The sequence below is a fragment of the Emydura macquarii genome, unplaced genomic scaffold, assembly GCF_026122565.2.
Source record: "Emydura macquarii macquarii isolate MOO-44397 ecotype Brisbane River unplaced genomic scaffold, CSIRO-AGI_Emac_v2 contig_670, whole genome shotgun sequence".
Taxonomy (NCBI): domain Eukaryota; kingdom Metazoa; phylum Chordata; order Testudines; family Chelidae; genus Emydura; species Emydura macquarii.
In genome coordinates this window covers 442292-575213 of record NW_027130807.1, presented here as the reverse complement: position 1 = coordinate 575213, position 132922 = coordinate 442292, and the positions used below count along the sequence as shown (strand labels likewise).

General features: G+C 50.0%; 3 protein-coding genes across 6 annotated transcripts; 2 read left to right on the top strand and 1 right to left on the bottom strand.

Annotated features, from left to right (window-relative positions):
- The first annotated feature begins 12951 nt into the window (after positions 1-12951).
- On the top strand, positions 12952-118383 carry MYRF (myelin regulatory factor). 4 transcript variants are annotated; one of them, XM_067541501.1, is made up of 28 exons: positions 12952-13306; positions 54088-54175; positions 55404-55739; positions 60912-60973; positions 75025-75316; positions 76030-76202; positions 76575-76698; positions 87953-88148; positions 88792-88868; positions 89255-89365; positions 90163-90253; positions 91003-91068; positions 92776-92976; positions 93722-93830; positions 94300-94409; positions 96148-96308; positions 97142-97214; positions 97661-97749; positions 98399-98467; positions 101228-101308; positions 103836-103921; positions 104271-104432; positions 105560-105853; positions 109144-109231; positions 109863-109937; positions 110738-110840; positions 113246-113320; positions 113832-118383. In XM_067541501.1, exons 1-28 carry the CDS (start codon positions 13261-13263, stop codon positions 113916-113918), a joined length of 3525 nt encoding a protein of 1174 aa, XP_067397602.1. In that variant the 5' UTR covers positions 12952-13260; the 3' UTR covers positions 113919-118383. The 4 variants fall into 4 exon arrangements, with proteins under 4 accessions (XP_067397602.1, XP_067397603.1, XP_067397604.1 ...); XM_067541502.1 differs by lacking the exon at positions 91003-91068; XM_067541503.1 differs by lacking the exon at positions 101228-101308.
- Positions 118384-122887: 4504 nt separating this feature from the next.
- On the bottom strand, positions 122888-125505 carry TMEM258 (transmembrane protein 258). Its single transcript, XM_067541500.1, has 4 exons — positions 125376-125505; positions 124728-124837; positions 123900-124050; positions 122888-123044 (listed from the first exon to the last, which is right to left on the bottom strand). Exons 1-3 carry the CDS (start codon positions 125376-125378, stop codon positions 123924-123926), a joined length of 240 nt encoding a protein of 79 aa, XP_067397601.1. The 5' UTR covers positions 125379-125505; the 3' UTR covers positions 122888-123044; positions 123900-123923.
- Positions 125506-125541: 36 nt separating this feature from the next.
- On the top strand, positions 125542-128381 carry FEN1 (flap structure-specific endonuclease 1). Its single transcript, XM_067541499.1, has 2 exons — positions 125542-125783; positions 126236-128381. The coding sequence occupies exon 2, from the start codon at positions 126237-126239 to the stop codon at positions 127383-127385; it is 1149 nt and encodes a 382-aa protein (XP_067397600.1). The 5' UTR covers positions 125542-125783; position 126236; the 3' UTR covers positions 127386-128381.
- The last annotated feature ends 4541 nt before the right edge of the window (positions 128382-132922 follow it).

Below are 132922 nucleotides of genomic sequence, written 5' to 3'. Positions count from 1 at the left end.
ACTTTATGGCTGTAAACCATTCAAAGTGCTGAGGGACATCTTCCCTGGCTTTGATTGCTACTGGCACCATAGGTTAATATCCATGGGGTCCACAACGGTGGTAGCTACATGCTTTTAACTGAGTAGGGGGACTGTCCGTGAATGGAGGAAGGCTGTTCTCCTTTTGCACTCACCCTCCAAATCGCTGATCTGAAGGAGCCCACTGCAAAAGGGATTAGGTGCCTCTGCCTGACTGCTACGAAACCATCTGCCAAAGAGATGTGACTTGCACCGTGCTCTGAAGATGAAAGCAGCTTATGGGACATGAGGACCCTGAGTTTGATGAGCATTTCGCTCCCAGGGGGCTGGGGTGACGGCTCCTGAAGCGATGCCGCTGTGGAGTCCCAGTTGGCCTAGAAGCTGGCAGGAACTGCCTGAAGCACTAGTGAGAGGCAGCCCAAGCAAGCAGGGTTTTGTTTAGGTGGCTGTGCAACCTCCATTATGAAATGGCAGCATTCTGCACAGCTGGCCGGGGGCTCCCAGAATAACCATGCTCGCTGACAAGGGAAAGAATTGCAGCAGTGTTTGAGGCCAAGAGATGCTATAACACAGAGATAAAAGCTATCGGGCAGCCTGGAGAGAGACCCACACATGCACAGAATGAGAGAGGCGTGGGGGTGGGGAGGAAGAGGACTAAATCCAACTTGGTTTTTATAAGGCTGCCTGCCCATCACCGTGGTATCTGAGTGCCTGAGAGGGAGAGATCCATATAGCAGAAGGCATGCTGGTGTGGCCATACAGAGAGGGAGAGAGAGTCCTGAAGGGCAGAAATGATATGAACACAAAGACAATGAGAGACCAAGGAATTTGGCAAGATAGCAGCATGCCCTGATATGAGAACTTATGCAGTGACTACAGACCATGAACTTGGGGCAGGTATGAGCCCCTGTTTTCCAGAAATAATAAGTGGGTGCTTAACATTCATTAGTCCCACAAAAGGGAGGGCTTCTTACAGACTGTAGCTCTCTGGTCTGGATCCTCTTATCCAGCTCTTAGCACAAGGGAGCGCCCTCAGCCACGGAGGTGCTGTGGCAATGCCATGGGAGAGGAGCCAGAACAGAATGGAACTGCCACATTTTCACCTGCGGGGGATGCTCTCACCAGGTGGAGGGCAAGGGATGGCTCATTCCCTCGCTCTCCATTGTGTGGAGATGGGCTTTTCCCATGGTGCAGGATGAGGTAATCTGAAATGCACTTTACATCACCTGTGTTGTAATCATTGCTAGCTTGAATGTGTGAGAGCCAACGAGGCCAATGACCCCGGGGGTGAATGACACTGCCCTCGGTGCTGCTCTACCATTTCCTCCAGCTGGTTCCCACACTGTCATGTTCTCAAGGTCCTGCATGGATGAAAGGGCGGCTCTGACAATCCCTGTAAGTTCAACAAAAGGAGCCTCCTTGGAACAGTGCAGTTATGACGCAGCAGGCAACGTTTGCAAACTTCAATGCTGCCCTGAATCCCTAACCCAATGTCTCTGTCTCGGAGAGGTCTTTACTCGCTATTTCCCTCCCTTTCTTCATTTTCAGTGTGATCTATGTACGCCCCGCCCCCACATAACACCTCCCCAGACCAATAGAGTGAGACAATGTAGCTCTCCTCTGCCACCACCCCTATCAGTGTGACATCAGCAACCCTCACTGCCCTCAGGTACAAGCCAGCTCCTTGCATCCACCACCTAACCAACCACATTCCCTTCCCCAAATCACCCTCCCTCTATGAGCCAGCGGCAACATCTCCCTTCCAGCCCACCGTATACAGACCAAAGATCAGTCCTTCCCTGCTCCACCTACCCTTCGTAGTCAAGGCACCATGAAATATTCACATTCTACCTCGTACATACAGTCCACAAATGTCCTTCCCTATCCACTGTTATGCCATAAGACACAAAGTCTAATCTGTCCCATCCAACCTCTCTAGAAACCCCTATATACTTACCTTATTGAGCAACCCAGTGACTACCCACCCCATACAAACCATTAGCTACCTTAATAACTTTCAGTCCTCAAACACTGGCTGTAGTCCCACAGCATCCCATTCTCCCTTGCAGATCAGATGAGCAATGGAGTTGGCTATTCTGCACCGAAGGATGCTGTGCATAAAAGGTCTGTCCTGACCACCATTGAAGTAAAGGGAATCTTTCCATTGACTTCAGTGGGAGCTGGGTCAGACCAAAAATGCCTAGTTCATTGTTGCTTTCAAAACTTAGAAAAGCAAGTGATGTATCAGAGGCCTCCGAACCCTATTCCATGGGTGGGGCAGACCTGGTGGGGGCCGAAGTAGAGTTAAGAGTTTGCAAACTTAAATCTGAATTTCGATTTTTTTAAAACTACAATAGTCTAGTGGGGTTTTATTAGTCCTTACTCGTGTGATTTCCAAAGGCACACAGGGAGTTCAGCACCTAACTCCCATTGGAAGCTGAGGGGATTTGGGCACCTACCTCCCACTGATGCCTTTTGAAAGTCTCTCCTTACATGTGTAGATAGAGTGGAAATGTGGGATGGTGTGGTATAAAGGGGTTACCCGCACGAGTGTGGGATGGCTGCATTAGTCACAAGTGGCAAAGCCACAAGCGAGATATGCAAATCATCCTAATCAACTTCTTCTAAAACCTCCATTTCACAGTGGTAGGTACCTTCTCTTTATGTGCCTATGGAAACAAAACCACACTGGAGGTATTCTGTGTCTCACCTATAAAGCAAGACGCTGTACTTGCAGGTGCCATCAGTCCAGCTGTCTATGTCTCAAAGGGAGCAATAAAAATAATTTAAAATAATGTTAATAGACCTAATCTCTTAATATACCTAAGTGTAAGGTCTGATACCTTGGAAACTTTCAAAGGAAGATGCAAGTGCTGCTGCTGTTTTTATTGCAGTCGCCCCAACTGAGATCAGGGCCTCACTGCACTGGACGTTGTCCATGTACATATTAGCCCTGGCCCCTAAGAGCTCACAATCTATCTAGACAAGACAGAGGGGACACAAAAGGTATGTCTATGTTGCGATTGAGAGTGTGAGCTCAGCACATGTAGACACACCTGAGCAAGGTAAATCAAAACTAGCTTGAGTATCAACAGCAGCAAAGAATCGTGCAGCGTGAATATGTACCAGGGTCCTGGCTGGGTAGTGCTAGCCCATGCGCCTTCATGGTTTCACTGCTAGCTAGCGTAGTATGTCATACCTCCTGCTTGTGGTGCAGGCATAACCTTAGAAAGGAATGGAGTCAACCAAGGTCATCCAGTAGGCAGGGAATAAGAACCCGGGCCTCCTGTGTCCCAGTCTAGCACTCAATCCACTGGGGTCATGTTGGGTATGTCTACACAGCCCACAGATGCAAATCTCCCAGAGCAGGATGACAGAGCTGGGCTAGCAGGACTCACACTAGTGCTCCAGAAATAGGTGTGTGGGCCGGGCTTTGAAGCTGCAGCTTGGGCTCTGAAGCCCGCCCCACTCCCTAGGTGCCAGAGCCAGAGCTGCAGCCCAAGCCACAACGTTCAGAATTGTCTGAGAGTTTTGAATGTTTCTGTTGCTCCTCTTCTTTCACATCCCCCCTGCTGTGCAGCTAGGCTGTCTTAGCGTCACAAACCCGCCGGAACAGGTCTCTGAGGCAGGGGAGAATCATAACTAACACAGTTTAGAAACCTTGGAAACTTTGGGTACCTCTCCAATATAAAATAGTGCTGTCATTGTAAGTATATGATACCTTGCAAAGCACTTGTACTGGGTACAAGTGTCTGATATAGGAGCGCTGGGAAGGAGGCATTCCTACAGCCTGTCTACGAACAGTTAGTTTGGAGCAAGCTGGAGTGTGAATGTGCCCTGCACTAGCTTGCCTCAGACTAACTGTCCATGTGTACCCTGTTAGTGTGCTTTGATCTAGCTCCATTTCAAAGATACCCAATGACCCTCCCTCATGCACAGCCCCTCACATAGGGATACTGACTCAACAGCCTTTCAGAGCAGGCAGACATCTCCTTACCAGCCCTCTTCTGGTTGGAGCGCAACAAACGCCTAGGCCATGGAAGCACATCCACTAACGTGATCCCCATACTGTCACTGTGAGGTCACCCACACAGTCCCCATTACCCTCCGTGCTGTCAGGTCAGTGACATGATCATAGTAACCCTGTCTCCTAGGTCATTGACACAGGCACAATCATCCATGCTCATAGGAGTGCTGCATTGTTAGAATAACCCTCGCTGCCAGATACTGACTCAGACACAGGAACCCTCACTGCTAGATACTGACTCAGACACAGGAACCCTCACTGCCAGAGACTGACCCAGACACAGGAACCCTCACTGCTAGGTTGCAGGAGCGGTAAAGCCACGACCCGCAGACACTGTCGGGATTACAGTCACCGTCAGTAACTGGCCAATGCTGGGTTCACAAAAGTCCATGTTCCCTGGTCACAACCTCTGTCCCAGTAAGCCTCAGTACCAGCCAGGTCACCAGCATTGTCCCGGCATCTCTCCTAGGGAGGTCAGGTACATGGCCAGAATAATGTTGATGCCTGGTAACAAGAACCCTTGCTGCCAGGGGACTGACATGATCACACTGACCCTCCCTCCCAGGTAAGCAGTGAGGGCACAAGGACCTGCCCTCAGGTCACTGACATGAAAACAATTATCCTCAACCCAAGATACTGACATGTTCCTGAGTCAAAAAATAACCAGTCCCCTGGTGACTGAGAGTCACTCTAACCCTCACTGCCAGAAACCACACAATCACAGTACCCTGACCTCCAGAGACTGACCAAGGAACCATCACCCCCCGCCAGGTAAACAACACACTCAGGAGAACCCTCGCTCACTGCCACCGCCTGGGATCCTCACTTGTCCCTTGATGCCCCTGTCACCCTTGCTTGCGCCTCTCCCTTGCCACTCCACCACCCATGACATCCTGCTCATCCCACGATGTCCCTGCTACCTGGGAACCCTGCTCGTCCCTCTCCCTTGATGCCCCCACCGCCTGTGACCCTCGCACGCGCCACTCCCTTGCCACCCTGCTACCCATGACCCTTGCTCATCCCTCAATGCCCTCACCACCTATGACCCTCACTCATCCCTCAATGCCCCTGCTGCCCATGACCCTCGCTCACAGCTCTCCCTTGATGCCACTAGAGTCACACGATCTATACTAGCTGTGGATCTGCTGCTAAATTTTCATCTGAGGCCATGCAGTAAAGGAGTGACACTTGAATTCTTGGCCTCAGTCATCTGACTTGGGTGAGGATTACGGCCCTGTTCCATGGCAGAGGTCAGTGTCCCCTGATTCCAGTGCAGCAGTTCTCAACCCGCGGCCTGCTTGCGGCCCAATCAGCACACAGCTGTGGCCCATGTGACATCCGCAAGGCTGTACCGGTGGAGAGCTGCATATGTAGCCCACAATGGTAAATAGGCTGAGAACCACTGCTCTAGGGGCTACAGCTTCACCTAGGTCATGGATGTGGTTACAGTAACCCTAACTCCCAGATCACTGACTTTCACAGGAACCCTCACTGACAGATTAGATTAGATAGTCCTAATATCTATCTATCTATTTATACGGCCCCATCACGGTCATATCTGAGCACCTCTAAAGGATTGGCAAATAAACCTAACTGTCAGGAGGCAGGGCCTGCAGCTGAGCCAGTGTCCAGGCAACCTACCGACTGCAGCTGGCCTGTAGTAAGCTGCCTGATTGATTGGAAGAGTCACCAGACCAGCTCTTAAGGCCAGCAACCGTGCAGCAGCTGCTCAAAGTCTTTGGCCCTGGCTGTGATGACTCCTGTGCTGCTCCAGTCCTGCTCCTGCCTCACCTCAATCCAGGTAACTTGGCTGTGATTCCTGACTTCGACTCTGAGATCTGACCTTTGACGCTGGTTCTGACCCTAGGCTCCGACTCCTGGCTGCCAACTCCTGTTGTAACCACTAGGCATGACTCCTGTTCTGACCACTAGACATGATGGCTCAAGTCCCTGTCATGTGACACTAATTACAGCGCTTCCACTTTGCCTCCCCCCCCAGGAGAAATAACTGATCTCTCTGGGACAGTGATACTCAGACTGAAGCTTGTGACCTGCAAACGGCTCTTTAATGTGTCTCCTGCGGCTCTTTATAGCACATGATATTAAACACTGTGTGATTTAATTATTAACCAATCAGGATGCTTTTACTATGTTATTAACCAATTGTACCGGATAAAATAATAATTCTTGGTCAGTCATTTTGCTGTGAGAAAATCGTGTGTCTATATATATATATAAAATAGTAATTGAAACAAAGAATTCCCACGACTGTGGCTATTTTGGGTATTGTTGATTGCTAATCTAGCTCCTGAACCACTGAGGTCTGAGTGTCACTGTTCCAGGTTGCCTGTTTAAGTTTTTACAGGCGAGGTGCATGTGTTTGTATGTGTGAAGAACCTACTGAGGGATAAATCAAAGGATTTGTCTTGGTTAGGATGAAAGGTGTTTTTAGAACACGATAGTTATGGGGTTCTCACTAACACGTTCTGAGGCAAGTTATACGTGTCAAAGGCTTCAACTTGACTGGCAAGTGTGTGCTGAAGTACAACTGGCCTCATCTGGCCTGGAGTTTTAGAATGTGCTAGCTAACTTGTTCTTCAACACACACAGTTTAGCCTAAACTAGATGTACCCAAAGAAGGGCCTTTTGCATTTGCTTCTGGAAGTGGGTAAGTCAACGCTCATTATGCACTCTTGCAGGAGTGAGTTCCCTAGTCCAGCTCAGCTCCGGGGAAAGTTCTGTCTTCTGCACTCCTGGGCCTCCCGTGTATTGGTCAACAGTTTCTTTGATTCAGTGGAAGATACCTGTCATGGCTGCCGAAGCCAAGGCAATCTCTTAAGTTGCTAGAATTTACTCAGTGGGAGGTTTTGAATTCCAGGGTGGAGACCTTGAACTGGTCCTGGAGTCAGTGTAAAGAGAAGATCATCTGGATGGTCTGTTCATGAGGACTGTACTACTCAGCAGTCAGGAGATTGCATTTTGTACCAGCTTTTTCAGTAACTTTATTCCTAGAGAATTCCTACAAAAACCATAGTTAAAAAAGTACTAAGGCTAATCCCATGCAATTGCTATTGAGGCAAACCTTAAGAGTTCAGGAAATAAACAGTTACAGCCTAATCCAAAATCCAGTTAAGTCAATGAGAGTTTTTCCAGTGACTTCAATGTCCATATATGCCTAAAATGCTAAACAAACAGGTACACACGCTCTCTATATAATATGTTAACCATTAACTCAAGAGACATCCACACGATCCATCCAAACTACATCATCAATGGTGGCAAAACACTATCACCCTAAATTATGACTCCCTCCCCCAAGGTAGCGCCATACAAAATCTATCAAACTATGGTGTGACAGAGTGCAGGGTGTGAACAAGTGAGCTTGCACTCTTGTCACTCAGATGTTAATTAATTTCCCTTGAGAAAGCTGATGAGGGGCGGTAATAAGATAATCAGGCTGGCTGGTCTAAGGAGCCCTTATCCCATCAGCCCAAGGCTGATAAAGAGGCAGGCAGGAAGGAAGTGCCAAGGGAGTGGAGGGGACGCACGCACGCATGAATGAATGAATGCATGTCCGTACGTTGAGCTCAGTAACATGGAAGCTGCAAGGGAGGGAGAACTCTGTTCCCTTCAGGTCCTGGGGAGAGGTGCTGTTAGCACTGTAAATAGCACAGAAATTGTTGTAGAAATGGTGGAGAGAACCTAAAATAAAAGAATATGGTGAAAGCACAACCACTGAAGTCCATGCAGTTTCTGTGGGAAGAAGCAGGTGAGGAGCCACACCCAGTGACATAGGGCCTTGCTTCTTTCAACCCAACTGCTCTCTTACACAAAACCTGATTAGCCATATTAAAAGGGGGAGCTCTGTCCTACACTCAGCATGCTAATTTTAAGCACAACACTTGTCATTCTCCAGTTCTACGTCAGCAACGAAAACAGACCCATCACTTAAAAAGTAATGAGCTGTGGTCACAGGTCACAATAACCAGCACTGACACAGTAGCAATAGTCCTCGCTCCCAGTTCACAGACTGTGTTACAGTAACCCTCATGCCTTGTTCATCAGCAGGTCAAAGTAGATTCCAGGTATCTCTGAGATTCCTAACTCACATCCCCACAGATTGGCTTAGTAACTCCAGCTTCTCTGGCCCTGCTGTCGCCTTGTAGCTGGAAATAGACCTGGGCACACCCATAGGCTGCGATTCTAGCTCAGTGTGCCCCACCTTGGGGTAGGTCACATCAACAGACCTGTACCCAGAGGAATCCCCTTTGGCCATGCTACAGGGACTGAGGATCCTGTCCTGGTTTGGTGCTGAGGCAACAGGATGAAGTGGGCCCAAGGGCTCTGATACCAAAGCTCTGTTCAGAAGGCCGGAGATTTGGAGGGTGGTGTTTAATTATTTTTTGTTGTAATGCTGGACTTTGAGATTTAGCGCTGAAGGGAGCAGCACCCACACCTTGGGTGAGTAATCCCCTTCCTCCTCTTGGCTTGCACTCAGAATCAATCTGCTTGACGTAGAGGGAGCAGTGTTTAGACAGTGTGACCTAAAGGAAATGAGGAAAGGAGTGTGTGTGAGAGAGAGAGAGGGAAGGAGAAGGATGATGGAGGAGAACACAGTCTGTGAGAGAGAAAATGATGGAGGAAAACAACAGGAGGGAGAGAAAGAGCAAACAATATACCATGAAGGAGACTCTGGAGAAAAGCAGAGAGGCACTCATGGTGGTGAACCTAATGTCTGATCAGAGCTTACTTTCTGGGTTACGGGGGGTAGTGGGGGTGTTAAACCAGCACCATTTAATTTCACAAGGTTAGAAATCTCTCCTAGAGCTCATTTGTTAATTACACAATACCCCCCATGTAATGGAGAGTCGTGGCTTGTTCTGGAAGTGTCTGTTCTCCCTCCTTTCCATGGCAGCTAAGAACGGGCACAATTCCTCACCATCTTCAGGACTGTGTGCACAACATATCACTTAACTGTACAGAGAGCGAGAAGCAGTAGCAGCTCCTCTCCGGATCGGGGATCGTGATCAACGCCTCTGGGCATTACTGGAATCTAAATATTGTTAATGTAGAAGAAGATGCAGGAGAGAATGAACGTCTTGCCTGTTTCAGGAGAAGAGGAGAGAAGAGTGAATGTAGGTAAACTGAATGAAGTTGTCACTAAACTAGGATTCAGTCTGTGGAATTAAAACTTAGGTCTCCTTTCTGTGTGAAGTCGGGCAAGTCACTTCATCTACCCTTTGCCTCAGTATCCCAGTTGTAAATGGGGGGATAATACTTCCCTATTTTAAGGACAAAGTCCATTAATGGTTGTGAGGTGCCTCCAATGCTATGGTAATGAGAATCGTATAATACACTGATAAATAGAACCACTTTGGATCTACCTATTCAGTGGTCAGATACCATGGTGATAAGCTTGGTACAAATGCCTGGCCAGCTTGATACTATTGCCCAAAGTCACCAAGTTATTCCACACATTATTTATAAGTCTTTGACCTGGTTGTTCTTATGATGAAACTGTAGATCAGAAACCGGCATGTGTTTATCCTGCAACTCCAGGGTACAGGCTGTATTTATGCTCAGAAATTACTATGTGGGATGGCACTGAGCCAATGGTTAATAGTTACTCTCCGTTACAGTGTAAGTACTCTCAAAGGGCCTTTCATCATTCTTAAAGTCTCCTCCCTGTTTCTAGTAAGCAGTGTAATGTGCAACTGCGCCATGGCACATACCTGTGCGGTGCTGGAAGGCATGGGGCTTTGCACACTGTTATTGGAAAGGTGTGAATGGGGACTGAGCCATGCACACTGTTGGGCGGTAACATTTTTCATGGGGGCTGAGCAGCGTACACCAGCAGATAATAGAGTTTCTCATGGGGGCTAGGACTGAGGCTCTTTATTTTCCATTTAAAACAAATAATATTGAGGAATTTGCATTTGGGGGAAAGGAGTGGGGGTGGGGGAATCCCACTGAAAGATTTACACAGACTGCAAACAGAAGGCAAGGTAAAAAACAAGGTAGATCAATCTTGAAGCCAACCTGCCCTCAAAACTCTGCAGTATCTTCAGACAGTTTTAAACTCCTCCGTGACAGATACCACAACTGCCAGGAGCTCGTTCTCCTTCCAGCTGGGCCTGTTTACAGGTTCTCTTGACTGCTTGACACTCACCGACAAAGTGACCCACAATAACCCTGGCCTCCTGACATAGCTGTGTTGCACTTGGCTAACTGAAGACAAAACTACAGATCCTCCTGCTATTCCTGCCAATTGTCTCCTGCTCCCTGTTCATCACAGGCTAGTCAATGGGCTCCATGGACCTCCTGGAATTTCCAGAGTCCTGCTGCCCCCCACTAGAATTGTGGCCAGTTAGCTTGACCACAGAAATGAGGTTCCATTGGCAGAGCAGGGGGCTGGTGGAGTAAAGTCCACGACAGCTCCTTTTCTCCCATAACACATTGTCCCAATGCTTAACATAATCAAGGAACTTTATAAAGATCAAAAACAAATCAACCAACCCACCCACAAGCAGAAGAACAAGGGGAGTGAAAAGTGACTGAAATAGCAGAGGAGCATGTGAGGCACTTACTTCTGAAGGGCCAGATACAGCCACCTGTACTCACACTGAGTAGCAACTTAGTCCGCCAGTTGCTGTGCTACTTGAGAAGTATGTAGCTACTCATTGTGAGCGAAGGTGGCCGGATCTGGCCTTAAACTACCAAACAGCCCAAAACTTCAGGCAGAAATAAAGGAAAATAAATAAATTAATTAGAATTGGTCCTGGCCAATCAAGATCTGGTTCTGTGTATCATCAGGTTCAGGGGTGTCTAATTCCCAGGCTCTGGTTCAAAACCCATCACAGAGCTCAGGGAACCTGTCATTACACCCAGATCCAGCTTTGGGGGAGCATTTGGATCTGGGTTTTGATTCAGGCCTGTGACTAACGTCAACCTCCACAGAAAAATGTTTTGCTTTCTTCCCGGATGCACGCGCCTTGTGTCTGTGGGAAGGGGGAGTGGGTGTGCGGGTTGGGGGGAGAGGAAGGGTGTAATGGAGAATAACAATTGTCTTAATGGAAAGGGGGGGGGGGGGAGAGAAAGGCTGTTGAGCTCTTGCTTTCCAACCCCGAAAGAATAGACCTATTACTATCCCCAACCTCAGCCCCCTCCCCACTCCCCAGAGAAGAATTGGTCACTGTACAGCTGTGTGAGAGAGAAAAATATATTTATATATATAAGAGAATCTGCCCTTCTGAATTGGTTTGTGGGGATGGACAAAACCTCATTGTGTGCTTTATCTGCCCAGAAGATAATGGGCCCACAGTCTTCTGCTGGCAGGGGCCCTGCCTTTGGTTAACTGTGGTCAGATAACTGTAACTTCATTTAGATACTGCACTGTTATTTTTGGAGGCATTATTGATTGTGGACACATCTGGGGAAGAAAACACAAATGTTTCCCCCTCCCCATCGAAAGAAAGAAAGATGACAGGTTTTAAGAATGAGGAGTGGACCCAAGAGCTTGTGCCGAGGCTCCAAACCGTTCGTTTTCAGCCTGCTGCAGTTTAAATTTAAGTTGCGATTGGCAAAAATAATGATTACGTTAATGAGGCTCCTGTCTGTAAAGGGGGTGTCAAGGAATGATCGTTTCTTTCTTTCCCTCTGGGTCTTCTTCCTAGGGGTGGGAGCTGAGTGCTCAGAACCCAAGAGGAGGGGAGCGCTCGCAGGGCACTCACTCTTTCTCTCATGACTGTGGTGGTGGGTGGGGAAGTAGTTTGTCTGGAACGCGTGGAGGGAATTTCTGAAAGTGACAGATCTGTTAGTGTTGTCTCGTCAAGGGAGGTGAAACTAGTCCATAAGGCCAAAGGTCTGACGGGGCTTTCTCTGATCTCTTTTTAAACAAGCTCAGGTTCTCTTCCCAAGACACATGCTTTGGGGTTATTTTTCAGCAGTGCTGGCAGCCGATTCCCACCAGCGACCCTACAATAACAAATCGGTGGTAGGTGGCTGAATGTTCCTACAGTCACAAAGCGACATGTTTAGTCCACTCCCCACATTAATGAACCAGTGTAGGCAGACTAGTGTTTGTGCGTGACCCTACAAAACAAAGCCATGTGTTCAGTCCAACCCCAGACAGCCCAAACAGCTCTACTCTAAGGAGCCAGTGTGGGCAGGCTAATGTTTGTGAGTGACCCTACACTAACAATGCAGCATGTTCCGCCCTTCCCCCTACCAAGGTTCCTGACCTTAACGAAGAAGGTGCTTAGCTCAGCAGTGAGCCCTGGCACCTCTTGGCTCCGCAGTTTACAGCCTTGGCACCTCTGGGCTTTCCGTGTCCCTTATGAAAGTTAAAAAACTTTCTGGAGTCCCAGCACTGCTTTCATTACAAATTAAGCACTACCTTAGCTCAGCTCTGACAAAGGGCAAGGCCCACAACAAACTAGTGCTTGTGAGTGACCCTATAAAAACAAACCAGTTTAGGGGAGCCACTCTACAGTAACAAAGGGGGGGGGGGGATGTTGTCCTCCAGTCACCCTGAAGGGGAGTGTGCGGGCCTCCAAGAGCTAGCCCACAGTAACAACCCATACCGGAGGGGAATGAGGGCCCCAGCCCCCATGGGGGAGCGGGAATGGCAGGCGCTGCCCAGGGTTGGGGGGGCAGGAGCACAGGGGTCTTCGGGCGGGTGGATGGGAGAAGGTGGGAGCAGCGCGGCTCCCCCTGGACTACCCCAGGGCGATGGAGGGGAGCGGTCCCCCGGCAGGGTGCTTGCATTGCTCGCTTCGGCCAGCAGAGGGGCCGGGCCGGGCCGGGCCGGGGAGGCGGCTGCAGGAGGCGGAGCGGCGGGGCCGGGGGGTCGGAGGGAGGAGCCGTGGGGCGGGCAGGGGCGCCCAGGAGCCAGCCGCCCAAGTTGATGAGTATCAGGGCTGCTGCGGGTTGTCGGAGGCCGATGGGCAGTTGCTGGGGCCGGACGGGGCCGACACCCCCCGGGGGGAGCTGCGGCGGCGGCTGCTGAGAGCACCGCAGCGGGGCGCGCTCGGCAGCGCCGGAGCCGGGTCAGCCGGCGGGCGGGAGAGCGGAGCGGGGCACCCGGAGCGCTCAGGGGCCGGTCCCGCCGGCGCTGCGCGGCCCGAGCCCCCGGGCGTCCCCCCTCTGCGTGCCCGGGGGGGATGCCCCCCTGCGGGCTCGGCCACTAGCCCGGCGGCCCGGTGCATGGCCCAGCTATGGAGGTGGTGGATGAGACGGAGGCTCTGCAGCGCTTCTTCGAAGGTGAGACAGCGCGGTGGGCAACGCGGGACCCCCTCCCGCCCCGGCCAGAGCGGGGCGCAGACACCCCCTAGCCAGCGCCTGGCCGCAGCCTCTTCTTCCCCGCCAGCAGCCCGGCACTGGGCACAGACCCCCCCCCCAGTGCTTAGCCACCTCGGCACAGGAACCCCAGGACATGACCCACCCCGAGCAAAGACCTCGGTGCAGTCCAGCCCATCATCTCCCCCCGCTTCCCCTTCCTCAGCGGGGGCCTGGGCACAGAAATCGCTCCCCCATACCCAGCTGTTGCACTATGAGCTGGGAACTGCGTCCCGGTGACTGCCCCCGTGACTGGGCACCTGCCGTCACCCGCAGGTCAAGGAGGTTGAGCACAAGCCCCCTTCCGACCGGGGTTTTGGCACAGGCTTTGTGCGTCACCCCCTGAGCACAGCCCACCACCAGAACAAGGACATCAGCCTGCCTCCTCCTTAGCTCAGAACAGGGACACGCCATCCCCACCTACCACTACCAGGTCAGGGACACAGGCTCCTGGCACACACATACCACCATCATAGTCTTCACCACCAACACCAGGCCAGCCTCTACAGTTACCCTGAGACCAAAGGCCTCCAGATCATTCTCCCCAAACTCTGCTCTATGGATATCAGGCAATTTGACCGAGGACTTCAGCACATTGTCTCCATCACTCCCATGGCTTGCAGTATACATCCCCCTGCTCCCTGACCCAGGACATCAACCTGGATTCCCTTCCCTGCTGTCTCTGTCCCATTGGAAATGGCCTCCCTACAGAACTCTTAATGCTCTACTCCAGGATGTCCAATGCCCCCTCTGATTTTATAACACTTACAATAACGCTGTCTGCGGGGGGGGCCTAAATTACCATAGGCTGGGGCTGCACAATCAGAGCCACAGATTCCCCTCAATCCACAGAAGACCTTGGATTGTATCATCCTTTTAATGCCAGTGTGAATCAGGAGTGACTGGGTTGAGGCCAGAGGAGTTATGGCGGTGTAATATTGGTACAAGAGGAGAATCAGGCTCCTTTTGCTGGGTTCTGGACAAAGATCAGAATACAGCCATTTATTAATAACTGATTAGTTAGTAAAGTTAAACTGCTGCATTAAGTATCACTCGGTGGAATGAAGGTTATGGAGTAATTGGGGCCGTGCCGCCATTTCTTCCCTTTGTTTTAATTCCTCTATCCTCTGGCTGTCTCTTCTCACTGCCCCTGTCTTTGTGCATCTCTCTTCATTCCATCTCCCTGCATTTCTTTTTTGTCAGTCCTCTTTCTCTCTCCCCTTTCCCTGTTTCTTTGATATTGTCTCTTTCCTTTTGTTGTGTGTCCCTCAGGTTCTCTGGGACCCTTCTTCCTTTGGTCTCTGCTAACCTGCTTTCCAAGGGGAAGGGGGCCAGCAGTGGGAAACTAACTAATGTTTCAGGTGTGCAGAATTTCTGCACTTTGCCTCCAGCTCATTGCACAAAGAGCCTGTGGCAAGGAGAAAATATGGAGAATCATCCTAGCCAGTTTCTCTTTTTACAGCAGGTCCTGGGAGCTTCTGTGGCTGATGACAATATAATCTCCAATTGATTTGCAGGCTGGATCAATACATTGATCAAGCCTGGAGTTTGACACCCCTTCTGGTCTTTCTGTTGAGATTCACTTGCTGTGAGTTTGGGGCGTGCAGCTCGCTGATACTGTATTAACTTGGAGAACGTGGGATGCAGATTGTATGCGGAAATACTGGCGAGCTTGTTTGCCATGGAAGCCGCTGAGATCATAGGGAAATGAAGGCACAGTCAATGGAAGGTGCTTTAGCGAATGATTTGGACTGAACATGGCTGATTCTGTTTCTTCTCCTGTTCTGGTTTTTGAGAAATTTTTCCCTTTGATGTCTCCATAGCTTCCCTCTTTCTGTTTTCCTCAAAAGAAAACGATTCTCTTGTTTTTCTAGTCATGATCCTGAGTTCCATGTGGAACAAGATTAGTCAGGCAGGAACTCTTGTTCCAGAGGCTCTTACATGCTCACTGCACACTGCTTCCTAGTCAGCCTCTGTTTTTAGTTGGTTCCAGTGTGGCATAGTTTCTAACCTCTTTTCCAGTGGCTCCAGCTCCTAGTCCAGCCCCATCTTCAAACCACTGAATGCCAGTCTCCTGGTTTCTAAACTCCATTACCCCTTATCCTTGGCTGCTTTAGTTGTGCTGTGCCGTGTGATATTTAGAGGCAGTGAACTTTGGTTGCCTTTTTCTCATTGTCACTTTGAGGGGGATGTTTTGTATTTCACAGGTTTAGAGAGCCATCTGATTGATTTATTTTTGGTTCAATGCTAAAAAGCTCTTGCCCCCACCTTGTCCTGTGAAAATGGAAAGTGAGGAAAACTGGGGCTGCAGGGCACTTCTTTTGCCTCTACAAGTTGCTCAGTTGTGTAACTTCTTTATTTTAACTCTTTAGTTTGCCCTGCAGCCTGCCAGTTTATTTCCCAGGAGCAGCTCATCCTGTTCTGTTGTGTTAATTGGTGTCTGTTACACTGTGATAGGTGAGGATGAGAGGGGAATGGAGGAGGAAGCTTTAGCATAAAGGATCGCCGTCTTGTCTGTGCAGAGAGGGGCTGAGAAGATTCTTTTTTCTCTCTCTCATACATACCAGCTATCCAGGGTGTCAAACTGATCCTAAATTATTAGAAGTTGAAGATTGGTGCCTTATGTTGCTAGATTTCCAGCAAGGAGTCACATTTGACCTGGGATCTCAGTGTCATGAGGGATCAGTGATCTCTGATCAGGTAGTATACAGGCAAACAAACATACCTTGTTTCTTCTTGACCTACTAGAAGTGTATTAATTTACAAGGATAAACTCCATTAGTAGGACTGATTCATATCCACACAGTAACTTCTTTAAACTGAGTATACCTGTTCCTTTCCATGGAGAGCTGCACATTTGAATCAAACCTTTCCCTCTTAGAGTGAATTAATTTTTTTTCTCCAGAGCACCCTCCCTGTAAGTGAAGATTTCACGCTAACGGTAATTTCTTTCTGTACATTGCAACATGCTGAAATAATTTGGGGAGTCCATTCTACTTCACTGTAAACTGAATCTCACCAGATCTGAATCTGCTGTTAGCACTTTCGCTGTATTTACGAATAATCCTTTAGCACTTACATAGCACTTGATATTGTCAAAGTGCTGCATGAGGGTTAACTAATTAATCCTTGCAACCCTTTGGGAAACAGGTAGGATTAAAACCCACAAGGTCCCAACCCCTAGTCTCATACTCAGTGTGTTAGACATTGCTGCCTCTTGTATTTACACATCTATTCATAGCAAAGTCCTTCTGTAGAGGACTGTTGAAACCTTCTATGGGGAAAGGGTTATTTTTCCATGCCTACACTGATATTGAGTTGGCACTTGGGCTAGAAGCTTTCCTGGGATCACAGCGTCATCCTTAAGTTTGCACTTTGCCTAAGCAGCCATTCCCTTGTGAGTGAACACTACTCAGATCCCCAGCTTTGTGCCTGGCTGGTGATGAGTGAAGCTTGATTCTGATTCCCCTTGGGTCAGGATATGGGACTTTATTTCTGGAAGAAGTTTCCTGGTTTATATCAGACTGGAGTTTCCCATCTCTCTCACGTGTAGGAGTTTGCTACTTTGGCACGCAACTTGGAGATATGGGAAATTGAAGGAGTTAAAAGAGAATGGAAGTGTTTTGGGCTTTGCTTTGAGATTTGGGACTGGGAGGGGATTTTGGATTGAATGAAGCTTTGAAGGCATCTAGATGAGGTTTGCGCAAAGGCTTTGCTGATGGGAGGAAGATGCTGTGGGAGAAGACTGGGTTTGTGGTAATGTGGGCTCTGAGAGTTCTCTGGACAGATGTTTGTCTATCCTTAGTCCAAAAGGACCTAGCTGTTTGGGTCTGACTTTACCTTAGGGTTTCCTACAGCCCCATCGCATTATCATCCAGCGGAGCTGCAGCAGAGGAAATGGAGAACCCTGAGATAGAGAGTGGGATGGTTGAGGCTTTGGCAGGGAAGGTAAAGGAGTTAAGTTTGGTCTCTCAATGTTCAGTGTTTACCTAGATCGTTTGTTGTATCAAAGGGAAGGTGGGGAGTATAAAAAGCCTGACCCTTGGCTGGCACCCTGCTAGAAACCCTACCTTCCTCCCTGCCACTCGCATAAGGGAAACAGTTACGACAGAGCTCAGCTATTCGGGATCCCTCTCTCTCTTGGCTAATTTATGAGATAAGAGGTGGTTAAAGAATGTGTATCGGGAAAGATGTGCTGAGAAGCTTGAAAAGGAAGAACAAGCAGAACTGGGGGGTGGATGGGTGGCTTGGCAGCTCTCTGAAAGCTCTAGTGGGGTTGGGAGGGTGCCGGTGAGAGAGGGGTCCGGGCCAACACAGAGAGAGCCTGGGGAGCCCAGAGGCACCAGAAGAAATGGCACAGGAAACCTGAAAGGTTTGAAGAGCCTGCGGATTCCAACGCGGGGGGGAAGAGGGCAATTAACTAAACACAAAGGCCAGATCCTCCGGTGGTGTAAAAAACATAGCTCCATTGTCGGCAGTGGAATGAAGCTGATTTAACTTTTGCAGGGTATAAGTGGGTAAAGTTCCTCTGTGTGTATGTGTGTTTTGAGGGAGGGGGGAGACTACCGTAGCTCCTCTGTTGAATTGTGGTTACTGCCTGAAGGGTCACAGGAGTCTCTCAGCTGTGAGTGTGAATGAGTGAGTGTGTATCAGTGTTTATCAGCCAAGGAGCGAGTGTTTGTCTTAGTGGATGTTTAGTCAGTGTGCGTATTAATGGGGCTGACACAGTGCCCTTCTTTGGTGCCTTCCATCCTGGATCTCGGCTTGCTTTCCAGACGTCATTAGGAAATGCAGCCTCACAGCCCCCTGCAAGGCAGCTCAGGACTGACATCCTGTTTTACAGATGGGGAAACCGAGGCACAGAACGGTGACGTGACTTGCCCAAGGTCAAACGAGGGAAGAGCAGGTAGTTGAACCCAGAACTGCTGACTCCCATTCTCGTCCCTTAGTCTAACCACTCCCTATCCTATTGTTGGTGTGTGACCATGTCCACACTATAGCTGCTACAGCAACATAGTTACACCACTGCAGCTATGCCATTGAGGAGCCATGGTGTAGATGCTTCCTATAGAGATGGAGGAGTTTGTCCCGTCACTGTAGGTAATCCACCTCTCTGAGTGGTGGTAGCTAGATCGATGGAAGATTTTCTGTTGACCTAGCCGTGTCTACATTGCGGGTGAGGTCAGCATAGCTGTAGCGCTTGGCTGCACCCCTGAGTGCTATGTCTGTGTTACCCTAACTTTTTAAGTGTAGACTGGATAATGCAGTGGAACAACGAACAATCACTCAAGAGATGAGCAAAAATCAGTTGATGAACAGAGTTGAATAAAAGTGGAGCAGAATTCCACTCAGCTGCCAGTTCCTCAGCTGGGGCAAAACATCCCCACTCGAATTATTGGAGCTTGGTTGATTTATGTCTTCTGAGGATCTGGCTCATTGGTAGCCTGTAGGAAGGTGCCTCAAGACAGGTGGTAGTTTCAGGTTCCTGCCCCATCAGGGTATTGTGGGGGTGGGAATGAGGGGTCTCACAGGAAGCAGAGAGAGGCTGATTTGAGCACTTCCAGGCGTATTGCAGGGGTGTGAGCAGGGGTTATAATGGGATCTAATTGGGATCTTTGGGGGCCTCCTGCAACATAGAACTGGCACAAATGGGTTATCAGAAAGGGCGCAAAGGGGGAAGAGGGACTGCAGGACTAGGGCCTCCTGGGCCGAAGCTGAGAACTGCATGTCTAGGCACCAGGCAGGGATGCTGTGTAGGAGGTAGAGGCAGCGCTATTGAGGTGGTGTGAACAGGGACATGGGCTGAGTGCTTGAACTTGCATGTCTAACTGACACCACAGCCTCAGAGTGCCCCCAGCTTTGAGATCCTCCCTGCCGCTCCGTGCATTGAGTGCAAAGGAAAGGTGTTTGTGGAAATGGGAGTGGTGGTGTTGTGCTTGCCCTACAGAGGGGCAGGGTGGTGCTTGGAAGTGAGACAGGAGCAGGGAGAGGACCATAGGGAGCTTGCATCTCTGCAGCACCTCTCATCCAGCTGGCTCCCAAAGGACTTAGGACTCTAGCATATTCAGTAGGGGCCAGTTTTCCCCACCACTGAAATGCAGCCACCTCTGGGGTGGAACGTGGCAGCTGATAGCGCACACAGCAACGCTTCACATGAGTTTGGCACAGGAACTGATGATGCCATATCTAATTGAGAATGTAGGGAGCGTTTTGTTGGCAGAACATAATTATTAGAATTGAAATTTGTCCAGAACGCAGTGGTTAACACACCTGCTCTTGTGAAGGTCTCTCGCGACTGTAAGAGATCAGAGCCACTGCTTGATGTCTCCTTTGGAAGACGGCCCCTCCAGCAGGCTAGGATCTTGTAGCGCTATGCTGCGGGCTGGGTCATTCCTGACTCAGAGGGAAGAGCACCATACACTGAATCACCAACAGGCGCTCTGGGATTATCCAGAGACAGGGCTTCCTTGTGGATGAGACTTCCCAAACTCTTTTCAGCCCTGGCTGCCGGGCTCACCAGCTCAGCTGTGCTACTGTCCAGGCCTTAGGATCTGGTGGCTCAACCATGCTGCCATCTGGGACTCAGCCTTTGCCACTGGCTTCCTGTGAGCCCTCCCCACTGATGCTATCCCCAGGGGAATCACACCTCATCCTGTCTGGATGAACGTGGCAGGAGGGCACCTTGTCATGGCAGAGGGGAACCACGGACACTCTGGCTTTGCTCTGGCGTGTGAGTGAATGCAGAGAACCCTTCACTCCAAACACAGGGACTATCTGCTCCGGGGCTGGTGTCCAGGATCGACCCCTCTTGTGTGGAGGAGGATGGGGGACGGTGGTCATCTCACTGGGGGCTGCTCGCAGGAAGCTAAGAGGCTTTGCGCAGAGAATTTCGCAGAGCAGAGTGAGCCTGCGACAGGACGGTCCTGGGGAAGCTGGTACAGCACAAACACATGACCAGCCCTGTCGGTAATCCCCCCGCAGACCCAAATCCCCGAGTGTGCCTGTTAGATTGAGGCGCTGCGCAGAGGTGGCAGCCTCCTTGCCTCCTGCTCACTCCCCTCCCCCCCACAGAGGGACTAGAAAACCCAGCCAGCAGCAGCGCTAGGATCCAGACAAGCCGAGCAAGACAGCGGGATGAGCAAGGGGGAGAGCTGGGACGCAGGAGCGTGACACCTGCTGTCCCCGTGCTCAGGATGCGCTGGATCCGAGCAGGTAATGGCCCAGGGTCCCTTAACTCTTTCACTGCTGAGCTTTCCTCTGTCTGCTCTCCTCTCTCCTGCCGTCTGACCTCCCCTTCCCACCTGTCTGCTTTGGTTCTGCAGGTGGGTCCCAGAAGAAAGTGGGCAACTTGAGGCCGCTGGTGAGCATAACCTCCTTCCCAAACCCCTGCAGGGGAGAGGGAGGAGCCCAGCACCCGCCGAATGTCAGCCTTGGCCCCAGAGGGCGTTCTCAGGCACAGGGAGAAACAGCAGCTGTATCCTGCTCTGGGAGGATGGCAGGAGAAGGCTCCTAGGAACCATGGCCACAACCTGTGACCTGGTGTGAGCCCAACAGAGAACAACCTACTCTCCTGCCTAGGGACAATGCTTGACAATGCTTCCCCAGGTGCAGCCCACGGCCCCCGCCCATGCCACATGGACTCCTCTTTCCCAGGGGCTGAGGACATGAGGCAGAGCAGAGCTATGGGTGGGGATGTACAGGGGAAGAGTAGCTCTTGGGAAGGGGGTTGATGAGGGACTCGGGGTTACTCCGGGTGCTGCGATTTAGAAAGAGCAACGCATGCTAATGCCCACAGAAGTTTCCTCTGGAGTTCAGGTGACCAGGATCTGAGACGTTCTTTGCCACAAGTTCTGCCCATGTGGGCTTCCGTTCTGGTTCAGGTGGCTGGAGAGTGCTGGCTGGAGAAGGCCCGGGCTAGTGGCCAGGGGGAGCTGACTGGAGGTGGTGGCTGCCACTGGGGCAAATGGAGTCCTGCTAAGGACTGGGAGTTCCTGACTGAAGGGGACATGTCAGGGGCTGAGGTTGCTAGAGGGGAAGGCTCCTCCCAATGTCTGGGGGGTGCTGGCTGCAGACGGCTTCCACCAGCAACTGGAGGGGCAATGCTGGTTGGGATGAGTGTGGCTTTTAAAGATGGTATCACTTTGAGCTGGTTTGAGGAGAGGTGCACCCAGACATGGGTCCCTTCACCATTCATTTGTTTGTGGGTAGCTGCTGCAGGCCCCAGTTATGATCCCCTCTGCTCTACTGAGAGGTGAAGGAACATGCCCTGCCTTGTGACTTACATCCCAGGGCAATTTGAGGCAGGAGGGCAGGGGCTAAACTTTGCTGAGGTGCTGGTTATGCCACTGAGACAGCCTGATGGGGAAACAGGGCCTTGGGGAGCTGTGTTTCCCCTTTGCTTGGTCTGGCGAGTCCCTGGAGAATGGAGATGCCCTCTGGTTTTATTGGCACCACCAGAACTGAGCAAATCCTGCGAGGAAGTTTCTATGAACGTTTGGCTCCGATGGTGCCTGCAGCCATTCCCCAGGAGCATTCACCCCAGTGGTGGGAAGCAGAAGCCTTGCAAACTCACCCACCAGCGTGAGCTGATCTGAACCAGAAGCGATTTCCTGGTATATAAAAGTATGAGTCGTCCAATGAGGGTGCAGGAATAATAGCGGGTGACCAAAGCGACCTATCGCCTGGCCAGTTGGGATAGCTGAAGTGAGCGGGTTGTGGGCATCCCTGGGGCTGAGGTGGATTTATGTAATGCATCCACGGAACAGGTTCTGGCGATCGAGTAGGGAGTGCTCACCATCCATCCGGGAACAGGAGCAGGGGCTCCATTTGCTGGCACAACCCTTGTCCCCAGCTCTCCACGTGACCTGTGCTGGATTCTCGTTCCCAAGGGATCTGTGAGAGGACTTTGTGAACTGATAACCCTGGAGAATGAAGTCTTCTGTATCCACAGAACAGAGGCAGTGCTGGCAGTGCCACTTCCTCCCCATGGTGCCCCTTGCCATGTGTATTCAAAAAGCGCTCAGGTCTCAGGGGAGCAGGGAGTTTGGTCATTGGGCACAGCCAGCTTTTGGCTTCTCTGCCCAATTCATCCACAGTGAGGCTGCCAATCAGTGCTGGATAATAGTGGGTTTTGTGACACAGACAGCGGTCTGTTTGGAAATAGGCTGAGGCCACTGAGCTCGTTGCACTTGGGCCACTGTGGAAGCGTCACGTAGGAACGCCTCGTCGTCACTTCTGAACTGGGGCTGTATTGGAAACGGCGAGAGGGGAAAGGCTTGGTACACTGCTGGCAACCCCTGCGCCCCACTCCTTTGACTCTGGTGGCTGCACGTGCGCCCCACTGGTGTGGCTTGGTGGCCACTTTTCTGTCTGGCGTGGGCACAGTATGTGTGTGTGACTGGCTGGCTGGGATGAGGGGTCCCTCAGCCCTTCATTCCACCTTGCTAGAGCCCTGGGCCAGATTCACCCTGAGGGTTATTCCATTGACTCCCGTCTTGTTACACCCAGGGTGAACCTGGCCCCTTGGTCTGGCTATTGGCCACAAGTGCTGTGGAGTTCCTGCCTGGGGCTAGTCTGACCCTTGGTCAGTGGCTGTTCCTCCTGGGTTGCTCACTGCCATGGGGCGGGGCAGGCTCCTTTCCCCTGCTTCATGCTTTCCTGGTCTCCTCTTTTACACCTGCTCACTTAGCTGGAGATGCAGACAGAAGATGCATTTTAAAGGGAGAGAGAGAAGTGGGACCCTCCTAGACTCTCTCTGTTCTGGGCTTGGGCCACATGGACTTACCGCCCCCTTCCGCTCCCCCCCGAGGGGGTCATGGCGGCTGTGCCCAGCAGGGACTGACCCTGAGCGTGCAGGGCTCCCCGATAGAGTTATAGAAACTCTCTACTGTAACTGGGGTGTCCCTGTGCTGCCTGCCTGTCTCCTGTCTGGCTGAAGGACCCCAGAACAACACCCTGGTGGGCTCACAGCTCAGGTGACCCAAGGGGTAGACCCCATGGGAGAGGCCCAGCATGATATATCATTTCTCCTGCCTCCAGCAAGGGACGCTGGGGGTGGCTGCAGGGCAGAGCATGCTGGGTAGCTCCCTGCTCTTGATTGACTGGGCCCTTGCCCTTGGACTTTGTGCTCTCTGATAAGAGCCCCATTGAGCTCAATGGGTCTGAGCAATGATTAACTCACTGTGTGCACTGCCAGGGAAGGGGGGGGGGAGCAGCTTTCTGGAGACACAAACAGGAGCCCAGCCTATAATTCCCCGTTGGGTGCCCCTCCCCTGTGCCAGCTCCTGGCACTAGTCACTTCTGGGCAGCATCCTACGTGGGGGAGAGACCTGGCCAAATGCCTCCTGCCTGTCGCTTCCCCGCAAAGAAAAACTGATGGGGATGACCAATGAGAGCAGATCAGCCAGTTAGATAAGGGGTGAGTTGCGGAAGTCACAGGAGGACAGCGCGCTCAGGAGGGTAAGGTGTGCTCTTAGCGGGGATGGGGAAAGGATCCCCATGGACCCTGCACATTATAAAGGTGGCTTCTCCATCCCCTTCCCTTTCTATGCAGTGCCCCCTGCTGGCTGGGACCCGTTGGCTGTCACCTGTGCAACCCCCTCTCCTCCATTCCCTAGGATGTCCCTGGCTGGCTTTTTTTTGGTGTATACCCAGCTTCCTAGTGCACTCTTGCTAACCAGTGCTGTCTGAATGGATAGAGTATGGCACGGGGGGATCCCTCATCTATAGCAGTGCTGGGGTCCGTGGCTGGGCAGGAGTCCCTCCCACAGCATGCACTGGAAAGTGCAGTGATGGAGGGTGTGTCTGAGCAGAAGGCTTCCCTCCTGTAGATGGAGTGTAATGTGATACCTGGAGCCGGGTGCTTATCTGGCTGAACTTTGTCTGTTAGGATGTCCTTCCCTAAAATGGCAGGAGAGAACGAACAGCAAGTCCCAGGAGAGTGACTGGCCACGGCTGCAAAACACAAATGGCAAGCAGTGTGGGAGAGCGAGTGAGGGCAGGGTGCTAGCTGGCCTCCTGGGATGGTGAGGCGGGCAGCTCTTCTGGCTAGAAACACATGGGATGGATTATTAAATGGCCTCATTTGTTCAGTTCCATGCCTTGTAAGGGAACAATAAATCCCAGCAGATGAGCAGGGGTACATCAGCCAAAGGCTTCACCTTGTCTAACCCTCCATCAATCTCTGCCCCCTTTCCCTATCTTCCACCCTCCCATCCCCCTCTGTCTGTCCGTCCCTCTTTCCCACCTCCCTGACTTCCTCCTTTTCTGTCTCTATATCCCTTGTAATTTTTCCAGTTCATTGGGGCACGTGGATTGTTTTATTCCATTCATTTACCCTAGTTATCTGCAAACTACCCGAAGAGTAAGAACAATAAGGAGACAGGATTGAAAACAACATGTTACATGGATATAATTCAGCGGGAGCAGGGTGGAGGAGCTAAAGGCATGCTGACGAGTACATACAATCCAAAATGTGGGTACCCCAAGATCTTTGGTCCCATTTGGCCTTGGAATCTATGATTTCTTTAAAAAACTCCAGGGGAAACAGTTTTTGTTGGACTTTAAATCTTCCCCACAGAGTCTGCCACCCTACCATTGCAGCCTTGGGCTAGTGCCTGATAGTCGAAGTGTCAGACTGAGTAGGCTTGTTATGTTGTTGCAAAGCAAACAAATAACAATTGATGGAGGAAAGTAGCTGCAGAGGCAGTATGGCCCAGGGGATAAGCCACTGGGCTGGATCTTCCAAAAGAACCTTAGGTGTTATTAATATTAATCTCTAGATAATGATTTTTAATCTGTTGATGTGATGCCTCTTTACAAAACATAAATCAGCCAACCAACGGCAACCCAGATAAACAGGAAGTCAATCAATCAGTCAATCAATCCGATTGTTCGTTGGTGGGGTTTTTTCTGACAAATGGCTGTGATTGGCACTGATAAAGCAAAACACTTAAAACACGTGCATATGCCCTGTCACAGGGTGACTGCCCCCTTTTAAGAGGGAGCAGGTTTTGTTCACCTATGACTGGTTAGTTGCCTCCTGATGGGGCCTGGTAGAGGATAACTGTCCTCTATAGAGATCCCGGCATCAGATGAGAATGAGGGACCGGAAAAGGGCAGCAGAGAACTTGGTGAGAGAGGCCTGGAAAGAGCCGGATGGGGCCTGAGAGCTGGCGGTGAAGAGAGCTGTTGCACAGAGAGGACTGATGGGAGCTGTTGGAGAGAACTGGCCGGAGCTGGGGAACCTGGCCAAGTAGAACGTTCACATGCAGGCTCCAGCGTAAAAGGGAAAAATCCGCTGAGTCAGGGCAAGTTTAGCCCGAGAAAAAGAGGGTTGATTCTTCAGAGAGGTTCCCATGAGAAAACACTCAGCAGGGGCAGGACTCATGGGCGAAGGAACCCTCCTGCAGAAGCCCTGAGTTGAGGGCTGCGGGAAAAGTGTTGCAGAAGGCATGGAGAATTGCTAGAGGTGTGGAGGCCCTGGAATAGAGGACCAGGAATTGAAGAGGCGGGATGGATTGCTCTCAGGCAGATGGCCTGGAGAATGGAGCCCTGCAACAAGGCCAGAGGATCTGGAGAATGAAGCAGTTGTTGACACTTGTGTGAGCAACCTGGAGAATGGGGCCCTGGAGTGGGGATAGAGAACGGCTGCATTTTAACCTACTTTACTGTGGGATTTTGAGAACCGTCTGTCTTAGAGGGATCAGCTGGTGGTTGCTCTTATACTAATACATTATGTTTGAACACAGGGCTTGAATTGGACTCTGAGTAGGACAATGTTTCTTTCCCGGGAGGGATGGTGACCATCCATCTGATATATGGCGGAGGAGATTGACAACATGGTTGGCACCAGGAACTGTGGGGGAGAGTGGAGCAGGACTTGCCTGTAGTGCCACAAGAGGGCGCTCTGGCAGGGAGCGAACCCTGTTAGGTGTTCCTTTGACTTCAATGGAAAGTAAGCATCTGCTTAAAATAAAGCATGTGCTTAAATGCTGTGCTGAATCAGGCCATTAGTGGTCTTTTGTTATTTGTTGCATGCCAATATAAGGTCTTTGGCACTGAGCACTGCACAGAAAAAGGCGATCCGTGCCCCAAGGAGCACAGTGTAAAGTTTAAACTACAGATGTGATCCATTGGGAAATCCTAGCCATGGTTTGTTGGGGTTTTTGTTCTTTTTCTGCTTTAATTCTAAACTTGTTTCCTGTGGACGTTGTGTGGGAAGTGAATTTCTGGAAGGGGGACAGAGAGGGGTGGCTGGCTGGGGGGGTGGATTTCACGTGGAGGAGCAGCATGGTGAAATGCGCAGAAAAGAGCACGAAGCAATAAATGAGCCACTGAGACGAGGACTGTTGATGGAACAGTGGGAGTGAGGGGGGCACAGTAAGAAATGAGGTGAGGAAGAACTGAGCTGTGGGGAGCTCGGAAGGCCAGGATGAAAAATTTGAGCTAGAGGTGGTGTTAGGGGGGGAGCTGCTGGAGTGACTCAAAAAGGGAGATGACATGGTCGACTCATGAGTCAAGAGGGAGAATTTAAAATCAGAGACATGCTGATTTGCCCAAGGAAGTTTCTGTCATATTGAAAGCTGGGTTCCAGCCTCTGGGTTGTGACATTTTCTTTCAGGATGCTCTTATGGGCATGCATGAGGGGAGTCCTGGTTTGGGCACTCTGGTTCTAATAGTCCCAAGGGATATTCTGAGACGAAGTAGACCATTTGAGGTGTGTCAGCACTGGGGATTGTCAGTGGTAGCGGAACTAGTGGTTCTGGGCACAGCCGTTCTCACCACTTCATTGCCTCGTGGTAGAAACGCCCTGTAGAGCTTCTATTGTTGCGATCTTTGGTGGGGTTGCAGTGGATTCAAGAGAGTGCAAGGCCTCCGGGTGAGCTCACAATAATATGGTTTAGGAAACCTGAAGGGACTCTGTCAAATCAGTGTAGACTCAGAATGACAGAAGGCTCCTTCAGCTGATGTCAATTGGCATAACTCCCTTGAAACTAGCAGAACTGCACTGATTTGTACCCTCTGAGGATCTGATCCATAACATACGGACTGGAATGTTTTCATTAGAGTATCTTTAAAAGAAAAAAATGGTTTATTTTATTTAAACATTCTCCATGCCATGTTGGAAGCCCAGACACAGCCGCACTGAGCTAGTGCAGATAGCAGGTGCTGACAGGCACTGGAAAGTGGAACTGATTCATCTAGTTTCGCTGCTTAGGTTGAGTGAAGTTTCAGAAATTAAACAAAGCATGCTAAAGGATGTTAGGGTCCAGTGCTGTAAATCACTCCCAGGAGGAAATGTTACTCAGGCGGTCGAAGACACTGGCTTTGCCGGATTGGGCCCCTACATTTGTAAAAGTTCTTTCCATTTGAATCAGGCTGTTGGTCAAATTGGTCAAGGTGTATTTCAAAATAGATGAGAACCTTGCTCATTCTCACTCTGCTGATTCATAAACCTAATGACTCTGGATTTATTGGGAGAGCTCTGAACACACTTCTCCATACCAGGTCTAATAGCCAAGAGCTGTTAAGTCTCATATCGCTAAGATTTTATTACTTGTATTTATTTGTGTTGTAGTGGTGGCTAGTGGCTGCACATGAGATCAGGGCCCCGTTGTGCTTGGTGCTGTACAAACACACCGTCCCTGCCCTAAAGAGCTTACAGTCCCTATAGACAAGCTGGACAAACAGGACTGGCCATTGCGGTTGCCTCTTTGAGCATCAACATTTGGGGATGCCAGATCATCACATTCAGGGGTGTCAAACCCCTGACCCTGAGATTTTTTTTTTGCCTGTGCCTTTTTTTTTTTTTGAGGCAGGGTGGAGCTCTGAAAATGTTTTCCGTCTTGGGTGACAAAACATCTAGGGCCAGTCCTGCAGACAAAGGGAAGATTATTATTTCCATGTTACAGTCAGGGTACTAAGACTCAGAGAGATGAAGTGACCTTTCAAGGGAATTCAGCAGCAGAGCTCGGAATTGAACCTAGGTCTCATGGATGCTGGTTGGGAGCCTTACCCACTAGACCAGCTTTCCTCTCTGTCTTTACACACTTTGCTAGGGAGTATCACAAATAATTAAAACAGCTACATGGCTAAAAATAATTGAACAAAGCCCAGTTTGTGAGTCTATATCACTAATGTATATTTTCCGTCATTTGGTTACCTGCAAATTCACAAAATTCAGTAAGTGGCAATTAATTTTTAGCAAAGTTCTATTGTGTGTGGTTTTTGTATCTTAAAAACGTCCATTCTGTAAACAAAGGAGGTGTGACGTTTCATAGATTTATTTTTAAGCCCATTAAATCATCTAGTCTGAAATCCTGGGTAACATAGGCTTGAATAATACATTAGCCAGCTAAAACTGAAGGGCGGATTCATTGAAACCTGGGTGGTATTTACTGCAATTGGAATTTATCCAAGACATTGAGGTTAATACCCGTGTTCCTGCTAAAAGAACCATGGGATTTTTGATCATGAGTGACATTGGTTTGAGGTCTCATCTGAAAAACAGCATAGCACCATGCTGGGGCATTCACAGAGAAGACCATCTCCTTCTGAATCGGTCTTTACAGACCTAGCTGGTCCAAGTTCTGATGTGGCCTAACCTCATGAGAAATGCTGGGATCACAACCGAAGGTGGCATGGCTGCATGGGACACAAGCCCCAGCGTGAGCTTGGAGGAAGGTGGAGAAGTCACAGGAGGATTAGTGCAGATTATCAATAATATTTGTCAAACGAGGCTTTCTTTAAAACAGAAATAACATTTCACACAAGAACATACAATTCAACTGATAGTCATGTCTCCTGACTCACTGGCCAGTCATGTTCTCACCACGGGGTCCCAGGAGAAGGAGACTTTGTGTGAGTATGGTCCTTGATCCTGCCTGGCTTAGCCCCTGTTACCAGCTCCCCTGTGTAATATCTCAAAAAGATAGGCAAGGGTGGTTGAGTGGTCTGGGACCCAGGAGACCTGGTCTGGATCTATTCTTGCCTCTGCCACTGACTTTCTTTGTGACCTTGGGCAAGTCACTTCACCTCTTTGTGGCTCTCTTTCTCCTTTTGACCTTTGTCTTGTTGATTAAGACTGTCAGCTCTTTTGGACAGGGACTGTCTCCCTCTCAGTGTTTGAACAGCACACTTCGCAATGGAACCTCCATCTTGGCTGAAGCCTCTAGGAACTAGCATAATATAAATAATTAAGAAGGTGCCAATGATCTAGGAAGTTATTGTCAGCGTGGGATGAGCAAAGGGGATATTGCGGGTGGCTAGGCTGTATGGATCAAAGCTCTAGAGACTAGGGATATCAGAGAAACTGGAGAATAGAAGAGGCAACCCTGGTGGTTTGGGTGGGACGTGGTTGACCAGCCCACTGGCACGTCCCCAAATAATAGTGCTGTCTGGTTGTATTGGAAAGCACTGTGAGAAACCGTGTTTGCCTCTCACATGATGTCTGTAGTCAGAGAAGTGCAGGGAGAATATGGCCCCTAGACCAGTTACACTCTTAGTACCTTGGACAGCAGTGTTGTCATTTAAATATGTTTCCTAATGTCCTTTGTCCTGCACGAAGACTAGATCTCTGCTCCCTTCCCTGGCATTTGTCAATCTCTGGAGGGAAACGTGAAGATTAACTTCTGTATATATCACCCAGTGAGGTGCAGTGGGATGAATGGAAATGTGGGCCTTCTCCTATGAACTCGCTGTGCCTTCCCTTGGTCCATTCTTCTCCACGCAGCTCACTTGGGATCTTGGGAAAGTCTGGGTGAAGCCATTAGGCTTGTCTTCTCATTCAGCACTAAGCCACAGGAGCCAGGGCACATTGTCCACCACTCTCAGCGATGGAAGAGACCAGGTGATGCTGGAAGAGACCAAGGAAATCTAAGATTGGGGGAATACTTCTTTGGAAGAGCCCAGTGCACCCGACGGCCGTTTGGAAGAGAGAAATTGTGGCTGTGAATGGGGTGGCTCTTTGGAGAGAACAAGTTTAATTGGCAATGGAGACAAGCCTTTGTAAGGGACCAGGTGCAGCACGTGGGTTTGGATAATGGATTATGAGATCATTGAAGGAAGAAGAGAGTGTGATCCGTAGAGAATGGGCAGCTGGAGGTATGGGTGAAGGATACTTTTTTGAACCAATTTGAACTCTGTTAAATGGTTCTAGTTTAGGGCGTGTGCAACCCACTGGAGAGCTTATCAGAGCCCAGAGGTCTTTGTGATAGTCATAGAGTTTAAGGCCAGAAGGGACCACCAGATCGGCTAGTCAGACCGCCTGTATGTTACAGGTCACCAAGACCACCCAGTGCTTGCATGCTAAATCCAACCGCTGACATTAGACCACATTACTACAGCCGACAGGAGACTAAACTGTCATGTGCCACAAAGAGAATAGGAGGGACTGAAGTGCTCCAGTGCCCAAGGCCCCTGTAATGGCAGGGAATTGATTAAGTGAGATATACCCAGTTAATTCCAGATGGTGACCTGCACTCCATGCCACAGAGGATGTGGAACATCCCATCACTCCCCCCCCCCCCCCCCCCCCACACACCTGGGGGAATATTCCTTCCTGATCTCACATATGAGAATCAATTAGACCTGAGTACATGAGCAAGAACCAGCCAACTAAGCACATGAGCAAGACAGCTAAGTACTTAGCCCTTATGTCACCAGTCTTCAGATATATGTCATCTTTCTCCAAGGACATTGAGATCACATCTCATTTTAAAATCAGCAGGTCCATAGAACTTGCATCCAAGAATTTAAAAGATCTGGCTGAGAAGCTCAATGGACCATTACTGTTGATTTTTCAATAACACTGGGGACGTTCCAGAAGGCTGGAAGAAAGCTAATCTTGTGCCAATATTTAAAAGGGTAAATGGGATGACCCAGGTAATTATAGGCCTGTCAGTCTGGCATTAATTAAATTACCCTCCTTTAAATCTTTATTAATCGAGTCTCATATAAGCCGCTCCATTAACTTTCCAGGGATCGATGTCAATCAACATGGGTTTATGGAAAATAGATCCTGTCAAACTAACATATCTATTTTTTATTGGATTACAAGTTTGGTTGATAAGGTTGCTGTTGTTGATGTAATATACTTGGACTTCTTTAAGCATTTGAGTTGGTATCACATGACATTTTGATTAAAAAACTTGATTGATGTAAAATAACATGACACACATTAAATGGATTAAAAGCTGGCTAACTGATAGGTCTCAAATGTAATTGTAAATGAGGAATCATTATTGAACAGGTATGTTTCTAGTGGAGTCCCATAGGGAGTGGTTCTTGGTCTTATGCTATTTAACATTTTTATCAATGACCTGGAAGAAAACATGAAATCATCACTGATAAAGTTTGCAGATGACACAAAAACTGGGGAGTGGTAAATAATGAAGACAACGGATCTGATACAGAGTGATCTGGATCACTTGATAAGCTGAGCACAAGCAAATAATATGCATTTTAACAAGGCTAAATTGAATGTATACATCTAGGCATAAAGAATGGAGGTCATACTTACAGAATGGGGGACTCTACGTGTAATGCAGTGACTCTGAAAAAGATTTGGGAGGAATGGTGGATAATCAGCTGAACGTGACCTCCCAGTTTGAGGCTGTGGCCAAAAGGGCTAATGTGATCCTTTGATGCATAAACGGGAATCTTGAGGTGGAGTGGAGAGATTATTTTACATCGGAATTTGGCACTGGTGATTGGAATACTGTATCCAGTTCTGATGTTCGCATTTCAAGAAGGATGTTGATAAATTGGAGAGGATTCAGAGAAGAACCACAAAAGCGATTAAAAAATTAGAAACCATGCCTTATAGTGATAGACTCAAGAAGCTCAATCTATTTAGTTTACGAAAGACAAGGTTAAGGGGTAACTTGATTACACTAGTTGTATGGGGAACAAATATTTAATAATGGGCTCTTCAGTCTAACATAGAATGGTAGAACATGATCCAATGGCTGGAAGTTGAAGCTAGACAAATTCAGTCTGGAAATAAGGTGTGCATTTTTAAAAGTGAGTGCAATTAACTATCGGAACAATTTAGCAAAGATCAGGTGGATTCTCCGTCATTGGAAATTTTAACATCAAGATTGGATTTTTTTTTTTCAAAAAGATCTGCCCTAAGAATTATTTTGGGGAGGTTCTATGGCCTATGTTATATAGAAGGTCAGACTAGATGATCACAGTGGCCCCTTCTGGCCTTGTGACTCTGTGAATCCTCAGATATCTGCTTAATTCTTGTTGTGTTGGGAAGAATTCATCCCATATTGCCCCTGTGCCTGTGAGGAAACCTGGCTGTTCTGTTTAGATCGAACTTCTCTTTTGTTTGTTTTTATAGGTCTTGAGGCCTCATTGGTCCAGCTGGGCCAAGAACATCCTGTGGTATTACAGTAGCTTTGCTTCTGGCCAGCACCAGGAGGCACAGAAATCAGGGAGTGGAAACAAACTTTATAGAACCTCAAGAAAAGTGTTTTTACTATCTGAGTTTCTGCTTAGTTATCTGTTTGGCTCATCCTGCTACAAATTGACCATTTCCTCCATCACAATTACTTCCCTGTTATGTCACCTTTCATTCCTGGCTTCCAAAGTCGTTCCCAAACATTGCTGAAATCTCTTAGCACCCTTGGGAGGTTGATAATCTCTAGAGTAGGTTCTAGTAATCTCCTGCCTGGAATGAGGGAATAATCTTCCTGATTCCTCACTGGCTTCCCTAGAGGCTTCCTTTATAGCTTCTGACCCTTGGCTGAAGGCCTATTGACAAAGGATAATGCTAAACCAGAATTCTCTATTCTGTTCTGTTCTATGTATATTCTTATACTGTGTTCATCACCATAGTATCTGAGCACTCTCTAGCAGTGCATTAAGCCATATGACTAACATCTGCCATGTTGTTTGTTCTCTCATCATCTCCTCGGGGGAGAAGTGTGTGTAGTGAAGTGTCTTGTATTGGTAGTGTGACTTTTCTTTATTATACCTGTCGCTCTTTGTTTATGTCAAAGAAGGCAGGTCAAAGAAATGCACCTTGCACTTGGAGCAGAAGGTGGTGAGGTTTGTTGTGGTCCTGGAAGAATTTGTTCCACTGTCTTGGGCCCGCCCCAGAGAAAGTTATGGTTCCTGCACTCTTGAATTCTGCCCTTATAGTAGAGAGTTCCATTGTGGCAGAGATGTAAAGTTGTTGACCACAGACTTCATCCTGGAGCTATACATTATCTTTTAAATATCCTGGCCCCAGGCCATGAAGCACCTTGAAGATAAGGAAACTTGACCCAATATTGTGTGGGAAATCAGTGTTGGGAGCAGAGGGCAGGTGTGATGTGCTCACAGTAGCCTGAGTTGCTGAGGAGATGTGATACAGTGTTCTGTATAAGTTGGAGTTTCCTAAGTGCTGAAGGTTTCATTCCCAGGTACATTGCATTGCTGTAGTCCAGCTGAGAGGTGATGAGGGCATGAATAACAGAGGCTAGGGTTATTGTCTGCCATTTTGGGTTGTAGTCGCCTAACCAAATGGAGATGATAGAAAGTGCAGGACACATCTATGCGAGAGCTCAGCGTCCGCGAAGAAGAATCCAAGAGTACTCCTAGGATTACAGACTGAACTGACCAATTGTGGGTGCATATCTTTTGACCAACGGAGACTGCACCATGGCTGCAAGCTCTTCAAAATACTTTCCTCTCTTCATCAGCATCATGGCTGTCTTGCGTAGATTCAGCTAGCTGTTCTTCTTCCATGAGTTGATCTCATCCAACCACTGGGCTATCTTGGTGGTAGTGGTGCAGTTGTATGTGGTGAAGGATAGATAGAGCTGTGTATCATCTGCATATCACTGGCACTTCAGTCTGTGTTGTCTCACCAGTTCGCCTAGTGGATGCATGTAGATGTTGAAAAGGACCAGAGAGAGAATTGATCTTTTGGGACTCCACAAGCAAGGGGTCTAGTGGTGAATGTGCAGTTTGCCATCACTTCTTGTTGGGTGTGCCCCTCCAAGAAAAACTCACACTATTTTAGTGCATTACCTTGCACTGCTGCCACTTGTCTTAGGTGAGCCAGCAGATCTTATGGACAACAGCATCTAATGCTGCAGAAAAGTCCGAGAGGATGAAAATGAATGTCTTCCCTTTAACCACTGAAGGTTGGAGATCATCTTCAATCAGTGCCACTAAAGTGGTTTCAGTTCCATGCCCTGGCCTGAATCCAGATTGTGATTGGTCTAGAATATTAGCATCAATTTGTAGTTGATCTGTGGCTAGCTTCTTTGAGCTTGCTCAGGCATGCAAGGTTTGACGCTGCATGGTAGTTGAGTAGAACTGATGTGTCCAGGGAAAGTTTCTTCAGTGTTGGTTGGACTATTGCATGTTAGAAGGAGGAAGGGAAGATTTCTTCTCTGAATGATGCATTGGCTATTTCAGTCAGGAGTAGCCCCAGTTGCTCATGGTTGTATCATGTATCAATGGATCAGATTAGAGGAAGGTGTCTAGAGGGGATAGCACAAGTGTCAGTGTCCGCTCTGATCCTATTTAGTATCTTCATTGAAGTGAGAGCATGTAGTGAATGTTGCTGATGGTATTGAATTGGGAGGCGTCGTGAGCAACAGGGGAAGAAGGAAATAGGAAGACATTTTCAAAAGTGCCAAAGTCCCATTGAAAGTCAGTGGGAGTTAGGCTCCCATATCACATAGGTGCTTTTGAAAATTTTACCCATAATTCAAAAAATGCAACCTCCCCTCATGCCCCTCTGAAAAACCTGGACAATGGGTAAGCTATGGAGGAGCTGTGACTATTGCTTTTCGTGCTGACCATAATGTCTCATTGTTTCCTTCTGCTCCCCCGTCTGTTTGTTGAGTCTACCTGCTGTCTCTTGTCTTAACCTTAGATTATGAGCTCTTCGGGGCCCAGACTTTGGGCCCTCTTTGTCATTTGTGTGTACAATGCTAAGCATTGTGGTGGAGCCCTGATTCCTGATTAGAGTCCCTAGGAGCTGCCAGAATATAAATAATGATTAATAATCTAAAAAGATTTACAGGAATCAGAAACATTGGCCAAAAATAACAAAAGTGAGAAAGATGGGCCAGATCCTCTCCCCTGGATTTCCGTTGAAGTAAAGGGAGCTTTGCCAATTTATACCAGCTGAAAATATGGCCCTCAGTTGGGAAAAATATGAGTTAACTCATTGGGGGAAAAATAATCCAAGCATGGCTACTCAGTGGAAGGAAGCAGCTGGGAAGTAGTAAGGCTGTGGGGGACCTTGGGTTGATAGTGGACAGAAAATTAGATTTGGAGTTTGCAGTGCCATATGACAGATCAAAGCAATGCTGAACTGTGTATGAAGAGTTATCACATCACTCATAGTCCTTCTCCATTTGGTTGTTGAGTGACAGCACCTAGGGTATTGGGCTTGATTCTCAGAATCCTGTTGCCAGACAGGTATTGACAGCTCGGAGGGAGGTCAGAGAAGAGTCGCAGATGCGATCAGGGACTGGAAAGGTTGACTTATTAGGAGAGACTAATGGAGTTTAGCTAAAAGACAGTTAATGGTCTGACTATGAAATCCATATGTTGGCCAGCACAAATTTATGCCAGTGGATCCATTGATTTCAGTGGTTTTGGGTTCTCAGCTGGGTCATGGTGATATCAGCCCAGACATTGAATGCAAAGGGTGTAAACCACGAGAAGGGAGAGGAATTGTTTAGTACAAGGGGGTCTCAGGAGGGGAAATGAATAAAAGCAAGGAAGGGAACGCTTAGGTTGAGTATCAGGAAGAGCTCCCTCGCGGTGAGATGTCTTTGGCTGTGGAATGGGCTTCCAGCAGAAGCGGGGGGACGGCTCGTCACTGGGGACGTTTTCAAACTAGATGGGACAGGGCCGTGAAAAATAAAGTGTCGTGCGCAGTCCTGCTCCGTCCCTAGCAGGGCGAATGGAATGATCTAACAGATCTTTAGGTCGAATGATTTAATGACTCATGCTCCTTGTGTAATTTCCCTTTCTTCTCATTCCCCGCTTGTCACCCAGCTCTTTGTTCAAGTTGCACTGGCTGCCAGTGAAAATGACTGACTGGTTCAGACACTTATTACTAAATTTTCTCCCCCAGATGCTTTAAAATAAATGTTAAAAACATGCAGTGACTGTAGTGCTGGTAAAAGGAGCTAGATTAGCAGCTGGGGTGGGGCAGTGTGGGAGACCACCCATTGTCTCCTCTCCAAACATGAGAGTAGAGATCCCTTCCCAGGGTCCATTCAGGCCCCCACGGCCTCTCTGCTGAGACTGTCAACAAGGTGGCTGTTTAATGCCAGCTGTTGGGGGGGCTTTTGTGATGTGGACACCTGGCCATTAGGAACTAGATTGAAACCCTGGATTGAAATGTATTTCACATGAGCCTCTGACCAGTCAGCAGATAGTGATTTAATTTGCCATGAACTGGGTTTGAACAGTTGACCTGGCAGTGAATGGTTCTGTCTCCTATTGCCTGTCTGCTGTAAACTATGGGACCAGTGCAACTTCCATGGAGATCAATGGGTGTCTTTCCCTTGACTTTAAAGGGATGGGTTTCGGGCCCTATTTGTGTGAGCTCATTGCTGTCCATGCCCTTTCTCACCCATCTTCTCTCTTAACTTTACTTCCCAATCCCCTGCCTTTTGCAGGCTCCCAGAGTCTCTTACCTTCCTAGCCCCAGTGTGGCAGCATCTGCCACCCCCTCAGTGCTATTCATGCAAAACCGGACATCTAATCTATTTTTCACGATATATTCCCCATGGATTTTTATTTTGCCCTTTCCTATGCTGAGTTTTATTTTTGTTGTAACTGTGATACACACTTTCACCCTGATTGATTTCCCTTTTCATCCAAGTACAGCTCCCCCTACTCCCCCTAGAGAGCCTGGCTGGCGGGAAAGTGAGGTTTGCTTCTGAATAGTAGTGGAGTATATTTGCAGTGCCCAGGGGATCAGAGATTGGCTGACGCTGGCTTTATGAGAAACTCGCTGAGGAAGCCAGATTAGAAGCATCTGAGATGGACATTCTAGCAATAAGGTGGCCAATGTTAAGGGGGAAGAATGAATATTGTTTCCTGCAGCCATCTGCTGGCAGAACACTTTTAGATATTTCCCCAGCTGCTGTTCCAGGATGATCTTCACAAAGGAGAGTATGTTGCATGGGTGTATGTAGGCACCTGTCCCTGGTGGGGCTCTGACTGTCCGTGAGTGTACATTGTGTCCGGGGAAAGGAATACAACATGCCTCTTACCTTCTCTCCTTTGAGGAACAGTCTTTCCTGGAGCCAGAAACAACAAGGTCCTGTAAGGGGCGGGTGGAAACCTGGGGCAGGTAAGTTCCATGGCACTTCAAACATGACAGCTGATCAGGAGAGGTGGCTGCACTGTGTCCAGCTGAGGAGGGGGAGATAATGGGGAGATTAAAAAAAAAAAAGGCTCTTCGCCACCCCGGCCTCCGGTGGAAAGGGAGGGAATAACCCAGTCACTCCTCTTCCAGGTGGGTTCCCCAACTTCCTGTGATCCCCATTCTCCTGCCTGGGTCTCCATCTCTTTACATCTGTCTGGGCTCCTGCTCCTGTCCTTGCACTGCCTGTAGGTAGCTTTTCCCCTCCAACAGCCAGGGACCCACCTGAGCCCAGCATCCTGGGGACACAGGGGTGGAGTTGAGGATGATCTTTGTTCTCAGAAAGATTCTTCAAGTCCTACCTTCTGTTTTTGGCATCCCACTGAACCAGCTTTCAACCAGCACAGCAGGGAACTCCCCTTGGCCAAGTCAAAGGCCTGTCCCCCTGTCACCTTCCTTGATCTGTCCACTGCTTCTGACCCTGTTGATCATTCCCATCCTCTGGGCACTCTCTTCTCCCTTGGCCTCAGTGATTGTGTCCTTTTCTGGTTCTCTTCCTGCGGCCCCTTCGGTGTCTCCCTTGATGGTTCCTCTTTCTCTGCTCTCCTTTTTCTCATGCTGTCCTTCAAGGCTCTGTCCTTGGTTCACTTCTTTCTTCTCTCTACATACTACTACTTGATGGCCTTAGTCACTCTTATGGTTTCAGTTACCACCTCTCTGTGCTGACAGCTCCCAAATTTCTACTACTTCTGCCCACCAACATCTCCTCCATTCAGTCCTACTCATAACAGTCTCTACAACAATTCTTCCTGGATGGCACCACCAGTTCATACTCAACTTGGCTAAAACAGAGCTCATCATTGCCCCAAAACCTCCCTTCTCTATCCTGATATTTCTGCTGCCCTCCACATCATCCAGACTCTCACCCTCCATTCCTCTCCACTCTCCTTACCAGCTCTTCTTGTAGAGCATCTCTGTGTCCCATGCTTTAACACAAAGCCCCTTCTCTATGCCTTAGTCACTTCTCACCTACTCTTGGCTGTTCCTCATTGGCCTCTGTAATTCCCACCTTGCCCTGCACTCTGAGCTCATTCAGAATGCTGCCATGAGAGTTGTCTTGCTTGTCTGCTGCTCTGACCACATTGTTCCCCTATTTGAATCCGGTTACTAGTTCCTACTTGCCTTCTGCATTGTCCTTAGTTTCAAAGTTCTAGTAAGCAAGGAAAGAATTATTCAGAACTCACTCAGCTAAAGGCTTCTGCCAAACCAAGCCCAATGTTACCTTCTCCCACACGTGTCTCCATGCCCACTTCCCTGCCGCCCCTTATGTATGTAGTGCCCTCATGAATGCTGGTAGAATCTTCCTCTCTTCATTTAAATCCATCCTGAAAACTCACTTCTGTGAAGTCAAATGTAAAATGCACGAGGAGGTCAGAGAATGAATTTAACATTCATTTAGTGAATTTTAACACTCATTAATTTGACAGATGTCTGTCTGATCTGTATTGTCTGTCTAATATCTATTTAAATTGTAAGATTTCTAGTGCAAGAACTATTTCCTCTCTATGTTCTGTGCAGGGCAGAGTATACAGAGTCAGTTAAAATTTTTTACAAGCAAAAAATACTTTAAAGTCCTATTTTTTAAAATGTGAAATATTGTCAGTGGAAATTCATTTTTTGTTGCAAAAATTGTAATAAAAGTTAATTGAAAATTTTCATTTCTTGAAATGAAAAATTTTCAGAAATTATTTTTTTCAGATTTTCAAAAAAAGTTGAAAATCAATTTAAAATATCTTAAATTAAAAAGAATACATGCCCAGTTTCAATAAATGAAAAATTTCAATTAAAATTTCATGTGAACAAAAATTTTGTTTCAGAAAATGCTTTAGAAGTTTTCCAACTTTTTATTTTCTTTTTCTATTTTTTGAACTTTAATAAATAATGACAATAGATGGTGTGGAGGCTTGTAGTAGCATAGATACCGGTTTCCATTCCATTATGGGAACACTGTGTCAATTTCTGGTTTCCACACTTTCAAAAGGATGTGGACAACTGGAATATTCTCAGACAAAAGTTACAAGAGTGATTCAAGGTCAGAAAGGATTGCCTTAGAGTGGGAGACCAAAGAAGCTCAAACTGTTTAGCTTAGCAAAGAGAAAGTTAAGGGGTTCACTTGAGCACAGGCTGTAAGGGCTTGACTATAGGGGGACATTGAGGAAAGTTAATCTGAATTAACTAAAGCCCTGTCTACACTATGGGTGCAATAGCAGTGTAGCTATGGTACCATACCTATGCCTCTGTAGCCCTGAATGTAGCTGAAGCCTACATCGATGGAAGGAGTCTTTGTGTCACTGTAGGAACTCCACCTCCCTGAGTGATGGTAGCTAGGTCAACAGAAGGTTGCTTCTGTTGACGTAGATCCCTAAGGGTATGTCTACACTTAAAACACTGCACCGGTGCCACTATAGCGCTTCAGTGAAGATACTCATTACTGCAAAGGTGGGGGGGAGATTTTTCCCTTGTGACCTTTATGAATCTGCGAAGTCCGAGATGAATAACATTTACTATATCTGTGGGTCCATCCCCCTGCAAGAGCATAAGCAGGGTATGGTTTCCCAGTGGAGGATGAGTCAGATATTAAATCAATCCTAGACCTTAGCCAAACAGCCAAGAGAAGTTCTAACTTGTCCATTTCAAGCAGCTCCTGTGTAGTAGAATATGTGCTATATGTATTTTATGACTTTTAAAACAAAACTATGTACTTTTGGATAATTTAAACATCATACACAGATGTATAGAAATTCTTTCTTTAAATTCTGTATTAGATCATTTTAACCTTTGCTTTAATAAAACATTTAACTCCTGAGTGCTGGCTGCACCTACAGTGGTGTAATTTACACTGTGTGATGGGTAGCAGCATTGAGGTTCATACACCTGCAGTGACACATTTTGAATCATATCCTCATTTCATTATTAAGGAAAGTAACAATGGTCCTATCTATATGTGTTTAGTATTGTCAGGCTAATTCTCTCTCCTCTACAGCATGCCTTAGATCTTGGAAAATGCTGTCACATCCTGGGAAGTTCATGCAGGGCACATGAAAGATGTATGCAAAAAGGGCTGCTGTGTTGATGGTTTTCTCTGGGAAATTCTTACTTCATATTGTTCTCAGTTAGGTCTGCAGCCTTACGCTGTGACCTTAGCAGGTGGTGTTAGCTAAATAGGGTTTGGTCTGCTCTGATTTTGGATGGGAGATCTTCAGAGAAAATCTATGCAGTGCTGGTAATCTGCATATAGTGTTCCTCTCTGTAAGTAAGTTATGCGGCAAAGACATTAGCACAGTGCTATTGAGAATACTATGCTGCTGGATGTGCCATCAGTCAGATGAGTGGTGAAGCCCACTCACCTGCCACTTTTGGTCATTAAAGGCCTTGTGTCAGTTTTGCACAAATAGTGGCGCCAAAGCCTAACGTCCTGGCACAATTCCTATCTGGATAAACATGTTCTGCCTTCCTAAATTCGCCATATCAGTTCAACTGGATGGGATGGTCTTCATTTCCTCTCTGTTCCATACGCAATTACACAGGTGCTGCGTTGCACCCTGACAGGGCCAAAACAGAGTGTGCCGTCTTTATGTACTCTGTGAAGTGCCTGGGTGCCTTTAAGACTGTATTATCCTATTACTATTTTATTAATAATCATCCTGCCTGAAAGGTTGGGGAGGGGTGGGGTCTTTCCTAGGACAGGTTACATAGGGCTTCAGCGCGCTGGATCTTCCCAAATCACTTACTGCGCTCCCAAGCAGTATATAAGTGGAGTGCATTTCTCTAAAACTGACATGTAACGCTGCTATAGTCCTCTGGGCTATGTGACCTGCTGAGTCTTGTGAAGATGCATCTGCTAATCCAGTCTCCTGCAGCCATCTCATGCACTGGTAGTAGTGCCCCAGACCATTCAGGTTGGCTTCTATTCATTTTTAGCCATTCTAATGTTTTCTGTTGTCTATCCATTCTGTAAGATTTATAGAGTATCCCAGGGGCCAGTCCTGCTCACAGAGTCTCAGGGGCCATCACGCAGATGCTAGGCATGGTTCAGTGGCTAAGGCAGTGGATTTTCAGTCAGGAGTTCCTGGCTCTGCCACTGATCATCTGTACAACCTTGGTTAAATCAGTCCACCTCTTTGTAGCGTCGGTGTCCCCTTGCCCCCTTTGTCCGTCCTGTCTATTTATATTGTAAGCTCTTTGGGGCAAAGGCTGCCTCTTATGATGTGTTTGTATAGCCCCTTGTGCAATGGGACCCAAAGGCATTACTGTAATACAGACAATGAATAGTAATAAGTCAGTGTGGATTTGGAAATTACTTTTTACGTGAAAGTATGCTTCAGTGCACACTAATATTGAGTGAGTCTCTCCGAAAGGCTCTGTTTCAGCATCGGAAACCTGGATTTAAATCTGTTATTTATTAATGATTTATGTTACAGCAGCACCTAGAGGTCCCAGCTGCCGCCCTGTTGTGCTAAGTGTTACCCAGACACATGGGGGATTGTTTGTGGACTCAGTGGGTATATCTACATGACAAAAAAAAAAAAAAAGCCCACAGCAGTAAGTCTGAGACCCGTCATCCCCCTCCCTGGGCTTCAGAGCCTGAGCTCCAGCCGAAGCTGGAACGGTTCCATGGCTATTTTTAACACTGTAGGGCCAAGCCCAGACCCTGAGACTCACCGCCCCGGGGTGTTTTTTTTTTTTTTTTTTTTTTGCTGTGTAGACATATCTGCTGTTTCCAAGCCTGTGCTTGAGTGTCCGTACTGCATTGTAAACCTGGATTTACAATTGCTGGACCCAGGTTTCACAGCTGTGCTTAACACATCCATACTGCACCGACCTTCTGACTCTGATCTGCGGCTCGAGCTGCATCCACACTGCAGAATGCCAGGGCTTGGACTCACATCACAGCAGGACCCAAGTCCGGTGTGAATGCTGACCCGAGTCAGACTGATTTGCGTGTGGATGGATGGGGGGCTTGGGCTCAAACCTGAATCAGAGCCTGGGCTGAGCGTACAGTATAGACGTACCCATAGTGAGAGATGGACCCTGCCTTGAAGAGCTTACAGATGAGGCAATTACACGGGTGGGAGAAGAGGAGGCCATTTTACAGGTGGGGCGCTCTGGGGTTACACAGGAGGTCAGTGGCTCAGTAGGAATTTCAATCCAGATGTCTTGTGTTCCACTCCTGTCCATTAGCCACAAACCCATGAGAAGAAGCTTCCCCTTCAGATCTGGTGGAGCAGGGTGAGGGGATGAGGGATGCATTGTCAGGCCAGGGGATGTTTCAGAGGGTCTGGGCGTGTGAATTTGGAACTTGACTCCATTATTTCTCTGGTTGGTTGGGCTCCCGGTCAACAGAGGTCCATCATACACAGTGGAGGCAGGCAGGAGACTGTGTTGAGGGGCCTTCCCCCTTCCATGTCTCCCTTGTGGGGGACTAGACTTGGGCAGGAGCAGAGTAGTAGGGGTACAGCTACTCCACTCCAACATGGCAGCCAACTTGCTACGGCTCTTCAGGAGACCAGCTGAGAGGCTGGTTCTCTGTAGCGGGCAGCCTGGGTTGGAAGAGAGGCTGTCCCCCAGACCGTGGTCTCCTCATTGATGAGAGAGAAGAGTCAGAATAGAGAAGCTGTCCCCCCCTCCCCTTGCTTTCCTGTGATGGGGGAGCAAAGGCCTGGACTGTGAGACAACCTTTCTTCTCGGTGGTGGGGCCTTCTCCCCCAGCCTCGTTGGGCAAGGGGAGCACAGGGCGGGTGACCTATTGGTGTCATGGGTGAGCACTGGGGGAGGATTGGCTGCAGGGCCCCCACATGGGGGGGGGGAAGGGTATACTTTACTGGGGCCTGCAGGCCCTGGGGGGCCCGGCCTAGCTTGCAACCCCCATGGGTATGTGTGTGGGAGGGGGCCCGTGTTACAAGTTTGTACTGGGCCCAAAAAAATTATGCTTGGGCCCTGACTGACTGTCCCATGGCTGTGGGTGAGCCCACGTGAGAAGAGCACGCATGGGAGGTTCAGTGTCTCGGAGGGAAGCAAGCGTGTGGTGGTGTCTGAGTGCATGAGGGGGCATGCTACTTCCCAGGCAGTAGCATGTCTCGAAGCAGCAGAGTGGCCTATAGGTGGCTTCTGTACCAAGATCCTGCTGCCTGGGCAGAGGGAGAGGAACAGGCCTTGGATCCCTTCAGACCCACTGCCTCTCCCATGGATCCCCCCCACTCCTCCTGAGCACAGCGCAGTGACACACTTCACCTCGGGGGGGCTTGATTTTTATTCCCATCTGGTGCAAGGGGTGGCTCAATCTCTAGCCTCTTCCAGTTGCTGGACAAAGGGGCTGTGTCATCCAATGTGCGTGTGCTGCCCCTCACTGAGCAGCCAAGGGAGCCACACCCTAGCGACATCCACCCCACTCCTGGGGGTGTTCGTTTGGGGGCTGGGAGCACTGGGGTTAGATGGAGGGAAAGCTCTGTGGGTGCCTGGGCATCGGTTCTGGATGCGATGAGGTCAGGAAGGCCTGCTGGGCTCCAATGAGGGTGATTCCTCTGGTTCTTCTCTCTATGGCCTCCCCCCACATCGGCTCCTGAAGGAGGCCTGAGCAGGTTCCCTGTGACCAAGGCATTCGTGGCGGTGAAATTGGTCTCCAAACAAACAGGCCAGTGTGCCCCCCCCCCGAGCAGGCGCCTTCGCCACCGCCAAATGGCAACGCTTGTGTGTGAGCTGCGATTTCCGCCATCTTAGCGCATGAATTGACAAGCAGCCCATTGACGGCGGAGGGGGGAGCAGCAGGGAAATGGACAAACGCTCCACTGTGTCTCCTCTCACACCTTCCCCCTCCTCCTCTCTCCCCGTGCCCAGAGGACAATGGCTCCATCCATGCCAATGTTCACAGCTGGCGAGGGCAGAGGAGAGGCTAAGAGAAGGGTGGAGAGGCTGGATGGGGAAAGAGATAGGCCAGTGGGATGGAGATAGTGGGAGGGAAGGGGCCAGGAGAAGAATAGTGTGGGGGAAATAGTAGGGAGGTGGAGAAGAGGTGGCGGTAGAAGATAATAGAAGGGACTCGAAGAGTGGCTGGGGAAAAGGCAGAGGGGGAAGACCTGGGGAGGAGGAGGAGAAATGGCCAGAAGAAGGGAGAGGGGGAGATCCCTGGAAGAAAAGAGCTGGATCGAGGCACTTCTTCTCCATGGCACTGCCCATCTCCACTCATTGGGCTTCCTGAGAGAGATGCCACATGCCCTACAGCTGCAGAGCGTGGTGCCGTCCTATGGTTCCGTGGATGGATGGGAACTCCCAGCACTGTTACAGTGGGAATTCCCTCACGGCATCTCTTGTTCTTCCCAAAACCCAGGAAAGCAGGGAAGCCAGCTCACTTCTGCGTAGGCAGGCTCAGCTCCCATTTTATCCAGTGCATTAGGAATAGCTGTGCAGTGCAGTGCATGGTGCGGCGTGGATAGTCAAGAGCTGCGACTGGCAGGAGGCAGGAAAGCTACCATGAAAAGCAAACTAAACTAAACTGTTTTCAGTATGTATAAAGGGACCATGGGCTCTTCAGCGCTCAAGCTAACCAGGGTCAGGTCTAGATGATACTTGGACGGGAGATCTGTGGGGAACACCCCGGTATTATAGGAGGTGGTATTGTGACTCAAGAGGGGACGCTGATTCAGTATTGCACAGCTCTAGGGGGCACCGTGCTGCACTTTTGTAGGTTTCCCCCTTCATCGGCGAGATGGGGAACTCGTGGCCACTGAGGGTCCCCTGGGTCTTTTTGAAGAAATAGGGATTTTAACTCTAGTGTCCCAGTGAATTCCATCGTGGGCTCCTACAACCCACCTCCCTAAAATCCCCACCTCTTTCCCCATCGTTTCAGTCAGATGCAGTAACTGCCCTGAATGGCAAAGTAGGCGCTACAGGCCACTCCAGCGGCAACTGCAGGTGAGTGGCAGATAGAGGGATTCCTGTGTCTACCTATGTTTGCAAAGGCCCAGATGCTGATCCCATTACGCGTGTCGTGTCACACCTGATTCCCCAAGAAAGCCCACTCAGTTCCGTGGGGCTGCTCCTGGAGAAAGGCATTGCTCACCAGGAGGAAGGGTGTTCTGGGATCCCTGGGGCTGAAAGGCACTGTAGGGAAGTAAGACAATGTTAGGAGGCGCATTGGCCTCTCTACGGCAAAGCTTTTTGACTTGGATGAGACTTTCCACCCCTCTCTGTATTTGCCTCAGCCTATTTGCCCCCTTTAAAAAATGAAAAACGGGCAAGGGACTTTGAGCGGCCCTTGGACTGGGAACTGACGAGTGCCCCTGCATTATGTTCTAGCCCCCATGTTCCGTTTACTCTGACCTCAGACTTCCCCCAGGGCACGTCACAGGGCATGTGTGCTGCTGGGGCTAGAGCTTTCTACTCTCCAGTGTGACCACAGGGATTGCAGCGTATCTCTGTACCCTTGGAAAAGAGGAGACCTGCCTATGTGGCAGGCTGCAGATAATGTGATGCCCAGGGGACAAAACAGAGTGCAGACTTCTCCCATAGCTGGGCCTTTCCTTGCTGTTCCCATTTTGTGGTGGTAGTTTGTGCCCTGAAGCAACGCCAGATCCTCAGCTGGTTTAAATCGGAGTAGCTCTGTGGACTTCAAAGCAATTCAAGCCAATGGAATTACACCAGTTTCCACTAGCCAGGGATCTGGCCCTTTTGTTTCTGGGGGAATTATTGCAGTGCCCTAAATGTGTGCAGCAAATCGCTGTGATGCCTGCAAAGCAGATTGTCCTGGCGTGGCATCAAAGAGCACCATTGGCGTGGGGAAGCCTAAGGTCAAAATAACCCAGGAGATGATGCTCAGTGTGCATGTGGGAGCTCCGGTCATGGGTGAATCATATTATCGCTCAGCTGGGCTGCCCTTCTCGCTCCTGTATTGATGCTGGGAGAGGAGGGGGGTGTGTGTGTGTGTGTGTGTGTGTGTGTGTGTGTGTGTGTGTGTGTGTGTGTGTGTGTGTGTGTGTGTGTGTGTGTGTGTGTGTGTGTGTGTGTGTGTGTGTGTGTGTGTGTGTGTGTGTGTGTGTGTGTGTGTGTGTGTGTGTACACGCTGGAGCAGTCTAGGTCAGAGGGGGTCTTACTCCGGGGTGGTCTCTGGAGTACTTGGGGAAAGAGGGGGTTCAGTTTTGCCTCCTGCTTGGGTTACAGGAGTCACCTCTCCTGGGAGTGACTGGTTAATGTTACAGTCAGGTAATAAAGGGCATAATTAACGAGGAATGCTGGGCTGCATATCTCGGGGAGGGGCGGATGCGTGGGCTGTGGCTGGGAGGGAGGGAGGGAGGGCAGGCAGCGGTGATCAACCCCCCAAAGCTCTGGGGAAGGGGGTTGGATCCTCTAGCACCCTACAGGGTTGAGAGAGAGAGAGAGATTTCTGTCCCAAGAAAAATCACTCTTATGTTATTCTTTAAGCAAAGAGCTGTCTGTTCCCTCAGCAGTTTCTGCTGGGTTGGCCTCCTGAGCCTCTTCTGCATCCCAAGTGTCTCATCTCACTGGAGAGACAGAGTCAGAGACGTGGCCCCTTGGAGAGCAGGGCATTGGTGCTGCCACCTGACTCCCTGGGTATCCTGTGTTGCTGGTGGGTGGAGAAGCATGGGGGATGAGGGCAGGGCGTCAGTGTTGCTTCTGACCCCTGTGTGTCCCATGTCACTAGTGGGTGGGGATGAATTTGGAGGGAGCAGGGTATAGGTGCTGCTCAGACGTATGCATTTCTCATGTCCCAGGGGAGGGGCTGCCCGTAGGACAGGCCTTTGCTGTAGCAATCTGGCTCACTGGGGTTCTAGTCTGGCTGGAAGGAGGGGCGCCGAGGGCCAGGGCTAGGATTGCAGGTGATGAGGAAGAGGAGCTGGAGCGTAGCTGCTCACCCCTCAGCTCCCCAGGCTTAGGCGGTGTTTGGTTAGAAATCTCTCCGGTAGATTCTTCGGACTCGTGGCCAGGCCCTGGCCAATCAGCCGGGAGGGAAGTATAAACACGGCAGGGGGCTGTGAGCGGAGCGAGGTGCTGGGAATGTGCCGATGCTGCAGCCCAGTGTGCTGATTTCACAACCCATTGTGCATGTTCACGGGAATCCGCCGCTGGCAATGGCATGCATGAGGCAGTCCCTGCAGTTAGCATCACTTCATCCTGATGCCACCTCGGCGGGGCGGGGCACACAACTGTGACACCGGTAGCACCTCGAGGCTACGGGGGCCCCTCCAAATACCATGGAGGAGTTAGGTAGAACGCCAGCCTGCATGCAATACAGCCCCCAGGCTAGTGTCACTGCACCACTGTGTTCGGGAAGCACAATGCCCGCTGCACCAGATAAGGGGAGCTGATGCACACAACAATGTCACTGCGACAGCTGTGTCTGGCTATACAGTGCTTGCTGTCCAGGGCTGCTGTTACACCTGCCAATGGAAATGCAGTGTAGATAGGCGAATGCAGGACTGGGAGCCAGGAGCTCCTGGGTGCTTCTGACTTGCTGTACTGGCAGCTGCCCCACCCTAGCTGCAGCATGATATTCTGCCAATGACTCCCTGTGTGGCCTTGGTAAAGTCACCTGAGTGCTCTGTGACTCAGTTTCCCCATTGGTAAGGTGGAGAGACTAGCACTTACCAATCCCAAAGGGGGCTACGGTGAGTGACTAGCTGTGCTTTGTACGTGGGGCATGCTAGATGGTAAGTGCCAAGGGCCATTCGCGTCGTAGCACTTTGCCATAGGCACTGTGCAGCCATTGAATTCTCTCTGTAAAGACTGAATCACTGATGTCCAGGCATCCTTGCTCCTGGGAAGACTCTTGACATACAGGTTAAATGGGCATGAAAGGTCACTAGACTTTGCCTTTTTTTAGTGCCTTTCAAACAAAGATCTCCAAATCCGTTACAAAGGTTAATGGATGGATGAATGCCTGCCCTACGAACTGGGTAATAATAGTCATTCCCACTTTTCAGATGGAGAAACAGAGGCACAGAGAGTTCATGTGATTCAGCCAAGTTCCCGCAGGGAAACAGTGGCAGATCCAGGAATAGAAATCAGATGTCCTGTCTCCCTGCCCCTGCTCTGACCACTAGGCATTGCTGCCTCTGCTAGCTTCACTGTCTCCTACGTCTAGGCGTGCCCATCTTAAGAGGCAGAGCATCGTTTGCTCCAAATCAATAAGGGGGACATTTTCAAAGGCACAAGTGGCAGCTGAATACTTAGCCCCTCTTTCACTTCTCACCCCCACCTTCAATGGCAGTTTTGGGGGCTGCCTTGTGCCTCTGAAAATCTCCCCGTATGATGTTGAAAGTGATTGTGCAGCCATCCCTGCAGCTGGTGATGTGGGCTAGCCATGGGTGCGCATCAGAGGCTCAGGGAAGCGGAGAAACCCCCCAACATTCAGATCCAAAATGGGTCTGAAAATCCTGAGATGTTCCTTGTGCCTTTCCAGCTCTTTTGCTCTGGGAAGCAGACTGGGCAGAGATGGTGAAAACCAAACCTGCTGAGCTGCGTGGGGAAGGAAGTGGAAATGCTTTGGAAGCTGCAGGAAGGTTTCTTTAGGGTCCAGCTTTGGGTCTGGGCAGAGAGTTTTAGTCAGTTCTGACTCTAGCCGAACTGGTTCTCCTCTCCTCCGTTTTCACAGCTCTTCAGTGTGAACTCAAATGGCCAAAGGCTATATTCTGCTCTCAGATACAGCCAAGCAACCTCCACTGATGATGCCAGAGTCACCAAGAGCAGAATTCGGCCCGTGCTGCCGTGTGGAGACATTGCCCTGGGGGAGCCTACAGCCCCCTTGCGGGCCTGGCGTCATCGCTGTGTAACTCCCGCCCCTCGTGCCTGCCTGTGGGAGCTTTGCCTGCACTCACTTATTCCCCTTGCTGAAGTTCAGCAGCCCATTAAAATGGTTGACCTTGTCATCCTCTCCAGGTTCTCACATCTGGTTCTCGTTAAGGTATCCCAGGATGCAGCTCTCTGTCAGTTGCTCACCCTGCCTCCCACCCCCTCGTGACCCGGGGAGGATTATGGGTGATTAGAAGACAGGCAGCAGAGCAAGCATAGACGGGGGAGGGATTGTTATAAATAGAAATACCATAAACTTATCAGCCTATCACTCGAGGTGAATTCTGGTTTTAATCTCTAAGACCTGTAAATACAGTGACTCGAAGGGGAAGGGCGCTGTTAACCCTTTCAGACAGCTGCAAAACACTGCAGTCTTCACGGGGGGGGGGGGAGCTGAGACGTTCGTGAGGATTCCTGGGTCCTGTCCGTGTCCCCGAACTTGATGTGCTGAGCACAGGAGCGTGCTGCAGGGTGGGGGGGGGGCACAGTGGGTGTTTGTGGCTTGCTGGTCAAGTGCCTGGGAGTCTAGTGGGACAGGAGCAGAGATGAGCCGCAAACCAAAAACATAAAGGAGGTGGGCGGGGTGCTCAGGCTCTGTTCAGACACTGACCAACTTGGGAAGTCTGGGGAAGGCAGAGAAAACCAGTCCAAACAGTGGGATTCCTGACATTCTCCCACGTACAGGGGCGTCTGATTTCCCAGCTCCTGACTTCTTTGGTGAGGAACGAATGTCATCTTGTCCTTCTCAAGCAAGATTTACCTTTGCGGCTCCCCACACTTTCTCTCACCCCCTTTGGGAGGAACTGGGGCAGAGAAATAGGGTAGGGTTCCAAAAAAGCCTCCAGGGACTTTCCGGAGTGTGGAGGGAGACTTTGGGAAGGGTTATGGAGAAAAGGGAGGCAGTACCAATGATTATGGAGTAAAAGCTGATTACAGGAAGGCTTTGGCTTCTTGGGACAGAACATGACCCACAAGAAGGTGGTAAGGCTAGGGCAGAGCTAGGAGTCTGGCAGGCTCATGACATGTTTTTGCAGCAGGAGTGACTGTAGAGGGTTAGGAAAGTGAGGAGGGGCCCAGAAGGTTTGGGAATAGGAAGGCTCTTCATATGGCCCTGGGCTTCGTTAAATTCTGTTTTCAGTTACCAGGATTGTCGCAAAGCAGCTCCACTGAGGTCATCAGAGTTGCTGAGGGTTTGCTGCATGGTGACGGAAGGCAGAATGTGGTTCAGTGAGTTTTGGAGATTCCGGGAGAGTGACACATCTGTGGAGTTATGGTTGGTGAGGGTCTCTAGTGTGGGTTACAGACCTTGGCACACTTCAGGCAGAGTTGTGGATGGTGGGGGGTTCTGGCGTGGATTACAGACCTTGGCACGGTTCCGGCAGGGCTCTGGATTCTGGGGGATTCTGGAGTGGGTTCTGGAGCCTGGGTGCGTTAGGCAGAGTTATGGACGGTGGTGACTGCTGTTAGATTTGGAATTTGGCTGTGGAGCAGAGGGAATAGGAGCTCATTGACTGAGTATGTTGATGATTGCTGCTACCTTCTGCTCCATCGCCCTATTATTGGGACTTCGAGATGAGTTGTTCTGTTCCCTGTGGCGCTTTTGAGGGTGTTCAGCTTCATGGGTCCATTTTCTGTGGCTTCTTTCTCCCTCTTCATCCCCAGCGGGCAGGGGAGGAGGGGCATCGTTAATGTCGTTAGGAGCTCGTGACTCTAAAGAGTGGTATTAGCTTTTAATTAATCACCTAAGCTGGCTTTTGGTAACAGTCCCTGCTGAACAGACGTTTCAGGCAATGAGATGCTCTTAAGAGCTCGCGCTTAGCTGCGCAGACATTCCTGAGATATTTTCTGCCCCAGAGAGACAAGCAGGGGCACTCGGAGGACCAGGAGAAGGGTGGAAGATCCAGGAGAAGAGATTCTCAGTGCTAGCTGGGATGGATCAGAAAGAGTGGGAAACGAGGACTGTCTCTCGGGTCTGCAAAGAACTGGGACCACAGCCAGCTGGGAAGAGTGAATATCACTCCATGGAGCCCGGCTACTCACAGTCCCTTTGCAGTTGGCTCAAAGGCCATCAGCCTCTTGTTGAGAAAAGTCCTTCATTGGATTTATTTTTAATAGGTAAAGAACTGCCCCTCCCCTTCTACCCCACAGCCAGTCCCCCCATTGTGGCTGTTATCAATTCTGCTGCAGCTCCAGAGCCGTTCAGCTGACGCACCTTCCGCGCCAGGGTGCTTATCTCACCCTTTGCTTGGGTCTCGATTGAATTTTTGTGAAGGTGACCTTTAAGGCAAGGTGGCTAGGAAGGTGTGAGCTGAGATACCAGCAAGGCCGAGGAGATTAGACTCTGGAATGGCCACAGTCCATCCCAGAGGGATGTATGTGAGCCCTCGTCCCCCCCGCCCCCAAACAGGGATTCTGCCCATCCATGCAGACCTTGTTAGAGCTTTGAACTGGGAAGGAGACTTCTGAAACCAGCAACTCAGAGAGCTCCCCTCAGGGAAGCATGGTAGTCTGTGTGTAGGGAGAGGAATTAGTGCAGTGGCCCTCCACTTCTGGACATCTGGATTCAAATCTTGGATCGTGTGGCAAGCAAAGTGAGTTTTTTGAATGGTTCCCTGGTGGGCACTTGTCCATGTCAGCCCATGATTTAGCATGATTGAAAGCCTTTGCTGAGGAGAAAGCTGGCATTGGAATAGCAGGAGCATTAGCAATCCTCGGCGGGGCAGGCCTGGAATAGCTGGGGGAAGCCGCAGCAGCACCTGCCTGCACTTATCCTGGCTACATCAGGTGCTGTCAGTTTGAAGAGCACCTGAGCCAGAAAACGCCCAGTTCGGGCAGCGCTGCTGCTTTGCAATTCCAACCCGATGCCTGTGTCTAGGGAAGCTTCTCTGACGAGGAGGCAGCAGCTCCCATGGCCATGGCTAGTGAGCAAGCCCGATGCTCCCGTGACCCACTGTCCTTTTCTCCATGACCACTCTGTGGAAATGTTCTGTGCATCTTGTCACCCAGAGAAGCCAGCTGTCCTGCCCTTGGCTTTCTGTGGGGTCCTGGCCAGGGCGCTGGAGGGGCTGTGGACTCCAGGCTCTGTTGCGGCATGTGTTAAGCTGGATGCTCTCTTTTGTAGCAGCGAGCCCCCCTTCCCCGTGACCTGCTGTTGAGGTGTGTGGTACACAAAGGGTTAGGTGCTTTACAATGGAATCCCTACCCAGGCTTTTCTCTCCGACCTGGGTTACCAAGGAAAAGATTCCCCCACCCCACCCCCGTTCGCTTGGCAAAATTCCTAGCTGGATTTATTTCTGCCGATTTGTTTGTCTTGGTATGAAAGGGATTTTCACAGGGGAAAAATCTGATTGGCTGGACGCTGGCTGAAGCCCCTCTTTTCCGCGTTTGCGGTTCATTGGCTAACCTTTCCCCACAGGGTGGCTCAGAGGGGGCGGGTGGTCCTTTGACTGCGTGTGTGTGTGTGTGTGTGTGTGTGTGTGTGTGCATGTGCGCGCGTCTGCTGGGCAAGTGACACATCGCCTTGAGCTGAAGGGATCGGGCCATTTTGGAAGGGCCGCCTTTGTTATCTGAGTCCTGGGAAGGAGGGGCTGGGGCTGCTTTCCCCCTTTCTTGGCAGTGCCTTTGGCACTTGGGGTTGGCGTAGGCCCCAGCGGGCTGCAAAAGCCTATTCCAGAGAGGCAGATAAAAGAAGCACTTTCTCTCAGCGAACGAACCCCAGCCTGGCTCCCACAGCACGGGAGGAGGAGGGACCTCTAGGGGAAAGGGGAAGAAAGTCTAGTGCTGCCCTCACAGGAGAGGGGAGGTGAGATCTGTGCCAAAGTTGGCATGGCAGCAGCGGAGAAATTTCAGCATGTTCTGCGAAACCAAGGCAAGGGCCCAACGGGGAGGGAATGAAACCAGACTCCCGAATCCACCCACAGAGCTCACGCAGTGCGGCCCTGCTGCTGAGCACCAGACTTCGCGCTAGCCACAGGCTCTTGCAGCCCACACCCAAGCAGCTTTTCCACCAGGGCAAGTGGCCCAGGCAAAGCCAGAGGCTCCTGCAGCTCACGCTGACGAGGCCTACGCTACTGGCAGACGCCATCCTCCATGTTTCTCTGGAGGCCCAGTATAGAGAGTCCAACAGCCCAAGCAACCCAGGCCTGGCCCAGTGGGCCCCTGCAGTCAGTACAATTTACCATCCAGTACTTCCTGTGTCCCATGGACTTTCTGATCACTCTGCCTCTTCCCTACCTGCCCTGTTGCCCCCATGGTCCCCAAGCGGTGCCTGTCCATTTTCCCGTGTCGTGGGATGACCGGGGGGTGGGTGGATGCCGAGGTGGTCTCTCTGTTGATTGCGTGAGGATCAGTGGCTCTTGCCTTCAGCTCAGTCCCTTTCTTCTCCTGCAGGGGACAGGCCTGGGGCAGTAGGAAGAGCTGTACGTCACTCTGATCTCTCAGGGAGGGGCCGTGACCCATCTGGTTTTCTAATGGCTCTCGCCCCCTCCATTCCCTCCCGTTTCTGCAGGCCACGACATTAATGGCGCTCTGGAACCTTCCAACATCGACACCAGCATTTTGGAAGAGTACATCAGCAAAGAAGACTCACCAGATATGTAAGTCCCATCCTCGCGCGCAGCCCGATGGCGGGAGGCTGCTGGTGGGGGGGAGGCAGAGCTGTGGGCTGTTTTCTGAGGGAGACGTTGAATTCTCTCCTTTCCAGGAGTGCTATGGATTGTTCATAAAGAGCTTCTCTGACCTGTCTTCTCTCTGCCTGTCTCAGAGCGCCCATCTGTCGCTCTGTGCTACCTTAGTTATTTTCAGTCCCTCCTTCTGTTCCCCAAACCCCCTCCTTTCTTTTCTCTTTCCACCTTTCTTCTTTCCTTCCTCTCTGGTAGGATCAGTGGAGAATCCTTTAACTCCAGTCCTCGGAGCACCACCCGCTACCTTGGGTAGGACTAAAAATGGCACAAAGGAGCATCAAATGAATGCATTTTGGCCCATGCTTCCCTCTGCTGCTAGGAATAGCTACTGGGTCATCAGGCTGGGAGCAAAATGCACCGGCAACTAAGTGAGGGGAGAGAGATCCCTAGGACTGAGTGTGTGCAGAAGGGAAATTTCTCCCTGGTGCCAGCAGAGTTGACTGTCTACACCAGGCTGGGGTGCACTGATTTCATAGTGCAGAAGGAGGGCATGCACTACAGGAGGGAGGCTGTAGCCCCCTAGGTGCTGGCAGTGGGGGATCTGGGCCGGCTGGGGGTACTGGCAATAGGAGAGGAGCCCATTTCACCCTACATGTTGAGCGGGGAGGTGCTCTCCTCTTCCCAGCAGGTGTTTGTTACACTGGGCTGAGGGGAGCCTGCAGTGGGATCATCTCATCACATCTTGCAACGTAAGCAGAGTTGGGTTTGGTCAGTCTCTGTGTGGGAGCCCTAAGAGGAAGGCCCCAGGTGTGTAATGGGACCTGAATCAATGCCACAGCATGGGGCTAAAGGGGAGTGAGCGGCTGGACTTGCCGCTTTCCCCATGAGTCATAGAGTTCAGGTCCCAGGCAGTTCTAGTCTTTAAATATCCATGAGCAGTTTCTGCAACATGAGGCTTGTTTCCCCTGCCCTGGGTGATTACGTTCTGCCTCTCTCTCTTCCCCCGCCAGTGGCGGCGGTTGGATCCCAGCCCTTCTTCAGCTCCCCGCCTGAGCCTGCAGGTGCTGTTTTGCTGGTGCCATGGGGGTTGCGGTGCCTCCTTCCCAGCGGTGGGTGTGCGAGTGGAGGGCGAAGGGCTGCTGTGGCAGGCGAAAGGTGCCATGCACCTGCACTATTGAGGTTCTCGACTTCTCTCCCACAGCTGCTTCCCTGACATCCCTGCCTCAGCCAGCTACTCGCACACCCAGCCTTCTGGCTCAGCTGCCCTCAGTGCCGCCTCTGCCAGCTCCCTCTGCAATGTCACCCATGTGACCAACCCCGCCTCCAGTGGTGCCCTCCATCTCTGTCCCCCGGGCAGCCAAGGCCCGGTCCGTCATGGTCCTCTTTTGGCCAACCCCTGTGGACCCAGCTACAGCGCTCACCTCAACTGCAATAACAACAATGGCATGGTGGTGCCCAAGGGGTACCTCAGCGGCCACTGCCTGAATAACGTGGTCCCTCCAATCAAATCAGAGCCCAAGGCTTCCTATGCACCCGGGTAAGTGAGACTGATGCAGGGAGAAGAGGGGGGGAGGGGAGCACAGTTGTTTCTCGACCTGCAGGTGATTATACATTAGGAGCTCCGAGGACTGCTGTGTTTGTCCCACAAACCCTCGGGTGCCTAAATATTGATGGTAGGTGCTTAGTCTTTGGTGCTGGAGTTTGCTAGCGTTGGCTGTGGTCTTCCTGCCAGTGACATGTATTGGACTAGGTGAAATAATAACGTCACATATGAGAGCAGATGGCATTAAAGCCAGGGATGGTGAGGACCGAAGAGAATCGTGGAACACATAGCAGGAGCCTCTGCAAATGCATGATGGGAGAATCCTTTAGTATCTCCTTAGGCAGGACCAGGTGCATACTTGGGAATCCATTCCAGACTGAGAAAATCCTCATTCCAGGATCTCCCTGTGGCTCTCCCAGGTGAAAGGTGGTAGCTGAATCAGACAAGGAGATATGGAGTCTGGTGTCCCAAATACCTTGGGATGGTATTTTATATCTCTCACTCTGTGTAGGAAGGAGCTAGGCCCTGGACTGGATTTGCACCCACTTGCTATGGACTCTAGGCTCAACCGACTCTAGGCTCAACCTGTGAGGAGAAGGAGGTGGACTGAGTTTCTGGATCTTAGATGGACTGAATATGTAGCCCCAGGAAGAGAAAGTGCACCCAGGGAGATGCTGTGATTCCTGCTCTCTGGGAAGGTGTATCCCACAATGGGAAGGGATGGGCTTGCTATGGCAGGCTGGAGTCAAAGAGAACCATGGTAATGCCAGGCCAACGATTGCTCTGCTGGATAAGCAGGGAAGTGCCGTGGTTGCTGGAGAGAGAACGCCATCCCGCGCTGGGAGGGAATGGGTCCGAGGCTGTCTTGGTGGGCAGACTGGCATTCACCACAGAGCGAGACTTGGGTGGAGACAATTCTCTCCGTGGGCAGAATGTGCCATAACTCTCAGAGCTAGGAGAAGGCATTCCCCATGCACACGAGTTAGATACATTTCATTCTGGGCAGCCTTTGGGCACTAATGATCAGAACAAGGCTTTAGTCCCTACCACCATGCTGGGAGGAGCACCCCAGCTTCTCCTTGGGGAGACCCTTTCCTCCCCGCTCGCAGAGGAAGACTCCAGAGGAGCCAAGTGAAATCAGTCTGATGGCGATGGAAATTGACAGTGCCACGTCCCTCCCTCAGTGTGGCGACCCAGCAGTCTGGTATCATCCACCCCCTGCAGCATGAGCCGCACCAGTGCCTCACCCATCCTGGAGTCTCCTACCCCTACTCCTAGCACCTTTATCTCAAGTGGCTCGTGTCATCGCTGTGTTACGTTTGCAGCCATCTCCTTCCTCTTTGGCGGCGGCGGGTGTTGGGTGCAAAGATCAAGGCTGGGATGGAGTCCAGGTTTTGTGCATGTCAGTGAAGCTCATGTTCTCCTCTGTCTCGCCTGCTCTAGTGATGCCAACCAGGAGAAGAACATCGTCATGATCCCAGGAGTTGGGAAGGCTCTGAATTCACGGGGCCAAATTCAACCCTGGTGTAATTCCACTGAGGCTGTTGGGTTGGGTTTGGCCCATTGGAGGGACTTGGCAAGATACTCATGAATGAGGCAAGGGTAGAGAAAATCACTGATTATGTCCGTTCCCATTGGATTCCCAGTCTGGGGGGTGACATGGAGGTTTCCCATGCTGGGTGCACATGAGGCAGACACAGCCTGACAGCGGCCATTCCTAGTCAGTCATGTTAGGGGCTCACTCTGCAGGAGGCTTCCAGTTGTTCAACACCCTTTTCATTAGCCCCAGGCTTATGTGATGCCCATGACGCCCAGGCTTGAAGCACTACTCTTGCAATAAGCCGTGCTAACACACCTGCCCGGTGGCTGGGGGTGTCATCTCATCTCATCACTGCGGTGTGGCTGACATAGCAGAGATTTCCCTTCAGATGTGGATGAAGTTGGTTCAGTTTCTACGGCAGCATTTCTGAAGTAGCCCTAGATCCGTCCTACAGCCTCACAGAAATGACACACTTCTCCTGACGGCTTTGCTGTGTCCGGACACCCACAAGTGCTCTGGTGTCTAGACTATGTGGGAGCCAATGAAATCTCATGCCTTTCATGCCAGCCTTGCCGTGCTCACGTCAGGGTGAGGGTCTCGTTGCGTTTGACACTGGGGAGCTCTGTCCTGGGTCGGAAATGTCCATGCATCCTACCCAAATCCCTTTTCATAAGAGACCAACAACTTCAAGAAGAGACAGGGCATGAGGGCATGTGGAAACAAGGTTGGCTGGATGAGGAGGCCTTGAAATAGGGTTTGGAAGAGAAGTTATGGACACAGCATTGGATAGAGTGAGAGGAGTCGCTGATATGGAGGTGGAGCAGAAGGGGAGGGGCAGGGGGCGAGGACTCACCAAACTTGAATGGGTTAATTTTATTTTTTCCCCTAAGTCCCTGTTTAAAATTCCAACCCAGTTAGATGATGCCAAGCCTATTTCCCAGGCAATTTCTCTGCGTGGTTCTGGGGTCATGGTGAGGCTCCGGGCTCTGCGTTGTGGAGTGGAACTCCTTTGGGGTGGGGAGAATTTTAAAGGAGAGGCCCTTGGGGATTTGGCCTTTTTGGGCTCTTCTCCCCCTTGCCAGTAGGGCTCGCCTGGCCTGGCCTGGCAGGGAGCGGTGCCCATGGTGCCAAGTTTATTTTTCTGTACATGCTTTGCTATGCGGGAAGGAGAACAAAGCAGCGGTCCCCGTTGACAACCCAGCACTGGAAAGGGGCTAGGGGCCGGGAGAGAAAAGCTGCCTTTGAGAGAGCAGCCATGGCAAACCCAATGGGCTGTTGAAATTCTCTCCCCTGCCTGGCTGTGGTTCTGAGCACCCCTCTGAGGGGCTGGGGATGAGGGTAGCTGACTTGTTAAAGCTGGCCTGATGGAGGCATATATGACCTGTCCAGCTGCATAGGCCCTGCAGGGCTTGGGCACCTTATAAGTACACAGCTGGATAGAGATGGGGAAAGGTGCTGGACTGACATCCACCGTCTACAGGGCAGGCCACTGCAGTGCAAGCCTCCAGCCAGGCCTTGGGGTGAGTGGGGTGTCCAGTCTAGTAAAAACCCGTTTAGTCCTTGCCCTCTGTTGAGATGGTCAACAAAGCTGATAGTTAGAGCCAACGGTGGCCCTGGCTTGTGTGATGAAGACACCTGCCTGCCAGGGGCTAAGCTGGGCTCTCCAGCCCGCTGAACGGCAGTCGGAGGGTGATGACTTTGGGGCCCTAACATAGGCTTCAGTCGCATCGGAGGCTTGAGAGTCTGTCTCCCAGTTGCTGACCCTTTCAGCCACCCAGTCCCTGAGTCAGAGCCCCAGTGGAGCCAGTGTCTTAGAGGCGAAGGGCTCCGTACCCTAAGCCTTGGGGGATCATTTGACAAAAGTAGTTGAATTGGGTCCTGAGGTGACTTGGTAACAACTCCGGTTTGGTTTCCGTTACTTCACTGCAATATTCTTTCCCTTCCACCCACCCCAAAGGCACGGTAGTCTTGGTCTGCACTTAAAATGTAAGTCAACATAGCCATGTCAGTCACAGGTGTGAAAAATCCACCCCCCGGACCAACGTAGCTATGCAGACCTAACCCTTAGCATAGGTGCAGTGAGGTTGAGGGAAGGATGCTTCGGTTGAGTAGTTACCATCATTCAGGGAGGCAGTGTTCCTATAGTGACAGAAAAATCCCTTCCATCTCTGTAGGCCGTATCTACACTAAGGGGTTATGCTGACATAGCTACGGTGCTGAAGCTAGGCAGGTATTAGTCCCTGTAGTGTAGACGTACCCTGAGCCGGCTCATGTCTGCTTCCTTTCCCCCCAGGCCTGCATTTCAACATCTGAGTGGTTAAGATCAGCTGGGACTTGGCAGTTAGATTTGTTTATCCTGGGACAGGGTGTTCTCTGGAACTTACTCTGACAGAGACCAAGTCTTTTGATCTGTCGGGCTCGGTAAAAGCCTGTCTGTTTTCCCAGGCTGTCTCTGAGGGGCTGGGATGATCGGGGAGGAGTTGAGCTTTTTGTGAAGGGCTAGGAGTGCTGAAAAGCTGAAGTTGGATCAAACTGGATTTTTCTGCGTGTGGTTTTTAAATGACTGAAGTGTCCATGTGCATGGAGCCTGTGTTAGCCTCATGCTAGAAGGCAAAATAAATAGATGATAACTAAACAGATCACTCCCCTGCTGCCCAACTGCCACTCAGCACGCAGGAAGTTAGTTGTCAGTCCTTTTATCCCTGGACATGGTGCGTGTGGTGAGGCCAATAGAGTTTTCTATTTATATTTGGTTCCCTTTTGCAGACTTAGGACCATATTCTGGTCTCAGTGCCGCTGGTGTAAATCCAGAGGAACTCCATTGACCTCTGTGGCACTGCTCCGGATTTACCCAGGTGTGAGTGAAAAGCAGAATCTGGTCCTCAGCCTCACAGCCTTCGCTTTCAGGCGTCAGATCCCGGAACGGAGTCAGGCACCCCCAAAGCCGCCTGTTTATTCATGGTGAAACCAGTGATCTTTTTCTGGGGAACAGATACATTTCTGTTTGGCTTCTTTTAACTGGACATGAGCTGCTGAGCAAAGAGAAGACTCTGATTAGCAGGTGAATAAAATGGCTGTGAAATGAAATGCCTGTACACACAATCAAAGGAAGTACTGTGCAGGGGCGCCCACAGCTGCTCCAGTTCCAGCCTCTTCCAGCAAGAGGCACTGTAGCAAATATTCTCAGGCCGTGGCAGTAGGGGAGCTCTGGTCCCAGCAAGAGATGCAGCAGGGAATGGTGCAGGGGCTTCAGCTGTGCAAGGCTTTCAGCTACTACAGTTCCAGCCTCTCCCAGCCTGAGGCGATGCAGATAATGGTGTGGAGGTGCTGGCTGGGAGCTGTGCTGTAGGGAGCTGGTGCAGAAGAGCTGACTGTGGGGCAGCTCATGGCTATTTCAGTCCCAGTCTCTCCTGGTAGTAGGGAGTGCTGGGTAGGAGAGCTGGGTGTGCGCTCTGGTGCCAGCCTCTGCCAGCAGGAGTCGCTGTGGGCAGTGGGATTAGCCGTAGTGCTGTTTGAAGGGGGTTTATTCTGAAGTCTGGAAGTCACAGTGAGCAAACTGAAAGGCTTGGTTTTGCTGGAAGCTGGTTTGCAATGACCTTCTCTTTTCTTTCTCCATTGCAATCCAGCACTTTACCCGACTCTCCCCCGGACTCTGGATCAGAAGCCTACTCCCCTCAGCAGGTGAATGGTAAGTGCTTGGAGAGAGAGAGAAAAAAAAAAAAAAAAGCAATCCCAAACCTCCCAGCTTCCCCCCTCTTTGTTTTACGAAAGTGGTTGGCTCTGAAATCTTTATCAGACGGGAAAAACAGACGGCTGCAATACGTGGAGAGATTATCAGTTAGTAAATATCCCTAGACTTTCACCTATTGTTCTCCGGCTTGTCTTCGAAGAGGGGGGGTGAAAGGGAACGGGAGAGTGGGTGGAGGTGCAGATCCATACACACGCAGCACGGAAGAGAGAGACCTGTACCCAGGCAGGGTGTGAAATGGAGTCTGTGAGCCTTCGTTCGCTGGTGTCCACGGTGGGGGTGTAAAATAGACAGCGAGGGCACGCACACCTCCTGGATATGAAGACTAACTTGTGGAGATACTAATGAACTTGCTGTTTAGTGGTAAGTTCTTTCCAACCCTTTTCCTGCCCTCTAATGAGCCCAGCCAGTCCAAGGGGGCTCTTCTTTGCCTCCTGCATAGGGCGGGGGAAATTCGGGGCCCCTCCCAAAGATGACTCCCCCCCCCCCCCCCAGAAGGCGGGGTCAGGACCATTCTGTCCCACTTTGTGCAGGCTGGGGGAAATGGGTGGATGTTGTTTGGTTCAGTGGTGACGTTCTGCATGCCTCGATGGCAGCACTGGCAGCATCTTATAGGGTGGGTGGGAGGGGACGGGGGCATGTCTGGTTCTGTACCTCCCCCCAATAGCACCCTTTTTCCAGTCTCCAACCTAGTCCATGCTGGGAACGGCTCCTTCTCTTTTCTTTATGGAAGAGGTCAAGAGTTCTGTTTATCTTACTAAAAAAATCCCTGGAATTCCTCCTGGCCCTTCCTTAAATATAACAAAGAGGCCGGGCCACTCACTGCAGGGAGGGCTGATTTCCCTCACTGCCAGAGCAGCAGCCCCTTTGCTTCAAGAGGACAGAAGAAGAGGAGAACCTGTCCCAATAGGCTAATTTTTCGTAAGGGAGGACTCAAACCCTTGGACCTTGTTTTGCCATGGATTTGGCAGGGCTGGGTGCTCCATGAGACTCTGGGGCCTGTCTCAGTCTCAACCTGTATGTCTCAGTAATTGACTTGGCCTCTTCCCCTGCTATGGGGTTAGAAGCATTTAAAAAACAGAGAACAATGTTCCCTGGAGACACAGAAGATAAGAACATAAGAGCGGCCACACTGGATCAGGCCATGGTCCATCTTGCCCAGTATCCTGTCTCTGACAGTGGCTCATACCAGAGCTTCATGGGAAGTGTACAGAACAGGACAACCCCTGTATTCCACTCCTGGCTTCCGTTAGTCAGAGGTTTCGGGTTGCCTCGAGCATGGGGTTGTGTCCCTGACCATGTTGGCTAATAGCCATTGGTGGTCTTATCCTCCATGAATTTATCTCGTTCTTTTTTTGAACCAGTAATACTTTTGGCCATCACAACATCCCCTGGCAACAAATTCCACAGGTTAGTTGTGGGTTGTGTGGAAAAAGTACTTCCTCTTGTTTGTGTTAAATCTGCTGCCTATTAATTTCATCAGATGACCCCTAGTTTTTGTATTGTGTGGAAGACTAAATAACACTTGTCTGTTAATTTTTTCCACACCATTCATGATTTTACAGACTTCTATTGTATCCCCCTCGGTCATCTCTTTTCTAAGATGACCAGCCCTCATCTTTTTAGTCTGTCTTCTTATGGAAGCTGTTCCATACCCTTGATAATCTTCATTGCCCTTTTCTGAACCTTTTCTAGAGCCAGAACTGGACACAGTATTTAAGGTGGGACACACTGTGGATTTATATAGTGGTAATGATATTTTCTTGTTTTATTTTCTATCCCTTTCCTGATGGTTCCTAACATAGTGTTAGGGGTTGTTTTTGTTTTTTTTTGTTTAACCACTGCTGTGCATTGAGCAGAAGTTTTCAGAGAACTATTCACAGTGACTTCAAGATCTTTTTCTTAGGTGGTAACAGTTAATTTAGACACCATCATTGTATATGTATAGTTGGATTATGTTTTTCCAGTGTGCATTACTTTGCACTTATCTACATTGAATTTCATCTGCCGTTTTGTTGCCCAGTCACCCAGTTTTGTGAGATCTCTTTGTAACTCCTTATAGTCAGCTTTGTACTTAACTATTTTGAATAATTTTGTGTTGTCTACATACTTTGCCACTTCACTGTTCACATCCCTTTTCGAATCATTAATGAATATTTTGAAGAGCACAGGTCTCAGTACAGATCCTCGGGAGACCCTGCTGTTCACCTCTCTTCTTTGTGAAAACTGGCTATTCTTATCCTTTGTTTCCTGTCTTTCAACCAGTTACTGATTCATGAGAGGACCTTGCCTCTTATCCCCTGGCTGCTTAGTTTCCTTAAGAGCCTTTGGTGAGGAACCTTATCAAAAGCTTTCTGAAAATCCAAGTACACTATATTCTCTGGATCACTCTTGTCCACGTATTTGTTGACACCCTCAAAGAATTCTAATATATTGGTGAGGCAGGATTTTCCTTTACAAAATGTGTGTTGACTTTTCCCCATGTTTTGTTCATCTGTGTGTTTAATAATTCTGTTCTTTACTATAGTTTCGACCAATTTACCCAGTACTGAAGGTAGGTTTACCGGCCTGTAATTGCCAGGATCCCCTCTGGAGCCTTTTTAAAAAATTGGCATTTCATTAGCTACCTTTTAGGCATCTGGTACAGAGGCTGATTTCAGTATAGTATGTAGATTACATACTACAGTTCTGCAATTTCGTATTTGAGACTCTTCAGAATTCCAGGGTGAATACCATCTGGTCCTGGTGATTTATTACTATTTAATTTAGCAACTTGTTCTAAAATCTCTTCTACTGACATCTCAGTTTGGGACAGTACTTCAGATTTGTTACCCAAAGAGAATAGCTGTGATGTGGGTATCTCCCTCAAACCCTTGGGTATCCCCTCCACACCCTCTCCAGTGAAGACTGATGCAAATAATTCATTTATCTTCTCTGCAGTGGCCTTGTCTTCCTTGAGTGCTCCTTCAACACCTTTGTCATTTAGTGGTCCCTCTGGCAGGCTTCCTGCTTCTAGTGTAGTTAAAAACAATTTTTATTGTTAGTTTTTGTGTCTTTAGCAAGCTGCTTCTCAAATCCTTTCTTGGCTTGCCCTATTATACTTCTACATTTTACTTGCCGGCATTTGTGCTCCTTCCTATTTTTCTCATTAGGATTTGACTTCCAAATTTGAAAGGATACTTTTTTGCCTGTAAGGGCCTCCATTACTCTTCTGTTTAGCCACAGTGGGATTCTTTTAGTCCTCCTACAATCCGCCCCCCCTTTTTTTTATTTGGGGATAGACATTTAGTCTGAGCCTCTAGTATGGTGTTTTTAAGTAGTCAACGTGCTTCTTGCAGGCATTCTACCCTTGTGACTGCTCTTTTTAATTACCATCTAACCTAGCATCATCATTCTTGTATAGTTTCCCTTTTTTTAAAGTTAAATGTTACTGGGGTATGGTTTTTTGATGTCTTCCCCCTACAGGGATGTTAAATTTAATTACACTACTACTACTACTACTACTACTACTACTACCGAGCGGTTCAGCTATATTCACCTTTTGGACCAGATGGTGTGCTACATTTAGGACTAAATCAAGAACCCTTGTGTGTTCCAGGACTGACAGCTCCACAATGGAGTTCAGAGATTCTGCTCTCATGGGATATGGTTGGAACACAACATGCACAGTAACTGGCTCCACATTCTCCCTACGGTGCTTTGTCAGTGCTGTGATTTACCCCCATTAGTGTCCAGACTTCCAGTGTCAAACCTTCTGACTTGACCACACCACAAAGAGGGGAATGTTTTCAATGGTCTATCTCAATAGTTCTCAAGCTGTGCTTCTCAGAGCACTTCCAGGTGGGTTATGGAACTTCTCTCACAGTCGGGAAACATCTGACTGTCTCCAAGTGCTGATCGAGCCAATGATTCTTCTGGGGTTTTCAGAGGCTTTGTCAATTAACTGGACTGAAAAACACCTTAGCCTCACTCTGCACCCTGCACAGTTGGGTCATGCTGTTCTTTGTCAGGTGTCTCACTGGTGTAAATATAGTAAATGATCAGAATTGCAGGTGGCATCAAAATTGGAGGGGGAGAGGATCAAGCTGCAGAGTGACCTGGAAGGATTGGAGTCAGATGGGCATGGGTGTCAGGAAGGCAGCCCGGGGAGATTCGGACCTAATCAGTGTAAAGCCCTGCATCCCAGTAGAGGCAGTAAACAGCGAAGATGTAGTGTATAATGAGATGTAACCAGTCAGCCTCACTCATCACGTGGAAGTGAGTTCAGTATCCCCTTGTCTCTTCACTGCTGTCCCTTTTCCGTGCATCCCAGCTCTGTAGCAATAGAACATGGGCTGGCAGGAGCCTCGTCCCTGATTGGAGCTCAATTTTAGCAAGTGGCCAAAATATGGGAAAGCTTGTGACCCTCTGAACTTCCAAAGAATATTTATAATCATCCTCCTTTTCTTCCTCCCCGTGGGGGAGTGACAGGGGAATGGCCCATGCTCAGATACCCCTCTGATGCAGCCACAAGGTAGCATCCTGGTTTATAACATCACCAGCCCCTCCAGAGCCACCGCAGAGACTTCCTTGTGTGCAGCCTCAGTGGAACGCTCTGGTATCACACACATCCCCGTGGGGAGCTGAAAATCTCGCGCTGTTACGAAAACCCATCTGAAGGAAAGGAAGGGGTACAGTCCAGTGACATAGAAGCCTCCCCTCCCACCAGGCTCTCTCTCTCCATGGGAGGGTGCTGGGCAATTCATGTAATTTTGCCAGGTCGCCCTGATTCCTAGTAAGAAAGTTTTGGACTTGTCAGGCAATGGCCATGCAAAGGGCCTGACCAGTTCCCGGGCCTGGTTTCTCCCCATTGCAAGTTGCCTGAACTTTGCTCCATTCTGCCACCAGGGAGTCAGCCTGGTGCTCAGGTCTCATTCTTCCTCATGGGAGGCGTTGAGAGGGGCTTGGACCTCCTCTGGCCCCTCGTCAGAAGCAGCCTGTCTGGCTCTTGTGAGCAATCTCTATTCCCTTCTCTAGTGCACGCTGCGGTGGTGGCGCTGGGATGTGGATGGGCAGCACTGCCGGGGGAAGAGGAGGGGGATGTGTATCGAATGAGCTTACGAATCTCACCCTGACATCTAGCGCAAACTGTCCACTGCAGATCCTGGGTCTGCTAGCAGCTCCTTCCATGTCGCAGACAGAGTCCTCCTCCTCTTCCCTGTTCTCACTGAGTGAGCCCCACCAGCCTCACTCAGGTCTAGCACCTTCTGCTTTTTTCACCGTGTTTGCTGATGACTGAATCTTTGCTTCCTTTGCTGGTGTCATTGAAGAATCCCCTGCTCTGGCTGGCCCAAAGGGTGGTCCAGTGTGAGTGAGCCCATGGGCAGGCCTGGTGCAGGAACCGTATGCAGGCGGGTGGTCCAGTTGCTTCTGGTTGTCCAGGAACGCAATGTCCCTGCTGCCCATATCATCCTCCTCCTTTTTCTCCATGGGAGGAGGCAGCCTCTCTCTTCATTTGAAACACCTGCAAGCTGCCCCCTTCTCCACGTCTGTGTCGGGTGCTGGGATCTAGTCATTAGCTTGTGGACGGAGAGCGTTAGTACCCTCCAGGAATATCTGAAATAAGAGCCGAATGTAGCCCATGTTCCCCAAACACATCCTGTCGCTACATTAGGCAAAAGGCTGTGTAAACAGACACATTTTGCACTGTGTCTGGGTCAATAGACTCAGCTTTTGTTAGATTATAGGGCGAAAGCGAGTTTGAGGTGAGAGCGCTATAAGCGTCTCTCAGACATAGAAATCTAGGGCCTGTTAGCTCGAGTGCCTCAGCTGAACTCAGCAGTGCTAGCGATGTAACGAGGCGGGAGGTCAGGGCCCACAAGCAGAGTTTTGGTGATTTCCTCCAACCTGAAAAACCCAGTTGTGGGGTTTTTGTTTTTTTCCCCTTGAAAGAAAAATCAGTTCTTGCTCATCTTCTGGAAAACCCCAGGAAAACCCATGGAGGTTTTATGAAGAAGTGAAAAACCAAACGCATTCTGTGTGACTTGCTTCATAAGCATATTTAGGATTCAACTCATAAAGGCAGAATATTGCCCAGTTTGAAAGCTTGAAGTTCTGTATGTAGAACACAGTGGCTGAGCCTCTGCTACTCCGTTCCAACGGCCTTTAGCCAGATTTGCTTTTACCGATGTAGTTGCTTTCTCAGCACCTAGCTTGTTATGAAATCTTTATCAAACCACTCTGAATATGCTAAAAACATGCTCCCTCAATCGTGCTGGTTGGACTGGAGTTTGCAGGTCTTTCCAAAATGGATAATATTCTGAATTCAACAGTTTTGTCTTCCGTTATTTTGCATCCACATGTTCCCACCATGTTGATGCAGTGAACTGCAGTGCAAACGCCTTCACAAATAGATTTAGGAGAGAAATCTGGATCTTCAGTTTTAAATATTAAAAAGGGAAGGGACTCAAGATGACGACCCATCACCTAATAATAATCCATAATGCCTAGCTCTTATCTAATGCTTTTCATTGGTACAGCTCTGTGATTTTAAAAAAGAGGTCAACAACATTAGCCCCATTTTATATATGGGAAAACTGAGGCACAGAGAGCTGAAGTTAGTTGCCCAAGGTTACCCAACAGGCCAGTGGCCAAGCCAGGAATAGAATGCAGACTAAATGCAGGCTTCCTGATCCTCAGTCCATTGCTCTGTCTGCTAGGCCATATTGCCTCCCACACCTCTATGCTCCAAGCCTCCTTTTCCTGTTACCGTTGAACCTTTGTATCTGGCATCAGTGGCTTTGCTAAGTATCAGAAATGTTCCGTAGCTTCTCTGAATCGCTTTTCGGTTTTGTCCTAGTGTGGTTTCAGTTCTTTGTTATTTAGATCAAGCTAGATTTTCCTGAACTGCAGCAGTAGCAGCAGCCTCTGCCCGTATTCTTTCAAATTTCTCTTAAGCCTTATTCAGTTGCTTTTGCGAGCCTAGTGCCTCTCTATAGAATCACTTGTGCCAACGATATGAGATGTTCTGATCTAAGTCCTGCTCTTGCTCAGTGTGCAAAATATAATGGTTATAGTTGGATGCAAACGTAACATAGGGGGAGTGCCTCAGGTGGCATTAACTGGTAGAGCACCATTGAAGTCAGAGGAGCTGTACAGATTTCCACCAGCCGAGGGCTGGGGTCATGAGCCTTCCACCAAGAATCATTGGGAAGCTGAGGCATTCATCCCCTCTTTCCAATTAACCAGCTGCGAGGACTCTGGCAGTTGCAGGACAATGTTTGAACTTCCGCCCGGTGCTTTAGGTGTTACTTATTTCCTGAAGAGGTTTACCTAGTGTGATGGACACCCCCCATCTGCATCCGAGCAGTTCTAGCGTCACTAGATCTAGCATGTTTTATTTTCACTGTCTGAGCATATGGCAAAGTCTTCCTGCTGATACTTTGGTCACCATCCTCGCATCGCATCCTTGCCCGTTTGGATACGGTATTCTTTGGTTTTCTTCTCAGACATAGAAGCAAGGGAATTAAGCAGAAACACAGGTTTGCCTATATAGATGCTATTTAGATACCATTAACAGACCTTGCATTAATGTCAGTGTTGATTCTTTTAGTTCTTCCTCTGTTTCTTCACTTGCAACACCTCGGAATGGAGGAGTTTAAATCTGACTGAAGGAGCAGTATCTGGGGGAAGTGTTTCAATCATTTATTTAAATTAGTTGCTTCATGCTGCAAAGAGGATGGTGAAGGTAGCATAGAAGAAGGCTGCAACTTACTTATTGGGTTTAGGCTTTTTGCTTTTCAGTTGTCTGATGGAACAATCACTGAGTGATCTTTGCCATTTTTCTGGGTGTTGAACATGAAAAGAAATGACTGAACTGAAGCTAGTGCTGAAGAGTTGCTTGGAAGGCCTGAACCAGGGACTTAAACTGTCCACAGGGCTACATTTTGATAATGGCAACGTCGAAAACATCTCATTTGCAGGATCAGCAATCTCACCCATGTTCTGCTTCTCCACTTAAGAGAGAGATTCATTCACTGGGATATTTGACCTTGAAGAAACCATAGAAACTGATTTTCTGCACTTCTTGAGATGAACACTGATCTTTTACAGCTTGCTAGTTAAATATCTCCACGTGGTTTAAATTTTTACTTTAGAATTACCTGTTAATGTTATTTCAGTCCATTTGATCACTAGTTTCCTATCGTTTCTTTCACCTTTAGGCAGGATGAGTCAGATAAATTCATACTCAGACGCTGGGCGATCACTAAAAACCAATCACCCATTTGCAGTGTTGACCAGCAGCTTTCACATTTACTTTGATTAGAACAAGAATCAACCACTTAGTGAATGCAACACTAAGCAGACTGAAGACTGACAAATAAGAAAAGCTGGCTAGTTTCAGAGAGACCTGTGCTACCCCATGCCCTGTCACCTTCCAGAGTTTTCTGGATTCTAACCAAAGCCCCCTAACAATTCACAACCATACACCCATTCTCCTCTGTTCAGCGTGCATTGGCGGTTGATTCCACCCATTAGCCACTTTCCTTTCTTCAATCACCAGTGATTTCACCCGTTCCCTTTCAGATACTCTGTCATTTTCTTGTTTCTAGTAGGCATAACAAGAACCATGATCTCGTTATTTTCCTGTTAACTTGTTAGAATTGTTAAAATTTTCATTCACAGATTAGAAACATGAGATTCTAATATCAGTGTCAGAACATTTTCAAATTTGTGGTATAGTCGTGGGAATACATCAGAATGACACAGAAGTTCAAACAATGAAAAACCATGGCGCAAAGCTTGGAAAACCTACTGGATTGGTGTTCTTTCCCTTATGAGGAGGGCCTCAGATTTTTCTAAGCCCTGCTCAGAAGCAATAAGGAGCTAGCACAGTCTCTAGAGCAGTGATGTTAGAAGCTTCTTGCAGCTAATGCTGCTAATCAAACAGACCATGAAATCCTGTATTAGCTGCTGCTCTCAAGTGGTCTTCAGATATAGCCCCAGGCAGAGCGCATTGGAGCAATCTGTTCTGGAAGGGACCATGGAACTGAGGATTGTAGCAAGGTGACATTGTTAGCAAGGTCTAAGAAATGACTACAGTTTTCCTGCCAAGTACAGATGAACCTGGGAATCCAGGGGCAACCAGAGGGCCAGTAGTACCTTTTGACTGCAAACTTCTGTGACAAAGGGTGAACACAGCCCCTCACTAATAGGGACAGTTCCTAACCATATTATCTGGTCATTTCCTCCAGCCAGTGAGCATTGCGTCCACTGTGTACGTTTTGTGGTGCCAAGGGGTCACTGTCCTTCAAGCCCCTGTCATGGCCAAGCCCAGGGAAAGCACAGACACGACTATATTCAGGTGTGATTGTAAAATGATGCCTGTCTTTCACATAACTAACACTACAACCACTGTTCACCGGGTCTCCAGCATCCTCGCCTATCTGTTGATTAGGAGGGATGTGTGATGGGGGTTCCCTTGATTAGCAGGGAAAGCGTGAGCTCCGTTTCCAGATTTTCCTTGCCACCATCTTCTCGATACCCTCCCCCACTAAGGGAAGGGGGGGATTTTGAGACAGGGTGATAACTGGCAAGATCATCAGTGTCAACAGCAGATTTCATGATCCAGGGCCTAAGAGCTGCTCAGTTAGGATTTCCAGAACGAGGGGAGTAATAACACTTGTGCTTAGCTCTAAAAGTTCAGAAGTAGCCCCCTGGGGACAGGGGTCATGCCAGATTCTCTGTGTTCACCACCTGTTGTGTGCACATAGACGCCTGGCACTAGACTGCCCAGTGTGGCTTGTCCCAGATGTTCCATAAAAGCCTCTACCCTGTCTTGAGATGTGGCATGTGAAACTTCAGACGGATGATTTGGTTTTAGGCAGGGACACAAGGGGAGCGAATGACAGTAATTGGTAGCTGGTTTCAATGGTGCCAGCCCCAGATTTTCAAACAGTATGAGTGATTTCCTGCTCCCTCCAGCCTTCCAAAAAATCCTGAGATTGGTTTAAAAATCATGAGATTATAAAAACTACCTGTGTTCTTTTTATTTACTCTTCTGATGTCTGAGCCTTTGGAGTTCGTTTTCTGACTTTTCTGTACAACCACAAGAGCTGGAAACTTACCTTTTGTTTATAATGAAAACTGCAAGTCTCACATCTTCACATGACTCCAGAATCAGGGGCTTTAAGAACACCAAAAATCACTTAACTTGCGATTTCATACAGTTGGCAACACTGTAACCTCAAGCTGGGGTTTGTAGTGCCCCCTCCTTAATACTCATTTATTATTGTTACCTAGTATCATATCAGCGATACAGTACTTAAGTTTAAGGATAGAGATGAGCCCCTGATCCAAACTTTGTGTCTGGGGCCTAAATCCAATGAAGATTTATTTAAATTCCTAGGCTTTAGTTCCAGACATTTACAATTTCTGGCAGCAAAACATGGTCCTTGGGGTTAAAATGTCTCTTGCCTTTTCTCAGCTCCCATGTGAATATTTTTGCAGGGTGGAACAGGGGTCTCCAGAGATTCATGTGTGAAAAATTATGGGTTTCACCAGCACACAGCTGTTCCCAATACTACTGTTTTGCCCTCAGGTGCCTTCAAAGTGGCTTCATGTTAGAAACTTCCAGCTTTCCTTGTGCCTTATTCCTCAGTGTATTGCATTGGGATGCATGTGGCTTAGGATAGTCCAGCTGAGTGTTTGAAGCCGAGGTATGCCATTCTTTCTAAGTCTGTGAGTAGTCCCTTTGACTTTGGTGAGACTGCTTGCATTGGTATGTAGCATGCTGGGTAGTAAGTGTTTGTAGGATAAGGTGCAAGGCCCTGATCTTGCCAGGAGCACCGTGTGGACACAGGGGTCTGCTTGTGTGGAATTTATTGCTGGATCGGGGCCTGCAGAGGGGCCAGCTAGTTTGCATGTGCCCCCGCACGTTAAATATTTATTCCAAGGGCGACACAGTCAAATAAACCCAGATAGTGGCTTCATTTCAATATCTGGTCCCACATATAGATGTGGGGGGTTGGAGCGCATATTTGAATCTCCCTTGTTGTTTATTTAAATTTAAGGATCAAAGTCCTCTCTGTGTTTAAAATATATATATAAGTGACTTAAATGCCCACACACAAAAATCTCTCTGTTATTGCAACACGAAGGGCTCAGAGAGGATCACTGCCATGGCAATCAAGGGGAAACCTCCCATTGACTTCAGTGGAAATGAGAGTACAGCCAGTGTGCAGTTGAAAGCACAGGCTGGGAGTGCAGCATGGCTAGTAGAATAGGCTGTGGTGGCAATGACTGGAGGGTGTGGGTCTGGCACGGAGAGGGAGATGTTGGAGCTATGGGGCAGGCTAGGGTTACAAACCGGGTGGCTAACAGCTGCAGGATAAATGGTCAGTGAGCAGGCTAAGCTGGAACAGAAAGTTGCTGGGCTTGCTGATATGGGAGCTGAGCAAAGATTGTCTGGGGGTTAGGGCCCTAGCCTAGGACTTGGGAGACCCAGATTCAATTCCCTGCTCTGCCCCAGACTCCCTGTGGCGCTTTGGGCAAGTCTTTTAGCCTCTCTGTGCCTCAGTGCCCCAGCTGTAACATGGAGTTAACAGCATTTCCCTGCCTCCCGAGGGGTGTTGAAGCTAAATACCCTGAAGATTGGGAGGTGCTCAGATACTGCAGTGTTGGGAGGCCAAATAAGTACCTACGATAGATGGGGACTGGACAGGGCTGGCGCAATGAGGGGGATTGTCTGGGCTTGCAGGGTGCTGCTGCGGGCACAAGTGACGTTTGAGAGTTGAGTTTCCCCCTCTTATTTCCTGTGCGGCTTCTGACTGCTCACAAAAGTAGGCAGTAGGTGTGCTGTAAATGCTGCTTATCACGCTGCCTGGAAGTGTTACCTGGTGCACCTGCGTGCTGCTTGTACCCATCTGTCATCTCTTGTCTTATACGTACATTGGCAGCTCTTTGGCGAGGGACAGTCCCTTTTGTCCTGGATGTGTTCAGTGCCTAGAACAATGGGGCTGTTACAACCCTGGTGAGCTGGACGCTCCCCAGGCTGTTCTTAGCTTGCTGGGCCTGGGCAGAGGTTAGACGCACTGTCTCTCGGGTTCTGGGCTTCTAGGCACATGCTGCAGGGGCAGACCCCTCTTTGTAGCGGGGACCCCGTGGTTTGACTGCATAGGCTCTGGAATTCGTGCTGGCTCGGCCAAACCTTCCCAACGCTCCCCAAGTTCCTCCGAAGCATTGGACTGTCGGTTTTACTCTTGCCCTCTTTGAGGGCTCCATGACAGCGTAAGGAGGTAACACGCATATTCTGCAAAGCAGTTTCTAAGCGCACACGCTTTTCTCATAGGCCAACACGAGATATATACAGATCTCTAGAAAAATAACAAAACCCCCATGCAAATCCTCCCTCCAGTGTCCTCGCCACTCCGAGAGCTCTTTGGGTCTTGGACAGACCTTTCAGGGGTCACTCACTGGTCCTTCCTGCATCTCGCTCCTCCCGCTCAGCCATCAGGTTCTAGTGCGTCTCCCTCTGTAAAGATGGCGGTCGGTGAGGGAGCCTCAGGTTTTTTTGACAGGTGACCACTGTCGGTCGCTTCAAGTCCTTTATCAGGTGATCCATTGCTTGGTTACCAGTTCACCTGGAAGGATGGGATATCTGTGGACTCATTGTCCTAGCGGTGCTTGCATTTAAATAGATGATCCTCCGGGTTAACAATTTGTGATCTCTGCATTTTTCGCCTTGTGGCTTGGAATTCCAGGCCAAGAGAGGCAGAAAGACATCAGGGTACAAGGGTTGGACTTTCTTGCAACCGAAGTGGCATTGCCACATTTGTAGAGTGCTACAGATACATACAGACATAAGCTAAATCATCACAGGGGCCCTGACTCCTGATGCTGCAGCAGTCCAGATAACTAATAACTCTGCCCCATTGCACGTATGTACCAAGGCACTAATGACTTGTGTGCACGGGAGTTCCTGGGAGCTTTAAGCTCTGAATATCCTGATTGTGTTGTGCGAACCTTAGCCATAATGTAGTATCAGCCTCCTATTACACACTGACTAATCTGAGCCCTCCGGGAGCCTTGCTGGCTGTGTGCGTGGGGCATTCGCCTCGTCTGGCTCCCTCAATCCCCTTTCCAAATCATGGGGCCCAAAGCCCCACGGTGCTGCTGAGCCTATAAAGGAAAAGTACCTGGAACTCTCCTTACGAAGTGGAATTCCCCAGCCATCCCCGTGGGACAGCTGGGCCTCCCAATAAGCGGGAAGAGAGGAGGAGAAAGCCAGGCCCAGAATTGCCTGGAACCTTTCCCACACCAGAGCAGACTCCTCAGTTGGAGAGGTGGGCTAGGGGCACCAGTGTGCTGGGACTGAGGTATGGGGGAGGAAGTGTGGTGGGTGATGGGTGGGTGACACAAAATGAGCTGGGATTGGGGTAAGGTTACCATGTTTCCGGTTCCCCAAAAGAGGACACTGCGGGAAGGGGTGGGAGCTGGTGCGGGGGTACCTGCAGCAGGAGTACACACTGGAGGTAGGGAGTGACACTGCTCTCCCGTCACAGTGGCAGGGTGTCTGGTGCAAGCCCGGGATCTACTGACAACTGTCACTCAGCACCTCCCAGTCCCTGCGGGACCCGTTCCCCAGGGCTGGGGCCTGGGTGAGTGGGATGGGACAGCTGTGGCTTACAGGGGAAGGGACCAATCAAGCAGACGAATTGGAGGCTTTTTCTGAGCTGCAGCTTGTCTACTCTGCAAAAATCCTGGACATTTCATTATTTTTCAAACCCCCTTTCTTCTCCCCAGCAGACGGAAGCTGGGAAAAGAGGCTGTGTCTGGGAAACCTGGACACATGGGGACACTACGGGTATTGGAAGAGAGGCTGCCCTGAGATGGGGGGAGGGGAGGGCTGTTGTGTGGTGTGGGAGGGGTGGACTCGTGGTGTGTGTGGGGGGGGACAAATTGTGTCCAGTCTGGTCCGTGGTTCTAATGAATCCATTATACTTTCCTTAAAGAGTCTCACCTCCTCCGGACCATGACCCCCGAGAACATGTGCCACGTGACCCCGCCTTCCCGGCTGGAGCACCCGCCTCCACCTCCCCACCTTCAGGGGCCACCACCTCCCCCGCCGCATCCGCACCAGCAGCAGCACAACCCCCACTATCCCAGCATGCAGCGGGACATGTACCTGAAGGCTGAGCCACTGATGCCACCGTATGCCATCGGGCAGGGCATGTCCCCCGGCGATCTCCACCACGCCCAGCAGTCGCAGATGCTTCACCAGCTCCTGCAGCAGCACGGAGCAGAGTAAGAGCCTCTGGGAGGGACAGCGAGGAGAGAGGGGGATGTTTGGATCCCGGAGGTCCCTGCTGCTGTGGGGCTGTGTTCAAGATATGAGCGGGCAGTGGGGAATGATGATGGTGACAGGGATGCGCTAGCGGGGCATTGGGTCTGGGGGAGTTTCTGTGCTGATTCATAATGCAGCTAGTGAGTGTAGCCACTGGGTGAGGAGTCAGACCAGGGTTTGGAGGGGTATCGTTGCAGGCTGGGGGGGTATGCTCATGTGGATTGAGGACATGGGGCAGGGGTTAGGATACCATGGCATGGAGGGCATGGTGGGAGGTGGGGAATGTGACAGTGTGGGGCATTGTGGTAAGGGGTGTGTGAGGCATGAGGGCGGGGTGAGGAGTGGAGGAGGTGTAGGGGCGAGGCAGGGAATGCAGAAGGGGTAGGGTTGGGCTGCGGAGGTGGGGTGGGGAGAGGAATGGAGGAGGGGTAGGGGTGGGAGATGATGACACTGAAAGGTAAGGAGACTCTCTGTGCTGAGACCACAAAGCCTTTAATTTTTAAACATTTGAACCGAACATTTGCCCTCATTTGAGCCCCTGCTCCTTCCCAAATCCCTCTCCTGCCATTGGGGCCCCCGCCCTCCTTTTCCGTGGTGGAGGTTGAGCAGCTGCCGTGCTTTCCTGCCAGCTGCCTTGCAGCTCAGGGTTTGCTCTCCCGGTTGGTCTCTGCAGCCTCCCAGTGCACCCAGCCAAGAAGAGGAAACACTCAGAGTCGCCCCCCAACACTCTCAATGCCCAGATGCTCAACGGGATGATAAAGCAGGAGCCAGGTATGGGGACTGTGCCACTCAACCCTGACAGAGTCCAAACACCTCCCTGGCACCAGCAGGGGGCACTCTCACCAGGTATGTGGTCTTCGTCCCCTCCGCCCCCAATATTACCAGCATCCAAACACCTCCCTGGAAGCAGCAGGGGGAGCTCTCCCCGGGTGGGGTGCGTGGGAGAGTTGCCTGCAGGACAGAGTGAGAGAATGGAAATGTCTCCCCAGATAAGCAACCGAGAGAGGAGTCCCCAGAGCTGAAAGTGCGGAGGGTGGAAGCTCTCCCCCTGGCCCTGGTTTGGGGTGCACGACACACTGATAGCGCAGTCAGGACATGTGCCCCGAGCTGAGCCAGTGCAGAATGGAAGTATTTCCCTTCTACCAGCAGGGGGAGCTCTTGCCTGGTCAGGGGCCTCCTATGGAAATGATTTCCGTAAATATTTCTCCATTGCTGCAGGGCTGATTCAAGACAACGATAGCTTGAACGGCTCCTACCTGGATCCCAACTACCAGTCTATAAAGTGGCAGCCGCATCAGCAGAACAAGTGGGTGACTCTCTACGATGCCAACTACAAGGAGCTGTGAGTAACTGAACGGTCCCCCAGAGTTACAGCCACACTCACATCTACCCCTTTGTCCTCCCCTAGCAGCGGGCGCTGTCCTGGGATCCTGTGTCGGGGGGAGGGACTGTCTCCATTGTAACCCTGCCCACGGCAAAGTTAATTCTCTGCAAATGTGAAATGTTGGCCCCAGAAACAAGACTGTTTGTGAGGGGCTGGTTGTACCATCCAAGGCAGGTCTGGCTGGAGAAACCACCATCGCTTTACGTTACTCAGAGCACAGGCCAGCCCCACGTAGCAGGAGCCTAAGGGTCTCTTTGGATCAGAGGGGCTTCTGACCCCCAGCTCCAGGCTCATACACTGTCCTGGATTTTTAAAATAATAAGTAAGCTGGAGAAATGCGGGTTTGGTGGAACTACTATTAAGTAAATACATAACTGGTTAAACAATCACAAAGAGTAACTGTTAATGGAATGATGTCAGATTGGAGGGAGGTCTCAAGTGGGGTTCCACAGGGATCTGTTCTGGGCCCGGTGTTGTTTAACATCTTTATTAATGACTTGGATGTAGGAATAGAGAGCCTACTGATCAGATTTGCTGATGACGCAAAGGTAGGTGGGGTTGCCAATACTTTGGAGGATAGAGCTAAGATCCAAAGGGATCTTGATAAATTGGAGAACGGGGCTATTGATAACAAAATGAAATTCAGTAAAGACAAATAAAAGGTGCTACACTTAGGGAAGAAAAACCAAATGCACAAATAGAGAATGGGGGAAAACTGGCTTGGCAGCAGCACTGCTAAGAAGGATTGGGAGCTGTGGTGGATCACAATCTCAGCATGAGTCAGCCATGTGATGCTGTTGCAAAAAAAGCAAATGCAATTTTAGGTTGCATTAACCTAATAGTATGCAAGTCACGGGAGGTGATAATACTGCTCTACTCAGTGTTGGTTAGGCCTCAGCTGTGCTGAGGCCACAGAGTACTGTGTCCAGTATATGTCACCAGTATATAGAAAGGATGTGGAGAAACTGGAAAGGATCTAGGTGTGAGTGACAAAGATGATCAGAGGGATGGAATGCAAGCCATACAAAGGCTGAAGGAACTGGGTATATTTAGTTTGGAAAAAAGGAGATTGAGGGGGGACATGATAGAGGTTTTCAAATACTTGAAAGGCTGCCATCAAAAAGATGGAGAAAAGTTGTTCTCTCTTGCCCCAGAAGACAGGACAAGAGGCAATGCGTTCAAACTACAGCATAGCAGATTTAGCTAAAATCTCTGGAAAAACTTCCTGACGGCAAGAACAATAGGACAGTGGAACAGACCGGCCTGAGGAGGTCATGGAAGCTCCTTCACTGGAGGTTTTCAAAAGGAGCCTGGATAGCCCTCTCTCTTGGATGGTTTAAATACAACAAATCCTGCATCTTGGCAGGGGATTAGACTAGATGACCTTTGCGGTCCTTCTAACCCTATGACTGTAAGTCTCCTCTGAAGGCATGAGACGTGGCTTATCAAAAGAGACCCTGGGAGTGTGGGGACAGGGCTGATGGCCCCCACTGCCCACAGGCTTGGAAAGAGCTGGGGAGTAGCACAGAATGAGGCATGGCAGGAGTGACAGAGGGAAGGGAACATGGAGGGAGAGAAGGACAGAGGGTATGTCGGCGCTGGAGCTGGAATTTGCAGTTCGAGCAGACCCACCCACGCTAGCTCTGATTCAGCTAGCATACTAAACACAGAGGCATAGCTGCAGTGGTGTGAGCGACAGGTGGGACTAACTGCCCAAGTAAGTACCTCAGCTTTCAGACGGGCTCGCACTCAGGGTGGCTCGCCCCTTGCGCGGTTGCGGCCACGCTGGTATGTTGAGTGCGCTAGCTGGATCAGAGCTAGTGTGGGTTGGCCTGCCCGAGTAGGAAATTACACCTCCAGCTCCAGTGTAGACTTATCCAGAGAGAGCCAGACAGGGAGAGGGAGGAGGAAGAAGAGAGACGGGGGAGAGGGGAAAGGCCAGGAGGCTCGGAGAGAGGACGGAGATGGAGGGGAGAGAAGGCCAAGAGGCTGGGAGATGGAGGCGGCGGGAGGAGCTAAAGGAAAGGCTAGGAGGTGGGGGCGAGGGGAGGGACACAGAGAAAAACTCTGGGAGGTGGAGGGAAAGGCTAGGAAGCTGAGGTGGAGGGACGGGCGGGGTGGAGGGGACGAGCGTGCACAGCTCGCAGGGCGAGAAAGATGAATGTTCAGGAAGAAGTTGCTGCAAACCCTCCCCACATTCCGAAAAGGTGACTGAAAACTGGCAAGCCGCAGTCTGGATTCCAGGAACGGCTAATCCTCTAAATGCCCCTTCCTCCTCCTCCTCAGTTTCCACACAGATAGTGTCTGTTTTGGGTCTCGGGGAGGGGCTTTGTTGTGTGGGATACTAAATACAATGAGATAATGATCCAGCTTCATCAGAACGACGTCCAGAGGAAAGGCCAAGAAGTTCTGGCAAGACCGGCTCCGGGAGCAGGAAGTATGCGTCACTTGGGGAGGCTGCCTCAGATGGCAGTGTGCGCGCCCTCTGGCTACCTTGTCACAGACTTGATGGCCAGCCTGTTCCAAGTCCCCACAGGACTAGCTGCACAATAACAACACTCTGCCTGCCTCCAGTGCCTTCCATCTGAGGATCTCAAGGAATGAAACCTCCCTCCCTGTTATTACTAGCCTGATATTACAGTTTGGGAAAGCCCCAGCCAGGAGCCCACTGGTCTAGTTGTGAGGCCTGTGTGGAGCAATCTGCGTGACTGGGCTCTGATCAGACTCCTACAGGGCTTTGCCTATAAATAAACTGGAACTCCTGGCTGTGTGAACTGCCTTCATGTACTTAGTCCATCTACTGAGCAATGGAAGAGTAATGCTCAGGACAAACCATCAAGTAAGGTCTCATTGGAACAAACGGGTGTGTGTTCCCAAGGTCTTTGGTTAAGGGTGAACAGAACATGGATATTGTGCCTGGCACACAACATCCACTTGGCAGTGAGTTACATTTTGGGGCCAAATTCTGAGTGTCGGTGAACTGAGCAGAGTAACAGAAGAGGTTCGCCAGTGGCAACAGTACCAAGGAGCAGCGGGTGTTTAGCAATGGGATCTGTTTGCCTCTCCTTGCTACAGGAAAATGTGCTGGTCCGCCTGCAGCTGTCTGAACTGGCTGTCAGAGGAGGGTCAGGACAGGGCTGGAGGTCTTCTCTGCCCTCCCCTTGTGTCACTGCCTTGCAGACTCTTGCAAAGACTCTTCCTAGAGAACTAGAGAAAACCTGACTAATTTCAGTTGATGTCCCCATCTGCTGCAAGGTGGGATTTGAAGACGCGTGGATTCTTTCTCACACAGGGTCCTGCGGTGAGTGAAGAAGATAGCGCCCAGCACCAAAAGGTGGAAGAACTGTGCCAGTTTTTGTTCCTTGAGAAGGTTTTGTGCTTTGGATTTTGACCATAGCCGCCATCCTGGGATCAGGCTTGTTCTAGCTCTAAGCCAATCCCAATTAACAGTTGTCTCCGCTTTATTTAGCGAGGCAGAAGCCAGCAGTGCCAGTTATCTGCTGGCTGCTGTGAACATGGTAGAAGCTTTGAAAAAAAATCATCCTCCACTTTCACATTCAGTTGCTTCCCTGTCAGTTGTCTACTGGGCTGGTTACTCTGGATGTTTCTCTTTTTCTGCTGCTCCAATTCTGTGAGCTGGGGTTTGTCTTGGAAAGAGGCTTTTCTCTTGCCTTGGCAAGATGAGTGGGGGAGCTCAGTGATGCCCGGCCAGCTCTGCTGTTTGGTGGGATCTTGGTATTCTGCTCTGCTGTGACTAGACAGCTCCTCTACCTCTAAAGAGGCCTCCAGCTTCCAGTGGATTTTGAGGTGAACATGACAAGTGTTAGTCTGCAGATCCCTCCAGGCAGAGCACGGTTATTGTCAGGTGGATGTCCCTGCAACTCTCCCAGTAGGACAGAATCCTTTTATGGCAGGCTAAAAACAAACTGTGTCATTGCAACAGTCAAATAGGGGCAAGAATCTACAGCTGGACAATCTCCTGTGTGAGGGAAGCCTTCTTCCACCAGAGAGAGAGATTCTCTGTGCCCCAAGACAGTAGCTTCCAGTTGAGCAGAGCTGTGTGATGTCCTTTGGCAGGATATTTGCCAAGAAGCAGATTGTGCACCATACTCCATCTTCAGGGAGCCCTCTAGAAAGCCCCTTCCTTAGAGCATTAGCTCTGTGGTTTTCATTACTGCAGGGATCTCAGAGCCTGGGCTCCGGCCTGAGTCTGAATGTCTACACTACACTTTTATAGCCCTACACCCCGAGTTACCATGCAAGCCCAAATCTGCTGACCCGGGCCTGCTGTGGCCATGCTGCAGGTCTTTTATCACAATGTAGACGTGTCCTTGGAGATCTGAATTACTCTATTCTGTTTAAAAGACCACTGTTCCCTTTTTAATGAGACAAGTTTAAAGGGCTGAGGACTTTGATTCACATGGGACAAATGGAGAGGGTTGTGTTTTCCATTTTAATGGAGCATATTGCAAAGGGCCAAGTGTCCTTGATTTGAGAGGAATGGGTTGAAAGGACTGGTGTCCTGAATTTGGAAGGAGGAGCTTGAGAAATCTGTGTCTCAACTTGGAGGGCCTGTGTCCCTGCGTTAGATGGGATGGGCTGAGGGATATGGGTTAGTTTAAAGGACCCGTGTCTCTGATTTATTTTATTGCTGATATATTTACATATTTAATCTTGGCCTGTCACACCCGTCTTGTGGTATCACACCGTGGAACCTTTGAAAGAGTTAGCTGGTTTCCAACAACAAAACTGAGGCAGTCTGGAACAAGGCAGTTAGTTAATTTACTCCGGAGAAAAGGGGTGATTCATCTCTCTGACAGTGCACTTTGATGAATCCCAGAGGGCCCGCTCTCCTCCCCTCTCGCTGTTTGTTTACAGTTTGAGGTGAGGCAGCTGGCGAGAGGCAGCCCGGAGCGGAACAGAAACATTTTCTTGCCAGTGCAGCCATTCTCTGGCCCCGGAGCAGGGCTGGTGCGTTCCGTCAGTCACTTCTCCTGTTGTACTAGCTGGCGCTTTCAGGCCTCCATCCTGTGGAGTCAGCCCAAGCTCACTGTTCTGAGCTCTGCCTGGGCTGTAGACAGCAGAGTCCCTGTTGCTAGGTGATGTGTCCTAGCTGAACTCTCCTGGGTCGGATGGCCCTGTGTGTCTCAAGCTAATCCCTCTTGGCTGGTTTTTCATAAGTGAGCCCCCAATGGCAGGATAATCTTGGGTAAATCCAAGCGGTCCCTGGTTGATCACCGAGATCTTGATAGTCACACCACGTGTCATGAGTGTGTGTGTGTGGGTCTCACTCTCTCGAGTCCTTGGGTGGGTGCTGTGGTTTGAGCAGGTCTCTGTGGTGGGGTTAGTGGAGTTGGTATTGAATGGTTGCTGTGTGACTTGATTCAGGCTGTGGAGGTTGGCTGAAGGTCCAGTTGTGCTGTTTAGCAGCAGATTCCTCTCCCTTAGTCTGGCATTTGTACTCTGAAAGAGGAGTAAACCAGAAGGCTTATACAATTACTGGGCTTGGATTGGGGTCCTTCAGACATATAACTCTTGTGCATAGGGGTGGGTGCAAAGAGAGAGAAGGGAGGACAGATATGGGGAGAACATGTTTGCAGAGGGAAAGAAACTGATTGGATGTAATGACCCCATTCCTGCCTTTGTCGCTCCACCAGTTCTCAGCCACAAATACAATTAAATATTTCTTACCTCCTCTTTTCTCCTCTCTGTCTCTAACACAGCTTTCCCTTACACCCCTTCTCCTTTCCTCCTGTTTTAATCTTGAGTGTGGCTGGGTTCCCCTTGTAGCTTGCTGGTTCCTTTGAGTCTCAGTGTCAGACACTGGCTTTGGGAAATTCATAACCTTTCACCTTCATTCAGCATTAGGAGAAATCACCTCTTCTCCAATCCTGAGCTTCTGAAATCTGCGTTAATCTACTTTTCATCAGTGGAGGCCTTTTGGCTAAAATAATCCATTTGACCCTAGACCTCCTATTCCCGGGAGTTTGCCCTCTGACCTTCCCACTCTCGCTGGAAAAAACTGGCATGACTTTGGCTGCAGCCTGAGTTTTGATTGCTTGAGATGAGGCCAATTGGCAAGTCAGCGAGTAGTCTTCATACTTATTCAGCAGCGGGGCTTGGTACCCAAAGTCATTTATCCCCCAGTGCCAAATTGGCAGCAAACATCCATCAAGGATGGAAGCATCCACAAGACACACTTAAGTTAAAACCCAATAAATGTATTTTAATTATCCCCACGGCCCATGCTGCTGGAATTCTGTAGGCTAGCGTCACAGGGGGTGTGATCCTGGGTGCTTATGACACCTAAAGGGATGAGTTGAAATTTGGGGGAGATAGAGTTTCGAAGGGGATACCACACCCATCTGGCATGAATCTACAGACAGCGATCCTCTGGAACAACAAGGCTTCAGGTGGTGTTTTTGCTGTTCCAGAATGGATTTTTTTAACAGTGAGGGTAAATGACTCCTGGAGCGATCTACCAAGGGAGGAGTGGGATTCCCCATGCTGTGAAGTCTTTAAATCAGGATTGGACACCTCTTTCTAACAGAGCTCAGCCAGGCGTTATGGGCTTGACACAGGTATGGCTGGGTGTGGTTCTCTGGCCTGCATGACGCAAGATGCTCAGAATGGGCCCTTCTGCTTTCAAAAGCTGTGAAATGGAATTTCCACATCAGACCCTGGATGTCTACAGAGGATTGTTGCCCACGGAGATGCCGTCACTCGCAGCCAATCAGAAAACTCTGTCTGTCTGGAGCTATGGGGAATCGTGTTCAGCTGGGCAACTTCTGGGAGGCCAGGGAAAGGACCCTCCAAGGGGCTTGCTCTGTGAGTGTGTGTTGGGCAGCCATCAGCCTGAATGGACGTTAACCAGAGCACATTTGGGAGGCTCCTGTTTGTTTTGTGAACCCCTTCCCCACCTCCTCTCTCTCTGGCAGCTGGCGGGTAATTCTCCTCTGGTACATCAGCGGCACATGCAGACCTTCGCCCCTCCAGCAGAGCCCTGGTACCCTAAAGAGGCAGTGAGGTGGTGAGCGGGGGGGGGGGGGCGCGGAGGAGACTGTGCACTTGCTAGAGGTGCAGGGTAGGGCGGGAGTGGGTGAATTGAGTTTATGTGCAAAGTGGGGGAGTGTGTGTCAGGGTGAGAGCAGTTGTTGGGGGAGGGAGGGAGGGTCTGTGTGTGTGTGTGCGCGCATGTGCGGGGACCAAGGCCTGAGGAACCCAGGCAACATACTCTCAGGGACCCATTCATGAGGGACGGAGGGGAATGAACAGCAGCAGGAAATGGACCAAGTGAAAGAGCTTGAGGAGGAGGAGAGGCCTAACATGGAGGGCAGATAATCCCATTTCTGCCTGCTGCAGGTTTTTTACACCTTCCTCTGAAGCATCTAGTGCCCGCCATTATCAGATACGGCCGGGCCGGGCCGTGTGTCTGACTCAGGATGGCAATTCGTACATTGCAATGAGAAAGGAACCAGCAAGAGCGAATGAAGAGGAGTTTAGTGGGAAGAAATGAAAGGCAAAAATGAAGCTCTAAACCAGTGAGGAAGGCGCAAGAGCGAGAGAAGGAAATTCCTCTCATTCTTTCTGGCTAAGGTAGCGCTTTCCACTTCCATCGTCTGGTTTTTGTTCAGGTCACATCTCAGGCAGCCGAGGGTCCCTCTGCTGCTCCAAGGAAGAAATAAATGGTTACTCATGGAGCTGTCCCGGCGTTACTCACCAGAGCCTGCATCACCAGGAAGACGTCATTCAACATTAACCCATTCACCACTGGGGAGTCCAAAAAATACAGCCCAGGTGTGGTGTGTTTCAGCTGGCAAAATGGTCAGAGGGATGTGGCTCGTGTGAGGAAGTGGGGCAAAAGAAGCAGCTGGAGCAGGAACCAGATGGCGAATGAACTTTGGAATGGCGTGGGGCTGGATGATGCAAGGGACCCAACTTACTATTTTTGTTGATGCTTCATTTTATTGTTGTTCTGATCCAGTTTGTGTCACTGGAGTTAAATTAAGAGTCATGACTGGCTGATGGGAGACCTAGCAGTTACCACTCGTTCAGGAGGCAGTCATGAATCTGTAGAAGATTGCAGGTTGGGAGCTGAGGACCGCCCTGGCTACTTGCCAGAAGCTCTGAAGCTATTCTTACTCAACACTAAACGAAGCAGATGGCAGTGACCCTCATCAGAAGGCTGTGTGGTCTGTGAGGCCCTGTGGCCGTGTCAAGAGCGTAGGACTGGGATTCGGGACACTTTGTGTCCTATCCCAACCCTGTTATCACTCTTACTGTATAACCTTGGGTCAGTCACCCATCCTCTGCACCAGTGGTTCTCAACCTTTCTAGATTACTATACCCCTCTCAGAAGTTTGATTTGCCTTGCGTACCCCCAAGGTTCACCTCACTTAAAAACTATTTGCTTACAAATCATCCGAAAAAATACAAAAGTGTCACAGCACACTATTACTGAGAAATTGCTGCCTTTCTCATTTTTGCCATATGATTACAAAATAAATCAATTGGAATATAAATATTGTACTTACATTTCAGTGTATAATATATAGAGCAGTGCAGTATAAACAAGTCATTGTCTGTATGAAATTTTAGTTTGTACTGACTTTGCTAGTGCTTTTTCTGTAGCCTGTTGTAAATATCTAGATGAGCTGATGTACCTCCTGGAAGACCTCTGTGTACCCCCAGGGGTACATGTACTCCTGATTGAGAACCACTGCTCTATACCTTACTTCCCCATCTGTAAAATGGGGATAATGATACTGGTAATCATAAAATAATTGAAAAATATTACCCTTCTCATCAGGGTAGAAGTGCAGCCCATACAGATTACAGCTGATGATCTGAAAGCATGCGTGAAAGTTCCTTGCATGTTCCTTGCATTAAACTTTAAATAAATGCATCTTCGCATATCTTCTGTCACCCATGCATGATCCATGTGCTTTTGCTGGTATGGAAATGCCCAGCAGGCAGTGTAGCTGGGCTGCACAGATCAGAACGGGGCACTGTAGTCTTTGCAGGCCACGTTGCAGGGTTCAGGATGAAGATGGTCATGTTGGAGAACTTCCTGGACCACATTTCACCCACTGGCTGCTGTTCAGCTACCCCTTGTGTGAAAATGCCCCATCGTCCAGGGAACCCACACATCTTGCCCTGGATTAGTTTGGTCTCTTATGGGCACTTAGGGGAATGAATTGCCTTTTGACCCCAGAGAGAGGGGCTCCTTTTAGGCCAGGCTGGCAGTTGTGGAGCGCTGAATTGACTAGGTCTGAGGGAAGGCACAGGCATTTACTCCTTTCTGGCCTAATAGTCTGATGGAGCTCTAAGTCTTTCTGTCTGTGACCATCCTTCCATCCCAGCCACTCTTCTTTCATGCTCAGACCTTTTGGAACCCTGTCATTGATTCTTTCGTTCGCTCCTTCCTTCTTTTGTCTAAAAATTAGGAACCGGCTGGAAAGACGATGGTGCTATTTTTCCTTTGGCAGAAGGATGCGCTGTGCTTTTTAACGCTTAGTGTGAAAAATGAGTCTTGGCTCCTGTTACTTTGTGCAGATTTCATAAATAAACAGAATGACATTTTCTGTGGTTTAAAATCGAGGAGAGGAAAAAGAAGACTGGATTTTGGTCTCCCAGTTGAAATGCTTAGTGAGTGACTGACTACGAGGGTGTTTCCTTTCCCATCTGTGCCAGTCAGGCAGCGCCTCCCCGAGGGGCCCTAGCCCAGAGAGCAGGCCAGGGATCTTGAGAGGTGGGAGAAAGGGGGACTTGGTGCGAAGGCCACATATTTTCACTGTTCCCGTGGTAACCAGCCCATTAAGGAGATACAGATTAAACCTCCCCAGCTGGTGCATGTGTTTCTTCTCTGTAGCCCAGGTTTCCCCTCCCAGCCTGGACGTGCCATGGAGGGAGCTGGAAGTTGTTAGCGGCGGCAGGTGGTTCTGATTTCTCCAGGAATCTGGCTGCTCGGGGCGGGTACAGCCTGGCAGGAAGGCCAGGATGGGTCACTTGGAGGGTGGAACCTTGATGAGGGATCTCCTCAGTCTCTCTGAAAGATCCCGTTCAGGAGAGAGACCCCCCCAGAGAATGTCCAGTGCCCCCACAGTGTGGCTTCCTAGATCAGCCTGATCCACCAGCACAGCGCCCTGTCTCAAAGAGCAGAATTCCCAAGTCAGATCCCAGACGGTAAGCAGGGTTGGAGCTGGTGGGCCAGTAAATGGGAGACCTCCAAGGACAATGCAGGGGCAGCAGGACATGCTCACTCCATGTGGAGCGCTCTCTTCCCCCTGAATCTGTATGGAGTCAATGTCCAATGTGGCACAAGGGGGAAATCTGTGATTGGACATGATGCCTCTCAAATGAGATGCCAGGCTGTCGCCCCCTCCCCTTGTGGGCGTGAAAGATTCGGTGGCACCTTGTACAAGAGCTGGGAGTAACCCTGGTGTCCTGAGTGAATCCCAAGTCCAGTAACTATGCTGAGTTTGAACCCAGAATTAGCTAAGACTCTGTCTACACTTGCTGCAAAATTTGGCGTTAAATTCTTTCTACCTCCTACTTACCGGGGGTCTTCGGTTCGCTGCGCCGATGGGAAATGCGCTCCCGTCGATGCAGCGTTACTCCACCTGGCAGAGGTGGATTAACAGCGTCGATTTCTGGGTCGATGGAGTGGGTCTCCACTTCCGCTCGGTTGATCCGGATCAATCGATCTGACGGTGGCGAATTTGTCACCCTCCATCTAGCCGTAACCTGAGGCATGTTCCTGTCAAGCACATTGGGATCCTTGGATAAATATCGCTGTAAACCAGAAGTTCACAAAATGGGGTCTTTGGATCACTTGTGACCCACAAAGCAGAACGCCTGCGGTGATCTGCATAGAGGTGGGCTAGTCACACGCTGCTGGCTCCTCCTCTTCGTTTCCAGCTAACTGAGTGGCATTAAAAGACAACTAAAAATACATACAGTACTTCCCTCTTGTTACTTTCCCACATTAGTCATTCCTGTAGCTGCCACGGGGATGTTATACGATTGTAAACATGAGGAGAGCTGGCCTGTGTGATCATTAATGGGATGAGATGTGTCCGTGAAACACTCTCGCTGTTTATGCTGCAGCCCTGCCGTGGTATAAATTATCAGACTATGCGGAAATATCGGCAGGTCATTTGCCCTTCAGTCTAACCCCTGCTGCCTTTTTTTCCCCTACCGTGGTGCACAGACCCCCGCCCACATACCGGGTGGATGCAGACAAAGGGTTCAACTTCTCGGTGGGCGACGATGCCTTCGTGTGCCAGAAGAAGAATCACTTCCAGGTCACAGTCTACATTGGCATGATCGGAGATCCCAAGTACGTGAAGACCCCAGAGGGCCTGAAGCCCCTCGACTGCTTCTACCTGAAACTGCATGGAGTGAAGGCAAGTCCTGAGGGGGGGGGGACCCCGCAAGAGCTGACGGCCGTTACAGGCTGCACCGGCATGTGTACTGTGTGTGGGTGACGGCGTGTGGGCCAGGGAGTGAGCCTGCACAGGGGAGCCAACGGGTGTGACACGAGCACGTGTGATCCTGCCTGCACATGGGTGGGAATCACAAGTTCTGCTTGACCTCGGTCGCCTAAAGGAAGGGTCTGAGCCTTGTGCTATAGCCCCACCTGCTGGGTGAGGTAGGCTGAAGTCTAGTAGAGAGAGAACAGGCAGTGAAGAGGCAGGATCCCCTGGGAAATCTGGCTTGTCTGTGCATGTGCCTGTGTACGTCAGCGCCTGTACGTGTGAGTCTATATATGAGGACCAGGGAAGGGGCCATCTGGCCCCAACAAGCGTAGCGATCTCCTGCCCTCTCTTAGAGGAGAGGGTACAGGCAATGGCTAGGGGGCAAAGTAAACTTGGCTTTTCTGAGCACTGGTTATGGTGCCAATGAGGGAAATTTCCAGGGGGCGGGCCTAGATGCACTTTGGGTGTGCGGCTAGATGGATGGATTGCACACGGCTCGGGGAAAGGGGTTGAGGGAGGGTAAAGGCATGCTATTCCACTTTCTGTAATGTGCCTGGATCTTTCCCTTCAGCTAGAGGCCTTGAACCAATCGATCAACATAGAGCAGTCGCAGTCTGACCGCAGCAAACGGCCCTTCAACCCTGTCACGTGAGTACTGCCCAGGGCGTGGCAGCGAGGACCGTGGAGGGGGAGGGTCCTTGGTATGAATACACCTGAGGATAGGATGGCAGAGAGGGGTGAGGGGCTGTGAAGTGCTGGCATGGAGGGCTCAGGTGGTCTCTCTGTCTCCTTCACTTCCCAAAATAATCACTCCCTGCCCAACAATGAACTCATTAACCCTGGGGTGGGTTCCTCTTGCCCGCAGAGCCTGATTTGAGGCACTTTGGCAGCACCCATTGAAGTGAGGAAGAGGAGGGAGTCCCCCCAGATGATGGCAGCTGGGGCTGATCTGCCCACATGAGGGGAAATGGCTGTTCTCCGTGTGGCCTCCTTTCCAGCTGTGTCCTCAGTTGCTCCTCTGCTTCCCCCTCCAGGGTCAATCTGCCTCCGGAGCAGGTTACGAAGGTCACGGTGGGACGGCTGCACTTCAGCGAGACCACGGCCAATAACATGAGGAAGAAGGGCAAGCCCAACCCTGACCAGAGGTACGGAGCAACCTGGTTTCCGCCAAGCCTGCGACGGGGGTTGGGCGGGCTGTGTACGTGGGACTCAGGGAGGCCGATTTGGGAGGGGGGCAGACTGAAGCAGAGCTGTCCCTGCTGTCTGGGAGCAGTACTGCCTCATGCAGGCCGCCTCGATCGGTAGAAAGGAAAGGGGGATGCAGGAGATGGGCTCTGCGGAGCTATCCTGCCATGCACTGAACGCAGGGGCGAGGCATTTGCAGGGCGAGCCCCTGGGCAAGTAGCTACAACTGTGGGTCTAGATCCCAGCTGAAAGCAGCAACGCACCCCCCCTGGCGCTGTGCTGAGGAGCCAGGTCAGTACCAATACGGAAGGAAGAGCAAGCCCGACTCGCTCACCAGCGCCGCTCCCTGTGGTGCCCTGGGTTTCTTTTGCCATCTCTGGTCCAGCTCCACCCTGCTGAGCACGTGAGCAGTGATCGGAGCCCAGCCTGAGCAGGTCCCGCCGCAGGGCCTTGGAGGAGACCGTGCAGTCAAAGAAAAATCGTCACAGCAGCCGAATGCCCTTGTAGACATGGCTGCAGCAGAAGGGTATTGTCATGGGGGCAGTGGATGTCTAGAGGATCTAAATGTTGGCTGGATCAGACCGTGCTCATGAGAGGTGTGTCCCCCCTCTGGGGAAAGTGTAGGAATATTAGTTGCACCGGCTGTGGCACAGGGGCTTCCCCGTCTGTGTGAGGGAAGGCAGTGTCAGCCATGCCCCTCTGGGGACGCGCTCCTCCCCAGCTGCAGATGACCCTTATGGGTGTCTGTCATTTGTAGGTACTTCATGCTCGTGGTGGCCCTGCAGGCCCATGCCCAGAACCAGACCTACACGCTGGCTGCCCACATCTCTGAGCGCATCATCGTCAGAGTAAGTTTTCCCCTGACTCACAGGACACCCCTATCCCCGCTCTGGCTCTCAGGGTCCCCACTATCCTTTGCTTGTCTGTTTGGGGCTCCTTTCCTTTCCCCCTTCTCCTGGCTTTTCAGTACCCCCCACCACCCTTTGCTTGGCTCTTCAAGACCCCTGCTGCCCTTCCGCACTGTTCCCTGCTTGGCTTTCTGGGACCCCGCTCCCGACCCCTCCCGCACTTTATGAAGAAGGCAGCCCACGTCTTCCAGTCAGAGGATCCATTTCCCTCGGCCCCGCAGGAACCCAGCACAGAGGGACACGGACAGAGAAGAAGGCGCGTTCTTCAGGAGGGGAGTGCGAGGCTGGGGACGTGTCGTGGGAAGGGACTGTGGGGAGCAAGGGAACGGTGCTGCCTGGGGAGCTTCAGTGGGTGTCCTGGTTGAATTTTCCAGATGCGTACACCTGAGGGAGCCCGTCTGAGGGGCAGCCCATGGGCGCTAGGTGAGCAGTGCCAAAGGCTGGAGTCAAGGCCAGGCAGGAAAGAGACTTGATTCCCCTGACAGGTTCTCCCAGGGTTCAGCTAGTCAAGCTCTGGTCTCTTATGGGGATCGGGAGTGTGGGGTCTGAGGAACGTAGCCCTGGGGAAGGGGCCAGTTCTGGCGCTGCATGGCCGCTCGGAAGCAAGAAGCAGTGAGAGTCAGACTGTGACTTTGTGATTGGCTGTCTCCGCCCTGCCGCCTTTTAAGTGCTTTGTCCGTTTCCTCTAGCAAAGGGCCAGTTCGGGGTTAAAACACAAACGGAGGGCGGACGGGGACCCCGGAGTCTGCAGACAAGTAAGTACACGATGAACTATGCAGTCTCCGGGGGGCTCCACCACAGAAACTGTGGGAAAAACAGACAGCCTGGATCACACAGACTCAACCCCCTGATCAGGGCACAGTAGCAGCCATGGCCGAGGCAGTGTGGAGATAAGATATAGACCCGTAGCTCCCTGTGAGAGACATCCCAGCAGCGCCTTGCGAGATTCAGTGTGAGCCTTGCTCCAGGGAGGGAGAATTGGCCCGTCGTTCTCTTTCCAGCCGCCCTCTGCTCTCAGGAGGTTCCAGCCCCGGCAGCGCTACCTTCCAGGGGATGAGTCTGTGCGGGCCTCGTATTGGGCAGGCAGAGCGTCAGCACAGTTCCAAGGTCTCAGGTAGCGTCAGGCACAGGAAGTGGGAGATTTCACTTTGGGAGAGGAAAGGTGCGGACATAGATGCTGCATTTAGTTTGTTTCTCTCGGCTGGTACCTGCTTTCTGGGAGAGAGCCTGGCTCAGAGACGGGGATCAGAGAGCAGAGAACACCCCACTGCAGGGCTATTTCCTCACAAAGTGCAGGCAGGGCTTTGCTGCCATAGGCTCAGGGAGCGAACTCCTCACCCCTTCTCGGCCCCACGCAGAACTCCCGTCTCCTGCTCCTCTGTCTGCTTTTGCTACATTGCTTTGTACTGCCGCAGCGCTCTGCATGATGCCCCCGGCGACCCAGTGGCTGTGTGTGTCCTCTGCTGGCCGTGCCGCCCTGCATTGGGCGGGGGAGTTCAGGCGGATTGCTGCCCTAGCACCTTCCTGTGGAGCTGGTGTTGCTGGCTTTTGTGCTTTACAATCCCAGGATGATAATAGTTCATGTACCTGCTACTGAGCTTTTCCATCGACAGCTGGGCAGGGAACCTTTTCCGGTGGCTGCACAGCGATAAAAGGGCCCGTGGCGTGGCCACGACTGGCTGGGGCATCAGGCTCGGACTGTGGGGCTATAAAACGGCAGTGTAGACATTGGGGCTCAGGTTGGAACCTGTGCTCTGAGACCCCGTGAAGGGGGAGGGTCTCAGAGCCTGGGCTCCAGCCTGAACCCGAACATCTACACTGCAGTTTTACACCCCTGCGAGCCTGAGTCAGCCGCCCTGAGTTCTGAGGCGTGGTGCCATGGGGTTTCATCGCTGTGTAGACACATCCTTACATGGCTGGGTCCTCAGGCACTTGCCAATTAAACCCAGCGAACCTCCTTGTTTTTCCCACACCCCTGGAACAGGCTGCCCTAGGCTTGCAGAGATTCCGTTCCACTTCGCGTACAAGGCAACTGTAGAATAAGGGTGCAGCCTGGCCAGGTGCTTCAGTCCTCACCCAGGCTCCATTGCTGCTCCTCAAGCCCGTTTACCACGTTTCCCCATCCATGCCAGTGACTGAAAGCCCGTGTAGATCTTGCACGTCCTGAGCCGTGGCAGGCAGCCGTGATAGCTCAGGGATCTTCTCATCACAGAGATGTGGGGGCACCCCCCATCCACGCATCTTCCATCCCAGCTGTGCATGGCATGCTGGCCCTCTGGCATGTATTTCAGGGGGAGAAATCTTGGGGGGTCCTGCTTAGGGTTCTGTTAAAACCCCTCCCATGTCCGTACTGTCTCTGCCTAGCAGCATCGGCCTCTCCTCTCTCTGGTTTTGTCACCGTTGAAAAATCTCTGTGGTTGATCTGGATGCTCTTCAGTCGTGGCCCTCTTGCCTCTCCACAGGCCTCTAACCCAGGTCAATTTGAGAGCGACAGTGATGTCCTCTGGCAGCGGGCCCAGCTCCCTGACACCGTCTTTCACCACGGCCGAGTTGGCATCAACACTGACCGCCCGGATGAAGCCCTGGTGGTCCATGGCAACGTGAAGGTCATGGGATCGCTGATGCACCCGTCAGACATCCGAGCGAAAGATGACATCCAGGAGGTGAGAGCTGGGGAAGCTTGGCGGGGCACAGCAGGTGGTAGGTCTGGAGAGGCACCTAAAAGTTTGGATGTTCATGTGAGCACGTTCCATCCGCCCAGCTGAGCGGGAAAAGCTGTGAGGAAAGGGTGTCTCCTGAGAGCGTGAGAGCTGCCTCTCGCCCAGCAAGCTGGAAATCCCATGAGTGCAGAACAGCCTCCCTCCATTGCACTGCCTGTGTCATGGAATTTCAGCTTTTCTTCTAGCGGGAACCAGGAAGTGCAGAACAGCAAATGTGAAAACCGCCAAAGACATCAAGCCAAACTTGATCCTGCCTCCGGTCAGGGTCAGTCAGAGCCTTGGGGGAAGGCCCTTGTGGTTCTTAATTTACCTGATCTGGATAGTAAGGTCAGATGCCATTAGGTGCAGTGAGGTTTTCAAGTATCTGAGAGCTGTCTTTGCCCCATCCCGTGGCGTGTGGGGGAGAGGGAGGGAGTGATGTGGCTCACTCCGTTTTCTCATTGACCTGTTCCTTGTTTAATGAATCCTGGCTCTTAACCCTGGCTACAACTGGCTAGCAGACTTGGTCCAGCAGATGGATCTGGGGAGGTGGGCGTTCTCATTCAGGGTCTGGCATCTATGAGACCTGCTGCTGTAGACACTGATGTGAGCCCTTGTGGCCATCACTCTTTGCTGCCTGGGGCCAGATTCTTGGACCCTTAGGGAACAGCGTCCTACTTACAGATCTTGTGCGTTCGCCTTGTCACAGGTGGACACCACGGAACAGCTGAAGAGGATCTCCCGCATGCGGCTGGTGCACTATAACTACAAGCCAGAGTTCGCTGCCACTGTGGGCATTGAAAGCACGTCTGAGACAGGTACGGTCCCTGCACCAACCCACGGGCTTCATCCTCACAGTTTTATACTGTGGGGGAGTTCTAGTGCAAACTACCATTGCTCCTTAGTCATAACTCACAGCAGCGCCTGCTGCTCCATCACGGCTGTACTGATGTTTCTCAATCCTGTCTTGCAGCTGTCCAAAGAAATTGTAGAATGCATATATGGTATACAACCTGGGAATCAGTCTATCCAATTGTCCCTTTCCTAGCTGTTTTCCATTGGCTTTAGGCTCAGGTTAAATTCTGGCTGTGTATTGGCCTTTCAGGAAATGAAGTCCCCTACACGCTGTGTTTTGGCGACTCTGGGATGGATATTGGTTCATTGTTAATCATCGCACAGCGTGTGGGGTTTACGTCAGCAACTGTGTGACTTGTGAGAAGTAGTCAGCAATTGTGGAAGGATTCTTGGGGGCCGGAACCACTGACTGGTGCTGTGGTTTCCATGCAGGTGTCATTGCTCAGGAAGTGAAAGAGATTCTCCCAGAAGCAGTGAAAGACACTGGGGACATGGTCTTTGCCAATGGGAAGACCATCGAGAACTTCCTGGTGGTGAATAAGGTTAGTGGTACCTCCACAGAGCTGATGGGGGATGAGTAGGAACTAGTGATTATAGGGGCGGGGGAGGATGGTGAATTTCGGTGTGTTTTCTTTTTCCCCTTCACATAAAGATGGAGATGAAACAGAGTCAAAATCTGACACCTGGGAAATGATCCCTTACCAACACTTTTAAGCCCAGTCTTTCCTGCTTGAGTTTCAGCCAGATGTGTTCTTTGAGGTAGCAGTGAGGTAGCATTAGTTACTCTGCATCTTGGACCCATGTCCTTCTGGGATGGTGATGGCCAGTGGGAAGACTTGAGCCCAATATTGGTGGACGTTGACAGCAGTTCCTTGAGGGAGGGCCTGTTCCTGGCTTCCCTCAAGCAAACTGTTGTAAGGCTTATGGCCCCATCCAAAAAAAAAAAAAAAAAATCACTTGCCAAATTATGATGCTGTAACTAATCTTCCCATTCTGGTTCAGACAACAGAGGAGGTTGTGGCAAGCCAGCCCGGAGCACGTGGCTCCAGTTCTCCTCAGCTCTTGGCAGTCTGGCTCCTGACCCAGGCGATGCCTGAGGCTGCACTAGCTGTGCTGGAGATGATCTCCACCAGCAGTGGATAAAAATCAGGTGTCTGTGCTGATCTCAACACGTCTGCCAGCTGCCCTTCGTGTTGTTAATTGTGGGATTTGGTGGACTTGCCTGTAGACTGTAGCGGGAATGAACAGGGCCGATACTGGGTGGCTCTGTTCCTTCTTGGCTGAGGTTCATTTCCCTTCTGCAGTTAGATGACAGGCAGTGACAATGGCCAGGCATGTATTTTTTCTTCTTCTGTGTCTGACTTTTGTAGCGCTTTTTTTTGGATGCAGACCTTGTTACTGCCACCTATGGTTTTGTACACTCCAGATTAGATTCCTGCAATGCACCCTACAGGGGGCTGCCCCAATATCGGCATGTAAAAAGGAGCTGCAGCATAGCGTTGGGGGGCGAGGGAGGGAGCTGCTTGTTTATGTAGTGTGTCTTGTGAGAAGCACGTTACACTGGGGCTGCCCGCTGGTCCCCAGGGAGAGTTTATCATGCTGGCTTTGAGCCGGGAACTGCCTACTGCTATGAATTACCTACAGGGTCTAGATGCCCCAAAGCAAGGACCAGGCCCCCCATCGTGCTAGGCACGTAGATCAGATAGGGATCAGGTTGGGATTGTGACAAGACACAGTGGGTGGAAGAAATAGGGAAAAGGGTTTGGGGATAAGGAGGTGACACCTGAGTGCGCACCTCCCCCCCTCCCAGCCCCATGGGACAGTGCTGAAGTTGTGAGCAATGGGGCCTTGGACTGGAGCTCCTTTGTGTACTGGAGAGGCCGTGGCTGGCAGGTGCTCGCTCTCTGGGGGCGGTGAATGTCAGGATTGGCTTTCTGATTGGCCAGGCGGTGAATGTCTCTGTCGTTGAGAAGAGCTGGGTGCTGACAGGCTGCCAAGGACCCCTCATGCCGAGAGACCAATTGAAGTAAACACATTAAAAGATGTGTATAAATATCAGTGTCCAGATGGCTACGCGGCAGTGGGGGGTGTTTCCTGTTGTGCCTTTCCCCCCGCCTGGGTGTGATCGGCACACAGCGACCTTTCCCCCGGGGTAGGGCAGGTCTGGAGTGGCTCAGGGGACAACCGATGTGAAAGCGGCGAGGCAGGTCTGTGGCCGTGTGGGCATCTGTCCCCCGGCTCCCGGAGAGGGCTCATGCAGAGTGATCTGGGCCCCGGCAGGAGCGGATCTTCATGGAGAATGTCGGGGCGGTGAAAGAGCTGTGCAAGTTGACTGACAACCTGGAGACCCGCATTGACGAGCTGGAAAGGTGGAGTCACAAGCTGGCGAAGCTCAAGCGGCTGGACAGCATGAAGTCAACAGTCAGCTCTGGGGCGTTCAGGTACAGGCGTCCTCCCTCCCTCCCAATCCAAACACAGGGCAGGGGAGCAGAAAGGAATGTTCTCCTTCAGGCCTGTACACCAGTCAGCCTGCGCTGGGGTGTACACAGGGAGATTCCCCCTGGGGCACAGTCAGCCTGGCGCTGGGGGTGGGTGCAGGGAGATTCCCCCTCGGATCTAGGCAACCTGGCACTGGGGTGGGGAAGAATACAGGGAGATCTCCCCTCGGGCACTAACTACCCCCTCAGGTACACACACCCTGGCCCTTGGGGCACAGGGTGCAGGGAGATTTCCATTTGGACGCAGGCAGCCTGGCTCTGGGGAATGTGGGGACCCAGGGAAATCAGGCCTCAGCACGGCGCTGGGATATTGGAGACTGGAGATGACCCCTGAGCTGCTGTTAGGGAAAAAAACTGAACCTAAGGCAGTGGCTGGAAAATCCGGTACAAGATTGCAGCACGGAAATGGCAGCCCGGTCCGACGGTCCATGCAGGGCGAGCCACGTCGTGGCAGTTCATGCTTTCCGACCTGTGAGGAGCAGGTGAAACCTCCATTGCAGGCCCTCCCTGCAGGATGGCGCGGTGAGGGGTGCAGAGGTCAGGTTGTTCGGCCCCCTCGCTCTGCGTTTCCTTTCACCCTTTGGGGCCTTTGCCGGTGTAGGGCCGGGCTGTCTGACGGGCCCTTCAACCCACCATGGTGCTTTAAGCTTTCCTCCTGCAGTTACTGAGCCTGGTTTCCCACCTGCACCCCACTGCCCCCCAGTGAGCTCCCCTGTGCGTAGCTGCCGGGCCCTGGGGAGACACATCCCGCCTCAGCTCCTCTTCTCTCCTTGCAGCCAAACAGGAAGTCAGTTCAGCCGTGCAGGAAGTGTGCCCCACAAAAAGAGGCCCCCCAAAATGGCCAGCAAGGTACGGGGGCCTTTTGTGAAGCGATGTGGGGTGTGATGAGGGGTGGGGGAGGGCTGTGTGTCTGTGCAGTGAGGGTGCGTGGGCGGCAGTGGTGCAGAGCCTGGGGGCTGCGTTCCAGGCAGCTGTGCAGTGGGGGGACACATGAGCAGGGCAGAGCTGCCTGTATCCTCCTCCTGCAGCCCTTTCTCCCTTTCCCAGTGCCCTGCGGCCATCCTGCCTCTTGCATTGGGGCCAGCCAGTGCCTTGGGAACAGGCCGTCCTGCTGCTGCTGCTTCAGTGGCCACCAAAGGGCATTGTGGGATGCAGGAGGAATGGCCTCTAGCAGTGCAGTGCTCTCATCCCGGGGCTGGCAGGGGACGGGGTAGAGACCCCAGGGCAGAGTGTGATAGAAATGCAGTGAACCCTACACCGGGCAGGCAGTTGATTCCTCTGCATTTTTCCTGCAGTCCCCGTCTGTTGTCACAGAACAAGCCTGCATCAGTCAGCGCTTCCTGCAAGGCACCATCATCGCGCTGGTCGTCGTCATGGCGTTCAGGTGAGTGACTGCACACCCCTACTGCTGCTGCTCTGCCCTCAGCACTGGGAGGCGCTTTCCCCGCCCCGTGGCACAGCCAGGGTCTCGCCTGGGAGATATTCACGGGAGTCATGCCTGCTTACTCGGGGCTGAGTTTGACCCCTGGCCTGACCTTCAAGGCTCTGGCCTATGTATTCTGCGCCACCAAGACCTTCCTCCAAACCCCAGCCTCCGTTGCCTTCTCCAGTTCATGTCTCTGGGCCTCCCTCTGTGCTGGCCCCTGTGTCTCGAACGCCCTTCCTCTCTCAGCTCCCTTCCCGCTCCTCAGTCTGCTGTCCACCTCAGTGCCCCTGCCCAAGCAGTGCTAGCCTGTTGCCCACTCAGATGGGGCATAGCTCATGGCAACCAGCTCAGCCATCTGAAGCCAGCCTGCTGTATCTATGGCATCAAGAAGCGGATGATAAAAAGAGCCTGATATGAAGACCCTGTGAGCATTATCTGGGCTGGAGAGGGAGTGGTAGCTGGGCTGCAGCTGCCAACCTAACCATGATGGGCTTGGGTTACTGAGACAAATGGCCACTGTGGTGCTGTAGAGGGAGAATCGCCTTCTTTCTACCACAGTGCAGATACAAATTGCCGGGGCGTGTAATCTTCTCTCTCTCCTTCCCAGCGTGGTGTCCATGTCCACCCTCTACGTGCTGAGCTTGCGCAACGAGGAGGACCTTGCAGATATTGATGGGTACGTGTCCCCCTCCTGCACGCCATCCCCCAGAATGTTTCCTGGCCTTCTTTGTTTCTTAGGGGCCTGCAGTGCTTGACAGACAGGAGGGAGTACAGAGAATAGCAGAAAGGACAAGCACAGGGCTGGAGGGATAGGTTTGTGTAGCGAGATTAAAGGAATGATGCAGGGTTGCCCAGACAAGTCAATGGAGGGGAAGTGGGTGGGGTTATGGTGTCTGTCTTTTAAATCTTAACTGGGAGCAAAGGGTGAAACTGAGCAAGATACATCTATAGAGAGACAACGTGGGGGAGGTAATATCTTCTATTGGACCAACTTCTGTTGGTGAGAGAGAGAAGCTTTCGAGCCATACAGAGCTCTGCTTCAGGGCTGGGAAAGGTACTTTCAGCATCACAGCAAAATGCAAGGTGGGGAACAGACTGTTTAACATAAGTAGTTAGCATGTCTTGCAAGGGACCATTCAAGGTAGAGTGGCCCTTTAACACCTCTGCAGTCGTAGGACAAAAAGAGGGTGTTAGTGGGTTACAGATTGTTGTAATAAACCATAAATCCAGTGTCTCTCTTCAGTCCCTGGTTTTTTGTGTCTAGCAAAATAATGAAGTTAAGCTCCCAGGCTTGTCTTTTGAAGGTGTTGTGCAGGTTTCCTTTGATGATGAGACTGAGAGGTCAGATATAGAGCGATCCCTTTGTGAAAAGTTTTCACCCACAGGTGACAGGGTGTTTCGTGTCTTTTGTTGTTTTCCTTTGTGAGTCCATTCAAGTGCGTAGTGAGTGTCTGGTTTCACCCACTTTGTGGTGTGTAGGACCCATGGATCTTGAAAGGTGTGGTGTGGGGGGTGTTGATCACAGTAGCAGTGGAGATGTGTCTCCAGGTTTTGCATCTGTTGTTGTGGCCGGGCCATTGAGTTGGTGTGTCCTGGAAAGCTTGCTTCTGATGATGTGCTTGGAGGATTGTTTGAAGGCCAGAAGAGCGGGTTCATGAAAGATTTATTTCAGGATGGGGTCTCCATTGAGTGTGGGTTGTAGTTGTTTGATGATTCCCCATATGGGTTCCAGCATGGGGTGGTAGGTGACAACTAGGGATATACAGTTAGAGGGGGTTTTATTTCTGTATTGAAGCAGGTTCTCTCAGGGTGTTTGGGTGGCACGATCCACGATGAGATCCACTTCTCGGGTGGAGTGTCCTTGTTTGGTTTAGGCTGTTTGTAAGTGTGTTAAAGTGTATACCCCGGACTTTCTCCTCGAAGCATATTCTGTGCTTTCTGAGTGCTTGGCTGTAGATAACGGATTTTTTGGTGCATCTGGGGTGGTTACTGGATCTGTGAAGGTGGGTGTGGTGATCCGTGGGTTTCTTGTGTATTGTTGTCTGTAGGATTCCATTGCTGAAGCTGATTGTGGTGTCCAAGAAGTTGATGCCTAGTGTGGGAGTGTCCCAGAGAGAGTTTAATGGATGTGTGGTGGTTGTTGAAATTGGGTGGAAATCTATGAGAGAATCTGTCTAGGGGATGAAAATATCCAGAGACACTGGCTTTATGGCTTATTACAACAATCTGTAACCCACTAACTCCCTCTTTTTTGTCCTCTGAGTGCAGAGGTGTTAATGGACCATTCTACCTTGAATGGTCCATTACAATATGTGCTAATTACTTATGCAAACAATCTGTTTCACCTTGCATTTTGCTGTGATGCTGGGAGTATCTTTCCGAGCCCTGAAGCAGAGCTCTGTGTGGCTGGAAAGCTTGTCTCTCTCGCCAACGGAAGTTAGTCCAATAAAAGATATTACCTCACCTACCTTGTGTCTCTAATACCCTGGGACCAATATGGCTACAACTACACAGCATACGAGTTGTGTTGGTCTGGGGAACAGTCCACCAGAGTAGTGGTGAAAGGCCTATCACTCGAGGCACCTAATAGAGACAATCCTCTGGAGAATGAGCTGTAGGACCTCTGATGAGTGTTGATCTGTGATATTAGATATGCAGTTTTATCCGAACAGACTTTGGGAGCTGCCTGAGGAATGACAGGTTGAATCTGGCCACTGGGGGGAAGCCCATAACAGAAACGTTGATAATTAGGTGCTCCTTGAGTGTAGAGTCTAATGAGCAGATGTTGCAGAGTCCAGCCAAAGTATGTTCCCTAGTTTGTGCCAAGATCAGCGGGCAGAGGTCAGAGCAATGCCTTCTCTGTTCAACTGCCTCAAGCAAAATGGGAGAAGCAAAGGAAGAAAGAACAGTGTACTGAGGTTTTGGTATAAAAGTGTCTTTGCAGCACTGTTTAAACAGCCACTTTTGGGTGTCTGGAGCCATTGGCTGTGTAGCAAAGATCTTGACCTTGAGGCCAGATCCTCAGCTGGGATAAATTAGCATCATTCCACTGACCTCAATGGAGCTAGGCCAGTTTGCACCAGCGGAGACTCAGGCCTTCTGAGGAGAGCCTTTGAAGGCCTGAGGAGAACATGAGCATGATGGCCTGGATTCCCTGCCCACTTTGCTTCCACGTGGACAGTGGCAGACAGGATCTTTGCAGACTTGCCTCAGGTTGCTGTTGGCTCTCGCATTACTGAATAACTGACCTCTCTCTTTCCCTCTCTCTTCCTCCCATTTCTGGTCTTCTTCCTTCTGCTCCATTTACTTCTCCATCTCAACCCATTTTCTTTCCTGTATTTTTTCTTTCCCCTTCCCTCCTTTCCTCTATATTTTCATTTCTGTTATCCTTCCTCTCTCTCCCTCTCTCCTCCTCTCTTTTCTTGGTGCCCTGTAGCTCTTTTGCTGTGCCCACTGCCTGTCTCTTGGCCCTTTTTCAGCACAGGGGTCCTGGGGTCCCGGTTGCCCTGTGCCCACGGTACGTTACTCTTCTTTCATTATACTGTTGATTTGAGTGCTGCTTCCCTTCTCCGCCTCCTCATTTTCTTTCTCCTCTGTCTGTGTTAAAGAAGGCACAGATGCTCCTAACAAAACAGGAAGGCGAGGGGAAAAACCAGCATGGTTGAATGGCCAGGCCATTTGAGTCAAATGGGTATCCTTCCGACAATGGGGATCCAACCCTAATGAAGCCAGTGGGAAGGAGCTTGGATGTGAGCAGGCAATGTGTAAGATGGGAATTGGGGGCTAAGATGGAATTTGAAGAGCAAGTAGCCAAAGGGAGATTAAAAACAAAGTAAAAACATTTTTAAAGTAGATTGGAACCCAGAAAACAGTGAAAGACTCATTAGGTTGGCTGGACCATCAGGGAGCATGTGTGGAAGATAAGGGTGGGGTCCTGTCACCTGTACTCGAGTGCCGTAGAGCCACCTGTGGGGACTAGCTGTGGAGTATGGTGCTACTCAGAGTAAGTGTGGCTGAATCAGTCCCTGAAGAATTCCTTGCTATGAGTCTCCGCCACAGCAGATGTTGGAGAGACCTCCGCCCAGCCCTCTGAGTCTCAGGTAATAGAAAGATGAGGCACTATGAAAGAAGGAAGTGTCAAAAGAGGAGGTGCTGGAACACATGAGTAAATTAAAGAGCAACAAGCCATCCAGAGTAGACATACAGCCAAGATTTCTGAAGGGGTTGAAGAATGAAGTGGCTGAGCCGCCAGGTATAATGTGCACTCTCTCATTAAAATGAGCTCCAACACTGGAAGAATGGAGGGCAACAGCTATTGTATGTAGCTTTAAAAAAGACACTGGGAACTACAGCCAGCAAGCCTTACTTTAGTTAAGGGAAACTGGTTGTAATACTATTTAAAAGAGAAGCATAAACCACCTGCCTGATCAAACCAGCACAGCTTCTAAAAAGAAAAATCATGCCTCATCAGTCTCTTAGAACCCTTTGATCATGTCAACAAAATAGTGGATGAAGGAGAACTGGATGGCATAATTTATTTGAACTTTCAAAAAGCCCTTGACATAGTCATTCTGTGGAGGGCATTATAGCAGGTAAAGGGCCCTGGGATGTGAGGTAAAGCCCTGTTCTAATTAGGAGCTGACTAAAAAACAAAGGCTAGAAATAAATGGCCAGCCTTCATCACAAAAGGTTAGAATTGGGTATCCAAAGGTCCATATTGAGGCCAATATTGTTTTAATAATGTTGATTAGTCACCTGAAAAAGGAGGGAGCAAAATTTGCAGAGGACACAATATTATTTAGGCTACTCAAGACTAGAAGAGACTGTGAGGAACTTGAGAAAAATCTAACCAAGCTAAGTGAATAGGCAACATGATGGCAGATGAAATTCAGTGCTGAAATAGGTAAAGTAATGCACACAGAAGGGAATAATATGAACTACTCCAGTGCCTTACTTGGCTCTAAATGTGACCATTCAGGAAAGGTACCTGTGCATCTTTGCAGGCAGCTCAATGAAGACCTCTGCTCAAGCTGCAGCTCTGGTCAGGAAACCAAATAAAGTGTGAAGGTGCATAAGGAATGGAGTGGAGACTAATATTATCTATTGCTATTATAGATCATGAATAAGCTGCATTCACGTGGAATTGAGCACTGTGACTCAAAGAGGAGATAGCAGAGATCCAGAGTTGAGCAATGGAGATTGTTGAGGGCATGGAGAGATTTCCTTATGAGATGACAGAGAAAAAATGGGAACTGTTTTGTTTAGAAAGAAGGTGGATATGAGAAGGGAGTATAAAATGACTGGGAGGGAGAGGGTAGACCAGGCACTTCTCCTCACCCTTTCCCATAATACTAGAATAAGGGGACATTCAAGGACATAGTAAGGCAATACATTTGAATCTGATAAAAGGAAACCCTTTACACAAAGCACAATTAGCATGTGAAACCCACTGCCACAACAGATAATCAAGAGCCCGGGCTTACTGGGATTCAGAAGAGGATTAGACATGTATCTGGGTACGAATACCACCCACTTACGTTCGGCAGCACCAAGAGATTTTTCAGAAAGGAATTAAAGCTCCATGCTTCAGGCCATAAACCAACCCCTAACTGGCTGGAACTGGAAAGAAACTTCCCCTGGGGGCAGGTTATTTCATAATTACTCGCTAAGGGGCTTCTTATAACTTCTTCTGAAGCAGCTAGCGCTGGTCAGTGCCAGATCCGGGATCCTAGGCTCGATCTAGCCTGACATTCCCTCTGTTCCTAGCTCTCCTCTGTCTCTGCCAACCATTTCCTTCCCCAGCCTGGCACTCTCCCCGTTTCTCTCTCACTAATCTCCCATTCTTCCTCTTTCTCCATTTCTGCTCTTAGTCCCTCTCCCATCTTCTCCCTTTGCTTTCTCTCCATGCCGGCTCAGTCCCTCCGACTCCTGCCCTGCCCATTCTCCCTCAAACAACCCCTTCTCCCTCCCCCTCTCTCTAGAGATTTAGGCAGTGCTTTTGTTTCTTATGTGAAAGGCTCTTACCCATGTTTCCTGCATTTTAGATTAAATCAGAACTTCGATAAGACTCAGCTTGTTTCTTCCACGGCTTCGTCAGACAGACTTAGCGATGGCACTTCCCCACGCCCTGGTAGGTACCAGCTCTGCAGACCTGAATGGGGAGCGTGTGGCAGGGGACATGCTTCTGCTGTGACCAAGCCAATGCTAATAACGCTGGCAGTTCCCTGGTGCTGTATTGTACAATAGCAGAGCTCATGTGGGTTCCCAGAAACCTTGATACAATATAGCAGAGGGGATGCGGCCGTGGAGGGGTTGGGGCTGTGTCTTGGCGCTGGGGAGTTCTGGGGGCGGGGATACAACAGAGGGGATGTGGCCGTGTCTCAGTGCTGGGGGTCCTGGGGGCTGTCTCAGTGCTGCTGATGCTCTTCTATCCCTCTGAAGCTGGCTCATAGCAAGTGTCCCTGGTGTTTGTCTTGCAGTGACCGTGAAAGGGTCGGACTTTGCCTATGGCTTGCCCGGCCGTAGCGTAGCCGTGTGTTTCAGCCCTCCGTGTTTCTCCATGTGCTGTTCTGCCACTCCCACCAATGCCTCCTCTGTTGCTGTCTCTGAGAGCAGCCCGACGCATGCCCCCAACCGGACAGGTAAGTACCAGCCCACCTGGGACGTGCCAAGACCGTGCCGACGTCTCTGCCCCGCCCACGCTCTGAGCGAGCATCCTCTCTATGGTGCTGCGTGCTTTGAGGAGCTGATACTCTCACACCTGATCCCCCAGAAGCCTGGAAGTGATGGCTGGACTGAGCAGCCTTCCCAATGGTTCACACACTAATGTCCAAGCCCATGCTGTGACACCCTGTGATTGGAACCTCTCCAGGGGCAGCAAATTCCCTGCCTAGGATTTACAGCCCAGCTGTTACCTACACTCTCTCCATGGTGTTGGGGGAGGATTTAGAGACAGTCCTTGTCCTGAGCTCCAGGCCTCCTGCCTACTTGTCTCCCCATGATGGAGCCAGCGTGGGTTTCCCCCCAGCTGCACTAGCTGCAGCTGACAGACTGAGCGAGCCCGCACCCTGTCTGTTATAGCCCCTGGGTCTGTGTTGTTGTAAGTGCACGCTTGATAGGCCATCATTCATGTACAGTTTGCCATCTGGTAGCTATACGGGCAATGGTTCTAGGAGCTGGCTTGCTCTCTTCTTCCTTGTCTGGTATCACAGCATGAATGGCACCTGAGATGGCCACTACAGATCCCATGGCAACCCCAGCGTCAGAAATCTCTGGGCAATAATGTTCATTAGCCCATGCTGCATCCAACCAGACTGCAGAACTCAGCTCCCCCCTGGACTCTGCCAGAGGCTTTCCCTGACCTCCCTTCCCTCAGCAGATCCCAAACTCACATCGGCTTCCCTTTCCATAAATGGCTGTGGAGTTTCACTCTGGGCACGTAGGGCTGGGATGGTCTCAGCTCATTGCTGGGGAGGAGAGGGGGGAAGTTATCTGGAGAAGGGGATATAAATGGGGTAGCGAGAGAAGCGGTGGGACACATGAAAAGAAGGCGGGTGCTCTCCATCAGTCTCTCGTAACAAGCTGCTCTCTAGTGGCCTCAGTTCCTTCCTCAGAGATGACCTGATTGTGCTTCTGCTTGGAGAAGCACCTAGCCTGAGAGGTCCCTGCCATGGTGGGCAGGTTCCTCTGCCAGCATCCTAGCAGCTGCAGCAGAGTGGCTCTTTCTGCCCCTCTCTGACTCTGATCCCTCTTTTTCCTCCCTCCTCAGACCAGAGCCCCACGTCCCTCCTGCCGGCGATGAGCATCAAAGCCAAGTCCAGGGGTGTGACGGGGAAGGTGATCTCCCACACCAAGTGGCCAAAGACCTCGGAACGGGCGCAGGGCTTCGGCAGCCCTGATGCCAGCCCCTTCTCCCCCTTCAGTCGCATTCAGAGCAAATCCAAATACATCTCCAACCTCTCGCTGTCGCGCAACAGCTTCCCGCCGGGGCTGGCCCGGCAGCAGCGCAGCATCACCCAGCCCGTCAGCCAGCCGCCCAGCATCGCAGGCACCGGGCAGGACGGTGAGTGGGCCCCCTTCCCTCTTTCCCGGCAGTCTGGTTGGCTCAATCTGAACGGCTGCATTACACACCTGAAATGTCCTTCGGCGGGTCTGTAACCCTCCCCTCCCCCACACTGCAGCCAAACCCAGGCCCCCATCTTCCCCCCTGTGTGACCAATCCTGTAATCCTCTCATTCCCCCCACCGCACAGTGGCCATGCCAGCGCGCTGCCCGAGGGATCCCCATTTCCCCACGCTGCCTGGGAGTAATAGACGAGAAAAAAATCTGTTAGGTATTTATATAGTGGCCATCACTTTAGTATCCAGGCAATGGCATAATGCCCCTGTTACCTCCCCTCAGCCTCAGTGTGGTGACCCCACCCCTACAATGGCTCTGGATGCAGGCCAGTTGTCATGCTCCTGGCAATTTCAAAGGGATCTGTTGTTCTTAGTCACCCAGCTCACCAGAGCTGCTGGGGGCAGGGTGCCCCGGCCTGCCTGCAATATGGCCAGAGCTACAGAGGCACCAGTAATGTCAGCGGAGCTGAGCTTGCCGCCAGCAGAGCTGCGTTCTGCCCAGTGCTTGTTAAAGCCTTTTGGGAATGAGGGGTCTTTGCAGCCCTGGGGGTGAGGCTTTCTGGAAAGGCCAGGGGTAGCAGGCCAGCCAGCAGGGCCATTGGGTGTGGTGTTCTCCAGCATCTTGGCTTGAGCATTCATAATTCCTCTGCAGTTTGGGGTGGGGGGGTGATGCTTCCCAGGGTACCCAGAGCTGTCAGCCACGTTGCTAGCACCTGCCCTTAGTGTGAGGGAGCCTTGTCTGTGCCTGCCAGGGGTCGGCTCCCCAATCCCACCGGCTGCGGACAACACAAGCCCTGCCCTCTAGGCCTCACAGGCCCTGATGTTCCTCCACTGGTTAGCGATAGGCACGGTCCAGCCCCTGAGCATCTACCTGGCGCGTCCAGCTCCTGGGCCACTGCACACCGGCAGTGTTCACTGCTTCCAAAGAAGCCGTACAGTCCCGCTTACTAGTTCCAGCTCAGTTCACAGCACTTGGCTATGTTTGTAGTGAAGTCAAGTATTTAAGTTTATTTACCAAAGCAGAAAGATTAAAGTAGTAGCAAGTGAAAGTATTGGAAACAAATGGCTACATGTAAAACAAAATCATAACCTGCATTTTAGAGCCTAGACTTAATTCACAAGGTGCTCTCGTGTCTGGTGGAACAGTGGCCCGCAACCTTTCCAGACTACTGGACCCCTTTCAGGAGTCTGATTTGTCTTGCTTACCCCAAATTTCACCTCACATAAAAACTACTTGCTTACAAAATCAGACATAAAAATGTCACAGCACTTTGTACTGAAAAATTGCATTCTCATTTTTACCATATAATCATAAAATAAATCAATATAATATATTGTACTTTCAGTGTAAAATATATAGAGCAGTATAAACAAGTCATTGTATGAATTTTCAGTTTGTACTGACTTCTAGTGCTTTTTAATGTAGCCTGTTGTAAAACTAGGCAAAGATCTAGATAAGTTGATGTACCCCTGGAAGACCTCTGTGTATCCCAAGAGGTACGTTACCCCTGGTTGAGACCCCCTGTTGTAGAATAATGCTCACCCAAAACTCTTGCAGCATTTTAAAGCCAAGCTGGTTGTGATCCTCCTTTCATGAGACGAACACATTGTTAGCTTGCCTCCTAGGTGAAGTATCTTGTATGTTTCTTTGTCCCCTAAGCTATACCATTCCCATCCTTTGTCTTTATTCATCGACAGGACAGCCCCACTGAAAGCCGTTTCATCTGATAGATTTCCTTTCTTGTAGACTTTACAATCTCTTGATTAGCACCTGGCTCAATGTGCAGCCAGACACACCACATGAGCACACAACACACAAATGGCCAGACAGGGAGATAGGCATCTGTTACCTCCTGCCTGAAAGGAACATCTGCGAGGTATGTCACCACCTGGTGACCAGTTTTAACTCCAGCACCTTGAGAACATAATTTTTGTTATAGATACATGACTCCTTAAATATTACCCATACATGTTTCACAATGATTATGCCGACCAATAGGCTGCTGGCTCTCAATAGAGATCTCACGTTACCCTTGGTGAACTACTATGTAGATAGCCAGTCCAGAGGATCCCTGTAAAACCCTATGCACCCCTGTGCCCTCTGCCAGCTGCCATCAAGAGCTCCATGGGGTATCACAGAGCTATGTCGCCCATACCCTAACCCCCATGCATCCAATTGCCCATGGCTGTGTGGTTCCCACACAATGCTTTACCTCCAGCTTGCTCTCTGCCATACCAAACCAAAGGAAGTAAATGGGCAAGAGAGAGAGAGAAATGCTGCATAGAGAAGATCAGTAGCTTTAGCAACATGATGGCACCAGAGCCCAAGGATTGGCCACTCCTGTGCTTGCCTGGGGTTAATGGGACCCTCTTGTCTTCCCACTGATGTCAGTGAGAGGGAGAATTACAGTCCCAGATGTAGCCCACCTCCCTCAAACAGTGGAGGTAAAGAAGCTGTACAAAGTGGTGATCAATGCTACCTGGGCCCAAGGAGGGTAGAGAGGGAGTAGCTGTAGCATTATCTCAATGTGGGCTATAAACCCACCTGTGTGGCCCAGTCCAAACACACTGAAAGAGGGCAGTGCACCCCCTTTCTGAAAGGTGCAGCGATGATGAGGCAAAGAGAGCTGCATGTGTCTGGCACACGGGGTAACAGTCACCTCCATGTCCCAGCTGGCCAAGGAAGGGAAGCGAGGAGCCTAAAGGAATTAGGATAGGGATTTGGGCACCTAAATCCCTTAGGCTGCTGTGAAAATCTCAGCCTGAGTCAGCAAGAGTTCCCCTCCCTCCCTCCCCCCGCTGATGTTAGGCACCTAAATTACACATCTAGGCACCCAAAGTGAGCGACTTTATTACTGGGGGGTCGAGAAACCCAGCTGCTACAGGAGTCCCTGGGGTCAGTGAGGACACAGCACCTCTGCAAATCAGGCCACTTGTTTAAGGAGGGAAGCTGAGTGCTTGAAAACCTTGGCCCCAGCCCCGAAGGCTGGGCAGCAGGAAGCACTGTCTGTCAGGGAGATCAAGTAGGCAGTAGACTTACCCTGCCCAGGGGAGAACAAGCCAGGGGATTAGTGGGGAGCCTGCAGACAACTAACTCCTCTGCACTGAGGGGGCTTGGGGCAGGCATAGACTCAGGGATCCCAGAAATCCCTTCCAGCTCCAACCGCTCTGACTCTCCAAGCCCAGGAGTTCTGGCTGTTTTCCCCCTTCTCACTAACCTCTCCCCCCTCTGCAGGGCCGGACGCTTCGCTCCGCTCCATACGGATTGTGGAGAACGACATGGCCATCACTGCCCAGTACTGTGCAGCCAGCGACGCATGCAGGTGAGTGAGAGGCGGCACCTGACCTCCCCCTGAATGCTGAGGGAATGCCAGAGTGACAGCTCCTGGAGCCGGAAGTCCTCTGGTTACCCATAGGGCAGGGGCAGCAATTGTTTCCACCCATGCTCCTCTGCTAGCCGTCACAGCCTGCAGAGGCTACCCCTGGCAGGGAGAGGCACTCAATCTCCATCCCCCAGTCAGTCCTTGGCCTCTCTGCTGGAAGTGCCAGCGGGGAGGCCTGTGACTCTCGACTGCAATGAGGTTTGTGATGTGCTCACTGAGCTAGTAGGAACTGGACTGAGACACACACCAGCCCATTTCACATAGGCCGCCAGTCATCTAATGCCTTTGAGCCACTGCCGACCTAGGGCCATGTTTGGAGCTGATGCTCTAGAGATGAGAGGTTCCATATCCCATCCTGAATCTTCTGCCCCTCCAGCCCTGATGGGCTATGTTGGAACCAGTGTGCTGGCGACGAATGGATGTGCACACCATTGACGATCCCTTGAGCCACATTACCCAAGCTCTGTCTTGTGCTGCCACCCAAAGAGCCCGCAAAACCTTGGTGGGGCGCTGCCCGCTTGGGCGGGGAACGCAGCACCCATCCCACAGGTGTCGAATTCTCTGTCTGCAGGAGAGGAAACGTCACCTACCGCATCCCCATCAGCTCATCTACAGCTGTGAACACCAACTTGACCTTGGAGATGAAGTGAGTGGAAACGCTTGTCTGATGCTGGCGTCCAAGAGGGAGGTCTACAGTGGGTAGGGGGGTGAAGGGTTTATCAGGGTGATAGTGAGTGAAAAGGGACTCGAAGGGATTCTGAGGGTAACAGTGCAAATGCAGAGTAGGAGGGTGTCCCGGATCCACAGGATCAGTGCTGCGCCCCAGCTTTGGAACGTCTCAAGAAGGAACCCCTTCAGTGTGCCAGACCCCCTAGGAGAGTTGCTCTTCCTCCAGGGCAAGTCATGCAGCATCACTGGCTCCTGAGACTGGACCTCTGGGCTTTCCGCCCTCCTGCTTCACACTGTGAGCTCTCTTCAGTGAGTCCAACTGAGATAGGCTCCTGGTAGAGACTTATCCGCCTTTCAGGGATTAGTACAGTGACACCAGTGTTGTCAGAACAGCTGGAACACAGCATAGGAAGGCCTTAGGTTAGCACAGAAGACTGAAGGTTAAAGCCTAGTCCATTCTGGCTAGTCTAATGCCCAGCCAAGCTGTAGTGAACCCCAGTGTTCAAGCTCTGTCTCTCCCTTAGGCCTGGTTTACACTAGGAAACTAGGTCACTATATTACCCAAGGGTGTGGAAAATCCTGGGGTATGAGGGGAGGAACGGGTTCTGGGGGTAATGGCAGGAAGGGAGGTGTGTGAGGGGGAGGAGTGGTGGATGGGTTTCAGGGGGCAGGAGGTAGTTATGGGGTAATGGGACAGTGTGTTAAGCTGCTGGGGTTCTGTTTGAGTGGCCAGTCTGCTCTCATGGTGCCAGCTAGAGCTCTCACTTCTCTCTCTAGTGCCTCCTCTGCTGTGTCCATCTACCTTTGTGGCCTTGACTTCAGTGACCCATGTCAGAACACAGTGAGCGTGAACAGCTCTGGTGACACCACAGACACCCAGGTAGGGACACAGAATCCCTCAAAGGACAGGCACCATTTGGGCAGCCAGACTGTCCTCGAGGACCCCTGCGCTTTGTTGTAAAGGTCCCTGGTGTCCCCAAGCTATCTGGCTTCTTGAGGAACAACACGGGGTGCTAGGGCCAAACCTGGCAAGCCTGTGTCTTCACGTTGAGCAAATGGGGTGGGGTGTAGTCTGGGTGTGAGAAAGGGAGAGACCCAGTTGGCTAACGTGCGGGTCACTGACATTGTGCTTACAGCTTCGTGAAACTGAATCCTCTGACCCCCAGCGTGGGGCTGCCTTCTCTGTTGTGTGACTCCCGCGAGTGTTAGGAAACAGCCCAGCTTGGGCCGTGAGCCTCAGTGCCTGTACAAAGCTGCTCCCAGAGGGTGGACGGATGGAGGCACAAATCCGACTCCTAGCTCCTGGTTTTTTTGTCTGTTTGTGGGTCTAGCTGCTAGTCTCACTGAGGTTTCCTTGAGGAGTCTCCCCCAAAGAGCTGTGCTGGTCTTCGTGAGGCCGCTGACAGGACCAAAGTGGCTGCCTCTGTGGTGGAGTCTGCTGGTCCTGTCCATCTCTCCAAGGACGCGCAGCCTGAACCTCTGTCATTCATTGGGCTCTAGTTTGACCTTTCTGCAGCAGATTTTGATACCCCAGGCCTTTGGTCCTGGCGCAAGTGACTGTGACGTCTCTGCCTTCCTTAGCATGAGACTCCACTGCTGCTTCAGCTTTTTCAAGGCATGGTGCCTCCTTGTCTCTGGCCCCACAAGGAGAGAAAATTATCCTTGCACCTGACACAACAAGCCTGCGAATCTGGCTGTCATCGGGGTCCCTTGCGCTCTGTGGCACGATAGGCCCCAGCTCCTCAGCAAGACCTCTCCCCCCAGTTTCTGGGGCACTGTTGATTATTTAAATTTACTCCATTCCTATGGAAGACTCTTCACTCCCATCCCCCCACCCAGGCCCATGTGCATTGGGTTTGCATTAGCTTAAGTTAGTTCCTCTTTCCCCCCACATCCTGCTGCTGCCCTTCCCAAGACTCCCACTGCTTGCACGCTAACATATTCCTTTGTGCCAACATTCCCTTAGCACCATCTGTTCCCACAGTGTCATCCACCTCCAGGTCACCAGTAGCTCTGCCTGCACCAGCCGATTTAGTGGCACTACAAATATCGTTGGCATCAGCTAATCCCTTTTAAACCTGTGTTTCAGGGTATCAAGCCCCTCTAGCTTTTGAGCCATTCTCAGCGCTGTCCCACATGCAGCTCTTCGAATTAAGATTCAGATCACCAGCCAGAGATTTATACTCCGGGTTTGCAGCTTTAGGTTTACACCATTCAAACCCATACGTACCCATCTCCCCATCCATCACTTTGGTGGCATGATGGCCATGAGCCAGCCCCCTCTGCAGACAAATTGTTGTAGTCTCAGTCAGCTGCTGTTCTCAAGACAGCTATCAATCTGGATAAACTTAAGCAAGTGCCTGAGCAGGATTTAGTATTCCCTCTCAACCATCTAGCTCCAGCGTTGGTTACTGTGGCCCCAAACAGGCAGAGAAGGATTTCAGTCCTTTCTCAGCTTTGCAGAGTAGAGCCTCAGAAGCCTGATGAGCAGGGATCCTAGTTTTCCATGATACGAACACCCAAAATTCGCCGATTAAAAAAACCAAAAATCCACGTTGTTCCACGATTAAAATGAAACACTGAACTTTAGTTTCCCTAGCCACAATATATATATAGTTATCAGTTGAACACAATGTTATATTGAGATATTTACAATTTTTAAGCAAGTTCGAAGCCTACCAATGCCATCAATCATCATAATAAAATACAATCAATCGAATTGCAATTTGTAACCTGCAGCCTTGCAGCATACAGCACAAAACAGCATATTACCATCAGCGTGAAATTTGTCTTGGCCAGACTCAGTGACACGATCTTTAGAGGTGGTTTTTAAAGTTTTCGGCATCTTTTCATAACTTTAATTACTCATGGCTGGAGGCTGAAGTGAAATTTGAGTTACAATAAAACATGGAACTCCTGTATGCCATTGTTAAAGCAGTTTACTGGAGTATGTTTAGTTATGTAAATTTAAAGTGCATTCAAAAATCAACCACAAGAGGGGGAGGTTGCATGCATTGAATAAGTGACACTGGTACTTTCAGTGAAATTTAGTTAATAGTTAATGTATGTTTTTATTTTTTCACAAAGAGTAAAAGTTAAAGATTCACTGTAACAACGCAAATTCTGCATTTTTCTGTGGCAAACAGATTTATAGGATCCCTGCTGCTGAGTGGAGCAGGCCAGTTCACCGCTCAGCATCCCTGCCCACACAAGGGATGAATTACGTTAATGCCTGGTAGTAGTGGGTTCACTGTCTCATCCCACCCGTTTTATCTTCTTTCCCAGGAAATGACACACCGTTGGCCCATGGTGATGATGTCTTTCCAGGAGTTCACCTACCACTTCCGAGTAGCCCAGCCTGTGAGTATGGGACATGCTGTGTCCTCTGCATCATCCAGGGCAGAGCTGAGGAGAGAGATGTGACCAAGATCAGTGGGGCAGCCCACACACTGAACCCCCCACAGGACTCAGGCTCTATGGCCTCATTCCTATCGCTCCCCAGAAGGGGGGCTGTGAGAATTCCAGAGCCCTGTACCCCCCTCAGGGCAGGGATGCATGTGTAAATCATGGCCATGTTCCCTTTGAACATGGATGAGCATGTTGTGGGGGCATGAAAGTTAGTTGGGGTGAGTAACCAAGACTTTCCAAGTCACCCAGTGCAGACATGGGTGTGGGCAGGGAAAATGCAAAACTGGAGCTCTTTACTCCCACAGCCTGAGACTGTTCTGTTTTTAAACACTTGGGAGGTGAAGGGTGGCCCTATGCAAATCTTGCTAGCGAATCCTCCACTTCCCCCGTGCACAAGTGGGTTAGCAACTGAATCCTGCTCCTTCTGGGGAAGTTTCTCGTGATAGCCCTCTCTTTCTTACAGGGCCAAGCCAACTGTAGTACCACCCCGGAGCAGATGGGACACCTCTTCACTGACTATTATTTCCAGTTTTACTGGCTCTGTGAGTGAGTCCCAGCAGCACCAGAGCCCTTTGTTGGGAGAGAGGAAGGGGACTGGTGAAACCTATCAGACTGCCCCATGCCTTCCTCATTGAACCCCCAGCTTCCTTCTGCTCCCGCCTCCCCCTCGGGGCTCTGAGCTGCTTTGATTCTGTCCTGGGGATGACAGACACTGAAGTGTGCCACAAAGAATACAGGACCTCTGCCAGGAGCTACACAACCAGCACCAGGGGTCTACTGGACGTGCCAACCAAACATCATAGCCCACAACCCTGGGATGTCCCGAGCAACTCTGTCCATCTCCTTACCTTCTGTGCACCCTCCTTCCTCCCTCTGCTACACTGTATTTGAAAGTGTTACACTGGATCATGCGTGGATGGGCTTGTCCCAATCCCCAGAGCTGGGACTATAGTGTGATAGGCCTGTCAGTTCCTGTGGCAATGCAGCAGCTCTCTGCAACACTGGAATTTCTCATCAAGACTGGAGCTCTTGTCAATGCTGAAACACTGGAATTCTGTCTGGAAAGGAGAGCTTCGCCTGGACATACTGGAAGTCATACACTGGAGTTGCTGTTCCTGCTGGTTGACCACTGGCCATTTTCCTGCATCCCTGCTGCATAGGATTCCGGGTGACATTGGGATGCTCCACATGGACAGCCAGAAAGAAACCCTACCAAGGAGGGGGCTGCACAGGGATGGGGTTCCCAGTGGTCCCTTTCCTCCCTGCCTCCTACACTCCTTGCAGATTAGGCCTGAACAGATGAATTTAAGAACTCCACAGAACCCCTGGTCAACTGAAGCCCCAGACCAGCCTGTAGGCAGGGGCTTGCCCTTGATCGATCCACCTCCCCCCCGCCCTCCCAAGACATGGGAAGAAGAGGCACCTCAGGAGCAGTGTCACCCCTAAATACATCTCCGTTAGGGGCCAGTTTGCAGGTGTTTGTTGTTGTACCCCATACTCCCATTGCTGGAGTGGGGACTGTCCCTGTGACTAGAGTAGCTAGAGCTGGCTGGTCCCAGGGTCAGCCCCAAAGAACATCCCCTGGAGCACAAGCTCAGCCTGCCTCTGCTGAAGGGAGGCCCCCCCGCACGGACTGCTCTGCAGGATGGGAACGGGGCTGCTGGAGACTCAGGTGACTAGTTTCACTGCACCTACTGGTGAATGCAGCTCTGTCCCCGACAGGTCTCTGCAAGGGGAGGGGCCAGGTGACTCCAAGCCTGGCTCCTGTTGCCCCTGGGTAAGCTGTTGAGTGTATTATAGGTATTTTACTGTTACAAGGTTTTAACTTGCTAAACTACTGAATTTTTTAAAGCAGCATAAAAACAGGCCTCTTAATTCTGTCCTTACTGATCTATTTGTGTCTTACATAGGAAACCAAAGGGGGCCAGTGTTGAGCCCCAGCCTGAAAGCTATACTGGTGCTGGGGGAGCTAGGACATGTCAGACTTTGGCAGCTCTTGTATGTGTGTGTCTTTCTCCCATCCATCCCCCCCCCCCCCCCCCCCCCCCCCCCGCACCTCTCACCAAAGGGGGAGGGAAATTTCTGCAGTCTGAACCTGTGCCAGGTTAATCCTGTGACCCAGTTCTGTAAGAAAGTGGCAGCAGCCTCTGGGGAAAGGGAAGGAGCAGGTGGAGGAGTAAGCAAGGCAGCTGGGGAGGAAACTCCAATCTGCAATCCTGAACCAAACTACAAAGCTGGCTCCAGAGGCATTAGTGTTTATCCCTTAGCAAAATCCCATCACCTGATGTAGGCAGCTTTTACTGAATTGGGCCAGGGCCCAGCTATATTATAGCAAGGGCTCTGAGGACTGTTTTTACATGCTGGAGTGGAGCAAAATACAAAATTGGATTCCAGACTTCAGCTGCTGTCTTTAGACAGCAGAGCAGATCTATTCATGCCTCGGCTATAAGGAATGTATGGCTGCAATTACTCTAATTCACTAGCATCTGGCTCTGTTGGCCAAAGATAGATGGCTTCATTATGGCCTTTAAGAGCCTATGCTTATCTCCCTGTTTTATTTTGGGGTTAATACATAGCAAACATAACTTCCAGTTGTCTGGAGGCCTGCCCGCACACAGGCCAAATACTTGCAATGCTTGGTGAACTATGGAAGTTGGAGAGTTGGTTCCCCTAAGGATCAGGCCCTTTATTTGAAGAGGTGGTTTCAGGCCAGGTCATTAGTTCCCATTCTGTGCCTATCAGCAGAGCACACTTAAGTGGGTATTAGTAATCTAGCTACTAAAATGCACTTGCCGCAGGGAGCTAGAGAGCAAGTATTGAATGCCCAGTGAGTGAGTGTAGTTGGGGCAGTTTTTCTGTGCCACACCAGGCAACTAATGCAGGAGGACAGAAAGCCCATAGCCTGGTGGTCCCTGAATGCAAAGCGCACACAACTCCAGTCTCAATAGGACTCAGCATTCCTGCCAGCAATTTACAATCCTCCCCTGCAGCTCTTTGCAAGATACTTTTTACATAACTCTCTCCTGCACTTTGCCAAATGGAGGACAAAAGCTGCCCATAAAAGAATTCCCAGCTTAAGACTAAAGCAATCACTGGCCCCAATCTTAAGAACTCCAGTCAGCAAGCTCACCGAGTTTGCGAGAGGTAGCACTATCAGGCTCACTCAAAGTTTTCCTCTTGTGTTTTTAATAGGAAACTCACTGTGTGTTTTAATTTAGTAGAGCTGGCCTTGCCCATTGGTGGGGCTAGACTGAATTCACAGCCTGCCTGCAAACACCACCACACAATTCCCCCTCAGACTCACTGGTGTTCTCAGAGGTGGTGGCAGCTGTGGGTCTTCCCCATTGCCTTTCACATCATTACAGAGGAAGCAACCCACCGGGTATTTATAAGTATGATATGTAGCACTTCGGGTAGTCCCATGATGCTTAAGCATAGGGTCAGGGTCAGTGCTTCTGCCTACTGGCACTCCTTAACAGCCGCAGTAACACCTACCTCTTTTTCCTGCCAACACACGCTTAAAAACCAGAGGCCTGTCCTACATTTACAACTATTTTAAAGCAAGAGGGCAGTGGTTAGTTAATACCTTAGATATTTACAAGACACAGTAGGAATAGATTCAGAATGTACTTTCAGGAAAACTTTTCTTTTATAGTGCTTTTCATCCCAAAGTACCTCACAGACCACACACAGATCATGTCAGCCAAAACACAATGTACTGCTGCAAGATAGGAACCAGAGTTTCACAGTAGGGTTGTAATTGTTAGGGAGTGAAATGACCACATGATGGCACCAGAGCCTAGGGAAACAACTGGCCAACTGCGCTGCTTAGAGTCAGCTTCCCAAAGAGGTCTCTGCTCTACTCACCTGTAATGAAAGGCTTTCTTCTTACCCCCTTTCCAAAATAGTAGCAGGACGTAACAATTAGGCCTGTGCCTACGTGAGACGGAGAGAGCTCTGAGCAAGTGTTTCCAGCCTCACAGGCAGGGAGGTCCCCTTTCTCTCTGCAGCTGGAACCTGAAGCTTCATCTCTCTAGACATTTTTAGCTGGAAAGACGGAAGGGATGATAAGTGTGAATATGGGGCCACTTTCTAAAGTTGTTTGGGAGAGAGTTTGTTTCAAAAGCAAATTCACGTATCTTTTGCCCTACTTTTAAAGCTTAAAGCCTGTAAATAAAGACTGCTGCATCACTGCGAGGATTAAGGAAAAAATAAAGCACTAATTTTTTTGTTTTAAATGTTGCTGTCACAGCTTTAATCACTGTATATTGCCAGCAATTTTGGAGAGTTGCATTCTGAGCAGATATTAATGATTATTGGTTTTTATTTGCTCAGGGGGAGGCTAAGCATTGCTTCCCTTTCTTTCTGATTTGTATTTATATTTTGCTGAGTTTGAGGGTGCTGGTTCTCAGGACTCCCCCACTTTTGTTTGGCTTATCTAGACTTTGTTTTATGCTGGAGGTAAATATACCTATATAAATAAATATATAAATACTGCTTTGTATCCAAGTTTGGCTCCCTGACTGCTTTACTCCACCAATGAAAAAATAGTATTTCTTAATGCAGTTGTTTATAAATTGTGCCTTTCACACAACTGGGCCCAGAGACCACAAGCAGCAAACACCATGAGTTTCCTCCAGACAGCATCAGTTACCTAAGATGCTCAGATGTGGGCAAGTTAAATTCCAAGCTGTGTCCATGCGTGTGGCTGCAGACTGCATTTTAAACTGTACATAAGGACAAGTATAAAATGGAGCAGTCACCTTATACTCCAGCATTGACAGGGACTAAGATGTGGAGCAAGGAAATTAAGGATCTTCTTGCAGGATGCCATGTGAAAAACAGATGAAGCTTCTGCTTTAGAGCTATAAATTGTGAAGTGAAGCACCTCAAATTGTGAACTGATGCAATGGTGGGAGAGTAGCTCCAAGACACATTATACGTTGTATGCATAGTGCTCTCAATTTTCAAAGCAGTGTACATGCAATGTTACACCATGCCTGTGAGGTAGGTAAGCAGTATCCATCCTTTTATAGGCAGGGCAATAAATCATTCATTATCCCAGGACCACAGAATGAGCCAAAGCCAAGATTATACTACTACTTTCAATTGAGGCTTGCAAAGGGTGTGACTGATGAACGGGCAGGAACTGCAGTCTCTATTTTTGAACCTGTGGCAATTTTACAGCAAACTGCTGCTAAACCTAAATGTTATTGTTAAGCTGTCTAAGATGCTCCTCCTCTTTGTTGTTTTATTGGTTTCATATCAACAACTTCCTCTTGACAGTGCCCATTTGGTGTTGCAGGCAGAGGAGCCTGAGCAGCAGCATTGTGACTGAGTTACCTCTGACGTCATCACTGTCTCCCTCCTCTGCCTGCAGCAGCAGATGAACTAAACCCATTTTGACTGGGCAAAGGTAAATGATCTTGCCTGAGCCAGGTATAGTGTGGAGGGAGCCACAGCACAAATCTCCACCCTCAGTCCTGCTCAACCAATAAGTCTTCTGAACTGAAGCAGCCCAAGCTATTCCAGTCCTGAACCCCTGCATTCCTTCAGCTGTGTCAAAGTACTCAGTTCTGTCCTGTACAGAAATGCCATCATATTAAGCGTTAGACCACATTTTGCTCAGCCAATAACACATTCTCTCAGAGGATCTCTTCCCAGGACAAGCATTAATTAGCACAAGACCCACTAGGCAGGTATCCACACTTCGCAGCTGAGGACTCAGGTACTGATAGAAAAAGTGGCATTGTGACAGGGTGTACAAACCCTGCACCAGGCAAGCAGGGATGAAAGAGCAGCTTTCGGCTCAAGCAGTCCAACCCTGCGAGGCATGTTAATCTTGGAAAGGGAGAAGCCCAATTCAGAAGGGTCAAGCCTGGGAACACAGACAGATCTCTCATCCTCAGCTCCCAGAAAGAAGTGCAGCAGAGAGTCAAGCCACATTAGGTTGTCTGTGAACACAGAGCGGTAAGACAGGTGGCTAAAAGATCCTGGTAGGACAGAGGAGATCATGTTATTCATTATTTTGGTTAATTTAGTTTCCTGTTTGAAATCTTGAGGACTTGGACTAGGAGCTTGGCTGAAGGGCAGATTCCCAGAGAATACAAACCCCCTGAGGAGAAACTGAGCCAATAATAGGAAGTAGCCCAGGGAAGAAGCAAGTGGTCTGAGAAGACCGACCTTAACCACTTGCTACAAGGGTCTGTGGGCTGGAACCCAGGGTCAGAGGGAGGGATTGGTTTCCCCTATAGCCTCACCGGGGAGACAAGCATGAAGACGCCAGACACAAGGATCCAGAACAACAATTGGGCCTTGATCTGGACCACCGACCTAGCGTGAGGTCCTGGGACTTTTTGGTGAAAACTATGGTTTACCTGAAAGGGGTGAAACCAAACATGACATAGCCAGAAGGCAGAGTCAAAAGGCAAAGGGGACCACCAGCCAACTTGAACAGCCAGTCAGCTGGACTACAGAGAAATACTATAGCATATGACACATCTAGCCAGTAGGTGATGCTCCAGCTTTAAGTCACTTTGACACACACATCACTGGAGTCAGAGGACATTTATGGCAGAGCCAGGAACAGAACCCAGTTTCCCCCTTAGAAATAGGACCATCCATCCTTTCTCCCTGTAAGATCAGGGTAATAACACACTTTCTTAATATAACTGAAGGCTGGTTCTATCCAGACAGGCGAAGTCAAATTACATTATAACTTAAGCTTCCAACATGGTTTTTAAAAAAAAAACGTTTAGAAAGGCTGTGGATCTGAAACATTTTAAAATCTTGTTTACCACCATGTGCAGCCATGCCAACGAAAACAAGTACACAGACCTGAGAACACTTTTCCCTCCCAGACAAAGTTACCTTTGATTGGTGTTCAAGTGGGTGCTGAACAAACAGGACCTGGGACTTTTTGCATAAAGCCTGGCCTGGTGCCATACTTGAGTGAGGGATATTGAAAGCACCAGCACTTAACACAGATGACCCCAACTGCAGCTTCTCATTCCAAAGCCAACTCATTGAAAATAACAGTAACAGCTATGCTGCAATAATGCAACAGCTACCAACAACCTGGCTGCTTTGCAAACTGGGCTTCAGATCAAAGAAATTAGCCTCTTCACAGTTATAAGCAGTACTCACATTACTCAGCTGCTTGGACGTTTTCAAGTGAGCCATAGATATTGCCATCCTGCTTGCATGGAATAGGTGGAGTATGAGGAACTACACTGTAGTGGCTCCATGCATTCCTCCAACAGGATACCAGAGAGTGGTGATGGGCAATGGAGCTTCAAAGTTCCCATCCACAGCATTCCTCAAGGATCTAGCCTGCCTCCCTTCTCTTCACCATCCATATAAGGACACAAGCTCTGATAATAAACAGCATGCTAAGGTTATCCACCTGTACAATTTATTTTTTAGTCTCTTGTAAGGACATTGGAAGGATGCCACAGTGCCCACAGGAGACCAGCACCTGGTTGAAGAGCAGCTGGCTCAGACATGGACAAGACTGAAATGATGCTGATTAGAAGAGGGAAATTCTCCAAAGAATTACTAGGTTCACTGACCATTTATCAGTTTGTGCAAAGCCTTGTTGTCCTGAACAAATCACTAAGCCTGGATGATTAGATGACCTCAGTGGCAAAAAGTTCCACCACCATCTCCAGCTTGCTAGGAAACTTGGCCCCTTCCTCACAAATGAGAAACTGGCCAATGATCCATTTGTCACCTGCAGACAGGAGTATCAAACTCACTGCATCTGAGAATGAATGCAATGCAGAGAATCCAGCCTGTTCAGAATGAATATAGCGCTCTCCCCAATTATTTCAACAGGGCAGACTTCCATAAGCACATTACCTTTATGCACCACTCCATCCTGTGGCTCCCAGTCTGCTTCTATTGCCAGTTCCAGGATATGGACTAAAATGATCTTCAAAATTTTTAACAGAACACAACCTAACAACATCAGTAACCTCACCTCTATCCCTGACTCCACACCAAGACAGCTCCAATCTTCTGGGACAAAGTAATTTACAAAACCCAATGCAAAGCAAGAGGCAGTGATAAAGCATTTTTAGTTGAGGGAATCTGACAATGGAATGAGCTTCCATTGCAAAGTAGATCAATTCAGAGTCTGTCTATTTCTTGGGAGCACTGTGAGTTCTCGTTAAAGCTGTACCACTATTAGGCAGTACATTTAAAATACACACAGACACTTATATAAAACCCAAGCAAAGCTTCCAACAACCAGGGAAGGGAGAAGAGCACAAAACTCCATGAAGTCCAACAGGTCATACTACATACATTTAATTTTTCTTCGAAGCACTAAGGTATTACAGCGGTAGCCATTATAGAAAACCCTAAGATTGATAAGGATCATTGATTTACAGACCAACTCTCTCACAAGCAACAAGTACTAGAAGTGAACGTTGCATACCATGGGATTCTCACACTATGGTCTCTGGTCACAGTCCACAGAGCCCTTCATAGTGGCCCACTGAATGTAGTTTTGAGAGAACCAAGCATTGAAGAATTAGGGGTTAGATGAGGGCCACTGAGAAATCCCAGCTTTCCCATTGGTTACAGTAAGGGCTCTGCAGCTGTTCCAGTCTGTTAATCTGTCCATAAGAGAGATCCTTTCATGGATCATAGCCCCTCACCCTGGTCCTCTACAACTTTAGTTCTGCAGACCACAAAGACAGACTTCTTAACTCTGGTGATGGTCCACAGACTACAAATTGAGATCCACTGTGCCGAGTTAACAGCCTAGGCCACATTCATCTCTGGAGCCCATTGACTTCAATGGGAATTACTCATATCCTGCAGCAGAACCAAGCCCCTGCTGTAACATAACTGAGTTGCACCTGTAATACATTTGTTCACTTAACTCTAGCTGAGAGTTTATTTGGGAACATGATTTCCTCATTTCACTGAGCTTGTGCAATAAAATCAGATCAGCATCAGTTTTACTTCACACTTCTCCTGCACTAGCTCAAGTATGATACAGGATCACACAGATGGAAGATGATTAAGATCAAGTCCAGCTATCTAATAGAGAAGGAAGTAGTTTTTTGGAGAGGATGTATACGCTATTAAATTGAGATCATCTCGTGTTCTTGCTGTAAGAAAACAATTACTTTAAAAACATCTTCTCATAATACATTTTTACACCTTTAGATGTTGAAGTCTTTTTTTTTGTTTGAAACAAACTTTTAACATTATGCCTACACTCCTTGTCAGTGGATGGCCACTTACAGATGCTATGTATAAGAAAAGCTGCACTGTAAGAGTCAACTGGAAACACCCCCATCTCTCACTGTAGAGGAAAGTTGACCACTTCAGGGCTATACTCAGTTCCTCTCAGAATGACAGCAGTTGGCTGGAACCTGTGCAAGGGCCATTCTATTTCTGAACACAAGAGAGGATCTATCCAGGGCATGCTGATCTTGTGCTGAGATCAGTGCCGGTCTGAAAGTCAGATAAAGTACACCCAAAACATAGAACAAGAGCCCGAAGTTTGCTACATCACAGAACCAGCTTTATTCAGGCTTGAGGTGATGCACTGGGCTGCGCTCACTTGTCAGCGGACACAGTCTGCATCTGCGATGGGCCATATCCTTAAAATACAAAAATAGAAAAAGGAGGAGCTTCTGTGAGGCCTTCCACCTGGAATCTGAAATGACAGAGGCAGGAAGTTGGAGAGACAGCCTTCCCCAAAAACCAAACTTCTGCTGCTACCATAACTGCTTCCTATGACGTTAGGTAGAGGAGAGACTAGGACCCAGTGAACTCCAAACCCAGCTAAAAAATGGAAGTCAGCTTCTTTATTGGACCTGCTGTCTGATCCAGAAACAGTGGAATACTTTGAGGGGAAAAAGAACTGCTGTCCCACTCTTTGGACCTGCCATAATTCAAACAGTGCCAAAGGGAGTGTGTATGAAAGCAGGCAGTGAGAGACAGAAATTCAATTCCTTAACCCCACTCATTCCAGATTCATTTATTTATTCACCATTTGTCAGAAGACTGCTATAAACTGGGATTCTCACATTAAGATTAATACTGATTCCTCAAATGCACATGTGATTAAAATAACTGGTTTGGACTGGCATGTGTATGCCACTGAGCTGCCTTAATTAAAAAAACTCCTTGCACACAGTCTATACAGGGGGAAATGATGAGCAGCTCCACATCTGCAGAGAAATGTTAGATAAAGAGCTGAGCTCTGCCTCCAGGATAGTTGCAGCCCCTGTTACAGTGCTGGAGAATTAACCACCGGCAGCTATTCCACATACAGGAGGAGATGGTGGCATAGCAGCATCTACATCGACTGCCCTATACTCCAAACACTGATCCCCCAAGGGAGGTTTCCATACAGAGCATTCATCAGCTCAGGGTGTGATTCCATCTCCACGAGGTGAGAAATCTACAAATGCATAACTATCCATTATTAAACTAGCATCTATCAGCCTCTTGCAACTGTGAACTAGGCCTGTTGCCTAGATCTATACTTTGGTTCTACCGGTCTTACCTAGAGCAGTTCTCTGGTTTAATGTCACACATAGATACCGACCCACAACAGCAAGAAGAGAACTCCAAAGCCCATGAAAAGTGAAGCCACCAGAGAGATAAGCAGTTCCTTGTAGATGTCCCGGGTGTATTTAGTGGAAGTCACTTCATAGCTGAAAACCTAGTTAAAGCCATAACCAGAAAGACAGATCGGAGGATTTAAACTATCACATTCTAACTTTGGCCTGAAGATGAACAAAAAGGGTCTGGCGTTGAGGTAGCCTTATACCACAGCAATATTTACTAGGCAATCAAAGATCCCTGCAGAGACTGCTTCCCTGACTTCAAGGGGCTCCAGCAGGGCAGCCTTTCCCACTTCAACCTCAACACCAAGTGCTGTGAAGGAGCATTATTAAAAAGCAGGTTGCTGTAGGTTTACACCATGCATAACTCTAGCACATCCCCAAGCTGTGACTCCTCCTTGCTCTTGGCTCTCTAGCCTGCCCTCCTGGCTTCTCTACTAACCGCAAATCCTCCCCACGTCAAGCCCAGTCTAGGTACCCCCACTGCTGTCCTTTTCAGGCCATCCAGTTCAACCACAGTGTCTCCCCATCCTGGACTGTCCAACCTTACACCCTCCAAAACTGTCGGTATATCCCCCCTGCTTCCAGTTAACCGACCCCAACTATGATGTGCCCCTTTTGTTCCCTGAGGATCCTCAACACACCTAGCAGAGCCACTCCTACTTTACTTCAAAGGGCTCCTCTTCAATCAAGTCCCACCTCTACTATCAGTGGCACCTAAGTACACCCCGCTGCTGATTTCTTGCTATTCCTTAGTGGATGGATACACGAAGAACCAGGCAGTGAAGAACATGCCAATGGCCAGCAGCACCACAGTGAGGTGCGGGAACACAGCCGGGTTCACCGGGCTGGTGTATCTGCTCATGGTTTCGAGCTCCTGGGAGGAAAGAAAGAGCAGTGACATGCTAGCACCACAGTGGAAACTGCAGCCACAGCTCAAGACCCAGACCCAGCCAGACCCGAGACAGCTTCCCACACAGGCCAGGGCAGAGTTGAGCTCCACTGGGAAGACAATAACTCTGGGTCCCAACTCGATGGGAGGCGGGGGCAGGACACAGGTACCACGGGGATGGGGCAACCCTAGGGTCCCACCTTGATTGGGGGAGCAGAGCACGGGCACCTCCGGAAGGGGGCAGCCCTGGGTCCCAGCTCGATGGCGGGGCACGGGGCCCCAGAGGGAGGGGGCGTCTCCGGGTCCCAGGTGGTTAGGGAGGGGCAGGGCCCGGGCACCACCGGGAGGAGAGGCCCCGGGGCCCCCGCTCGATGGGGGAGGAGCGGCAGGGCCTGAGTGTGAAAGGTTCAGGCCTGGAGAGGGAGGAAAATCTCCGGGCCCAGCTCCGCTAACGGCTCGGCCGCCCAGGGCCGCCGGGCGGGGGATCAAAGGAGCGGAGCGGAGCAGCGCCCCCGTATCTCACCATCGCGCCGCTCCCTCGCCAGTCTCCACCCCCCGCGCCGGAAGCGAGCGGAAGGAAGGAAGGAAGGACACGTCTCTCCTCCGGCCCGGCCGCGTCCACTCCCCCGGAACCGGAAGGAACCGTAGCGCGGCTCCCCAGGCGGCGAGCTGGGCGCGCGGGGCCGCCCGGGAGTTGTAGTCCGCGCGCCGACCTGGGCGCGCTCTCCCCACACCGAAAGGCGCCGCGGGAGGAGCTCGGGGAGCCGAGCGAGTGGGACTACACTTCCCGGCGGGCAGTGCGCGGCGCAGCCGGGCCCCGCCCTCACCCAGCGCGCGAAGGCGCGATTCAGAAGTTTCAAAGGACGCGGGAAGAGCGGACTAACGGGAGTGTCTGGGCGCGCGGGGCCTAGTGACTCAGCGTGACGGACAGGTAACCCCCTCTTTCCCCTCCCCCCCACGAGAGAGCGCGCGCCCCGCTGCCTGCCTGCGAGCGCCCCGTGGCTGACGATACCCTACAACATTTTTCCCGGCGGGGGGGGGGGGGGGGGCTCTGGACTGGAGCTGGAGGCGGGGGGAGCCCTAGGGCGGCCGCGGCCCGCTGCCTGCCGTCCAGGCGGGCCCCTGCAGGGGGGCTCTGGCTGGGCGCTGTCCCGTGGGGGGGGGCAGGAGGGAATGGGTGATGTCTTGGGTGGGTGGTGTGCTTTGCAGGGTGCTGCAGAGCTCCGGGGTGGAAGCAACATCCTGGGGCCTGTGTGGCAGGGCTAGGCCAGGCGTGCACAGTGCGACTGCACGCCCCCCCCCCCCCGTCTCCCCAGCCTCCAGAAGGGTGTAATATGCGTTGGGGCCCTTCATGTGCTTCATTTCCCTGTTTCTTGTTGCTAGGATGGGAATCCACGGCCTGGCCAAGCTGATTGCAGATGTGGCGCCTGGTGCCATCCGAGAGAATGATATCAAGAGCTATTTCGGCCGGAAGGTGGCCATTGATGCCTCCATGAGCATCTACCAGTTCCTGATTGCCGTGCGGCAGGGAGCTGACATGCTGCAGAACGAGGAGGGTGAGACCACCAGCCACCTGATGGGCATGTTCTACCGCACCATTCGAATGGTGGAGAACGGTATCAAACCAGTCTACGTCTTTGATGGCAAGCCTCCCCAGCTGAAGTCGGGAGAGCTGGCCAAGCGGACTGAGCGCCGGGCTGAGGCAGAGAAGCAGCTCCAGGAGGCCCAAGAGGCAGGGGAGGAGGACAACGTGGAGAAGTTCAGCAAGAGGCTAGTCAAGGTGACCAAGCAGCACAATGATGAGTGCAAGAAGCTGCTGACCCTGATGGGCATCCCCTATGTGGAGGCACCAGGTGAGGCTGAGGCCAGCTGTGCCATCTTAGTGAAAGCTGGCAAGGTTTATGCAGCTGCCACTGAGGACATGGACTGCCTGACTTTTGGCAGCCCCGTGCTGATGCGGCATCTTACAGCCAGTGAGGCCAAGAAGCTGCCTATCCAGGAATTCCACCTGAACCACATCTTGCAGGACCTGGACCTAACATGGGAGCAGTTTGTGGACCTGTGCATCCTTCTGGGCTGTGACTACTGCGAGAGCATACGTGGCATTGGGCCCAAGCGCGCTGTGGAGCTCATCAAGCAGCATAAGACGATTGAAAAGATTGTGCAGCACATAGATACCAAGAAGTACCCCCTGCCCGAGAACTGGCTGCACAAGGAGGCCCAGCAGCTCTTCCTGCAGCCTGAAGTGGTCGACCCTGAGACTGTGGAGCTGAAATGGAGTGAGCCGAATGAGGATGGGCTCCTCCTCTTTATGTGTGGGGAGAAGCAGTTCAATGAAGAACGGATCCGCAATGGGATCAAGAGGCTGAGTAAGAGCCGCCAAGGCAGCACTCAGGGTCGGCTGGATGACTTCTTCAAGGTGACTGGCTCCATCACCTCAGCCAAGCGCAAGGAGCCAGAACCCAAGGGCTCAGCCAAGAAGAAAGCAAAAGGCAATAGTGCAGCAGCAGCAAAGTTCAAAAAGGGGAAATAAGCAGACCTTCCAGAACTGTCCTAGTTCTCTTCCACTCCCAGATCCTCCAGAGGTTTAAATTTGGTAGAGGATCCCATAGTCTTTCTGTATTGCTGTAAGTTATACCAGAGGTGGATGGTGTCTGTGCTGCTTCTGCTCCATATAATGCTTTCCTGTTAGTGAACCAGATGACAGTCTCACAGCAACAGTATAGGCACAATGCTGAGGGAAGAGAAGGACAAAATAGTGGAAGGGTGGGGAATTAGGAGGAGTGGGAGAGATTGACAAACCAAGGGGTGAAGGAGCTGCACTAACAATCCAGTGACAGTGTTCATCAGCTTCAGACTTACTTTGTCGAAAGGCCCACAGGGACTGGATTGCTGCAGAGACTGTGCATGGGGAACACCTTATGTTACTCTCAAGCAGTCCCCTCTGGTTGACTGAAGTAGTGCTGTTGACTAGCTACAATGTGAGCCAAATACTGGAAAAGGACAATGTCAGCCAAATGAACCAAAAAATCAAATCAAAGTAGAAGAACATGGAAGGGATGGAGATTGAAGCAGAAAGTGAGGAAGAAATGAATGAAATCCAAATGTGGGGGAGGGAAGTAGAGAACTACATAAAGAAATGAATTGCTTACTTTAATGGTAATTCTGTATGGTTTTCCTTCATTTATCTGTATGTATTAGTTTTGGATTTGGTAATTAAGTGATTGATAGACAGCAACCATAGAAATTTAAAACCTCCTCTTGAAGTTTGACTCTCCCCCACCTCTATTTATAAAATTTTGTGATCGGGGAGGGGCAGATTCTTCCCACAAAAAGTGCGAAGTTTAACTCTTTGATATGGATTATTTTGGTTCCACTCCAGATCCCAGCCCTGTGTTGGTTGTTCCCACTATGTAAACCAGGAGGAGCTGTGAGGGAACTGTAACTCCCCAGGTTTAACACTTATCACTAGGTTTTATTTTTTTAAGTTTTGAAGAAGAATGTAAATAAACCTAAAAGTGAAAACCTATTCAGTTGTTCATTCAGATATGAAATGGCTTCTTCAGTGCAGACCATTCCAAGGAAAAAGTTGTTCAAATGGAACAAAGGTTAGAAAGCTATAGGAAATGTAGGTGATACAAACCTTGAACATTATCCCAGCCCTTCCCACAAGCTGCATCCAGGCTGTGTGGAATGTGAAGGAGCGAGGATGTGAGGAAGATGTTTGCTCTTCCCTTACGCCATTCTCTGCTTCTCCAAACTGTACAGGCTACCTGATACTATTTGCATTTTCCATTATAAAAGTGCTGCACAAACATGAATTTGTGCCTCTTGAGGTAGGTTCCATATTTTCCATATCATTACAATGGGAAAAGAGAGACTGATGAAGTGACTCACTCATGAGTGGCGAGAGTGGTCTTCCAGATTCAATGTGGGACTTGGGTATAAGTGGATCTGAATTTTCAATCCTGGCTCAGAGTGATTGAAGTGAGCTTTATACAAAGTCAGTTAAATTCTCGGAGATTCACTTTTCTTCTTCTATAAAATGGCAGGAACAGTGATACCTACTTCACAAGGTTGTGAGGCTAAATTAATTATTTTTATAAAGCACTTTGAGATCATGGAATGGAAGGCACTATAGGTAGGAGAATATCAGGATTGCTGAAGTGACAGCAGAAAATAGATCTCTTGAACATTTTTGCCATTTTGCGTGGTTGCTACATTAATTTTTCTCTTCCTCCGTCTCCCATAGTTGTTGGTCTGGTAGCTGACAATATGTACAGGCATATAGCCTGCGTTCCTCAATCTCTGCATGTTTCATACAGCACAATTTTAAATGAGCAAAATTCCAACTCAGTTAGTATAAAATAGCAGTCCATACTGAAGCCAGCTAAACAAAGCAAATTTGCATTTTCTGTGACAAACTGGAGGTAAAAGAGTCATCTCACAAATGCTCTGTCAAGTTACAACCAAATTTTTTTCAAAAAGTCATTTTCTTCTGGCAGACAGGTACATTTATAGGGGATTGATTTAACTGTCACAATTAAAAGGTGGGATGAATATTAGAAGCCTCTTTCTAATCGAAAAGCAGTCACCTCATCTTTGCAGGTTGCTGGATCTTTGATTTGGTGCTGGGACTGACTGTCTTACTGCTCCGCAGTGGAAAAGTAACAACCTAATATCCAGTGTGTAATAGGTACATTACTTTAAGCAACTGAAACAAAGGGTAAATTTCTCAAGAGCACCTAAATTCTATTTTCAAAAGTAATTTAGGCACCTAGGAACCTTAGTCTCATTGCAAGTCAATGGAACTGAACCTTTTAAGTCACTATTGAAAATGGGACTTGAGGGCTTTTGAAAAATTCACCCAAAGATTTAAATAGGGAACATAATTGTGGTAGAGAAGCTGGGCTGATGAAACTCTCACTAATAAGATCTTTATTATCCCAAAGATTCTAGTAACCAAAACAGGGTCATGTTCTATATATATATCCAGTGTTTTGGATATTGTGATTATCCAAATGTATGTGTTCTCTCAGTCAAGGTTTTAGCATTTAAAGTTTAAACCAAATCTGAGTGACAACACTGGCCACATACAGTGCTTAATTTTGCCAGGGCTGAGCCCCGGCACCCTTGAGGCTTGACTGTTCATAGCCCCAGCAGCTCTGGTCTTGCTGCATCTGTTATGAAAGTAAAACAAAACAAAAATTGCTTGAGCCCTGGCACCTAATTGCTTGAGCCCTGGGACCTCTTTCATTACAAATTAAGAACTGGCCACATGATGGCACCAGAGCCAAAGGATCAGGCAGTTGCCCTTTGTGAAGACTTGCCTCCATTCAGTTCATCTGTATTTAGAGGTCTCTCGAATCTCACAACAAAAGAGGAAGGGGTTGAATGTATAAGTGACCTAGTACAGCAGAAGCAGCATGGTCTTAGCAGAATAGAAAATTGAATAAAGAAGTACAGCCAGTCCCTGTCTACCTCTCATCCTGGAACAATAATGGGGGAACCACATTTGATTATTTTTTCCTCACCGTCTTCTCCCTTGATAATCCTAATTCAAATGAGAAAAAAAGGAATCTGCCCTGTGCTTGCATTCAATAGGGGATGCTCTCTACTCTTCTACCCTGGGCTCACTTTGTCCTCCCTCTTTACCCTCTCTGTGTATATAACACACTATTAACACTTAAAAAAAAACAAAACACACACACATGCACAAGGAGAGTTCTGTAGCACTTTAAAGACTAACACATTTAATTTCAGCAGGCATAAGCTTTTGTGGGCTTCAGCCCACTTCCTCAGATGCAGTTGGTAGAAATAATACAGCAAATATTGGCAACATATATAGGAGGCAACATATACATATCCATTTTAAGCACTAAAATCAGATTATTGAAAAATGTTTCTATCAGCACCTGAACCTTGCTTGTGTTGTCTGTGTGTAATATATAGCCTGCTTGTATATGGGACTAACTATTATGTCCTAACATACCTGTAACAGGGCTGCACTTTAGTTTCTGGGTGAGGGGAACCATAACTTTGATTGGCCTGAGAATTTTACATTTCAGTTCTGGATAGTAACATTATATTAAGGTAAGGTTTCTGCACTGTATGTAAAAAGAAGCATTAAATGATGCCTAAATTGGTCCATTGCCCAGTGGCTGTGGGAGTGATGCATGTAGGGATTTTGTTCTTCATTTGGGAAGAGTAGGGGTATGTTATAATCATCTCTTCACATTTCAGGCCAGAGAGCAATGTGAGATTTTCCATCAAATCTCTGGGGAGGTTTGGTTTCCAGGCTCCTCCCTAGTCTGAAGAATGGGGGGGGGGGGGGGGGGGGGCGCTGTGTGAATGCCCTGAATCTAGCCTTCCTTTGCTCCATGCCCTGGTTTAGTCCAGATTAGTATATGTTTTTCAAATTTCCTTTTCTGTCTGTGCTTGGCAACCCATTCCTGCCCATGTGTCTCTGCAGAAAAGACTCCGAAGTGCCTAGTGTCTTCTTCCCATGCCTTCCAGTTGAGAGAAACCTCAGTATAAAATTCCTGTGCCTGATCTCATTCCTATCGACTATTGTGAGGCACACAAACTGCTGCAGCGGGTGCAAGGGAGGAGCTCAAGTATGGGGTAACAATGTATTCGCTAAGGGAAGAGTTCTATTGGTCCTTCATCTTAGTCAGGGGGCTGTAGTCTCTGGACAAGTATACAGTTCAACTGTGAAGCATTAAAGTCATTTAAATTCCAAGTTGCATAAAGGAATTTAGTTTAAGGCGATTACTGGTCAAAGGGCAGTTTGTGAACACTAAAATGCTCACTTGTTGGTACCACACATGAGCCTGTTGTGCCTAAGATGGGAGGGGCCAGCTCAGTATTGTGAGTGATAGTTATTCACCTTACCTGGGCATAACTGGATAGATAGGCACTTCCTGTCCCCTAGACCTGCTGTCTGAGCTCTGGGTTAGGTGGCATGAACACTCTAACAATGCAGTTAGGCTTTGAGTAGGGAAAAGAGTATTGAATGTTTCTTTGAAATGTCATCTTATTCTTCCATCCCTTAAGTGAGTCCACTTAAGACAGATCATCTCTAAGGTTGACAATACTGTTCTGGCCTATCCACCCGTAAGCAGCAGAGCTGGGTTTACTCTGCAGACTGACTGCCCATTGGGTTTCCCAATAACTTAGAGGAGTTGGTGTGGAGTCTTTTTGCTGAAGAATTCTTAGGAATCTGTACTCTCCAACAGTCTACTAATCTGTTATGAATCACTGGGATAGCTGCAAGTAATATACATCATGTTACATCCCAAAAGCTTGAAATTCAGAGCTAGCAGATTGTGGCTTGTTGTCAGTGATTTATTTCTTCAGGATGCCAAAGCACAAAAAGTTAACTCAAAATATTTGGTGTTTGTTTAAAGCCTGTGTTCCTGGAATCATGTGATCAAGTGAAACTTTCAGCTTTTATTTTAAAAAGTTAAGTTCTAGCACTTCTGGTTGGGGAGGAAAGGTGGAAAATGTAACCAAATGGAAGGACTCATAAACTAGAAGGCAAAGAACCCAAGATGATTATTTGAAAATATCTCTTGAGTTTTAAGCCATTCTCATGATTTTGGGAGGTTGACAATACTACATGTTAGTTTGTCCCCTGACCCTCTACAGCTTCCTGACTTTAGATCTTTTCAGTAGCCAGAGTTGCTCCACACACTTACCTCCAAAGGATGAATCTTTGTTAAGGTGAAGAAAGGATGTATGTCTGTACAGAGTCTTGTGGAAGCAGTTGCGTTTGGCCTGGTGCAGGGAGTGATGGAGTGTCCACTGCTGGGGTGAAAATCCCTGCAGGAAAGGAGGAGACCAAAGAATTCAAACTCCAATGCTGCTAAAAATGAATCTCTTCATCCAACATTTCATTCTTTCCAGAGAACTGTGCAATGTTTCCCTCCCCATCATGTTTAGGATGCAGATTCTTAGTAAAATGATTTCTGAACCCAAGGAGAACCCCACACTGATCCATCCTGCCACAGCTCCCAGGAACATTCCCAAGGTGGGGTGCTCTGACCATAAGATGGCAAAACACGAACT

Coding starts and splice junctions, on each gene's coding strand:
- MYRF (XM_067541501.1), top strand. CDS start 13,261: ATGGAGGTGGTGGATGAGACGGAGGCTCTGCAGCGCTTCTTCGAAG. Junction 88,149..88,791: donor TGAAACTGCATGGAGTGAAG/GCAAGTCCTGAG, acceptor CTTTCCCTTCAG/CTAGAGGCCTTGAACCAATC. Junction 113,321..113,831: donor ACTTCCGAGTAGCCCAGCCT/GTGAGTATGGGA, acceptor TCTTTCTTACAG/GGCCAAGCCAACTGTAGTAC.
- TMEM258 (XM_067541500.1), bottom strand. Junction 124,051..124,727: donor TTCACTGCCTGGTTCTTCGT/GTATCCATCCAC, acceptor CTAGGTTTTCAG/CTATGAAGTGACTTCCACTA.
- FEN1 (XM_067541499.1), top strand. CDS start 126,237: ATGGGAATCCACGGCCTGGCCAAGCTGATTGCAGATGTGGCGCCTGGT.